Below are 118,853 nucleotides of genomic sequence, written 5' to 3'. Positions count from 1 at the left end.
CTAAAGGGTTAAAAAATCAACGCACAGCGAAGGTAAACAACTTAAAGAGGCTGTAGTTCTAGTGTTAAACATCATGTAGCGTCACGCTGAGTGGAAACCAACCGGTGGGTTAATGTGACCTCACAAACGATGGGGTCAGAAAGGGGTCAAGCTTAAAAAAACAACAACAACCTGGCTACTACATTTCCCACAATGCAGCTCAAAAGTATCTCACGTCAGCTCCCAGTTCTTACCTGTCTGGTTGAATCTCATACTGATGACATCGGCGTGATGTCACGAGAGAAGTGACGAGACGATGTCATTACAGGATGTGGCCACTAGGGGGTGAATCATACGTTACGTACAGAGAAGTGAGGGTGAAATGTGAAGATTAAGCTTTTAAAAATGCCAAGACATTCATTTCAAACTGAAAAATTTGGAATTCGACATGTTTTTAAGGTCCTCGACGAATTCTGATGGCGAGCACTGAAGTTGTTCCGCCACTAGATGTCAGCGCTGCGTCAACGAGAACATCGGCTAGCGGGAACGCTCTGGACCGATTTAATGGTTGTGAGGAATCCTGGATCAACCCTGGAACACCTGGGACACCAAAGCAGCTCCGCCCCCAGGCGCCCCCCCCCCCCCCATCCACAGGGGCCCCCATATTTAATCAACGCCCGCCCCGCCCGGAGCGCCGTCACGGCCTCCTGAACCTCAGCACGCCTCCGACTCACACAGAGGAGGTGCTTTATTCTGAAAAGCACCTCGCTCAGCAAGTAGCTCCAACATTACCTCTGGGCACCCCCGTGGGGGGGGGGACGCCGGGGGGGGTCATGGGTTTAATACCCCAACCACAGGCTCAGAGTGCCTCTGACCAGCGCCGTTAACGCCAGCGCGTGCCACAGTGAACTGAATGGATTTGTGTTTGTGGTCGGGGTGGAACGCCCCCCCACCCTTAATGACCTCACATCCTCCGGGCTCTGAGCTCATGATGGATCACAGAGGCCGCGCTGTCCCAACTGTAAACACGGTCCTGTTCATCAGCAGGGGGGGGGTTATTATCACGGGGGTCGACCTCGGGGTTTATGTGGAATATCAATTTGGGAGGGGGGGCAGCTCTGAGGCTAAATGCCCTTGTTTTGATCTAAGGGCAAAATGAATGGTATTGTCGTGTTGTTGTCATGACGATAAAGTTGATCTATTCTGAGGGTTCCGCCGTAATGAAGGTAATAACCAGATGGTGCTCGTCTCCCCCAGAAGATGCCGGCCCATAACGCCCCCCCCACCCCCCAAAAGCCTCCAGTCTGACGCTTCCTGTTCTGAATTCTGGTGCAGATCTGGACCTCCTGCAACACTTTGAGGGGGTTTCAGGGTTTTTTCTTTATTTTACTAGAATAAGTTTATAAATATTACTTCATTCTGCAGGAAAAAAATTATTTTCTCATTGAATTTTAAACACAGGAAGAAAAAATCGAAGCAAATCTTCACCCTCGTCTCCGGCGTGACATCATTTATCTGCTCCGCTGAACTCCTGAGTGGTTTCCTCTTCAGCTGGTCTCTCTGGGGGGCAATAGCAGGACATCAGTATGAATGAGACGCCGTTTCGGTCGGACTCGCCTCGGCTTCGATTTAAGCGGTCTTGGTGGCCCAGGAGGAACATCTGGACCAATGAAAACACCATTAAAACAACACGATGAGCTCGATCCCGGCCTCACGCCCTCAGAACGCCTCCAAAACGGACGCCGCTTCTCCTCCGGAAAGAAACGAGGGACACGGGTACGACATTAAATATAAATCCTTTTATAATATACAAATTGTACAGATGTCATGAGCAAATAGGAATGTGGACATAAAGAATACTTTTTTTCTTCCTCGATTGCAAACGCTGCAGCGCCAGCGAGATCAGCACACGATTAAAAAGATACTCAACATTCAAGACGGCGGCCGAGGCGATCGGATGTAAAAGACAAAAAAAACAACAACAAAAAAAACCTCGGAATGCATTTTCCAGAGTTTGTGAGCAAGCAAAATAGTGACAACAGGGGAAAAAAAAGTAATGACGGCATCATATTGTGTCATGTCTACTCTGCCAGCTTCACATCATAGTAGCACACAGGAAATGAACCTTTACATAGTTTATCCTTTTTTTTTTTTTTTTTTTTTACAGCATCACCAACGATTTGCACCGGCGCTACGATCGAGGCTTAGAGACAATAATGCAGATTTAAGACAGAAAAACAGAATTCTTCTTCTTCTACACAAACGTTGTCGCGCAGCAAACATCAGACGGAGGTCTACTTCCTGTCACGGACGGCTACGCTAACACGCTAACACGCTTCAGCGCCGTCTGACTGACGACGCATCAACATCCCGTGTTTTTCTTTTGCGTAACATCAAATGAAAAGAAATCGCAATTACCCACAATCCCCTGGAGTGCACTCCCGCCCCCACCCCAGAAGGCCGCAGCTCCAGCTCAGACAGGCGGACACTGGGTCCGGTTGTACGTGTTGTCAAGGTTACGATCGGCCGTGTTTACGGATGTCCGACAGGAATGTGGCGGGAAAACAGTTCCGCACGGTTTTCCTGTTTCCGTAGGATGCTAACAGAGGCTAACAGGATGCTAACAAAGGCCACAGATCAGCATTGAACAGCAGAAGGAAAGGAAATGTGAAGTAAAATTAAAAGAATACATCTTAAGGATTCGTCAGCTCTCAAAACGGTGTCTGTAGGAGTGGGATATTCTGGAATATATGTGGAATAAGTGCCGATAAAAGCTCAAACAGCCGAAAGAGCAAATAAAAATAAAGAAAATACCACAGAGAACGTTATAATAATTCAATATAGTGGTTACTACTCGTGCAAACTCCTGTTTACAGCTGTGGGAAAAAAATCAATCCTGGCTCAAATACGACCTTTGACCTCGTCTACGCTCACGGATCCCGGTTCTGTCGCAGCGGACAAGCGTCAGTTTCAGGAGGTCGGAAACCGACGGCGGCCCTCAGGAGGTAGCTTGAAGCGTCAGTCAGAAATACTTTTATTTTTTTGTGTGCAAGTTTTAGCGGAAACAGCAGAGGCAAAGGAATTCACGACAAAATCAAAAAATGAAACAGGGAATGGGAAACAGCTCACCTTCATACGAACACAAATCTTTTATTCCCTCGGTCGGGACGCTAGGAATAAAACAACGGATTCAAAATACCGACACCGACTGCAGCGACCCGTCCCGTCGGACGCGACGAACACGAAACACTAAACCGGTGAGCCTCCTGAAGGCGCCGCTACAAGCAGGTTTTGGGCCATTTACAGTCTGATAATAAGGCCAAGCTGGTCACAGTTTGGATTTTCTACTCTACACAAACACAACTGACGTTTTACACTGAAGGAAATCTCAGCGGCGACGGATCCAGAGAGGAGAGAGCACTTACTCAGCTTCATCGACCCGACTGGGAGCAAAAACCTCCAGGAAGGAGACGGCAACAAATCGTCTGCAACAAATCGTCGTCTAAAGGAGCAAACCACAGTGTGTGTGTGTGTGTGTGTGTGTGTGTGTGTGTGTGTGTGTGTGTGTGTGTGTGTGTGTGTAGCAGGGCAGGTAGTTCAATCCGACGTGAGCGGTTTAAGGTCGTCTGACGTCCTTTTATGACGATGCTAAATGCTAAATTTAGCATTTTCTAGCTCCTCCCACGCGGTCGATCTGAAGGCTGTTTGCGTCACACGTCTGTTGGCGACGCCTCCACCTATACGTGACCCCCCACCCCCCCATTATAAATGCATGATTCCTGTTAGATACCCCACTGACAAAACCCATTAGTGGGTTAATGAGAGCTTCACAGCCCCCCTCCCCTCCCCCAGCTTTAAAAGGGAAAGCTGTTTGATGAGCATTATGACTCGCTTATTATCAGTGGGAGGGGCTAAAAACCCTGCCGTGACCTGAAACCAATCCGTCTTTTTCTTTAAATCGTTCTTTTCTCCTCTCTGACATTTTTTCTGGGTTTGATCCTGGTAAACAACAACAACAACAACAACGCGTCCCTCATCGTTGTTCTTCTGTTTGTGGCCTTTGACTGTAAACGTGATTCAGAACGCAGCAGAACGAACTCGAGGTGTTTCCAGCGCCGCCGTCAGACTCGCCATCGCGTCAGAAACCCTCTGTAAGCGAGGTGAGCTCGCCACACACTGATTATCGGCTCTCTTTGAAGCTCTCGGCGGCGTAGAGCTCGGCGTAAACAAATCATCTCCTCACACCCGCTTCGGATTGCCTGTCGCAACAAAACGCCTCCCCCGTCACCTTCACCGCTGTTCTCCTTCCACTTCCTGTCGCATCACGACCTCACCGCGCCGCCAAAACGACACGCGCGTTATCCTGCTGAGGTGCTTCAGCATACCCGCCTTCGTGTTGTCACCCCAGCGTCCTGCCGCCATTCTGCTTGGTGAGTTTTGGGAAAAACGGCTTTTCAAAGGGCTGCTCGGCTGTCAGAGGACTACACCCCCAAACGGGCGCCGTTTCTGACTAGCTAGCTAGCTAAGTCTCTGAAAACGTCTCATCGAATGCGAGCAAAGAAGGTTTCTCTGTGACAAACGAGTTAACGTGAAACATCCACGTTAGCCAAATGAACCCCAAACCGTCGACGTGTGACGGCGAGCGTCGGTTCTTAAAGACCCGGTCACATCAGAAAGGGTTAAATCTAGAAGAAATCTGTAGCTGCAGATGCTAACGCACTAGCATTCAATCCTGCGTTTGCAGTTCATCTCACAGCTACGATAGCATCCCCCATGCTAACTCTATGCTATTGGTCGACAGCGTGCATCCATGTTAAAACGTCGTGACATTTTTCAGACTTTCACTCCTTCTAAACGTGACCGGATCTTTAAGCTCTTCTCATTCTTAAACAACAGAACCCATCTGACCCCCCCTGGCTGTTCCACCTCCGTCTGACTCCGTCCGGCTCCCCCAGTGTCTCCACCCCCCCCCCCAGCAGCTCCTGTAGATCCTGGTTTACATTCATGTGTGGTTTTACAGTCGGGCCGACGCCCGCGGCTAAAATGGGCGGTTCTGTTCTGGTGAGGGGATCGTCTGATTGGACGCAAGGGGAGTTGGAGTGGCAGATCAGGGGTGGTGGGGGGCATCTTGATTTCTCAGGGGTTAGTCTTGAGCCCCCTCTGGGCTCCCATTGGTGGGCGTGGCCTGTGAATCAGGCAAGATCTCCTTGGCTTTGAGCTCCACGCCCGGCGGCTCCTCGTCTTTCTCCTCGTCCGACTCGATCCCGTTTTCCATCACGACGTCCGCCGCCGCCTCGTCTTTGGTCTCGCTCTGCGCTTTGACGTCTGCGGTCGCCTCCGACGCCCCCCGCACGCAGTTTTCCCCCGGATCGCCGTTCCCTTTGGGCGCCTCTCCATCTGTGCCGTCGCCTTCTCCTTTATCTTCCGTCTCCACGCTGACCTCCGCCCCGTCATCCATCCTCTCGCCGTCTGTCGCCGTCTCTTCCCTCACCGCCTCCTCGTCGGCCGCGTTCGTCCTCCCACCGTTCTCCTTCTCCTTCTCCAGAATCTTGGGATCCTCCACCACCTTCTCCGTTTTCGCCTCCTCCTCCTCCTCCTCCTCCTTCTTCTTCTTCTTGCTCTTCGCCGCGTCTTTGATGCAGTTCTTATTGGACTTGCTTCGAGGCTTGAAGATCAATTTCTGAAACATTCACAGTTTATATCAGCGCGTTAGTGGAATGCATCGCATCTCTTTCAATGCGCTTTTGGGCACGGAGACGCATTCATAGACTTAATTAAGAACGGATCACTGGTGGATCTAATATTGTTCAGGGATAATGAGCTCATTCAGACGAGTCTCATTGAAGCCAAAGAGGAAATTAAGGCCGTTCTGACGCTCGCCATCGGTCGCCTGAAGCTCCGCAGTCCCAACAAACAAACATCCAAAATGTCCTCATTTACTTCAACAACTTTTGCAGGACTCGACGGAGAAACAAACGACACGCGAAGACACCCCCCCCCCCGACTCTGGCGAGACGCTCTTGACGGCTATTAACCGTGTTATTGAAGGCAGTTTAAACCGAGGTCACAGACGGAATCAACACGGGTTCATTCCGCCACAGACGAACGATGGTTTAAGAGGCGATTACAACGGTTTCAGGGTCGCCGGGAGGTCACCGACGAACCCGGCGACCCACGTTAAACGTCTGTCGGTGAGGAATTCCTGAAAGGACGCCGCCAGCGTTCGGCTTCGTAAAGCAAAGCCAGCTGTAGGGGGGGGGGGGGGCGAGACGGAGGGCCCCACGTACCTTCGAGTCCTTCCTCTTCCGACTCAAGACGGGCCTCTGGAGGAAAACGATCTGTTTGGTGGACAGACTTCCATCGCTAGAAGGAGACAGAGGCAGAGAGGACGTTAGACGCGTTTAAACATTCAAACGTTTGAAACTCTTTCCAAACAGCCGACAGCTCCTCCAGAATTTATCGTTCTTTCTTTGCTTGAAAAATTGCGGCAGAACGTTCCGATAAAAAACGTGTCATTAATCTCCGTCGAACGCCGAGCGATCCGCACGCCGTCTTGACCTTCCATCAAGATAGTCCAAAAGATCCTCCAGACGCCGCTCATGCTTCACGCTTCTTATCTGACAGTTCAAGGATGCCGCCTCACGTCGGGGGAGGCTCGACCTCATCACCGCCGTCATCCATCAGCGTCACGTCCCACTTTAACTCCTCCCATCTGGAATCATTCCACACACGCGTGCGAAACGCTTCAGCTCCTCTCAGAAGCTGCGTTTCTTCTCTTTTTCACGACTTCCTGGATTATAATCCTCCGTCCCGTGTGATCGTCTCACGCCGGTGGTCTGAAAGGGATAATCCGCCGACTCTCACGCTCACTTCCACTTCACGTCTTCATCTGCTCCTCTTCGTCACGCACAAACCCCCCCCCCCCCTTTTATAGTCGACTGCTGGGCTTCACCCCCCTGACAGCTTTATTGTTGTTTCTGCTTTATTCCCTCCATTATCTCCTGCTATTATTGGACATGGCTTAAAAGGAGATATCTTTGTCCTGCGCTTCAACCACAACAACACACACACACACACACACACACACACACACACACACACACACACGCGCACACACACACAGAGGTTAGATGCCATCTGAAATCAAGCTGTCTGCTTGATGTTGCGCATGAGGAGAGCTGGCAGCTTTACGATCATCAGCCGAACCCTAAAAGCCTTCAGCAAAATCTTCTTCTTTCTCAGCATCCGGTGTGTTTTTCTGCTCCTCGCTCCGATCGGAACCATCTAAAGCCAAACCCCGACTTATTTTTTTATTTTTTATTTTTTCCATTATCTCCTTTCCTTCCACCATTTAGCCATTTGCTATTTTCTCCCAGCCTGCACCAGAATACTGGATGACTTTCCGGCGAATCAAAGCTGAAAACCAGAGAAAAAATCCGCCGCCCATTAGTCCAGAAAGGAGAGGCTGGCTGAGGTCAATACAGGCCTGTGCTGAGGCCCCCGCAGGCTGTCAGCGACCACCACACTGTTACAACTGGAAGCCAAATAGTCTGCTGGGGGGGGGGGGGTCCTTCAGGGGGAACGTCGCTGGAAACACAGGTGTTTATTTTACACGCATCACCCGATTGACTCGCGTCGCCTCCAACGGGGCGATTACAGCGGAGGAACACGGCCGCGCTTCGGTTCACACGAAGAGAGAGGCCTTTAAGTCTTATTTTAAATAACGGCGCCGTGACGATTCGTTAAACATCGTCTATGATCGCCTCGCACGTCCAACACTGATGCATGATGGGTAAAGCAGGGCGTCACAATCTCACCCACACTAAGATAAAGACTTTTATATGTTCGCCACTTTCAGCCCAATTAATTGAGATACCTGCAGTAATTACCGAATTCATCCAGACCTTCTGGTGACGGAAGCTCACATTTACGCTTGTAAATGTCTCCAGCATGTAATTAACCGCCGACGCTAATTGAATGCAGCAAAACACGAATGCATGCTCTGAGACGGCCGCGTGAATTAATGTTGTGTGGAGACGCCGCTGAGCATCAGTTAGCATTCATTCCAGACGCCGCTGAGATCACCGACACTCATCCCATCGCTCTAGATGAAAAAAAAACCTCCATCGGCAAAGAAAAAAGCTGGCGTTTGTACATTTAACACATAAAAATGGAGGAGTCAACAGCACAAAAACAAGTGTAATGAGTATTGCTAAGCTAAATAGATCATCAACCATTATTCTGGCGTGCAAAATGTTGTGGAGGCAGGGAGAGGAATGAGCTCCATCTCGTACCGAATCTGGGCCGACGCTGATTAATTAGCCGTGTTGTGATGTTGTGTTGAGGCGCTTTGAAAGAGAGAGAGAGAGAGGGAGAGAGGGACAGCAGGAAAACAAAGGATGAAAATAGAGAGGTAATTAATCAGCCCTGCTGAGAAGCAGCAGCTAAACATGACTGGATGAGGCGGGGGCACGGCGAACAGTCAGTCAGCGCCCTGATGGAGAGACTGTGGGCGACCTTCATCAATACCTCAAACAGGAGGGCCAAAGAAAAGCTTCACATGAAAAAGAAACCAAGTTAAATGTGAATTCAGGCTGTGATTGGTCGGCGTGAGATCCCTCGCTCGTAGGATTTCCTGTTTATTCTGTTTTTTTAAGGCCGATTTCTCCGGTTTTCTTTGTCTTTAGCTCGTCCGTCAGCTGCTTAAAGAACACATTCCGTCTGGAGGTAAATCTGCGTCCGCGTGACAAACGCGTTGGGCCTTTCGACCGTTAAGCGGCTCACAGCAGCAGCCGTGACCGATGAGTCGAGGGGACGCCGCGTTTTCCGTGAGGAGATTTTTTCCAGCCGGAGTCGGAGCTGCACCTCCGCTGGAAGCTGAGCCCGAATCGGAACAGATTTAGGTCAATGTTTTCTAAAGGCTGTCATATTTCTATGAGGGATAACTTGAGCGGCGCGCGTGCCATCGTTTATACCGTGTTCCAGTTTTCCCGGGGAGATTGTAGAATACAGGAGGTTTTTATGCTCCGGAAACTTTCTTTGGGTTTTAACTTAATATTTCACACCAGTTCAGCTTTTCAAACTGGTATTTTTAAGGGAAGCCGTGAAGCCGCCTCACAATAGGACTAAAAATAACACTTTGCTTTTTTCATTTAAATCACAGGACTTGATTTATAAGCTTGGTGGCAAGAAATAAAACTTCTTGTTTATTGTGTTTAATCTACTACAACTAATATTTAATTTGATTATTTCTAAGTTCTATTAAATGCAATCTTTTGAGTCTTTTGCCTGTTTTGCTGTGTTTTGACACTTTCACGTGCACAAATTTTTGAATGCCAGACCTACTTTGTAATAGAATCGCTATATTTTTGGCTTTTGTTCTTTTATTTCAGTGAAATCTGTGACGACCAGATGTTGGATTTCATTCAAAGGTAAAAGCTCGTGGTCGCAGCGGATGCAGTTCCTGCAGTCGGCCAACAGGGGTCGTCAGAGGTTAGAGATTCTTTAATGTTCCCCTGGAGGTCAGAGGAGCCTCATTACCTGTTAGTCTTGATTACAGGTGTTGGCAGCACACAGGTGAGTCTCCATCCGTAGGTGGCGAGGGACTGAAGCAGAGGAATATAATCTGCCTTCACCTGTAGACCCTGAGGAGAAAGAAAGTCCAGATTAATCCGAACGATCCCCAACCTGCCACGTAAACAGTCTCCACCGAGATCGGGAAAATAAATCATCAAGATTTAAGATGCAATCAAGCGACGTCAGCATCACACAGGAGCTCAGATCGTTAGACCCCCCCCCCACTCTGATATAATGGTTTTAACACGGGTGTGGGCGCCGCCTCCGAGGCCGTTCATCATCAGCAACATGAGTGTAAATCAGCCGCACAAACTCCCAGAATGCCGTGAGGCAGCCTGGCAAACCCGCCTCCATTCATAACGAGTGTGCGTTGGCGCAGCGAGGCCTTGATCAAACGCGACTGCTCGCTTAGCGGCTAGCGGTTAATCGCCGTTAGAGAACGTTCAGACGAGACCTCGTGGCGTCGTCTCAGCGGCGGATTTGAATCAGGACCGGATGACGAAACAGGAAACAACACCGATCCTGATCTGAGGGGAAGTGAGCTGTGATTGGACGATCTCATCATGCTAGGCACCTGCTGAAAGCGAGAAACCGCCATGCGTGTCGTTGACGCGTCCACAGGAAGTAGAGGCCGCTCTGTGTTCGCTAAACGGACGTCTAAATGAGGCGCTATGCAGATTAAGATTATCCTAAAAGACGAGAGGAGAGTAAAAGTTGAAGCGTTTTGGGCTCAAACCTTCATCTTTTCCACATTTCTGAGCAGCGTCGGCGCCGAAACGAGCGGCGAAGGCAGCCGACGTGAACAAAGTGCACTTCAGAACGGAGTCTATTCATAGCGGGGGTGATTGATTCTGCGAGAACAGAGACTCGAGAACACATCACACCCACTTCAGCCGTTACCGCGCCGGAGTGTGAACGTCTCCTCCCATTGCAGGGAGACGGATTATCACACACCAGCGTTTCATTTCCAGGTTCTGATGACAGACGCGTGTTTTAGAGCAGGTATCTGCAGCACATGCAGGAGGTTATTACAGCTGCACAGGAAGGAGTGGGAGTCACTTCAAAATAAAAGCTTTTATTGTGAAGGAGAAACTGTAAAAACCTTTAAGGTGTTTATGTTTATTCTATTATTACAGTATTTACGTGTTTAGACCTTTAAAGGCCCACACCGCGTACAACCTGGTGGTACATTACTGTAATACTACCAGGTATCTTTAACCCTTTAAAGTCAAGTGTTTCACATTTGAATTTAAGACTTCTACTTCATAAGTTTGATTATTTGTTCCTGAAAAACCTGAAACGCGCCATCAGACGGATGCATCTGCATTTTGTGTTGAAAACAATTCCAGATATAGCTAAAAAAATTATGCTCATATATACAAATTCACCTTTTAACTGGTAAACAACAACCGTGAAAGCAACAACATTTATTTACCTGTTCCTACAATTAAATGAATCCAGGATTCGACTCCACTGTGACGCTAAATGAAGGGGGGGGGGCGTGATGCTGTGAGAACATCTAGAACTGATGCTGGTGATGATGACGGACAGGAGGAGGGTTGCCTGCTGATGGCGGCGTAGAAAGAAGTCGTTCAAAGATTCAGCAGCAACAAATGTGGTGAGAGATGTCTGCGGTCAGTTGTTGGTGTGTGTGTGTGTGTGTGTGTGTGTTTGTGTGTGTGTAGTTTAAATAGTGGGAGAGCATGAAGCATGCTGGTCCTTCAGGCCGAACCGGAGCTGCTGTCCCAACACAACTCCCATCTCTTGGTTCTCCCACCACCGCTGGTCGGATTACTTTTGGGATTACAGTACTCCCATTACTCTGCTCATTCTGAGTGGGATTATTTCTGATTAGCATACGGCGCTCATTTCCCACCACGAGCCAGCCTCCACCCCCCGGAGCGACGCCTCGTTTCTCCTCCCCGACCGGGACGACAGAACGAACGCACGGATCAAGCTGGACGCCGCCGACAGCCAATAATTAAAAGAGGAGACGCCGCTCCAGACCTTATTTACACAGGATTACTTTGTGAGTCCGTACTGGGAGGGGCGCGACCGCATATTTCTCTGGTTTGTGTTGGAACCCCTCCCAGAAAGACGCTCTCGCTCAAAAGCCTGCCCGGAAAGCAAATTGAGAAATAATTCTTCTGTAATGGCTCGCTGTTCTTTTTGAAGGAGGTGAAAGTTAATCACACTCCCTGGAGTCTGGCTCCCCTCTCTCCACGACTTATTATGCGGGGGGGGGCCACCCCCCCAGCTTCATCAGCACTAAAGCAAGCCGGAAAAACAAAGCAATCCCATCGCTGTCTTTGTCTCTGATGTTATCAGAGCAGCTATAAAGACGGACCGCGGGGGGAGAGGAGGGCGGCGGGCTAAAGGCGGTCAAAGCTACTGGACATTAAACACAGGCTTGAGGTGGGGGGTTGGAGGGGTGAGCGTCGACCACCTGGCTTAAAGGGCATCGCCTCAGGAAGGAGGGGGCGCGCCGGTCCGTAAATCTCCTCTCGATCGATCCCTGATCAGCTTGGGCGTCTCGTGCCGTCGCGTTCGTGTCGACTGGCGGTTCGACACCACAAATAACGATCCTGGTCCTGCAGCTCCTGAGGTCAGCCGCGGCTCTGCAGACACGGCGCCGTAACGATGAAGCAAATACCTTTAAAAAAGGGCCGTTCAGACAGACGCAGGTCGAACCCCGGAGCGTTGTCACGGCAACGGAGGATTCAGCATCCGAGAGGCGGATGTGGCCGTTTGGAAACAAATGTTTCACATTTATGTTTCCTTGAATGCGTTCTGCTTTAACGATAACAGCTTATTGATAACTTGGTGGTTGGAGCGTTGTGATTGGATGGAGGGCAGGTGATCGCTGATCAATAGGTCATCATTCTATACGTGTTACAGCGTCTTATCTACAGTCTGATTTCATTCATGACCTCCAAGCAGCCGGCGCAGCTTCAGCGGCGAAGGAAAAACTCTGACCATCGGGGGGGGGGGCAGCGGTTCACCCCCATATCTCCGGTTTATTGGCTTGTTAAATTAGCCTGCCAGCCAGTTTGTAAAAGACGTCTCGACTGATTCTGCAACCTGTTTCTGATGAAGAGGCGACCCCGGAGAGGAAGACGAAGCGTTTCCTGTGTCTCAGCCCCCGCCCCTTCATCAGACGCTTTGCATCTCCTCATCGCTTCATCTCCCGCCACAGCGCCGCGATGTCCCTTCATGGCTGCGCCTATATTAAGCCTCCATCGGAGCATCTCTGTCATGTGGTTGCTAGGCAGTGGAGGAGGAGGTGCTCCAGCGGAGCAACAAGTTCAGAGATGAAGCAAACACGAATCTGTCAGTTACTCATTATTGTAATCTATTACTCTCTGATTCACATCCTACCAGCTGATGATGTCACCCAGACGCCTCGTCAACGAAACCAAAGTGAAGTTCACGCGTCGACGTCTCTGCTGCACTTATATTTTAACCCTTTAAAGCCAAGTGGATCATATTTGACGTAGGATTTTTGAGACTTCCTCAAGGGTTAAAAACATGAGGTACACAATCAGACTCACCCATCTGCATTATGCATGCAAAAAAAATTCCGGATTTAGCGACAATTACACAAATTACAGCTCATATATTTGAATTTGTCTTTTATTTTTGGCAGGATGTTCCATTAGGACCTTATTTTCCAAAAATTATGGCACTTATGTAATAGTCCAGGCTTTGAAGGGTTAAAGGAGTCCAGCCTGTGACGATCAGCTGATTATAAATCCACCTTTTAAAACACTAATCATACGTAGCAGCATGAAACTGAAACAGATTTGTGCTTCAGTGAAGGTTCTGGACGTCGGTTCATGTAATTACTGGTTCCAGGGGCGTCGAGCCGGTGACCTCTGACCCCTCCATCGCTTCATCTTCCTGTCGTCTGACGGGGCAGAGCGATCTCTCACCGGTGCAAACGACTCTCCTCCGATGTAGGTCAGCGGTTCTCTAGCCCGAGTCAGACGGGATGGAGTCGTGGTGGACTGGTGGGGGGGGCCCTCATTAACCAGCAGCTCTCTGCACGCCGTCACACATGTAGGACACAGCATGGATCCGCCACGGGGGGGGGGGGGACGTAGCGGATAATAAACTACATTTTAAATACGGCACCGGCGCCGCGTTCTAAACCTGCAGCGTTCGTAACACGTGTGACACTAGTGTGTGTTTCTGAGTTCCTCTCTCCTAACCAGCGCGATTTTGTGACACTGGGGGGCCAAAACTGAGTGCCCTCCTGCAGGAGCATACACACTTTCTCCTCCACCTTCCCCAACGGTTCTTCTTGTTTTCCAGATCAAGGGGGGGAGCTCACGCCATCGTTAAACCGCACATCTTGACCTCCTGAGACCCGTGGCGTTCGATGGATGAAAACATATCGGGGGGGGTGTGTGTGTGTGTGTGAAAAAGCTGGATATGTGTAGAACACACACACACACACACACACACACACTCCTTATTACATCTGTTCCAGACGCTCGACTGTCTGATTTGGCTTTAAATCATCCGAGCGAACGCCGCCTCCTAACCGCCGAGCTAATAAAGCAGGTGACCGGGGAGCCGCTTCGCGTCCCGCTCGCCGCTTTTATAAGTTATGTACAAACAATGTGCAGCGGCCGCCGTATGCAGACGTAATCATTTTCCTATCGATTCTCTCCCCGGCTGTGATTACAGATACGACGGCCCCCGCCGCCTCCGCTGCAGCCAATTAGAGTAACAAATGCTCACGCCGGGATTATTCCTCCGCTATGGAGGGGTCAGCAGCGCCAAACATTCCCTCATTTACCTCCAGTGTTATGTGGCCTTGCAGGATAATTTAATTTTAATGTGTTGAGGTTGGGGGTGGTGGGATGGGGGGGGGGGGGTGTACGGAGAGTCGTGTTGACATGAGGTGAATGGACTCCGGTTTTGTGCCGACCGCGTTCCATTCTGCTTCTTTCTGAGGTGGAGGCTCATCAAAATGAGATTGTCTGCACAGCCGGGCAGCAGCTAGTGTGTGTGTGTGTGTGTGTGTGTGTGTGTGTGTGTGTGTGTGTGTGTGTGTGTGTGTGTGTGTGTGTGAGTGAAATCATGCTCTTTGGGGATCCAGGTAAATTGACCCTTTCTGGATGATCATCTCCAGAACCCGGCGCTGCAGCTGTACATTGATTTTTGGACCTTTTATCTCACATTTCTATCTTACGGGGACACTTCACCCAGATTATACGTCTGGTCCTCACATGGGGGGGGGGGGGGCACTCTAAAACCTGCTCTACTGCTCTCTCTGGAGGATGAGTGTCAAGTCTGAGAGAACCAGAATAAATTCAGGTTCTTAGAACAGACGTTTTACAAAGTGTGGCTGGGAAAATTCATGATTTTTAAGCAGCGGAGAGAATTTGAGGAAAGACAACAAACCTGATCTTTTTAATTGAGATTTAAACTCTTTTTTTTTTTTTAAGTTTAAATACAATTTGAACACAAGATGCTCACATTCGTACGAGAACGACGTACGTACGAGAAGTATTCAGATTTATGAGGCTGATCTGTCGGCTGAGGTGAAGACGTTGCTGCTATCCGCCACCCCCCCCCCGTGAGCGTGACATGACAGATGCGTCTGTAAAATTTTAGTACTGTCTTGAGAATCGAGGATAAACCTGGTCCCCCCCACCCCCACCCAGCATGTATCTGTAATAATGGACCCAGCTCTCTGCGTGGAGACTTGAAGTGGATAATGGCGCGGTAAACAACGCTGAAAGGCTTCTGAGAGGACGTTGGCGGCGCTGAAGGTGAATATCAGTTCATCTTTTAATAAAAACACACATTCAGGGATGTTTTTGTGACTCCGGCGCTCCTTTACTGTTTTTATCCGGATGCAGAACGGCTGAAACACGAACATCCTGCTGCAAACGCACTTTGCTGGTCTTTATAAATACATTCTCACCTGACTGAAACCTGAAAGAGGACGTGTGTTGTTGGTTCTTTTGTTTTGTTTTTGGACAGTAAAGATTGCTTCCATTCCATTAGTTCTGCAGCAGCTCCTGCATTGATTTTCCCACAGGACACAATAAATGAAGAGCTGGTCCTAATTGGACTTTCATAGGCAGACCCTCGGTGATGTAGATCCCTACATGTGGCTCCAATTCAAGCCAGAATGACTCCAGCAGCAGCTGCATCACATTCTCAAGACTTCAGCCCCAAAAATCTGCTCTTTATCTGTTCCTGATAAAAAGGAACGTCAGAACGCGCCTCTTTAGCGCCGAACACGTTCTAACGCCGAACACATGAATCCTTCTGCGGCGTGTCGGCGTGTTATTTCTGTTGCGTTGGCTCCGGGCGGTGCTCTGCTGTTATTTACAGACGGGTTTCACACAGAATCAGAGTTTGTCAGGTTGACACTTATTTCTGTTTGCTTGTTTTTCTTCATTTCTGTTTTTTTCTTTTATCGCGCTTCCATCGCTTCCTTAAATATTTCTGCATCTCATCACAGTACAACTCATCTCCAGGAACAGATTGCTTCAGGGTGGGCTCGTGCAAACAAACAGGAACAATTTTAAAAAAAATCTAACCAAAAACATATTTCAATGTGAGACGGGGCTTTTTCTGATTTTTTTAAATTTTTTTATCAGTTGTTAAATGACGACTAACTTGGCGCGGAGCGGCTCATGTTTCTTCTGTCTTCATTGTGTTTCTCGGATGATATTTCAGTCAGAACCCAACACACACACACACACACACACACACACACACACACGTTGTCTATGGGAGGCCAGTTATGGAGAAGGGACAGCTTTATTGGATTAGGTTGATAAACTGGAATTTTGATCAGGGTTTAATTCGATTTAAAGAGACCCCCCCCTCGGCGGAGGAATGTGCTCCACTGACTGATCCTCCAGTCGTAACTCAAATCGCTGTTCAGCTTTTCATGATGATTAAAATGATGATTCGGTTCAGTCTGAGGCCTTCATCCCACAGCCTTTAAAAGATCTTCCGCTCGTCTTCTTCATCTCTGAGCGTCGCACGTTCCACCGAAACGAAGAGGGAACCCCCCCCCCCCCCCCCGACCTGCAATCTATTTATCGTGCTCCTCAAACAGTGAGGGACAGCCGTGGAGACGCTGCGAGGCCTCGATGCCGATCAGGTTTGGATCGGTGCCGACGGCGCAGGTGAAGCCGTTTTTGATGAAGTCCCAGCGGACGAGCTGATTGGCTCTCCTGGAGCACCAGGTGTCAGTTTGGCCTCGTTGGAGGAAGCCCTGAAATCCATTAAGCTGTAACAGAATTACTCTTCATCCCAGAGGGTGTGTGTGTGTGTGGGGGGGTAACTTCCTATTAGCACATGTGGCTAACGCACCTGGCTGGACAATCCCATAAACTGGGATTTGCCTGATGGGCCTTTGGAGTTGTTGATGGGTGGAGCGGGGGCTGATGGGTAGGATGATGTCAGAGGTCCGGCCTCTAGAAGACGATTCGTGTTTTAAATACCGCCGCACACGCACTGAATGTCACGTTTATTAATAAAAGTCTTTCTCAGACACCGTCGTGACAAATGAAGTGAAAAGCCGCCATAAAGGCCACGAGCCGTCGATAGCGGTTCGTATTGATCCTGCAGGTCGATCAACCTCCACTGGAGACATCGACTCTGTTCTTTAGAAGAGTTCCTGTTGTGTTTTGTATTCATTTGTTTGACGACGCCGTTTCCAAACCTGTGAAGGTCACAGCTCAGGATTCAGTCTGGACCTTCAGGTCTGGCGTCCTCCTCCAGCGTGTTTCTCCTTCATGTTCCAGTCAGGTCAAACCTTCAAATAGTAACGGCTGCAGCGCCGCAGGGCCAACGTGTGGGTAGGAGCAGGGAGCCATTTGTCAAAGTAAACCCCCCCCCCAAAAAAAAAACAGAGGGGGGGGGTAATCAATCAACAGGGCTAATTCTTTTCTAGGGTAATGGTCCTGTGAGTTTAAACTCATGTTTAACACAAACCTAAAAAAGGTTTGTGTTCAAGGATTTAGCCCCGATGCTAACGGTTTGTTAAGTCCCAGAAACCCCCGTGACCCACGAAGAGGAAAAGAAGCGGCTGCAGACGGCTACGGTCGTCCCCCCCCCCCCCCCCCAGGTTAAAATGCATTCAGCAGAGGTAGATATGTAAAAACCAGAAGGGGGGGATGATCAGGTTCAACATTAGTTTGGTTTGATGCTACATGTTAAGCACTCAAATTAAAATGCCCCCCCCCCCCACTCACGTCGATGACGGTCCACTGCTCCACCACGATGGCGTCGTACGTGGGGGTGGGCGCGTTGGGCTCGCCCTCGCTCCCCTCCTGGAAGATGAAGACGCTTTCTACTGACTTGGGGGGCAGATCTGCAGACAGGAGAAAGGGAGAAACGGTCTTTATGTCTTCTGCTTACGGCCCCCCAGGCAAGAGGAAATGGAATGACATCAGTCAGGTTCACACACTGGCCTTATTACATGAGCAGCGCGCTCGTATTCATTATGCAGGGTGACAGCTGGGGGGGGGCAGGGACGTCTCTTCAGGGACGTTAAAGACATTTCATCTCATTTTTATTTATTAATTTAATATAATCAGAATATAATCTGATAATCAGAATATATTCTGATAATCCAAATTGTTAACGCAAAAAAAGCTGCGTATTTCACCTCTTAAAAATAAATTATTTTAGTGGGGGGGTGAACAATCACAGGTTCATCACTGTGCCCCCCCTCCCCCCATCGGGAGCCCCCTCTCCATCCAGCGTCACTCCCTCTGCATTTGCTGCACATTACATGCAGGCAGGCTCTCAGGCATCACACACACCGGTGAGGACCACCCCCCCCCAGCCCCTGCCCCCCCCCCCGAGCTCCCGCCCCCCCCGGCCGGTCTGAGTGCTTTCTCATTAATCCCACTCCGTTTCCACACTAATAAAGTTTGCTGGGGGGGCCGGGGCTCCAACACTACACACTCCACATTTCATTACCGGGGCCAAATAATGGGGGGGTGAGAGGCAGGTGGAGGAGGGAGGGGGGAGGAGGCACGACAGGCTCTTAAATTCCCCCCCTTGAAAACCCATTTAGGACCCGAGCACGCTCAATTGAAGGCATCTCTCAGGCGTCCAGCGGCCCCCTCCTTCATGCAGACATCGTTCACCCCCCTGTACCCCCCCCCCCAGGACTTTCTCCACTTCTTTCTTCAGCCGTCGGCAAATAATTGGAAAGACATCCTTTATTTTTTTTTTTGGTAAAACATTTGTCGGTTTCCTGCCCCCCCCCCTCCCCGTGTGGATCGCTCAGGTGAGATCCACATGGGGGGGTTCGGTCTGGTGGCTCCGGGGGGAACAGCCTGTCTGTGGAGATAATGCAGATGGGGGCTGAGCGGGAGGAGAGAGAACCAGAGGAGTGGATGAGAAGGAGTCGGTTGCTGGGGGGGGGGGAGGATGTGGGGTGGGGTGGGGGGGTTGCATGCGTGAATAAACATTATCTCGCTCCTGTTGACTGAGGGCTCAGCCCAGCTGCCCTGGGGGGGCCGATGAGAATAAGTTGTTTACACTTGCAAAAAAACCGCCGCGTGCCCCTCAGTGAGATTGTTCTACTCCACCCCCCCCCCCACACACACGCACTCAATCCCACCCCCCCACTCTGACTCACTGAAGGTCACAGGGTGAGGCATGCAGATACAGCATTAAAAACAGGAAGTGACAGCGCAGGGACAGGAAGTCGCACCCCGTTAGACGTGAGCGACACGCCGGAGCTGGAGTCAGCAGCCACGTGACGCGCGCACACACACACACACACACACACACACACACACACACACACACGCACACACACACACACACATGCACACACACACATACACACGCACACGCGCACGCGCACACACACACACTGAGGGTTACCTGCCTCAGGTGACGTCTGCAGACATGATTTAAACATGGCTGCTCGCCCCCCGCCTCACAGAGCCAAAGGAGGGGGGGGCTGACAGCTTATCTATATTTCAAACGTGACAAGTGGACATCCAAGGAGGGACAGTTGGACACGGAGGGGGGGGTCCTCGTGTGTGGGCAGCTCTTCTCCACGGAGCTGAAGGTTTGGCAGGCGGCATGCTGGGAGCTGTGGTTTACTGGGCAGACTGGTGGAAGCAGAGTGGAGGAGGGGCAGCGGGACGATTCGAGGGGGGGGTGACCAGTGGCTTTGGCCTGAATGCAGACGATGAGGAGTGAAGGTAAGCATGGATACACATATTGATCCACAGATATTCCCAATATGCAGATGATGGACCGTTTTCCCTCCTGATGATGCGTTGGAGGTCGTCTGGGGAGTCGAGCTGCAGCTGAATTAATCCCACCTGCGTGTCGCTGAGGTAATCCCATCACGTCTGCTGACTGTTCGTCAGCAGGATTATTATTATCTGGAAGAGTTTCCCTGAAACCAGAAGGGACCGGGCTACAGCAGATCCAGTTCAACTAACATCCCATAAGAAAAAAAAAAAAAGGTCGCATCCAAGATCCTCTTTGGCAACGCTTTCTGTAAATAGAGTTCACCAAACATTTGTCGTCCTTCTGCAGAAACCAGCTGACTGGATTTCCAGGAAGCAGCGGAGGGGGCGGGGCCTCAGGGAAACAAGCAAATCCGTTATTTTGGGATCCAGGCCTGGATTCTCACTTTAAACTAATGACACCAGTTTAACACATATGATGCTCGTCCATCACTGCCTTTCCAACAGGAAGAGGAAAAGGAAACCTGATGTGACTTCCACATTTCCTGCACACCCCCCCCCCCTTCCACTATTGGCTTGTTTGACTGTCGTGTGTACGAATAACTCAAAGGACAGCTCTCCATTATTGTCGCTTCTTTTGGCGGAAACAACCTGAACTCCAGGGAGAGATTGTGAACTTAAATGTGTGTGTGTGTGTTTACAGGCAGTGTCTTGGTGTGTATGAAACTTTAATGCATGTTTTATGACAGTGGGCCCTCCCTTCAGCCTGAGGTCTGTAAATTCAATCCTATACCGCTATAGTATCCCGTCAGAGTGTGTGTGTGTGTGTGTGTGTGTGTGTGTGTGTGTGTGTGTGTGTGTGTGTGTAAATGTGTGTCCCTCTGGACAGCCGACTATCTGGAGGCGCAGCGTTTAGGAAAAAGGCCCAGCGCAGCAAACAGACCAGCAGATAACGTGAGAACTGCAGGTCAACGAGCAGCAATATGAACAACACACACATGTCGTTGTCATGGCAACGCATTCTCTCAACGTTTCATCCAACAAATTCAACTGTGTGCAAAGAAAACATCATTGAGGGTTATAAAGTCTCTTTTAAGGTTGGAAAAGGTAAACAGATGCTAATCGCTGTGCTAGCGGACCTCATTATGGGATCATACACTGAAACACGACTGCAGTAATTATGTTTCCTTATCTCCACCAATGAGGTCACGTTATCGCCGGCGTGTGTGTGTGTGTGTGTGTTTGTGTTTTAGTAAAATTCTATGGAAATTAAAGGTGAGAAGGTTGAGCGTTCGATGGGGAATGGAACCTTCTGGAGAAAACTTCCATTATTAGGACGACTGATGATGATGTCACTAGAGGGTGTCGAGGTAGCCATGTCCTGGGGGTCAACAAGCACTGGAAAGTATTTCAGATGAACCTCCGTCAGGTCAAAGGTTAACGTGATCTCTGCCTTGGCGTTTTCTTGTGGATTCTGAGTCCAAATTAATCCCTTTTCCAAAAAGCAGAAAACGAAATGAGACCACATCTGTCTATAGCTATGATGCATTTAGGGACTCCGGGGAAATCTGTTGTAATTTCATAATCTGTGTCAGATTAGACTTCAAATTGTCCAATCAGGAAGTTTTGAAGGGTTTTAATCCGGGTCAGAGATCTTCTCCTCTCCCATCGTTCAGCCCTGGTGAGGCGTGGACCCCTCTCCTCCTTCGTTCTCCTCCTCATCAGTATTTAAACCCAAACCCTCCCGTCACTCCACCACAGATCTCTCAATCCACTCGTGCAGCAGAGCTCAGCTCTCATTTACTCTCATTTAATCCTTGACTCACTGCTTTGACTCACTTTACTAATTTGCCTCTTTGCCTTCCCATGCTGGGGTCCCATCCATCCATCCTCCAGGATCAATGCTGCCAGAGACTCTCTATCCAGCCCAGAACCTCCCGTGACCCGCCTCCCCACCGCTCACCCCCCCACTCCCAAAGGCATTGAACCAACAGACTGCGATCCATAAAAACACTCCCCCTGAAAGAATAACTTCTGTAAAACAGTCGTTCTTTTTTTGTTCTCCGTGGATCGGTTTATATTTTCATGGACCGTCCTTTACAGTAAACAAGGTGTGGAGGATAAATCCTACAAAATAAAACAATACGACCAGCATAAAAACTGTTTTATTCTAACTATAATAATAAACGTGAATCCAGTTTGTATCAACTTTATTAGCAGCGTCCTTCGTAACGTCACACCAACATTTGTTTCTTGTTGGTTCTGCTAGCTTGGGAGTTTCAGTTTATTGGTATTGTGTTCTGTGTTAGCGATCACATGACCACCTTTAAGAAGGTGGTCATGTGACCGAGGCAAGCATCTCCACAAGCATCAAGAGTGACTCAGAATCCACTCATTTAAAAAAAAAAAAGGTACATAATCAGATCAGAAACAGAAATAAAGGAAGTTCTGCATTCTTTCTGTGTGTCCCGGTACCGACTGACCCACGGACTGGTACTGGTCCACGACCCGGGGGTTGGGGGTCTCTGGTCTACATGACAGCTGAAGCATGTCACCAATCTGTTTTCCCTGTCCTCTGAGTCCCTGATGTTCTTTCGATGCTCATGAGCTTCAGATGTTTCCTCTCATCACAAAACGCAGCAACTCATCTCAACAAAGTTGCTAAATATAGAAGCGGCGTGAACGGATAGCGATCCTGAAGAGGCGCCGCGTGGCTGTTTGATGTAATTAGCTGCCGACAACAAACGGAGTGGCGCTTTTGATTCCATGCCGCCAGCTGCTCCCCGGAGGCCGAACCTCACAGAGAACCCGATCTCACCTCCGTAGAGTACGACCGCGTTCTAAAAGGCGTTAAACTTCAATCCTACACGTCGGTGACGGAGACGCGCTTTCATAATGCAGCTGCTGTAATTTTACTGCTCAAAATATGTGTATCAGTGCATGAAAAATGCAGGATATGTGGAGGACTAATAGATTGAAAAAAAAATCAGAATAATGCACTTCATTACTTCATTCTCAGGACATAAAATATGCAAGGAGGCGCTAATTTGTTATCAGGTTCATTATCTAGTTTTCAGAGTTGCTGAAGCGTTCACTTTCCCACATTAATGAATTATGACTCTTATTTAAACTGCCTGACGTTTTCTTTCTTTTTTTTTCTCCAGCGTCAGAACGAAACTGAAGCGTCTTTCTCTGATGGAGGACGACGACACCCAAACAGGAAACAGTTTAAAAAGACGATACCAAAATGCTCAGAATACAATAATGTCATCTGCAAAAAACAGACGCCGACTGATAACATATCATTTACAGCCTCGGCTTAGACCCGTTTAGCTAATAATCGTCATTTTTGTCGACTGACTGTAGTTTTTGCGTCGCTCAGGAAGCGGCGGTCACTTCCAAGCAGAGCCGGTTGCTAATCGATGACATCACGGCTGGAGTCGTTGCAGCCATCCGATGAATGTTTTGAGGTAGACAGAACTCCATGACACTTATTGAACTGCATTATCATAGACAACTGTTGTTTGAATATATTCTGGTTTTTATCTGCTGGAAAATAATGCATAATTAATGGCGGCAGGTCGAGGTGCATCGCTCGCTGCCCGCGGGGCTTTTTATTTCATGGAGGCCAATCTGAATCTGCCTGATGTTGACATTTTAATGCTAATACTGTGAAGGTGCAGGAAGGCAATTTGTTTTTTTTGTTTTTTTTTGTTTTAATAGAGTTCGTACGGTGGAATAATTCTAGAGAGGAGCAATGGCAGAGGTAAAGGCTGTTTGATATTCAAGGGAATAAAAGTATTTGTGTGGCTAATATATTCTCTGATGGTGTGATGGTAAAACTCACCGTTCGCGTTACCCAGGTAGAAGTATCCATCCACCAATGAGGCTCCGTTATTGAAGTGGTGGGTCATGTGATCCAGCCAGTTGGCCTCCACGCCCTTGATGCCCTCGTCGCAGTTCTGCACCTGCAGCGGCACCTTGACGGTGTAGTACTTCACCAGTCCTGCCCGCACCGGTGGGTGGTTGAACAACGCCAGCAGCTCCACACCTGCAGGGAGCAATTTTAAAATTTTTAAAACATTTTCACTTCAAATCCAGCGTCTGTTTCTCGAATTTCAGCTGCTCTTCTTTTACAGTCAAGGCGTTAATGATAAAATTATACGCAGTAACTACAGTAATTCCCCCCCCTTTTCATTCTTTTTAAGTCATGGAGGACACTTTTTAAACTCAAACCAGTAAATTAATAATAATCAACTGAAAGTATTTCTCTGAAATACGCAAATAAGGACAGTAAACAAGATTCTTGGCCAATAAAAGCTGGCAGCGGTGTTCGCCGCAAATCAAACCGTGTTTTGCTTTCTTTTCCTTCCAATCATTTTGATTTGGTTTTTCTGGCACTACAGGTTATATATGTATGAAAAAAACTGGATCGCTAAAGTAGATGATTCATTGGTGTGGTTTTTTTTTTGTGGAAACATTCTGAATGCAAAGCAAGAAATAGCACCGACAAAAACAGAAATAAAAAAAGACGTGGAAATGAGTATCTGCAGATTGGGTACCATCAGAGCTCCGAAAGAAAAGGCGTTTATCTAAGATGTTATATTAACATTTTCCCCTGAAAAAGTCTTCCATTTTAATATTTATAAAAATTACAGATATTTGCTTTTACTTCTGCAGTCGAGATAAAGTTTCTAAGAACGCTGTGAAACAACTTCTGCAGCTGTTTCATATTCGTCTCTGACGTCTTGTAAACCTCCACGAGAGTCCTACAAATTGGCGTCCAGGCCGCTGTTGTGAAAGCGTTGACATCATTACCATACCGCCAACAAAAGTGGCACCTGGCAGGCGGGAAAAAAAAAAAAAAAAAAGGTCCGGGAATGAAAAGCCAATACAAGATGAGATCTGTGTTTATTTTCAGTCGCTTCTCCTTCAACAACAAACGTGAAGCGAATCAGAAGCTGTTTGACCGTCTCGGCGCTGGCAGCCATCCCCCGTTGTTCCTTTTTTAACGTTGTTTGGAATTCGTGTACCTCTGTTGATGCGGAACTTAAAAGGGCCCGTTTTCACTGTAACCAAGTTAATTCATAGGCTAACCTTGAATAATGCATTAAAAACTCTCCGGCTAGCTGTTGTTTACATCAGAAATATCCATAATGTGCTGCTTCTCAGGAGGGATATTTACCCGCCGTACCTGTGTCACCGCTCCGTTCTGATATAACGCTAAATCAAAGCGGAACGACTTTTATTGGATGTGATGTGAGTGGGTAAAATATTTGCTCTGCTTAGCTTTGAAAAACACACACACACACACACACACACACACACACACACACACACACACACACACACACACACACACACACACACACACACACACACACACACACACACACACACACACACACACACACACACACACAGGAAACATGAAATGTGAGCGGGGTTCAAATCAGAGGAAGCCTCTCAAACAGTCTGCTAGCGTTTCCCTTCTCTCCTACCAGTGCAAATGTTGGCCTGTCATTCTGCAAGTGAACCAGATGGATGAGCAGAATGTGCGGCCCTGTCACCCACACACTTAGACACGGGGTGGCGGGGGGTGGGGAGGGGGGAGCAGGGCTCAGTGGTCCAGCAGACACCCAGAAAGAATGAATCATTTATATCCATTTCTTGTCTGGCTCGTCTGACTGATGTGACAGCTGGCCACCAAATTCCATAAATCTCATCATTTGTCACTCGTGAGAAAAGTTGATTCTCAGCAGAATATTTACACCCCCTCCCCCCCACTTTCTTGTTACCAAGACAATATGGCGACCTTATCCGGGATCACACACGACGAGGACGAGGACGACGCTGGAACGCGTTTGGGTCTCCGTGGGTGAATGGATTTGGACGAGATAAAGCGATAAAACGGTTCGTGTGCACGAATCTGAGGCGTTCCATCGCTGCCGTCTGACCCGCCGATCCTCCGCGTGTCGGTCGGCCTCAGGCGGGTCATGAAAACCTTGTGTCTGACTGGTTTGCAGCCCTTTTTCCTGTCAGCGAGGAGTAATTGGATGAATTAAACTCTGTTCTGTAAAGATCCGTCCAAACGAAGGACAGAAAAACAACAAGAACCTCAGATACCGTTTAAATATTTGCATGCGCTGCGTGTTCATTAATTACTGATGACACCTTGAGCTTCTTGTTTGCTCCTTTTCTAAACTTTTTATCTCATCAGGAATTCTTTTTGGGTGTGTAAACATCTTTTCAGCAAAAGCTGTGTAAGAGGAGATATACCAGAGCATCGGAGGGATTAGGAGCTCCGCCTGAGGGCAACTTCAGCCGGCTGGAAGAGATAAGAAAAGACCATCTTCTGATATAAATGTGGAGGTGTGAAAACACCTCTCGGTGACGTCCACAACTGTGGGATGACAGCGAGTCAAAGAGGAGCTTCTTGTCTGACGCGTTTTAACGTTTTTAAAAAAAAACTCTGATAAAAAAACAGCAGCGATTTAAATAATCGGTGGAATCGATTCATTCAAGTTTTCATTTTGGGTATTATACACAGCAACGAGTCACAGCAACAATCACATGCTGTGACTCGTCTTAAAATTCATCTTACGAAACGGCAGCTGCGGGATCGGGAGCAGCGTGACTCACACGGCGGATCAGAACTCATGAAATGACATTAGAAATGACTTGATTACAGTGGAGGGTGATAAACGGGTTCTGTTCCCACGTTCCCTTCGACAGGCTTGAGACTCGGGGTGAAAATAACTTAGGAGTGGGAGAAAACTAGAGGAGTTCTAGAAGAACACGAGGTTTTGGAAAACTTGATCTTTGAGAAACTCTGTCAGTTGACGGTCACTGCAAACAACACCATGAATCATGACTGTGTGAAAGAATCAAATTAACTTCTCAGAGCAGTCGTCTGCTCTATGTATCTCCAGGAAGCAGCGGTAATAACGGTGCAGTCATTAGCTTTTTGAGATCTGAGATGTAATTGGTCCTCATAGATAATTTTATTAATGCTAAAGAGGATTATTATTGTCGTTTGTTGCTACAGGGCAGCAAACTCTAACTTGACGCCGTTAATAAGTGGCTATTTGGAGGTACTTCCTTGTGTCGCAGACACACAACCTCCTTTGAACCTAATGGAACAATTTCATTACATCAGCAGACGACCCCGAAGCCGTCCAGAATCCGGCCTTCGTGGCTAACCTGACTGATTGTCGCTGGCGGCCCAGCTAACGAGAAAACGAGCGCGTGAGTTTTGTTAGGAGGCTGAAGGCACGTCGCTTCAAAAGGTCAGCGTCTGCGACCCCCCTGACACGGGGGCGATCGCGTCGTTTGGTCAGTCCAAGTGGTGGAAAGACGAGAAGATGAGAATCTAGACTTTAGTTATCATCCGAGTTGGTTTCAGATAAATATAATCACGCTTTCGGTGCCCCCCCCCCATTTGTTCCCCATGGATAGTTTTTGCTCATTTGAATCAGTCGTATCCGCTGAATATTTACCACACATGGTTGTCTTATCCTGACATAACTGAGCAGCTGTCCCCACCATGTTACACTTTCGTTTTACCCCCCCCCCCCCCGAGTCGCTTCCATACAAACCATCCAAGTATTTAAGTCTCCCAACTTAAGGGCTCAGTTTCTCCCCAGAACTCCCTCCTCGGAGAAGGAGATCCTGTCTTGACCGTAAAGCTGCAGACTTTCTCCAGCTCTGCCAAACCCCCCCGCGCGGCGTTCACCTCGCTATCGGAGGATTAGCGCCGACAAGCCAGCAGTAGCCCAGACTTTTGGGCCTCCTTGGCAGACTGGGCATTAGCAAAGAGTGACATGAGAGTTTGGCAGGCTCTGCTAACACCCCAGCTGGCTGGTACACCGGCGCTGCTGGCGTTGCCACAGAGACTCTAGCAGGCGGGGGGATGAAGATGGGGATAGAGAGCTGTGAAGCTGAGGGAGGAAGAGGACGAGGCAGTGGGGGATTATCTCGCCGTGGGGACGCCCAGATGGAGCGGTGAGCCGTGGTCCGCTGTGAGACCACGTGTGTGTTATCGCACACGTATGAAGACAAAGACGCGGCGAACAAAAGAGCAAGAGCACTGATTACGTAACACCTAGTGGTGTTTTTTTAATTTATCCATTGTGCACATAATTACACACTAATGCTCCCGGTGTGCGCGGCTAATGCACAGTTTGCACATTTCTTTGACACGTATCACAAATAGGTTTTTGCGAATCAGGGAGGAGGGAGTGATGATGGTGGGCGCCTCCATCTGTCAAATCGAAAAGCTCTCGTAAAGCCTCAACTATAAACGCGAGTGCTAATTTCACCCGCGTCCCCACAGAGGAGCTGTGGCCACATTACGTCTCACTTTCCGGGGCAGATGAAAGTAAAAAATAATACATTTCACAGACGCCCCGCTTCGCAGGCTGAGAGCGAAGCGCATACGCGCCGCACCGCGGCTACGAGTCGGGTTTGCTTTTGTGAAACAGATAGAGAGGATTATTTCCCCGAGGCGGCACATTGTTGTGTAACAGCCAGGCTACGGCAGGAGTTGACACCTCCGCAGATGCCAAGTGTGTCGAGGAGGATCTGCGGCCCCACGCTGTGCTTTAGAGAAACAGCCAAAAAGGTACGGCTTCCAAAAGAACCGCAAAAGAAAAGACGTAAAGGCGAACAGACGCCGTGCAGATTAGAGGCTGCCTTTTTAGATTTCTATGGGAGAATATGAAATAGGAAGCTGGTTATCACCCCCCACTCCCCGACCCCCATGGCCTGTGGCAAGATGATGTAGTTGTCAACTGACGTTCATTCAATACCCCGATCAACGGTCCTGTCATCGCGTGAAGACATTTAATCGTCTTAATCATCATCTGACAGGTCTTTCTTTGTCGTCCGTGAAGACGCCTGTTTGGACCAATCAGGAATCGTCTGATGAGAATGAATAGAAGTCGACACACCTCCACCTGTGTCTGATCCCGTATCCCGTCCTCCTATCCCAGAGGTTCATTCATTTCTACTGCATTGAATACATATTTTATTTACTCAACACATTTCATGATGGATGGATTAGAGACAGTGGTGCGGAAAAGAAGACAGGAAGTGGAGCTGGAGGTGGAGGAAGTGAAGATGTTGAGGTTCTTTAGGAGTGACCAGGTTGGATCGGATCACAAATGAGTTCCTCAGAGGAACAAGGTGAGATGTTCTGGAGATAAAGTCAGAGAGACTCTGATGGTTTGGACGCGTCCAGAGGAGAGACGGTGAGGATGTTGGTGATGAGGATGGAGCTACCAGGAAGGAGGACAAGAGGAAGACCAAAGACAAGGTGGATGACGTAGTGAGGAAGACATGAGGGCAGCTGGTGTTAGAGAGGAGGAGGAAGAAGATAGGCCAACGAGACCCACAGGAAAAGGAGATTTCTGTTTATGACGGTTGCCATGGAGACCACTCACCGTTGCCTCTCCGTGGGCGGTACCTCGGCCTGTCCTTGGAGTCCGCGCCGCCGTCCTTGTTGTTGTTGTGGTACGACGAGTCGTCCTCCGTCAGCCCCTCGCTGTGGCCCGGACCCCCCTCAGATACTGGGGAGGCTGGAGGAGAAACCTGGTCAGGACCCCCCTCCATCCCCAAGTGGCTCCCAGCGTCGCCGGTCTGACCCGCCCTTCCGCCGGGCACTCCCTCCCCTGCCTCGCTAGCATCAGCTTTATCCACCGGCGCAGCGTGGTTCCTGGGGCTGGAGGGGTCGGAGGGGCTGCAGCTGCCCAGGGAGCCAAGCACAGAGCTGGGGCTGGAGTGCAGAGACAGGGAGGGGGTGTCCGGCTCTCTAATCCTGGTGCAGGGGGCCCCGTAGGGCTCCTGGACGAAGCCCACGAACATCACGCCCTGCTCTGCGGCGTCCTGGATCTGCTGTTGGAGGCAGAAACAAACAAAACCACCTCAGACGACTGTAAAATCATCACGTCTCAGTTTGGACTGCAGCTCAAAGAGCTCTCAAACTGGAATACAATTTCCACAATTACTTTGCCATCAATTATCTCGAAATGGAATTGTTTTTCCATTATTCTTTTCTGCATCTGTTGGGTTTTCGGTTCTCGTACCCCCCTCTGGTTCTCTCCATTCCCTCCCCAGCAGCAGCAGCACCTCCAATCACACAGCTGTTGATTAGATTGGAGGCTCGGGCCGCATCCCAAACCCTGCGCTTCATTTTTTTTTCTAACCCCTTCCTGCTTATTTTCATGGTGGTGTTTTATGTCAATGTTGGGATTCTCACGGAGCGAGATGGAATTGTTAACTGTCAGCGACTGTTAACGATGCCATTCTCCATTTCTGGCCCCCTCCTCTACCAATGAACCCCCCCCCCAAGCCAAGGTGGTGCCTGTCACTATCTGGAGCCACAGCGAGGGAAGAAAATAAAAATCAAATCAAATTTGCAGGTTATTCACTGTGAAATTAAATTGGAAAACAGTGGCATTGTTTCCCACCATATTGTTTAATATCAGTGAACGCTCTCCGGGCGCCGCCACATCATATTCCTCCTCCCCATATGTGGAAATGGAATTGCGGAGATAAAAGGGAGCAACTGTTGTATCTCATTTAATGGAAATGCAGACGGAGAGAGATGGATGGCTCTGACTGTTGATTTGAATAGAGGGCCGTAATGATCAAATTTATTTTTAGTACCATTATTATCGGCGCTATCAAATTAACAAATTCCTTGTTATCAAAGTAGAACCGTTCAATTTGATTTTTTTGATTTTTTTATTCTGAGGACGGGTCGGGAATATAATGAACGAGTAAAAGGGGAATAAATAAATTTAAAAAATAGTATGCTAGTTGATTAAATGCGCCGGTTCATATTTCAGGAGAGGGATCACATATGAATAACGAGCAGGACAGATCAGACACTGTGTTGCTGAAGTGATTAGTTGATTAATTCATTAGCTGATCAATAGAAAATGAATAATTCTGATAGTTAATCAGCATTTCCTTTTCTGGCTTCTAAAATATAATGATTTTCTGCTCTCTGTTTTTCTATTAAAAAGAATTTAACATTGGTGATTTTTGAAAGGTGACATTTACGTCTACATCCATGCTATCGGCTCTGGGAAGCTCTACTGTTATAAAACATGTTGCACTGAGCTACATGTTGACATGAGCATGCTAACACTCTCATGCTGAGGAAGCTAACATCGCTAGATCATGTTTATCACGACAAGGCCAGATGCTCTAGATGCTCTGGTTGGTCTAGATACCCTACTTGCTCTTGTTGCTCTAGTTGTAGATGCGCTGGTTGCTCTAGATAGCTGCTGTAGATACTGTGGTTTCTATTGCTTCTCTGGTTGCTCTAGATGCTCTAGATACACTGGTTTCTCCTACTTCTCGAGATGCTCTGGTTTGTCTATCTGTTCTGGATGCTTTGGTTGCTCCAGATACTCTGGTTGCTCTAGATACTGTGTTTTCTCTTGCGTCACTCGATACTCTGGGTGCTGTAGCTATTTTAGATGCTCTGGGTTCTGTAGATACTCTCTAGCTGCTCTAGACACTAACTGCTCTAGATGCTCTAGTTTCTCTGTTCTCAATGCTCTGGTTACTTTAGATACTCTAGTTGCTGTACATGCTCTGGTTAGTCTAGCTGCTCTAGATGTTCTGTTTAAGACAAGACCATTTCAAGCCATTTCCTCTCCTTAGCTGTGCCAAAATGGTAAATTCTACCAAAACGTCCAGCTTTATGGGACACCTGGGAATGTTTTTAATATTTGTCTGAATTTAAAACGCCAACAGCTCAAGCTGCCAACATCTAGACCTCAGTAATACAGATTATTTTTCTTTCAGTTCCCATAAAAGCACATGAGACACATCTGATCACTGGGTTAAGAGGAGGACAGAGTCAGCAGTTTGTAAAACTGATCAGACGTTTAGGAGCCTGTGATTGGCTGGGTCAGTCGTCCCGAGCTCAACAGCCGTCTACACACACATGTCCTTCTCCTCAGTCATCACCAAACACACCCTCCCAATCTGGGGCTCTATTAAAGCCCCCCAGCATCCACCTGGCAGCTCCCATTAAGGACTCTGGGAGTTTGCTCATCATTCCCCAGAATCTCTACACACACCTGTCTGCAGGGTGGGATGATGGCTACACACTCCAGCTACACCGCTGCTGTAATGAACAGTTCTAGACCACCGTGAGTCTGACCGGACAAAGAATTGTGTATTTAGGACAAACACATGACCAAAAGACAAGTCTAATATCACACATAGATCCCGATCTTCATCATCCTCGCTCCTCTTCAATGTTTGGGGGAAATGTCATGCAGATCTGTCTAGTAACGATCGTGTAATCTCGCTAACAAACAAACCCAACCAATCACGCCTTGTGTGACAGGAATTATCATTCTCCTCAGCTTCTTAATCTAAATGAACAGACGGGTCGCTCTGACTCAGGAGGAATCGTCTCAGGTCAAGAAAATGAGGTTCCGAGGTCAGAATGGAAACCTTTGCATCACATCATTTCCCTTCATTAACTGAAATGATGTCGAGCGTGAACTTGATGAAAAATCTGGAGGCAGCTTCCTCTATTCTGCCACCAGAATATCAACATCCTGCCGAGTGAAGAAGGGAAAAAAAAGAAAAGAAAACCATTTCAATTTTGAGTTGAGACCACATTTCCTATTTCCCCTGTAAGTTATTAAAGTGGCACCAGGAGGAGGTGTCTGAAGGTCAAGATGAAAACCCCAGAGAGAAAGATTGAGAGTGAGAGGAGAGATGACAGAAAGAGAGGCAGAAGGATCATAACAGATTGAAACAGTGAGGAAGAGAGAAGAAAGAAAGAAATGGGAATAAAAAACACCATCTGAGAGCGGGAGGCTGAGGGGAATGGACTCCACCGCTCATCCATGTCCACTTCCCTTTTAATAGATTTCTGGAATGGCTTCCTCCTCCTCCTCCTCCTATCCTGTAAGCGCTCAGTAGATTAAAACGATGGTGATGACCAACACTAATGAGGTCCTGCAGGACTGCGGCTGCATGACTAATCGAAGGGCAGAATATACGGAGAAGTTCAGGCGCAACAGTCGCTAAAATACAGATTAGGTAGTGGGGGGGGTGGGGGTGGCGGTGACGTGGAATGAAGAGCTCACGAGAGAGGAGGGATATTTCATCTGAAGGCTTTTCAAACAGGCGACATGTGAGATCAGGAGGATGTGCGTTCAGCTCTCTGGATCCTGTTAGCTGCTGTCATCCCTTCTATGGAACACATTGAAACCTTTAGATATTTGGTTTGCTAATTAACTCCAGCCTCCAGCCATTAAGGAAACACTTAGTTCAGAGTTTTACATAGACGGATCCAGACGCTGGGAAGAGCCGTAGAACAATAGGCCTTATCTTTTTTTAAAATGTCAAATATTTAACTCTCAGTCAAGCCAGGAATAAATATTTCCACCCTGAGAGGTCTGAGAGACGGATTTAGAAAGCTGCCGGAGAAAAATAAAAGCATAAATAAAAAGAATAAATGCTAGGATTTTACTCACGTGTTGCTCAGATAGTGCACTTAAGAGCTCTTTAGAGATACGTGAGCTCTGCTTTCATTTGGTGCCACTTTAAACACTTTTAATGATATCTCAGAGAAGAACATTGCTCCTTTTTATGAAGTCTAGGACTAACTTTGAAAATAAATGTAAAAAAAAAAAAAGGAAGCTTACTGCTAATATGATGCATAAGTGAAACGTCATTAGCCATCCTGCAGCGGGTAAATCAGGTCTGTGCTGCTTTCACTTTAATCACCGATGTGGAGGTCAGTAACTCAGGACCGGGTCGATGCAGGTCTGAATGAATTCAGTCTAATCAGGTCAGACGGGGTCTTGTAGGGCAGACAGAGTCTGTACAGATATGTTTATATAATATATACGACCCAAATGGATGTGAACACACCTGCCATCAGCTGGAGGTGCTTCATAATTCAAACCTGTTCTGAGGCGACTGAGAGCAAACTGTCAAATGCAGACAAAAATGATGTTGATGCTACTGCTTGTTAAACTGGGGTGCATCACCTTGTTATTTCCTCTATGGGAAAGGGGGGGTTGGGGGTGTCAGTGTGGCTGGACCTGGATTGAGGAAGCCGCCCTACCTTCTTGACGTAGCCCTGGATGAGCTCCGGCGTGGGCACCTGCTCCGCAGACAGACACTCCTCCAGCTTCAGCTTGTAGGGGGGGCTCGCCGGCTGGGTCCTTTCCACCCTGGGGAGGGGGGGGGGGGGGAGAGGCGAATGACATCCAGCATGGATGGACCAAACAGCCGCACCGTCACACATCGGAGCGTACGACATGCGAGGGCGACCACGCGTTCGCCGGCTGCTTAAAATAACAGTCGAACAATATCTACAAATTGGGAGACATTTGGAATCAGGCATCAAATGTATTCCACACAAATACCCCACTATCAACAAATTACCCCCACATCAAGAAGCTTTGTTAACGTTATTGTTGCCCCGCGGGAGGGCGGGGGAGAAATACATTAAAACACTTAAGAGAGACAAAGATGCAGCTGGATGAAAGAAAACACACGAGGAGGCAGAAAGCAAGAAATTCAATGCAAATCCTGCCCCCCCTGCCTTCACAACCCCCACCCCCCCCGCTGGGGCCATAATCAGTATTTTGAGCGGGGACAATCTATTTATATGGTGTTGTATTTTCCTATTCTGTCCTCTGGAGGAAATCCCAGAACAGACCCCGAGGACGCTAAAGCCCCAGCTTCCATCTCATCCTGTTGACAAGGGAGAAACGGCTGCACGCCCTCTCCCTGTGTGTGTGTGTGTGTGTGTGTGTGTGTGTGTGTGTGTGTGTGTGTGTGTGCGCGCGCGCTGCAAGAGCTTTGGTTTTACATGGACACATGATGTGGAACAGATGCATGCATGCTGATGTGTATTAAAGGCTGAGCTGTGTGTGTGTGTGTGTGTGTGTGTGTGTGTGTGTGTGTGTGTGTGTGTGTGTGTGTGTGTGTGTTGCTCTCTATCTACCCTCCCATTGGATGCAGACTGAGCCCATTATTGCATCAACCCTGACCGAAGGTTTTTTGCAGAACGACGACATGAAGGAACGGTTTGGAGGTAAATCATCCCAGAAATTGTTTACAGCTCATCTTTTTCTTTTCTGCAGAAATTAAACAAAGAAGATTTAATCCCTGGACAGAATTTGAGTGAGATCCCCCTCCCCACTTGTTACAGTCTTAATTCTAAGATAGGCTAAGCTAACAAGCTGCTGGTTTGATACAACAAATAAAGGAAATAAAAAAGAATTAAAAATATTACTTTTCAGATGAATTAAAAATCTACTCCCTGTGAAATAACAGAACTCTACACTCCCCATAATTAATGATTATTATCTGATTTAATGTCAGATAATGTGTTTTCATGGATCGGATAAATACAACAAAATAAAACGATGTGACCGGCAAAAAAAATCATTTTATTCTAAATAATAAAGGTGAATCCGGTTTGTATCAACTTTATTAGCAGCGTCCTCGTAACGTCACACCAACGTTTGTTTCTTGTTGGTTCTGCTAACTTGGGAGTTTCAGTTTAGTGCTAATGTATTGTGTGTTAGCGGCCGGAGAGGCCCCTTTAAGAAGGTAGTCATGTGACCGAGGCAAGCATCTCCACAAGAGTGACTCCTAGACAGATGTGGAGGAGAGAATCCACTCATTTAAAACTAAACATGCATGCGTGTGATTGATTGACAAACAAAAAAACTAGAGTGTGAGTTCTTAATTTCCCTTCGGGGATTATAACAGTGTATAAAATAAAAAAAAAGTTAAAATTATATATTTCAGAGTCAGATCAGAAATAAAGGAAGTTCTGGATTATTTCTGTGTGACCCGGAACCGTTTGAAGTTCGAGAAGATTAAAAATCTACACAAAGGAAAACTTTAACAGTCGTCAACATTTCAGAGCTTTACGTCTATTTAAAACCCCCCACATGTCAACACGACCGCTCCCGGTCCCTCAGTAAACAGAGTGTAATTGAAAACCTCACATCCACAGGATCGCGCCGCCGCGCCGCTAAAACAAATCCCAGAGAAAGCCATTAACAGGTAATACGCAATTAGTTGCCATGTGAACGCTCACTCCTGTGGGAGCGATTAGTCCAGAGCGAGACGTCCTGTGGCCAAACACAACGCTTAACCCATCTGTGGCCAGACAAGAGAGGGGGGGGGGGTATACTAACCCAGGTGGGGGGGTGTGGGAACGTTTGACACCCGTCTAACCACTGCAGACCTCAGAGGTTGACAAGCGGCGCCGCGCCCCGCATCACAAGTCACCGTTTCACACAGAGAAGAAGAAGATGGACTGGAGGTGAGACAGCTGCTATTTTTAACCAGCACCCCCCCACCCCCCGGATGGAGTGCACCTTTTGAATTGTTCTCAGGCGCTCTGATGCCAAAAGATAAATGTAAAGCGTTTGACAGCACGAAATGAAACCAGATTATAGCGTTCTCGATTTCTGATTGCAACTGGATCAGTTTAAATTTGATTGATTCTCCAAAAGGATTCCGAACATTATTCTTTCATTTCCAGCTGCTTCTTCAATAGCGCCTGCAGAGGGATTGCCAAAACGTGTTTTTGTAAGATTTTTAGCGCGAGGATTAACATTTACGACGTACAAAAAAAAGAAAGAAAATCCAATTAGTGGCTTCCACCAACCTACGCCGCACGGCGCGCTCCATCCTGGCGGTCTCTATCTCTACCTTCACCTGCGGTTCGTTCCCTGAAGACGCGCCTGGAGGTTGGCGGTTACATCCACGTTTTCTGACAGCGCCACCAGGTCTCTGCCAAGGCGCCTTTGATGTTGTGACAATGCAAAAAAAGCTCTCAGCTTGTTGTAATGAACGTTTCACAGAGAGGGTGAAGTTTGAGTCAGCCGACCCAGTTTCTGTTCCACTTTGTGCTGCGACAGCGATACGAGCACGGCGACAAACATCGGAAGACGCCACAGAAGACGTGTCGTCTATGATTTATTTCCAAGGGGTGGGGGTGGGGTTGTAAGTTTTGGGATGGATGACATAAGTTCCCCTCGGTGATGCTGTGAAGTACAGATGCTTGTGATTACAGCAACAGTTTTCTGTTGCTGTTTTTCTGTTGTGACAAAGACGGATTTTCAGGAGCGTTTCTCTGGCGATCTTTGAAGGCCAGTCGTACAACTTTGCAATGACAAAGTGATTTCACGAGCTGCAGGCGGTGTCACGTCAGGCTCTGTCTGACAAAATCACTCATGTTATCTCAGTTTGGGCTGGTTAAACCGATTTGTGGTGCAAAAAAGTTTGGAGACCACTAACCTAGAGACTTCAGCTTGAGCTAACTGCTAAACCCTACATGCTAACATAACAGAAAGTAGAAACTTGCTTTTGGATCGTCCCGTTTGCAATCGCCAAAGAGTGTCATCCTTTTCCCATTTTAGATGAACGCTCATATTTGCTTGGCAAAGTTTTTTGTGCAGGATGCCCTCTATATTTATCTGGAATGGCCTACAGTTGACGCAGGTTTCTGCCCCTGTAGGGCTGCAGATGCTGGGGGTTGAACCCGAGGCAGCATACATTCGAAGTAGGCGATCTACCACAGAGCTCCATCCCCGGCGATCTGATGTTTCATGAAGCCTTAGGTCCTCTCCCTTTATCACCCCCCCCTCATGTTTCAGCAGACCACAGTAGAACGGCAACATTCGTTCCACTGAATGAGACGGGCCTTGAATGTCATTACTTCCCAGCATGCTACCAATGCAAAGCACAAAGGGAAATTTTGATCTGATGGTGATGCAGAATGGAGGAGGATCAAAAAGATTCTCAGGAAATCCCTGAAGCCTGTACAAAATTGTATTCCTGTTCCGTAGAGAAGACATTAAAACTATTTCTATCAGTATGTAAAAACTTCAACCTGCTTTTTATAGGGAAAAGTCGGGGATCACAGAGGAAATCTGACTTCGTCTTCTGGGGACGTGACGGCGTCTATACAGAAATCCATGCGATCGTTTCCGTGACATTTAATTAAAAATCACAAATGTGAACCCCACCGCCGCATTGAAGGCAAACCAGGGGAGCGAGGGGCAGCTGTCCAATAGCGGCCCAGAGTAATGGGCCGACCAATCAACACTGACATCCATAAAACCACATTTTGTGTGGGTGAAATATAACTAGCATAGCCGTGAGGGGGCGGATGTCCAACGGCTACGTCATTCACACGCTCCGTCCCGTGAGGTCTGAATAACCTGGAACAGATGAAACCATGAAGTCCTGATTTAACCCGTCTGACTGCAGCCGACCGGAGCGACGCTGTTAGCATCTGCAGCGACATTTAGCATTCTGTTTAGCTACAACAGCAGAGCACAGCCTGCCGGTTTCACCTTGTTATTCTCCTCCCTCTATTCCACATGCACTCTGTTCCTCGCACTCCATCATCCTTTCAATCTCCTGCTTTCTCTGCCTGAGCACACGGGAGTTCCTTGCAATTACCAAATAATGATGAATGTATCCCATCAGGCATTGCCTGCCGAACTGTAACCCTCCATTCTGTCTCATTCCATTTGAACACAGGGAAATGTGACGGTTGACATTTAAAATATCACCCGTGGCGTCGGCCCGTGACAATTTGGCATCTGTGGTTTGAAGTTATCGCCCACTTTAACCGGTTGTGTCTCCGCGTTTGCAGATGACACGATGCTGTATGTTCACAAGCATTCCTGCAGCGTCACCCCCGTCTCTGCGAGGATTAGACTGTCGAGACTCAGGCGTGAGTCTTTCCAAAGACACATGGTGAACGCTAAATAAAGATGCCGCGCCACCGCTGCACGAGGTGCTACCTTGCCGTTCCCATTGTTTTCACAAAAAAGTGCTGCATGAATGGCTGCTCAATGTCACGTTCTCCATCACCACCACCACTCTTCTCCTTCTGATTCCTGACTGCCAAAAGGAGCCGGAAAGGAGAAGCTCCATTTTTTTTGGTTGGACTTTCATTTTTCCGTGGTGAAGACTCGGATTCCCCCCCGGGCTGGTGCTGATGCGAGCAGCTGTCCACGGTGACAGACGCTGGAGATAAAGCCCGGGCCCTGCTTTCGGCCACGGCCGTCACACGATGCCAGACTGCTTTGCCCTTTTTCGCTCTTTCTCTTTTATTTCTTATCCCGTTCTGCCTCCTCCTGTCTTCACACTTCAACTGTGATTTTCTCTCCCTCTTCTTCCCCTCACCGTGTCTTTTTCTTTTATTTCTCAAAAAGACGGATGCGGCGTGTTCAGCTTTACGCTTTTTTTAATATGAAATCGATCCTCCTGCTTTGCAGCAGTAGGGAGATTAGGCGTATCTGGAATTAAGTATGAATATCTGGGCATGTCAAAAGTGAACGGAGGTGTCACACAAAACAGCGAGGGAGGGGATTACTAATGGAGTTGGGGGTGCAGATAAAACTGTGACCTTCTGAAATATGGATGAATGCCTTTTCATCCCACCGTAGGGATGACAAAGTAACGAGAGTTTGTTCAGATATGGAGCATTCCATATCTGTTTTGCACAGACAATACTTCAGTGTGTGATTGGCAGCTCCAAGGCCTCAACTGTATAAAAATGAAAAAAATATCTGCTAGTTAGATTAAAAAAAAAAAAATCTGAGCGGTTATTCAGGATAAATGAACTGTCCTTGCATGTGTTTCAGTCAGAAACATCTGAGCTTAAAACCTCACGTGCGGCGTCAACGCCGAGCCGAAGCTGCAGCAGGAAGAAGTTCACGTCGGTTCAGCCGCAGACGCTCGGCCCAGTTGGGATTAATTCGGCAACTGTTGCGCTGGTTTTTTTCTCTCGTCTGAATTTACTTGGATTTACACCTTTGACTGGCTTCTTGGCTGCTGAGGCTCAGCGGTACCGCGGTATTAAGTCCCATCTGTCAAACCCCACTGATAAAACGAGGCTCACTTCGGCAGAACACCAGAAACTGGTGGCCATAGCTAATTAATTCAGGAGACTTACAATGTTGGATTAGAGGATGAGAAGGTAAAAAGTTTACTCTTTATATGTGCAAAAAAAAAAAAGGGTTTGATTGGGAGGAAAAATCCAAAATACTGTTTTATACAATTTTGTTCTTGACTAAAGTGGAAAAGTTAGTAAAGTGGAGAAGAGAGAATGAAACCTGTGTTTTTCGAGAACACCTTGACTTTGCTTTTCTCCTGTAGACAGAACATTATTGCACTGTCACTCATAGTTAAGTGCTTTCACTTCAAAGGACACAAAAAGAAAAAAAAGACAGTGAGGGCAGACAAGAAGTTTCAGATGGTAAACTCTGCGTGTTAGCCGCAGAGGCCACAGACCATAAAATATATCTGGCTGAGCATCATGGGTCCTGACTTCAGGTCAGTCCTTCTCTGCTACGTGTTTTCTGTTTCGTTTGTCACTCACTTGTCTTCTTGTGTCACACCTCCTGCCCTTCCGATGTCTGCCCCCCTGTCTTGGCCTCACCTGTGCCTCGTTTTCCATCTTCAGTGCCTCAATGGATTTTGTCGCCTCTTGTTTTTTACTTGCGTACCTGTTTTCTAATTCTTAAGTATGGCTCTATTTTATTTTAGTCTAATTTCCTGCTTGGCTTCAGTCTCAACAGTATTTATTTATGATAACTCTTTACATACAATCATTATTAAAAAATTGTAATCCTGGTAAAACAAAAAGAAAAAAAGTTTGGCACCAATACAAATTTTTTTTTCTGGAAAAAATTTGACTGACAGTAAGTGAGGCATGTCGTGACACCTGGAGCTGCAAAATTACCCTTAATAATGATGAAACAGGAAGTTTGACAAAGCAAATTAAGTTGTCATGTTTGCTGTGATAAATTATCTCATGCGGCGGAGGTCGACTCTCAAACCAAAGGCTGTGGTTTCTTCTGAGGACAGGAGAGAAAACCCTGATAGCTCCGACAAAAAGGCGTGAACGAGGGAAGAGAAACGGGCGCTCCACGCATTTGGCACTGACTTCAACGGTTTTTCCCGAGGACACAATTTCTGCATTGCAAAATAGCAATTTAAATTATCGTCAGACCCAGAACAACACAAACCAATTAATTGGTTTGCTTCTAATTTATTTTTTTAATGCAATTTATTTACTGCTCGTATGTTTTATGTTTTTGTTGGAGGCTAACTTCACTCGTGTCCTGCAGTGAATCCTTTGCGTCGCGTACGACGAAGCGACGCTGCCACGAGGATAAACAAAGCTAGATCTTATCTCACATTCATCGTTTCACCAACTTCCCTCCAGCCGTCCTCCTTCTTTCCCCTGAATCAACCTGATCATCGATTCGTGAATGCTTACGAAAGTAACAACTCCTCCCTTCCTCTCCTTCGTATTCATTTTATAAGTGATCAGTTATCGGTTGCAGCAGAACCTTCAGGGAGTCGCTCTCGTCGGTGTTGGTTTTCTGTAGCTGTTGTGTCAGTGCTCAAGCTAATTGAGATGTCGCTACAGACTGGTGGCGGTGGTGTTGTGTTTGTCCTTGAGTGCTTTAAGCTGGGATGACTTTGTGGTGATGGATCATCCTGAGGAAAACGATTTTTAAAAAAAAAAGTACCCTTGAGTTTTAAAAATGGTTCTACCCTCACGTCACGATGAGTTTTCACTCTGTTGGGGGGGATAAACACTCCTCCAGTGATGAATTCCTGCACCTCCACAGGGATCTTATTGATCTTATTCAGTCTTGACTTTGAATGGGGACACTGCCAACTAGTGGCCTGGCATGCACATGACAGCGCTTTTACAGATCCATGTTTGAGAAGAGATGTGCGTCTTAGTGTTCTTTACATCTTCATCATTTTTGATTATTTTAAGTCATCAGGATATTTTCCATGCAGTTTTCACAGGAAATGGTTCTGAATGAGACGCATCAGCCTCCTGTCAGACCCAAATTGGTTTTTCCCCCCAAAGTCACCACAAAGTGACTCTTCTTTTCACCTCATAAAGAAATCTCCCTGTCCATCACTACATGGCCTTCAGCCACCTTTGGAGCTGCTCCCCTGGCAACCCCCCCACTAAACAGAACCCATGCCACCCCCACAGTTCCCAGGATGGAGAGGGGCTCGGGCGCAGGGCTGGAGGGCAGTTGTGGGGTGGAGGGGGTTGACTTTGGGCCGTGCAGCTGGTTTTTGGCCTGAGTGCAGCAGGAGCTGGAGACAGATGACGGAGGCGGAGGTGGTTGCTGACCGGCGTCCAGACGCAGCTGCCCACACGACAGCCTGCCGGGCCGTAAACAGATGTTGCGATGCTCTGGTTTTGATAACGAAGCACCACCACCACCACGAATACACCACCGGGCTCTGGTTATGGACACCTCTCTGCCGGATGTGTGCGATGTTATGAACCCGAACAGAACAAGTGATTGTAAACATTTTCATTCCACAAAGCCCAGAGCCGCTCTGCTGCACCATCCTGCACATAAAGATAAAGCCCAACCCGATCCCATCGAGTACTTTTCCGCGTAATGATGCTATTAAAGCTCATTAGTAATCAACATATTATCCTAAGTGACTGTAATGGCTGCGTTATTTCGTGAAAATAAGTCGTATTCTCAGGGGTGTCGCCGAGAAGTCTGAATTTCCTGAACGGACGGTTCCATCGGGCCCGGCCCCCCATCCGCCTCTTTAACCATCATAACTTTATTTCCCCTGATAACAACAAAGATTTTCCCTGTAAACGTGGTAAACAACACTCTTTCTTTACGTTTGTTCCTTACCCGTCGTTGAGCCGGACCAGGATGGCGCGGTACAGCTGGTGCTGAAGGCTGTTGGACTCGGGACCGCACGGGTGGACGAACGGGTGGACGGCCGCCAGAACAAACCCCTGCTGGTAAAGCTCCTGCAGCTGGCCGGGCAGCTCCCGCACCGACGAGAGGCGGAGCGTGGACGTCCCACCTGGAGGAAACAGGAAGAAGGACGCGTGAGAGGGCTTAGCCGCTAAGCGCTACCGGCACCGGGCACGTCGCGGATCAAACGGAGCGATGAAGAAAGCAGCTTCAGACTCATGAAAATGGACTTGTCTGTTTTTTTTTTTTATCTTGTGAGTCACTGCTCATGTAGGTAACGCTCAACGGGCCCCTGAACGCTCACCGTCGAGCCTCCGAAGTGGTCGCTTCGGCTTCGGATTCCTTTCAGGGAGAAGAACAGCAAATCGATTTCCTTCAGTATGAATTAATATCACCTGGCAACAGCCAAACCAACATTCACCGCTCGCCGTGTCTGCTTTACTTCTACCTGAACATCCCCGACCCCCTAACTCTGTCGTTTGCCATCTGCCGCCCCTGACCCACGGCGGTCTCGTCTTCCTGCACCGGCCGCAATCTGCTTCCTGTTAATGAGCGTAAGTCTTTTTCTTCTACATAAATAAGGCTCTTTTCCAGCAACGGTGACTTTGACAGGACGTAACACCCTTCATGCAGCTTTACAGAGCGGCGCTAAGAAATACCCGATCCAATCAGCTCCAGGACTCTTAAGCAAACCAACAAAAGGAATCCACATGAGAAATGTTTCCACCGCCTTCCTCGGTGTGTGAACTATTTCTGTCACACAAATGAAAATGCAAATGAGGGGGATGTAAATCTCCTTCCTCAGCAGTTAGCCTCTTTTTGATTTCATCTGTTTGTCTGATGCGTGTGCTGGTCTTTACTGCAGAAGGTCTCCTGCCAAACTTCACGCGTTTCTTAATGATAATAACGCCAAACGGCAAAAATGACGGAGGTGGAACCGAACTGGCAGACAAGTGAGAAAAATTGCTTTTGGGAAAAAAAAAAAAAGGGAAGAAGAAGAAGCTGATGATGATGATGATGATGATGATGGGGATTTGCAATTCAGATACCGGCGTAGAGTCATCCACCAGTTTGTTTTGGGCAATTAGCATCATGCTTTTCATTTCATCCCCTCAATCTGGGAGTTAATAAGAGTGGATCAAAATCCAATCAGAGCTGATTGCTTGGGCTCATAGCATCTCACCGTGTCACAGCGGCTCTGCGTAGCCTCACTCCGCTAACGATGCTAAGCAGTCCAGAGGACAGGCTTCAAAACACAACCAGCGAGTGGCCAGAGGCATCTGAAGGTGTTCAGTACACATAGTGGCCCCCAGTGGTCCCCAAACCCTGGCTACTGGACCGGTACTGGGGCGTATTTGAGACACGCCCCACACAATAAAGGGATTTGACACTGACAAACAGAGGAGACTATACCCCCCTCCATCATTTTCTTCTGCATAGCCCCCCTCCAGACCTCCCATCTCCCCCCCGGAGGGCAGCTGCGGCCGTCGGCCTCCGGTGACTACGGGGAGCGGCCAGCTGTGCTGCAGCTCGCCACACACAGCTTCTGTCAGGGAGCATCGGTCAATCGGGGGGGGGGGTTCAGGTTCAGAGATGGGAGCAATTAAATGAGACAAGAGTTGGGGGAGAGGGGGGTGATGGGAGGAAAGAAGAAAAAAGAACAGAGACGTCAATACAGAGAGATTTAGAGCTGCGCTGATGGAGACGCTTCTTGGCCCCCGGATGACGGCCGGGGTCCCAGAGGCTCGCCGACATTTACTGCAGGCCAGGCAGCCAAGGCACGTGGGAGGGGGCCGGGACAAAGAACTGGATGCAACACGCCAGACCACAGAGGGGGGGAGACGGGGGGGGGGGGGGGTCTGGTTGTCTGTGAGCTGTCAAAAGACGTGGGAAACGCCGCTGCGGCTAATTAGAGTCAACGAGGCGACACGGAAGAAAAGGTCCACATCCATGAGGAAAGTCACATACAGGAGTTCAACCAAAGGTCAGAGGGAGGGAGGGGGTCCTGTGGGGTGATGCGTGTGTATCTGGACTACACCAACAAGACTCCTTACAGTATAGCGTTTGGTACGGGTGGAAAAGGTGGAAAAGTCTCTCCGTGGAAACGCGAATACAGTCGTTCTGCGTAAACACCACCGCCGTTTCCGTCGCATCCGTTTCCCGTTTCCGTCCGGAATCAGAATTTACTCTTTAGCCATTTTTCTCAAGACACAACCGTAGGGCGGTTTGGACCTAAATCGGGTTGTTTCCTCCCTACAGACACCCAACGGCACGGCGTCGTTGTTCACATCGAGCTGCGCGGTCGGATTTCTGATCTGATTTGTGTCGTCGTAGAATCAGTAACCGATCACAGTTCCTCTGGAACGACATCATTATAATCCTCTTGTCGTGTTCCAATACACGCGTGACATTCCCGTGGCACGCTCTCAGCGGGGCCGCACGACAAAAAAAAGAAAGAAGAGGAAGGATTTCTGGAACAATTCTGCAAGTGTCAATCTGGAAAGAGCTCCTGTGATGGAGTCAGAGAACCGAGTCGGTTCAGGTCCCAGCTCTTCCTCCCAGGCACCGATCCAGAGGTTCATTGTGAGACTATGAAAGGAACAGAAGAGGAAGAAGAGAGGAAAAGAAATGGAATGCTGTCCCCTGAGGGAAAGTGAAGGCTTCGGCTAAAAATACTCCAAATTTCTCAATCACACTCCATCCTGCTGCGCCACAATGCAGGAGCTTTACCACTTAAAAGGCATGGAGGCATTGACACAAAGAAATAGGGAGCCATCAGGAAACTGCTGAAACGTATTTACCCCCCCACCCCACCCCACCCCTGGCCGCTCCACCTCCCTTCCTTTTCCCTCTCAATCCTCCACCCCTGTGCTCCGTTAGAAGTGGAATTAATCCATCTGTGATGTGTGATTCTGGGTTTTTTTTAAAATTCGTTTTGGTGCGAAACGAACACCCCCCCCCCCCCCAAGAGGGACACAATCTCATGTTGGTGTGATTCATAACGCAGCGGATATTAAGTCAAAAATAAAGCCGTCTTCCACCCCCCCTCAGTTGAGATGAGTAAATAAAGAATGGTTTCAATTAGGCGGTGGGAAGACAGCCGCCGGTGTCGTCTGAAATTGGCTTTAATTGCTGTGTGAGCTGCTAATAATCCCAACCAGAGGCCTTTAAATACACACGCTGTACATTTATTTATCAGAAAAAAATTATTTATCACGTCGTCCCCAGAGCAAAGCCTCGCCGGAGCGTTTTTGTAAGGATGTTTACTATGGCTATGTGCCCCGAAACGGCAACCGGAAACTGTTTGTTTGTGCAGATGAGAGCAAATTAGCTGCTCTAACTGCCATATGCAAGTGTCAGCGTCGATGTTTTATTATGGGAATATTCAGGCCCTAGCAGAAGTCTGCGCTTGATCAGACAAGGCAATCTGGGAAACTTTACATGGCAAACTGGCAGCCAATTACTTCATCGCCTCTCTGTGTTTACCCTGAAAGTAAATTCTCACGCACATCAACAGAGAAGAGCCCCAAACTCGCAGGAACTCAGGAACAAATCGCTTCGTGACAAATAATGAGAAAAAAAGAGGCTTCTGGCTGACAACCAACAAATTGGTTTTTCTGGAAAATTGTGTTCGCTCAGAGTCGTCAAACAGACGCCGCCATTAAACACAGAGGAGGAATAGTGTGTGTGTGTGTGGTCAGATTAAGTTTTATCATTTGAACATTACAGGTGTGTAAAAACACCAGCCCCACTTCAAATGAATGACGAGTTCTGGGTTTTTCATCCTCTTGATTCAGTGTTGATGCATTTTTTTTAGGCGTCTTTCCCCCCCCACTTACAACAAAGAATGTGTTTCTTTGTGGATTCGTTTATCAAATTAACACATTTCAAAACAGCTGTTCTGGAGATCACGTGACCTTCTTAAGATGCACGAGGATGTGCGAACGGCAGCGTTTGAGTCGACACCGACGTGACGTAGAGAATTGAACATTTACATAACCGTGGCAACGCGATCAAACTCCATCTGCTGGAGGAAGATCCTGAAGCACGGCAGAACGCTCCAGATGGAACCTGCAGTCGGATGGGCTTGGCGAGCCACCCCCGGTTTGAACCATCGGATGAAAAGCAGACGAAACGCCAGACGAGAAGCCGACGCGCTCATGAAAGGAACGAAGAGGCTCTTCATTTAAAACACGACAAAATAACACAAAGATCTCAGGAGGAGCCGAGTAACCTTGACAAGCTGTGAGGAACAAGACACGGGAGTGTGTGTGTGTGTGTGTGTGTGTGTGTGTGTGTGTGTGTGTGTGTGTGTACGAGCCCGTCTGGTTGTGTATTCAGACTGTAGGTGTAAACATGCAGCTTGAATATGCATACAGGAGCGAGTTCATCTGAGGAGCAGAATAAATATTAAACATGTGTTTCTATTTCTTTCTGACCGCGCTGACCTGCAGCACACGGCCACACATATGTAACTGACTCACGCGTTAGCGTTCAGCATCGCCCCGTTTGAATCGCGTCCAGACGTTACTGCATTCGTCTAGAGATCGGGAGCTAATGATGCAAACGAGGAATACCAATAACCTCCTGCTAGTACAGCAACGGCCTCTTCCTGTTTTGTATTTACATGTTGGTGCGCTCCTAAAAACCACGTCTGGAAACAATGAAAGAGCTTCTCCCTTAAGTGTTTTCAGGAATTGGAGAACTCCTTTATTTCAGACTGGAAGCAGCTCCAAATGGAATGGAGGAAAGACAAAGAGGTGGAGACCGGCCTAATACCCAGGATGTAGTCTGTTAGATTACCTGCCTTGGGGAGAATTCTGGGTAAACCCGTGATCACATATGACTTAGAAGGATGTAGACGGGACTGAAATGTGTCTCAGACCGCATCCGTATTGTGTCTGAGACTCCTTCTTGGAGGGTCAGTCGGTTTAAGACGCGGCGGGTAAAAAAAAGGCAGCAAGGAAACATTGAGGCTACCTGTTTGAATCCTTCAAAAGGCTTGAAAAGAGACAAAGTCAAAGTATTTTCCTCTTCTGATCAGGTACTTCCTTTCTATTGAATGAGAATGAGGCAGCCTGTCTGCTGGGTGAACTTTCTGTGGATAAATCTCGCTTTCCATGAATAATAAAAGCCAAAATATCCTGTTTCAGACACCGGCTCACGTCCCCTTTTAAACCCCTCTGCCATGTAAGCACCTTTGAGCTGCAGCCCGCCGCATTTCCATCACTCAATACACTTAAAAATAAATGAGTAAATATGAAATTAATAAGCTGTAAGATTGGAGCGCCGGGGCTCTGCACACAGCTCCATGCGCCGCCTCTGGGAGAAACGCTTCAACCCCCATTTGCATGGGGGAGAACATAGCCCGGTATATATTATCCCCTCGGTGCAGCCGATTTCCGATCCCGCTGTTCCTACCCATCTAAAGACTCATCCGCCGTCGCCGCCGCCTCACCTCGTCGTGATTGAAAAATTGTTTGTTTCCGCTTAAAGTGACGGCTCAATTAGCAGCTGACGTGCTCACACTGGTGTGTCATCATTTTCATTTTCATTCTAATCAAAAGAGGCTGATCATAAAACTGCAAGGACACCGTATATGGGAAGAAACCATTTCTGCTATGACACAGCAGGACTCCAATGTTTCCCACACAGAAATGAGAAGAGTTTATCAAATTTATCTCTCCAGTAGGACTTTGACGTACATCAGGATTTGTCTTCACACTTAAAATAGCTGTGGTTTGATACAATTGCGTCATTAAACACAGTTTTATTTGTTTAAATGGATCACAAGGCCTGTTACTGATTAACCATTTGCTTGTTATCCTAAAAAAAAAACCAACCTAGTAAAGAGTTTAATCTGACTGCAGTTCTTTAGTTCAGTGTCGTGTTTTAGCATTTCAGCATCTTCGAGCTCATCGTTTTGGTTTTTGACCAAGACTTTTTCATGTCTAGTTCAGCTTCACCATTGCTACACTAAAGAAAAAAACCTTGCTCCAGACCAAACAGGAGACACGGTAAGTCATTGAATATTTATCCTAACATAATAAAATATGCCAAAATATTGGAGTATGTGGACTCCAAAGCAGAACTAAGAGACAAAAACAGAGCTGAGAGGCCAAAGAAGAGCTAGAACAGAGTGAATAAGGTAAAGGTGACTAAAACAGAGCTAAAAGAGAATAAAACGGACCTAAAAGATCCCCAAACAGAGCTAAAGGATGCCAAAACAGAGTTAAATTAGACCAGAACAGAGTTAAAATAGACCAAAACAGCAGTAACAGATGCCAAAACTGAGCTGAAAGATTAAAACAAAGTTCAGACCAAAAGAAAGCTAAGAGACCAAAGCAGAGCTAAAAGAGACCAAAACAGTGCCAAACAACTAAAACAGAACTAAAACAGACTAATACAGAGCTAAAAGACACCAAAGTGGAGCTAAAAAAGACTGAGTTAAATGAGATGTCATATTTGGATTTGAATATTGTAAAGATACGGAGAGTAAAAATGGAAGCTTATAACGCTACACTGGGCCAAACTGTTTGCCAGAACCTAAAAGCGATCATGTCGGTGTTTGCTCTGTCTTCCCCAGGCACCGTGTGATTACATATTTCCACTTTAAGCTACTTACAGCAGCACAGATTGATTTTTTGGGCACTTAGGAGTTGGCCGTTAAAACAACATTGTCATATTAGCATGATAGAAAGTTGACAGGCCCAGAATACGTCTTGGAAGAGGTTTAAATGGAACACGGGTGTTTTTGTGCAGTCCTCCTGCCTCAGCTCCGTTTACAGTCTAGCCAACGCTTCACTGGGTCTTCAGGTCGCTGATGATGTCGTCTCAGCCGCGGGTGTTCTATAGGTTCTCCACGGTTCTCCAGCTAACTGCTATGGCTGGAATTGAGGTTGATGGGAGCAGTGAAGTGAGCTGTACCAAGCTAAAAAAAACCAAAACCCTCATATGTCATACCTTCTTTAGTGTTTCCTTTTGTTGTTTCGGTCACCTTTATATTTTTACGTATGTACATCCTAATACTCCAAAGACGAGAGCTGGAGATAGCACCAACACGAGGACACTCATTAAAACATCACACCAAAGGCCCACAAGCTGTCAAAAACAACATTCGGTGATGAATATTTATAATCCTGATCTCCTTGTAATTGCTTTATTTCCCAAAGCAGTTATTCTGCAACACCACAACCTATATATCACAGGAAAGGCTTGATAACAGCAATAAAATGTGAATCCACTGTAATTGCCCTTTGGAAGTGAAGGCACCACCCTACTCTCCTGTCGGTGAAGTAGTCATATCATTATTCAGTGTCCAATTAAAAATGGCCTTGGTCTCCTCAGGAGCCTCCCCTCCAGTGAGGACCACCTGCGGTAGCCTCGCTCGCTAGCAGCAGCCCGCCCTAAGTCATCAGCCTTCATACTGGCTCAAAATGGAAATGCCAGTCACTCCCCTGCCCTCCCCACTGCCATCTTTTGTATTTTTTTCCTCCCCTCTCCCCCGGCTCAGATTTCTCTCACCCCGATGCCACTGAAGGGGGAGTTCTCTGCTCGACGCCGCTGTGTTCCGTTTATTTTTCTGCCTCTGCACTCTGCAGGGAATCTGCGCTACTCGCTCTCAGTCTTGCTCTTACACTTCAATTTTCTGCTCCCCCCCAACCAACCCCTAAAACCTTTTCCGTCTGTTCACTAAACTATGTTGAGAGGAGTGAAATTCTCCTCTTAACCTCCTCCTCTGCCTCCACGTCGGAGTGTCTCTCTTATGTACTTTCCTCTCATCTCTTCCCCTTCGTGTGGAGACAGCACAGCCAGTCGTGACGACGGAAAAATGATTGTGACGCTGAAATAGAAGGAATCTTAGCGAGATAAGACCTTGAGCCGCTCATACGACGTTTAATATGAACTGAAACATCACTTAATGTACAGTTCTGTTGCTTTAAATCTTCTTGTTCATATAATCTAAATATCTCATGCCCTGAATCACCACATCTAGTTTTTTTTTTGCTCTTTTTTGCTTGTTAGCATGCTAATATCTGAAAAATAACATTGAAACGTGAGTATTTGGGGATTATTTTGGAACCAAAATTTCACTTTTATTCCAATTTCATAGCAGTTTATCCAAAATTGTTGACATGATTTCCTCTGGACTAAAATTGGTGACAGCTGCCAGAGTGGTTAGCATTCGAGGCCTAGCAATTGAAATTTTAAAACACAGCTCAAGGTGACTAAGGTCACGATAGTGAAAGAAATTATTAACTAGAAATGTGCCACACGTTGACACAAACATGTTTTTGGAAAAACTGATTTGGAAATTGAATAATTTTTTTATTTCAAACGCCAAATTATTACACTTCAAACATCGTTTTTGTTTCGGTCACTTCATAAAGGACTGCTCCTCAGCAGGTCTGCATATCCTGATCTCTCCCCCCATCCATAAATCTGTCGGAGGTCCAGGACGGCGTCATTAGCGGTGGAAGCTGGGTGAAGTCCTGGGGCAGAAGATCTGCACCTTAATTACCCCCCCTAATGACTCAGTGGATAAAGTGGCTCTGCTGCTGCCTCCATGTCTCATTTATTTAGTTCATTCCCTCTGACGTCCGCGTTTGATCGCCCATCTTCACACACTGATTTGCACATATATACTGTATATATTTAAATATACATGAGGTCACATGCTCCGATGCTCGTCGGGTTCATCAACACTAAACCAGTTAAATCCGGCACATGGTTTTGAAAATGACAGATCGCATTAGTCATTCTTTTTTCTGTCCGAAGCGACATGTTTAAACAATTACCTCAAGCACAATAGATTTTTATTCTTCTACCTCCTCTGTTATTTGGCAAACAAACAAAACTGTGCATCACAGCCAAAATATGGTAAGCAGCTGGACCGACGCAGCAGGATAAACCTCCATTCATCTGCACCCCCCCTTCTCTGTGATCACCTACGGGGGTTTAATGGAGCTGATTCACAATATAATTGTTCTCATGTGCTGCATTTGTAAGTTTGTGTTACGAGAGAAGCAAGAAATAATCATGTGATTGCAGGTAACAGATGCTACCTGTTACCGGGCAGACAAATGCCAGTGCTGCCGATAAGTCGTTTGTTGTTGGAGTTAGCGGTGGCAGTATATTATTGTGTCCTGACATTATCCCAGAGGCTGAACTCCTACTTTCATTTAAATTCAACAAACACAAAGCCAGTGAATGTGACTCCAGAGGTTTTGGACATTGTTTTGCCTAAACCCTGTTTTCCCTGTGCATCTTAAAACGCCACGGCAGCATCTTCAGACGCAGCCACTCAGCAGGCGGCTGGCAAATTGTGCTTTTGTTGGAGCAATCCTCTCCTTTTTTGTCCACAGGAAATGATGCCTTTAGGCTCATTCATGAATAATTTATTTATGCTGCATGCATGTGTTTTGAAAGCGAACAGATACGGAGTTAAAGCACCGGTACCTCTGGAAGACACCAGGGACGGCGTCACCATACCTCAAGAAGAAGGGACGTCTACGGACACCACGGCTAGTTGGTGGATGTATACAACATCAGTGAGACCGGATCTCGTTCTTTACCACGTGTTGGTGGATGGATACAACAGTGAGACCGGATCTCGTTCTTTACCGCGTGTTGGTGGATGGATACAACATCAGTGAGACCGGATCTCATTTTCATTGCTGGAGTAAAGACGTAGCTTGTGTGTTCTTGTGACTTTTGCGTTTCTTTTTATTCTTTATCACTGTTTATATAACTTATATAATTAATTATACACAGGTAGCGTCTGCAAGTCTAGTGGTTGATATAAATATGTTTTTTTTATATTAAATAAGAGGTTTGGGGCTTTTTTAGAAGACTGGGACAGATTAAAACGATTTTAAAATTTTACTTACAAGTTCAGTAATAGAACGGATTAAATTCGTATCTCCACGTTCTACTGGATGAGGGCGTTAGATGTATGCATCCTACTTTTGTGCACAGATGCCATACAATTAGTAATTTATTTATTATTTTGAAGATAAATATTAATCAGCCATTATAATTATTCAGATTCTAATTAATCCTTTACTGTCAATAGGGGGTCAGGTCTGAGAGAAGCAGCAGTCATCGACATCCTGGCATCGCTCTGACGCAGCACAGACTCCAACAGGACTGATTTGAATTTACCAGCATCTGTTTGACAGAAAATCCACACATCCTTTAGCCGAGCAGCTCGAGCCGACACGGCTCTACTCGTTCGCTCGGACAACAGCACTGTTTGGAAGTGAAACAGTCACATGATTTATTTTAATGAAGTCAAGGCGCTGGCACAGCAAAGTTCCTGACAGATGGCTCAGGCGAAAGAACAAAAAAACGCTGGGTGGTCAAGTTAGAACCCGCTTTTGACTTTTTGCTGTGACGCGACATTGTAAAAAAAAACGTTGCATTGAATAATCAAATGTGACGAGGGCTTGTCGTTTGGTTTTTTTGACTTGCAGTTTTTTTTACATCCCGGGAAGCGGTGATGTATTATTATTGTCATGTGTGTTCGTCCGTCCGTCTGTCCATCCACCAAATATCTTCACAACCATTGCAGACAAAAAGATGAAACAAAAAGCACATTACTCAGGCAGCAAGGGGGATGAAAATGAGATGATGACCTTGACCTCGAGAAAACTAGGTCAAGGTCAAACTTCAACTTTTGTACATTTTTTGCACTTAACTTCGGAACCGGATAAGATAGAAAGACAAAACCAAAGGGGTTATATTCAGGGAGGCAAGAGGATGAAAATTAGATCAAAAAACTAGGTCAAGGCCAAATTTTCACATTTATACCTTTTTAATGCCCAGAACAATATTGTAGGTTGTCCTGACTCTGTCTGCTACAGTATATCTCTACCAGTAGACAACTTGAAAAGACAAATACTTGATAGTACAATTCTGCGACCATTATGAAAGTAGGTCAGGGTAACATTTTTAATTCAGGGTTGTCGTGGGATGTTGCAGTCTCTGACTGCCTTGTTTTCAACCTGGAGCCGTAATGAGTCAAAAAAGCCTTCTTTAAACATCAAAAACCCCTGAGCATCATTTTGTGGTCTCATAACCCTTAATCATGAATCTATTAATCAGGCCTGAATTGATCCTCTTTCATTGTCTTACAGGTGGATGAAATTCCACCCACCCCACCAAACCTAGCCTTTTGGTTGGCTGTTAGTTCTAACAGGACGTTCATCACAAACACCTGCTTTTTCTCTCATTAACATTCATGTATTTTGTGGTTTAACCACCTCAGCTCACGTGTCTGAAGAAACAAGACACGCCGCATCCCAGCTAGCATGTTTTACACATTGGAGGGCGATGTGATATTACAGCAGACGAACTCTGGAGACTAGCGATGCTCTCTCCCTGTTCCTTCACACCTCCAGCGCCCCCCCCCCACCTCTCATTCTCACGGTAACACTCAGACCGATGGCTTCACACCTGTCCCGCCGCGCAGAACAGTCTGCTCCTGTTCGTTTGTCAGATGCTGCGAGCGGACGCCATGACACCCGCTGCGCTGACGACGCAGGACGGAACGGTTGCTAGGTTTCGGTTCGCAGAGCCATGAAGTGTTTTATTACACAGGTTCAACCACGAATGTTACTCGGGAAGCAATCGAAAATGAATCATGTTTTTGGAATACTACTGATTTGGGTTGACATCATCTTGGATTGACATTCTTGGGGGGGCCACAAAAGCATCCCCAGAATGAAAATGAAGGCTGGAGCTCAGGACCTTTTGTTTCCACTGGAGAAACACAAATCCAATCAAATTCTAAATCTGGATGCAGTGGGTTTTTTTGTGGGTTCTTTTTGGTTCTCATTTCCAGTTGTTGTGATATTTCCCCAATACACCCATGTTTAGTCCCTGATTTCAGCTGGCATGCTAGTCCTTCCTGTCTGAGGATATCTTTGCTTCAACACCTCCTAAATTAGCCTTTTGTTGCTTTTGTTGACTGAAAACGGGACATTTCCAGCGAATCGACGTTGATATGACAGATTTCAAATACATTGGAGTGGAAGCAAGCGATTTGTTGTTCGCTGATGGACGCAGCAGCTGAGAACATCTTCATTTGTTGTTCAGAGTTTGTTCTTCTTGTTCCCCAGCTGTGTAAAGAAATAAATATCTCCCCCCAGTGAAACCCTTTACAGCAGCAGAGCTTGTTTTTCTTCCAAAGAAATCATTCCTCTGCAATTTGTGATGTTGGCGATCGGAGCATCCACGCTGCCGTCTTGCCATTAGGGTAATGGGCACAAAAGCTTTAAAGTGGAAAAAAACAACAGGAAGAAAATGGTAATTGGAGAAATGGTGGAGCAACTGCCCCGAGGCGGAAATTTCAAAAAGCCAACTCTTAACCGGACACGTGAGGGGGAATCTGGACACGGGCAGTAAAGATGCCCTTGAGCAAGGCGCTTAGCAGGCGACTGTTTGGATGGAGATGCTGAATGGTCGTCGGTGTGACGCGGCGCCAGGCAGCTGGTGAGTGGTGTGTTTGAAACGCACTGCGGCTGCTTTTCTAGGCAAATAAAGACGGAAACAAATAGCCTGGATTGCCGGTTAAATGTTAATGCAATTGGTTTCTCTTTGTCTAGACAGAACATTTAAGGCTGGTTGAGCGAATGCCTAACTACACATGCCTCTCTCAATCTTTATCCGGAGCGCCAGTGGAAGCTTTTACCGGAGGAAAGTAAGCCGAATTCATCTGCTGATCCCTTTTGCTCAATGATCAGAACGCCGCATTTCCAGTGCACACGGCTAAACGAACGGGCGCCGGATGTCTTAATGGCAGAAAACTACCTATAATTCGTTCAGCCGGTAAAAAGGTTTATATATAGAAAGAAGGAAAAAAAAAAAGGTCTGGTTTATTCTCTCGCTCCCTTTCTTTTCACAAACTGCCTCCATCACCGGTCTCCACGCCGACAGGAGGCCCCCAGAGTGCGTTTTGTCCGCTCGACGCCACCTCCTCTGGCTGACAGCCCTCAGTTGCTTGGAGACGCCGCTTGAGAGACAAGCTGTGGTAAATGAGCAGGTTGTTGATCAGAGACAACGGCGGCGGCGCCGCGGCGTTTTCATCGCTGCAACACTCGCACCACTCCGACTTCCTGTTCTGCGTTGAGTACGAGTTGCGAGATTATTCCTGCACCCTGACATTAGGCTCCTGATGAAAATCACATTTAAATCGCTTTCGGGCTCAGACATTCCAGCTTGATTGGGGGGTATTTCTGCCATTAGCATTGCAAAGGAGTGCGGATTTGAATTTAAAATACGGGTTTCTGCGATGATTAAGTTCTCTGACAGGCTCAGTGTGTTTTAGTGGCACTGTGGGTCTGCCGTTAAACACTTTGTGCTGTTAATTGTGCTGCATAATTTCCTGTGAAGACTGCAAACAGGGCAAACAAACAGCGTCATAATTGTTACCTTTCAAGAGCGCCTGCAATGGAAAATAATCACTTAAGTCCATATTTATTCATATTTCTTTTTTTTTTAATATTCTTGAGACTTTTTTATTGCTGAACGCCACAGATGGTTATCTAAAGAGGGAGACGTTTTATTTTCGTTAGCAGGCTTTATTTTTGTCTAGCTTTAAAAAGTGTGGAAGATTTTTTACAGCTAGAATCTAGCAGATCAGACACGTCTTTCCTCGACCCTACTTTAAATTAATCATGCAGACAAAGAGCAGAAGATATCTTTACCAACCCGTCAGTCACCATCAGCTCACGAGGCTTTGAGAAGAGGAGCGCAGTCGGCCTCTTTATCACGTTTGTCAGCAGCTGAAAAGGTCAGTGACTGCATCTTTATTATTACTGAGGTCTAAATAATGTTTATATTTATATACTATATAATAAAGCATCATGTTTTATATGCAGGTTATAGGTTTTAAATGCCCAACCAGCACAGAAAGCAGTGAAAACAGCCGCAGTAGAAGTTAAACAGCACCAGAGTTAAGTAGTTGAGTACGACGTGTTGGTGTGCAGTGACATGATCAAGGTTGAAGTAAACACAGCTGACACACACACACACACACACACACACACACGCTTGTTTTGAAAGCCTCGGGTCCTTGACATTCATCCTGTTCGCATGTTGAGATGTCGGAGCGGTTCACGGCTCTTCATTTACTAGCGGAGCGCTGGCAGCAGACGCTGCTTGTCACATCAGACGCTCAAGCTAACGCGGGTGTGAAGAGAGGGTCAAAGGTCACGATTCACTCCTGGATGTGTTGTGATTTTTAGATGAAGGATCGTAGAAAACATCTGGGATGAAGGACGGACGTCTGGTTGTAGTCCGATCCCGTCTTCTAGCACGCGGACTGCAAAACCTGAAGCTGTAAGTTAGCAGCTAACACGCTAACAATGCTAACAAAATCACTGCATCCACACGTTCTTTTAAGATGGAATCCACGTGAATATCTTTGACTCTAACCTCCTCCTCTCATTGGTGGAGAAGTCAGACAAATAAACTGTGTACCAGTCAGTTAACACAAGACCATCAATCAATCCAAGAGTCAATACGCTCTATCAGCGTTACTGAACGTCAGGTGGAAACTCTCCTTAATCTCATGTGTAACACGTGTCTCCTTGATCGACGCCCGCTCTTTCACGCGTATGAGAGGAGAAGTCGGCCTAAAAATAACAGCGAGGTGTGAAACGCTTCCAGGCGTGAAAACTGCCGTCGACTGAAGGAGACTGCGGCTCCAGCGACGCCGTCTCTGCACGTCGGAGTCGTTAGAGGAGCGATCCGGGCCCGGAGTCTCTAATCACGCATCCCGAGAACCGGACTGACGTCATCGGCCTGTTTTACGACGAGTGTGACCACGAAATGCTGCATCTGTACCGTAAGACACGGTTTCACCCGACTGCAAGCAGAAATCTGTTCAGTTGACGCCACTTATAAACACAACTCCTGCTGCCTGTAGCAGCAAATAGACAAACAGACTGAAACACCCAACGTCTCACAGCCGTCAGAATGAAACAAAAAAAGTTTGAAACACGAGCTGATTAAATTCTGTCTCTTTAGCGTCACAGACGTCTGACTGATTGTAACCTTTGGGTGCTTTAGACATTTAAGATTTGTGTTTTACAGGAATTTGCAAATACGACAACATTTCCTGGTAAGTGTACCTGTTAATGTCAAACATCCATCACTCTGGAGGCAGATGACAACAACCAGGAATGGAGTCGTTCAGATATTTCAGTCTAGACTGTCTGACGGACCTTAGAGCAGCGCCGGGCAGCAAAAACAAGATTGAATTTTACTCGTACACACTGGAAAAACTGGATTTGTGTAATCCTGGATGGATGGATGGATGGATGGATGGATGGAGGGGCTGCACTGGGGGGGGTGTCCGTTGGGAACCAGAGAGTGAGCGTATGCTAATAGAACGCAGTGCTAATCCATCACCCAGTCACTTCAGAAGTAATTAAGCCAAATTATAGACGGCCCCCGCACTCGCACCTTAATCCCCCACCAGATGGGGCCCCCGCTGAGCAACAGGTGGCTTCGCGCCGAACCTCCATCCCAGCACTGTTATTTGAATCCTCGGAGTGAACGGAGAAACCCCAAAAAAGCCGAGCCCAGCGAACAGAACACGGAGTGGAGGTGTCTTCATGATGGGGGGGGGGGCGTACGTATGATATCAGCTCCATAATGAATCACCTGCTGCACTCGCCGACACCCGTCTTTGTCTTTTGTCTACAAATTAAAACAACACGCTGAAAGCGAGACGAGCCCAAGTGTCGGCTTCACAAAGGCTGCACCTGCCGTTGACTCCACGCTGCTCCGCTCACGCTGGTTAGCAGCGATTCTGTAGCTTGAAAAATTCAGTGAATTTAATTAGCAGCCCGTTGCAATTCACCTGCAAAAATGTCGATCAGACTGTGGTGACGGTCGACTCTCTGTGGCACCAAAACAACCTTCATGTGATTTTTTGAGAAACATTCAGAAACTGAGGTATTTTATGTTGACCAGAGAGTGACTCGTCCGTGTTGAGCCCGGCGGACGATGATTGCTTTTCCCTTGTCTCTCTTCAATGACCGCAAATTTGTCACACCCACAAAACACGTTGTGCATGCGAGAGCAATCAGACGTCAACCTGCAGGCAAATTGACCCCAACCAGAAGCTGAGATTGGAACGCTACTGCTTGATGTTGCAGGTTTAAAGCCTCGCCGCTCCCATTCGGCAATTGTGAGTCCACGATTACGAGACTGAAATCACATCAAGGGTCTGGAGGGCCGCCGTGTAGGGATTTAGGCAACATCGACACGTTTCGCTCATCATCAAAGTCTCAGCTCTGTCAAAACAGTAGAACCTAGTATCCATCCACCTAGTTGGCGGATGGATACAACATCAGTGAGACCGGATCTCGTTCTTTACCAAGTGTTGGCGGATGGATACGACATCAGTGTGATTTTTGCGTTACTTTTCATTCTTTATCATTGTTTACATGACTTATGTATAATTAATTACACACAGGTAAAGTCTGCATGTTATTGGTTGATAAATTTAAGTTTGGGGCTTTTTTACAAGGCTGACACGGATTAAAATGATTTTAGTTATTTTAAATCTCCAGGTTCTACTTTACTCTGTGTCTCTTCCAGATGTTGCTGTTAACTCTGCCAGGCTTACTAGAGAGCTAATATCTGGGTGTGTGTGTGGGGGGGGTACTTTGGGGGGCGTTGCAGTGGAAAGAGATGCACTCTTTCTGCCAATTCAAACTAATAAGCGAAAAACTATCGGCACGCTTCTGAGAAACTGCATGACTCGTGGTTGTGGACGCCTCAGCCAGAGATGATTAACGGGAGTCTGGACAGATTTGGCAGAAACAGAAAGACAACCACAACTGTCAGTAAGAGACGCATTTAGACTTCTAAACGGCTGATTTGTGACGGACGTCAGCACAGATACAACTCAGTCACATCAACTGACGAAGGCAAAGACGACTTCTAAAATCTCCGATCAATAAAAGAATCATTTACTGATTGCATTCGTTCTCCTGCATTCAAGTGCGAGTGCAGTAAATCTTATTGGAGTACCTCTATCTTATCGCCATCGCTCATCTGTTAGAAACACATTTTCATTAAGACATTCGCTGAATAATTACTCCATTTCTAATCAGATGATTAATGGCTGCTGGTGACTAACAGTGTCATAAATCACTGCTGTCATTCATCGCTGTTGTATTTTTGAAAGATTTTTGTTTTTTTTTAGTAATTGCTAAATTTCAGGTTGAGACATGATTTCTTTAAATTGATATCTCGGCATTTTATGAAAAAACACTTCCTCTCCTCCTCGGGTGTAAATTTGCTCGGAGGGGACATTGACTTTTACAGGAGGAGAAATGTGGAACTTTGAACGGCGGGAAAGGCAACCTGAGAATTTCATTATCGAGCAGACAAATCATAGTTATTCACCGCGTTCACATCCCCGCTGCGGGAAGAAAACTCATAACTCTTTTTTTTTCCTCCCCCCTCTTACTTCAGCTGAGCGATCACATGGTTCCAATATGAGCTGAGAAAATTGTCTCCAACTCATAACATCTTTCGCCTGCCATGGAGAAATGCCGAGTTCGCATCTTGGCGAAGTTGAAATCAAACTATTTTTGGGGGTCACCGAACGGCGGCGACATCTGGGCTCATCTGAGATTGTTTTGCATTTCCAGCGTCGTCTGTTCGCCGACATCAGAGGTCTGCTCTCGAAAAAACCCCAACATATTTTGCTTTGATAACAGGCGACCGCCCCATTCTGCAGGAAGTGAGGTCGAGGCTGAGGTCACTTCCTGTAAATTCTGCCTGTGTGGCCTCACTGAAACGTCTAACAATAGCCGCGACCAAAGATCCTCTTTTTCTCTCCGCACGTATAAATACGATTGTTCCTCTTCGGGGCGGCGCTATCAGGGCCCCCGGCTGGAGGCCAGGCGGAGGTGTTTGGTTAAACTTAGATTGTTTGTTCCTCTGCTGCGGAGGCTCCTGATTGCATTTCAACACAATCAATACTGGCATATTGGATCTGAGTGAGATGGCAATAAAAGCCAATAAAGCTGTGAGAGGACGTCGGAGCGTTTCTGTCTGTCAGGAGGGGGAGAAGATCAGCAGACGCCATGTCGGAGTGGGCGATAAAAAGGCAAACACAGCGGTGTGTAAACACAACTAAACGGTAGGCAAACCAACACGGGTCCAAACACGGAGGTTCTGACACGAACGAAAACACACGCCATGTGTGCACACACGGCTCAGATACCACGCAGCATCTGAGTTTCTGTCTTCCTCCCCTCATTTCCTCTCTTTTCAACACTCGTACGAACTCAGTCATCTAATGACACACAGGTCCCCCGCCCACAATCAGCATCTGCATCTCCAGAATAACCCCCCCAGCCTCAGGTTGTGTGACTTTCCTGAAGAACTGGGAGGAGGATGACGAGGAATTGCAGAACATCCACATTAAATCCACCTTAAGATTTAAATATTAAAAAGCGTCTGGATTTTTGTCTCCACGTCTGACGCGACCTCGTCCTGCAGAGGCCTGAGCCGAATAACCAGAGTATTCCTCCACGCTAGGAGTTAGCTCCACCACACACACACACACACACACACACACACACACACACACACACACACACACACACACACACACACCAATGGCAAACTAGAAATTGAGTTAAGCTAACCGGAGTTGCAAAGGTTTGAGACACAGGAAAGAGTCTTGATTTAAATCTGAAGCACGACAAGGGAAGCTAATCTGAAACATACCGCTGAGCGAGAGAGAAAGGAGGAAGGAAGTGAGCCGTTTCCTGTTACTGCTGAACTTTGTCAGCACTTCAGACTATTTGAAGTTTGACGAATGGAACCTGGGACAGTTTCGCCTGACACGCTGCTCTGAAGTCGTCGCGAACGACGGCTCGGCGTTTTGCTGCCTGAGAGGCTGGAAACACGAGTAGCATGCACTTAGCATGGCGCTAACGACGGATGGAGCCCGGCGGTGACACCGGCTTACGCCGACTTATTATTGATTGGTTCTGAATGTTCCAATACACCACCAGGACTCTGCTGTTTTATGTCCTCTCAGTCAGAAACACGTTTCTTGCTTCAGCATCAAATTTACAATCGTGTTTTGATTCAGGCGGCGCAGGAACGTAATGGAAAAGTAATGTAAAACCCAGATGACCGTGGATCCAGTCTTCAATGTCATTCTCCCCTCCAATAACCACGGTTTGATTCCACCTCTCCGGCTGAGAAGCCGGGGGATAAATCCCAGCTGCCCCCCCCATCCAAGGACTAATCTCCCCTCGGAAAGCGACTCCGGGCGGCGCTGACCTCTCCGGCAGCTGGGGCTCCTATCTGAGTCGGATGAAGGGTGGGGTGTGGGTGGGGGGTTCCTTCATGTCACTCACCTGCCACCACAGCCAGCGCTCATATTAACATGGGTGGGGGGGTGGGGGGCTCGGGGCTCCGGAGGTTTTGCATATAAATGATGTGTCTAGTTCCTGAGATGAAATCAAACAGTTTGTCTGTGTGTGTGTGTGTGTGTGTGTGTGTGTGTGTGTGTGTGTGTGTGTGTGTGTGTGTGTGTGTGTGTGTAGGCCTCACACGTCTGCGCAGGAGCTGCGATGTCAAGGATGCCGTCTTTATATTTCCCGCTTCGCCTGCAGAGACGCGATGTACTCGACGCGTTTCCAACTTTTTTTTTTTTTCATTCCTCCTGACAATCGGTACATTTAAAAAAAAATAAAAAAAAGAAAGATCACGCGGGGGGGGGGGGGCAGACTCGTGTCACATCTCCCTGATTGTGCTGCTGCTGGTGTTGTGCGGCGTAATGGCTTCTTTTTCACCATCTAATGTGGCGAGGTCGTTTTCTTGGCTCCCTGTGTGTGTGTGGGGGGGGGGGGTCACGATCTCGATACCAAACAGACTCTGGGTTGTTGTTCTCCTGCAGCTCCTTCAGTGGTGATTGAATGGTGGCCGATTGACCGCCAAGTCGAACGCACACGATGAAAACGACCCGTCGGTGAGTTTAACGCTGGTATTTAGTGCAGGAGGAGGTTGTATTACGATTTGCTCCTGCTTTCATCACTGCATCTGCTCTGAAAGGTGTTATTTTGGTACATTTGGTGGCGGGTAACTAGCCCGCAGGGCCATTATGGTGGCAATTGCAACAAAAGCTATGATCTAACAGTGTTGCAAGAAATTATTACTAACATTACTCACAGCGCGGTCGTCATAGAGATGTGAGCATGATGAGGTCTTATTTCCTAAGACGAGAGACGTGAAGCAAAAAAAAAAAAAAAAAAAGACTTAAAAGCCTTCGTTTTTGTCGCCACTTAAAAGCGCTGCTGTTTCTGCTGCATTTGCAACATGAATTCTATTTAAAAAGGTTTTCTCTTATCATGCAAATAAGACAGTTACACCGATCGCGCTTCTTGAATTAGATGTTAACAAAAAAAAACACGAAAAAAACAACAACAACAACAGCTTCTTCTTCTGTTTTTGTTTTTTTGCTCTTGTCAGAGCGATCGGATCTGATGAAGCTTTCTGGTTTACAAGATCAAACCAAGACGGACCATTACTACATTAAAAAAAAGTGATTAATTAATCATGTTACATCCTTGACAACATGATAAAATATGACATATTTTTAGAACAGGCCTCAATGTGAAGAGTCCCTTTGTTTTCATCGAGACGTGACAAAAATATCTGAGTGACAAACGAGCCGCTAACAAGGCCTGAATCGAGAATCTAAAATAAAGAACGTGCCTCCGAGTTCGTCTGCAATCAAAACACAAGCGGTGTGATGACGATGAAGATGATGATGAGGAGGAGGATAATGGCTCATTCAATCTCCCTTTAGTTGCCTTAAAAAAAAAAAGAAAGAATCCCTGGCAGCTCAGGCAGATATTTCTTGGAATGTTTGGTTGTTCTTGATGACGTGCTAATGAGTAGCATGAAGCTACGACTGGGAGAAAGACTTGTAGACATAGCTGGTTAGCATTAGCCAGCGGTCTTACCAGATCAAATGCGACCACATAAGCAAAATGAAAAGAAACTATTTCAGTCACGGCTCCTCTTCCTGTATTTACTTGATGTTACGCTGTTTGAGGATAGGAAATGTGGCATGGCTATGAAAAAAAAATCGACGATTCTGGAGGAGCTGGAGCAAAAACAGCGAAGGCCACGTTTTGTTCGACAGGTTGTGGAAGGAGCAGAGGATCGTAAACGTAGCTACGGGTCGAGGTTGTGCATGACTTCAAACGTGATGAACGCAAACGTGAACGGTAGGTAAGTTTCCATCTGGAAGAGGCTCCGGTTCTGAACCTGGGGGGGGGCACGTTTTGAACCGACTGTAAGAGATTTCGCGCGGAGAGACGACAGAAGCAGGTGTGGAGGGAGTTCCAGTAATGTATCTGAGAGAAAATCAAAGCCTGAATTAAAAGCTTGAGATCCATTCGAGACAGGAAGTGTCTGATCTTTCTATTTTCTTAAGCCGAGGGAAACGGGAGGAGACGAGATTACCGACATAAAACGCTCCGACGTGAAGCTGAGCTTCTTGGCAGCGGAGCGACGTCTGCGCGGCCCCCAGCTCACCGCAGACTGCTCTCATATTCACCATCTTTGACTGCGCGTTAAATATTTCACAGGTTTCTTGTCAGACGGGAATCATTACCTGCGCTCACACACCTGGTACAGAGTAATTACTGGAACACGCTAACCTTTCAACCCGCAAACCTGATGATGCGGTGAAACGGTTCGGCCGCTGGGACGGCTTTCACAAACTTAATGTGCTCCTACGGGACAAGTGTGTGTACACACACACACACACACACACACACACACACACACACACACACACACACACACACACACACACACACACACACACACACACACACACACACACACACACACACACACACTTTAGCAGATGAGCAACAGCGGAGCGGAGCCGGATCTTCCCTGACAGTGACAGAGAGACAAACCAAGAGGAAAGTGATTACAGTAAGTACCCCCCCCCCCCCTCCCGGCCCCCCCATTAGACAATACTTGACGATAATAACATGGCCCCCAGCCAAAGACACGCACAGTTAGACAAGAAAGGAGGCACCAGCCCCCCCCACCCGCCTCCTGGCTCCGCCTTGATGCCCGAGGTGGGCCCCGCCCATCCCCCCCCCCCCCCCCCAGGACTCCCAGCGTCCTTGGCTCCTTCATCCATCCAGTCCAGTCAGCCTGACAAACTAATGGAGAATAATCAGCTGTCAGGGCGAGCCCACCCCACACTACATCTCTCAGTCCCCCCACCCCCATCATCTCAGCTATAACTGTCATGACCAGAAATAACAGAGCGGCGTCTATATATGGCATCCTGACCCCGCCCCACACAGAAGCGTCTCACTGCACATTAACGGACCCAGATGACCCCCATCACATGATTACCCTCATCCAATCACAACGCTCCACCTGGACTCAGCACTGGTGTCATTTTAAAGGTTTGATTGTGATCAGTCCAACACTTCTGATCACTTTTACGCCGTAAACAAGTGAACGTTTCACTACTCTGAAATAATTACCTTTATCGATTAACTTTATTCTGGTTTCTGTTCTGTGCAGAAACTAAAATGTTCTAAGCCTGAACTGGAAGCAGAAAAACAAAACCAGTCCATCCAGTACGTCAGCGGACGGGTCGGATTCCCTCGTCAGATTAACAACGATGTGTGTGTGTGTGTGTGTGTGTGTGTGTGTGTTCACACCGATAAAGATTGAGGAGTCGATGTAAACACCTCAGAAACGTCTGGATGTGCTGCAGTTTCACCTCCACAGAGGATGTGATTTATTTTCTATCACGGCTATTTGGATGTTTATCTGTTGGCTGATTGGTTGGTTTTGTTGGCTTGTAAACAGGATTACATAAAAACGACAGGACAGGAAAAAAAACAACGACAGAAAAAGGCAGAGCAGGAATATATCGTCTCCATCGTCACCAGCAGCTCCCGTCACGGATCAAACGAATGAACGTCGTACAAGTATAGATAAAGATGGTTTAATTCAAGTCCTTCAAGTTGATTTTTACCAGGATATTGAACCCAAACTCAGATTAGTAACCAGATTTAACCCAATGTATCAAAAAAAACCCCCAAACACACAAGTTAAAACTGACCTCAGTATTAAAGTTTACCATCACGCAAACACACATCAGTATGTCTACAAACACACGGAACTGTTCCCCTGAGAGCGTTACATGCTGTAGGTCTCAGGAAGCAGGATTAACTCCCGTCCCATAAACACCACAGGCTGAGGGGAGATGTGTGTGTGTGTGTGTGTGTGTGTGTGTGTGTGTGTGTGTGTGTGTGTGTGTGTGTGTGTGTGTGCGTGTGTGTGTGTATATGGATCCTATCTTTGTAAGGGGAACTGATTCATTTCCATATTTTTATGCCGAGCCCAGCGAATCTGTCGGGCCGTCAGCGACGCGGGGTCACCAGTGAGGGTCAGAGCGTATCTCACAACTCAAACGCACCAAAACTAACTTCAACTTACTTCTGTGAGGATAAAACCTGTGACCTTGACCAAAAAGGAAAAAAAATCTTTTTCCCAGCAGGCCGCCCTTTACTTTGTTTGCACTCTGTGCCATACATAATTAATGACCACCAGCAGGATGTTTGGCGTAGACTGGGCTGGAAAATTCTATATTATTAGCGCCATGTGAAAGCATGAGTGACTAATTGTCAGAAAAGAAATTACAACAGTGGCTGCTACACAGGGAGCAGGCGCTAATTAACACTCCATCATTATAAGAAAATCCTGATTAAAATTACAGCCTGTGCTGTTATTCTGCTACGCCAGCGAGCCGCGTTTGGATCTCGACGTTTTCTGACGTGGATTTTCAGACCCCTGTTATTCAGGTGTATGATGTATAGAAATGTAAGGGCATTATGGGATGCATTTTGAACTGCAGCTGTAGTATGGGTAATAATTTAGATTTTATTACCAAAAAGCCCCAAATCCACTATAATTTTATTATTGTTGCTTTGCAAAGTTTTCAGGATTTCTGTACTAAATTTGTTTGCGGTATTTAAATCAGCCTCTTATTAAAATGAAAAGGATGTTGGAGATTATTTACTGCAAATAAATGACAATTCTGAAGACATTCAGAATTGCAAACGAGTTCTTACCGTCTTTGCCGATGAGGAAGTCCAGGTAGCGGTAGGTGTAGGCCACGCCCACCTTGGTCTCCACCTGCGGTCTCTTTAAGGTGGAGTAGATCTTTCCTGGACTGCTCTCATCCGACGTGGGCTTCATCTTACGTAGCCCGCAGCCCATGGCGACTGTTTGTGTGTTCAGGAACCCTGAAACCCAGACGGACCAGAATCAGACGGAGTCGGGTGTGTCGGGTGAACGACGGATGGAGCGAGGGCTAGCAAGGTCGATATGCATCGGATGAAAGGAAGAGAATATTAGATAAAGTTCATTCATCATTCATCTTCCAACCCGCTTAATCCGCTAACGCAGGTCGCGGGGTAGCCAGTGCCTATCCTGGCAGTCTCAGGGCGTGAGGCGGGGGACACTCCGGGCACGACGCCAGTGTACCGCGGAGCCACATAGAAACAAACAATCATTCACACACACACTCACACCTATGGTCAATTTGGGACCGGCCAATCAACCTGAAGCGCATGCTTTTGGAGGTGGGAAGAAGCTGGAGAACCCAGAGAGAACCCACGCAGACACGGGGAGAGCATGCGAACTCCGCACAGAGCGGGACTCGAACCCGGGTCCGCCGTGTTGTGAGGCAGCAGCGCTAACCACTGCGCCACCGTGCCGCCCTATTAGATAAAGTTGTTCACCGAAAAATAAAAGGACTTCTGTCTCTGATTTGAACTTGGAGTGAAGTGTTTCTCTTTTTTCCTGAGGTAAATGATAACAGTATTAACGCCATTAATCGATTCCAGGAGACGCAGCTTAAGTCGAAAAACGACACAAGTTGAATGAACTCGTCTCCAGGCTAAACTGAAGATAACCATTCCCAGTTCTGTACTGAACTTTATTCATGAATGCATTTTAATACTATTTGGTTAATATGAAACTATTCTAAACTTAAAATTATTTCTTAATGTAGTACAGCTGTAGTCTTCAGCTGATTCTTCCTCATTTGGGTCACGGGGGTTGCCATGGGCTTATATGTTTTTATTCTGATTTATTGTACAGTAACATGATATTATGTGCTTTTAATGGTTTACTAGTGACTTAATGATTCTAATATTAGTGGTGGAGAAACAAAGTGGAATAAAATGCCATAAACCTTATGTTTATTTTTCCATGTACTTTTCCATCGATGTAAATCAAGAACGACGTAAATGGAAACGACGCGAGCCGAGGCTCACCTGCTCATGTGCTTGGACACCCCCCATCCCTGAGAGATCTGAAGAGGAAAACTAATAAAGAAAAACATGCCGGGTTAAGTGTGTAAATAAATAAATAAAGATGATTAAATGAGCTTCATTTTTCATGCCCCCCCCCCCCGTTCCCAAGGAGACTGAATTAAGAGACCAGTGTGGAGGAAGAAGAGGGCTCACAAAGCCGACCTCAATCCGGTCGGCCGCATCCTGTTGGGTGGCGGTGATTAAACCCTAGGATGGATGGATGGATGGATGGATGGACGGATGCATGGGGGGGTGGCACCCTCACCTCCCCCTTGCACCCTGGCTGATGAGGATCCCTCTCTATTATCCCCCTTTCTAATTACAGAACGTCGCAGGGCCGAGGCGGGAGACTGCCAATCCGAGCCAAGGGACGACAGGACAGGAAGTGAGGCTGGATGGGGTGGGGGGGTCGGAATGTAGGAAGGAGTGGGTGGCGGCGTAGGAAACGAACAGACGGGCTCTGCTAATGGGGTGAACGGCAAGAATGGAAAAGGTGAGAATCAATCAGAGGAAAAAGAGGAAGTGGGGGCGGCCGGGTTGGGGATTGTTCATCAGAACGGAGTGAGGTGGGGGTTGGAGGAGTTGGGGGTGAGGGGGGGGGTAATGCATGGCAAGTAGAATCTGGAAAGAAAGAATGCAATTAGAGTGCATTGAATAGAAAGGGATGATGAATACACAAGGAGGGGGAACGGAGGACGAGGAGCGATGAGGCAGGAGATTCATTACGGTCGTCATGAAGGCCAATGTCTCCAGCAGCACTTACACGCAAATCTATGTTGGGCTTTATGAATTTCTACGTGCAATATAATCATATCTCTGTAGCCCCCCCCCACCCAGAAATGAACTGTGGGCTGATGGACTTGTTATTAAAAGTCTCTTGCTTTGTGTGTTCAGAACTTCTAAATGCTCTCCACGTGTTGAATACATAACCGAGCCGCCGTGTCTTCGCTTCTCAACGAGTGTCAAAGGGCCCCTAATTTCTCACTTCCATCAAGAACAAAAAAGTCAAACACAATCCGCGGGAGCTTACATCGTCCAAGTCCCTAAAAGCGCTTCAAGTCCCTTTTAAATTGTCACTCAGGACTGAGCTGCTCTGTCGCCGTTCACCACACAGCATCGCAAACGACGACGCCATCAAAGGGAACAGCGAGGAAGAAAAGTGTGAATTTTTCCCAACTCCTGGGTTTCATTGTTGCCTACAGTTAGTTGTAAATAGCTTTTATCATTTCCCTCCATACCCCCCCTGGAGAGAGAGACGGAGCAACAAGAGGGAAGGCGAGGCTCTGTCAAGTAGTCTACAAGAGACGGAGAAGAGGTATGGAGAACAATAGGATGGGGGGGCTTTCAGGAAGGGGCGTGAATGGAAAACAAATCCAGAAGAAAAAATAGAGCTTGTATTTGCATAGCTCCTTGAGACTCCAGAGGAGGCGAAGGCAAAACGGAATATTTTTAGAAGGGATCCGATGCAGGAAATGTGAGATGCTTATGATTTTTTGAGTTACCGTTTCTCGCCTTGAACCTTTCCTCTAAGGGTGGGGGTGCGCTTCGGGCAGTTCTTGAAAACGCCCGGCCTAAGCTCCTCTACGTGTTTTTTTTTTCCTCTAAGATTGACAGGCAGTGACTCGGGGATGCTTTGACAAAAACAGGAAGAGGCCCATTGATTTCCCTTCTGCTGCATTACCAACCATCGTCTTTTGTCTCTTGCCAATAGCATTTGAAGATTTTATTCAATAAGAGATTTTATTTGATGAGATTCTTCTCTTTTCAAATTGACGTTCAGATGCTTTTGCTGAAGCCGGTTTGGCCCCAACAACAAAAACATCCTATAGCACTTTAAAGATGTGCTGAATGCTAATCCTCCACCGCCGCTGTCAATCAACAGCAGTTTGTCGGAACTAGCTCTGCTTTGCTTCCCATGTTCAAATTGGTCGCCTCTCAGGGGCTTTAGCTTATTATTACAACAGAAATTGTGGTTTTTTGGGGGGCAGGAGCGCCACTAAAAGCTGAAAATCCCACAAATTTGACATCGTGACCTTTTTTTTTGGGCTTGTTTACACATCTACAAGTCACGGAGCAACATTAGCAACATTCACGGATGTTTTTTTTGGCCACCTGAGGAATTGATTTACTCTCCTTTCATCTCTCTCCAACAACTCCAGAGGGGAAACTAGCTCTTCAAATTCTCTGCTATGTTCTTAGCATGTTTTATGCATACGCCGGATTTATCAGAGGTTTCTCACCAAAAACGGATTCCTGTTCTCCCCAATGAAAAATATCGGGGTTTAACTTCAAACACGAGCCGCTAATCTCCTCCTGCCTCCCCTTTGCTGCTGAGCAAGTAGCATGCTACCGGTTTATGAGCTTTTTTTTCTCAAAGCTTTTAGAGCTTTTTGTGTGTTTTTTTTGGTCTTGTAGCTGAGAGCGTTTTAGATGCTTCAGGCCATAAAATTAAGGCAATAAGTGAAAGCGGCGTTCTGGTCTCTCCATTGGCTCTAGACGTCAATATTGAGGTTTTGCTTACTAAATATTCTAAGAAGATGCTAACTTAGGATCTTTTAACCCTCAGCAGGTAGCGTAAAATCGGTTTCTTGGAACTTTCCAGCTGAAAACTGATCCCAATTCCTTCTATGGAAAGTATCTGGGTTGAATTTCTAAAGCTAGCTTCTAATCCTCCCCAGAAGGTTAGACCACTTCATTACTGAGAAAAACAGAGACAAAAAGCTAGCGCAGGCTAAAACAAAAATCTTCAGACATTTGAATTGTTGGTTTTTCACTGGAAGAGCTCGCCTTCCATTTGGATTTAATGTTTGTGTGCACAATTATCGATAGAGAAAATCCAACCTGCACTTAGAGATGTCAAGGAGACCAGAAGAAACTGCGCTGAATGAGTTTCCTTCTGTCTGACTCAGATCTTCCCAGTATTACAGACTATATTCCGTGGCTTTGATAGCAATGCTGCTGAGATCAAACCCAGCAGCAGGGGAAGCTTCAACGTGGATTAATGGAGAAAGACATTAATTAGGACACTGTGTTCTTGTGTTCTTCCCCATGTCGTCTTCCTTTAAAGCCGTCTCTCTCCTCTCCTCTCAGGCTTTAGCACCCTCTCTTCGTGACTTTTGATCTTTTTAATCTGGTGGGTAAGTGGAACTGTGTTTTTCTGTGGGTTCTTCTGGTCCAGTACCATCCATGCTGTAGTTCTTTTTGCGAGTAGACTCAAATGCCTCTCCAAGGCAGAGTGGTTAGAGAGGCCATCAAGAGCAGCGGCGGTTTTGACTTGAAATGATCCATGTTTCCAGCATGTTTTGCTGACAAGCGTCCTCCTTTAATCTTGACATCTTTTGATATGGAATCCAAGAGAGCCAATAATAAAGGCTGAAGACAACAAGCAAGGCGTACGACCACAAGAAAAGGGTCCTGGGGGATCATGTGGAATTTGACTTTAAGCCACTGATCTACAACGAAGGGCCTTCCAACAACAGATTTTGTTGCCCAACTTACTGTCTACATGTAGGAAGGGGTTAAAATCCAGCATGAAGGACTGCTTCGACTGCCACGACATGAAAAACACTTTACAAAGAGAGGCTAATTCAACAGTTCAACCAGTCAACTTCAAGATGAGCTGCTCATGTGGTAATGGCCCAGCCCAGGCACATCAATCTGTGTACAGTTTAACACTTCATTACTCTGTCCAACTGCCTATAGTGCAAATTAAAAGACAGAAACGGATGAGAGGCTGAGAAAAAAAAAGGATAGGAGAGCAGGATTGGATAAGATGAAATAGGAGAGGAGAGGAAGGGATGGGAAGGAGTGGAGAGAACTGGAGAAGATAGGAGAACTGGGGATGTAACAGGAAAGGATAGGAATGGGACAAAATAAGAAAAACTTATGATGAGATAGGATGAGATAGGATACTATACAGTCTATACTGTATGTGGCAATGGCTTTGTAGTAAAGGTACGACACAAAAAAACTGGCTGCTGGTTTGATTCCCTATTAGGGTAATTTAATGTGTAATGTATAAGAAAGGCTAAGAGAATAAATAGGGGAAGGCGTAATGGGAAAACAGGTAATAGTATAGGAAAAGATAAAATAGAAGAAAAGATTGAAAAGAAAAACTGCAGATGGGATGAGAAAAGATAAGAGGATGGGTTTCATTGGGAAAATGAATGGGATGGGATGAGATGGGGAGCAGGAGATTGGATAGGAGAAGAAAGGAAAAGAGGGGATGGAATAGAAAATAATAAGAGGATGGGAGTGGATGTGATTCATTGGGATTGCTTTTACAGTATTATATGGAGGTATTGATCTGTCACCGGCACGCCAAATCAGACTGACATTTTTCTATCAAAAACAAGGAATCACTGGTCCACTGGTCACACAGTCCAGATTGCAATGACAATATCACCAACAACAACAAAACCCTACTGGTGATTTTTTTAAAAGAGATGATTAATTAATAGTAGAGAGCTACGATAGATTTGATGAGATTAATTAAAAGAAAAACTTGACCTGTGAGGTTTAAAGGAAGTGAAGGGTAAGCTGCTGATAGACGCGTCTGTGACTGCGTTAGCTCCATGAACACACGTGAGATAATCAGATTCCAGTCGGTGACAGCCAACTGTTGAACTACACTGTTCTTAATGAAGAAGTAATTGATAATGAGCTCTCACACTGTGTATGATAACATTTCGAAACAGAATAAAGAGAGACGTATTGTTCACTTTTTTTTTTCCCCAACCATTTTGCGTTTTTGCGACTGAACCCAACTAAAAACACTAGGCATGACCACAAAGCTGAGAAAAAGTGAGACGACTAATAGATCAAGCAGTTAAGAGCATCCTATTTACAGGAAGGGTCACAAGACATCAGATGTGTCCAATAGCTTTATGTACGGCTAAAGCTAAGCTGTAGATTTTCACTGCCTCTACAGTGTCTTCACCAGCTGATAATGTGAGCAGACTGTGTTCAGCTCCAATCAGTTCCACTGGTCAGCCGAGTCATCAGCCACCACCACCACCACAAGAGGGAGATGTATTTTTCTGATATTCAGGGAAGACGCCATTAAATAATTAACTTATCTTCATTCATTTGCCTCTCCTGGGAGAATTGTCAATAAAAAGTGTTTTTGAAAAATTAAATGAACCAATACTTACAGGTCTGATTATTGTAGATTAAAATATACAAAATAGCATGCGCTTTCTTTGTTGCGCTCCAGGTTTCTTTATCGGTAACATATCAAGCATTGCATAAATCAAATAGGTAATTGTTTTTGGAGTTACATTCCCTTCGGCCAAATTGAAAATGACAATTTTCTATCAAAAGAAACTATGGAGTTCTTTCTTGGAAGCCAAAATATGAGTATAAAATCCAATCCATGGAGCCCCCAGAACCTTTAGGTAGACACCAGAGACGCTACACAATACTCAAACCCAGACATCTGCACATCTAAATCACTGCACACTCCCCACAAGGAGACCACGGGTGACAAAGGTGGAATTGCATTTTCAACTCACTGAATTTGTTATATTTACTTTGAATGCCCAAGGACGGCGCATAATGGTGGGCATGCAGGATGATGGGAACACGTAGATGAGCAGTGATGAGTAGTGTGGAGAGAATAGGGGGGTAAATAATGGTGTCTGTCTGAGATCCCCCCCTCCCCCCCAGTTACTCGCTCCATGGTTCACCGTGGCCTCGTCCAACCCCGTCCTTACTACAGTCTCAAAGGCCTATCGGCACACACTCAAACACGCATGCACACATACATTGAGTGAGCTATTGCCATGGGAACCAACCCCTCTATGACTAGTAACCCACTCAGGACGATAATAGGCTCCAATCTTTCTCATTCTCCCGCTCTTTCATTGACAGTCTCTCTCTTTCTTCTTTTTTTTGGCTGCAACGGGCTTTTGTCGATCTTCATCATTGTCGCTCCAGCCCTCGCTGTCCCCTCCTCCTCACACTGATACACCGGAGCAAACACTCATGTCCTCCCCTTCCCTTCCTCTCCTCTCCTTTCCTCTCCGAACATCTCTCACGGTCATGAGTTTGAGATTGGTTGTTGTCAAGCTTCGTCCTAAGATAGATGTTGCAGAGATTTTTTTTTTAAATTCAAGAACGGGGAAAAGGAAAAAAACAGACAGAAAAGCATTTGCTTGCCCCCCTTTTTGGCTGTTTTCCTCTGGTTTGAAGAGATTTCCTGTGAGTGACTCATCGGTTTCTGTGAAGTCGCTCCAGGCAGGTCATTTTTATCAAAGCCAGCCGAAACCAAGTTCTGAGGTTTTCAGACTCCTTATTGACATGTCCATGTTGAACATTACCCAATCAATACCGCTGCAATTTTCTTGACCAGCAGCAAGACAGGAGTCAATTCGCCTTATAGAAATATCAAGGGACCTCTTTCCCTTCTTTGGTTCGAGGCTACGTTTCTACAACCGGCTGAAGAGTTGCTCTTTTGTTTTCCATCTTGACTTGAGGACAGGTTCCAATATGTCGTCTCAAGGCGATGCTCGAGCCTCGAATAACTTAACGTCTTCAAAAGCACCATCGCTGTCACCTAGCAGGGGAGCGAGGGAAAATAATCTTTGCTCGAGATCTGGAACGTTTCAGAGGGAAAAAGATGTGAGCCTCTGAGCGGAGGCTGCAATCAAGATGACACCCCGTCATCAGGACGTGTCAAAACTCAGGCTTTATCCACTCAGCCAAGTTTACTGCCCAAAGTTAATCTCACTGCCAGCAAGGATGGCAAATTTTATTTCTGACAACCCACAAAAACCCACCAACAGCAATGACTGTCTCTAAAAAAACAGATAAGTCAGCCAGGAAAAGACTTACATGTTGTAAATGTGATGTTTGTACTGCTTTTAATTTGTAGAAGTTATCTTGTGTATTCCATCAGGATCAAACAAGCTGTTAGCAAAACTAGAGTGGAATGAAATGAAAAATGAGATGCACCTTAAACGTTTGAATATAGAGGAGAAAAGATATGACTTCTAAATGACTTAATAGAATTTCTCTCCACACAGGGGCATTGAAATGGTCCGGATCAGATTTCAAACATAAGGTGATTAAAGTATACGTTGCTAAGAAATCAGCATAGAATTTATACAAATTGGCGACGTTGATGAAGGTTTAGCCTCAAAGTGGTCACTGATCCAATATGGATCACATGACTACAGGTATGGGGACGTTTCTTTTTGGTTTTGTCACCAAAATGTACCATTCCCTTCAGTTTCATGGGGTGAAATTTGCTTAAATAATCCACAAACTGATGACTGATGTGCTTTTTGTAATTCTCTGCGGCGCATAAAAGAAGATTTTAAAAGGGTGAGTTCCAAACATTAGCTCACTGACCCAGCAGGGTGTGGGAAATGCAGCGAGTTTTATGCGCCAGAGCTTTGAGAGATGTCCTAGTTAAATGCTAATAAGTCATAAATAAAGGGTCATAAATCTGCGATAAAGGTTAATGGATTTAAAAACATCAGCTCTGTGGAACAAATGTTAATAAAGTCATTTATAAAGACTTTTTTTTCACGTTTTCAGCCAAGAGAGAAAGGTTAGAGTGTCATCCGCGATTCTTAATGTTAATAAATCATCAATAAAAAGGTTTTTACAACAATCCATCAGGTCCCGTCGTACAATACGAGGCCCAGATGAAGGGGTGTATGTGCTGATATTTCAAGTGTATCTGAATACCACATACACTCACTGTACGGGTTGATTAAGTGGCGGCTCTGGGTGGCAATGTCGAATCATTCCTTCCTTTGGAAATATAATTTGGGCTCGTTTTAGTCTGTGTTAAATAAATCAAGTGGTTAGCTTTCAAAGTTGCAGCTTTCACAGCAAAAAAAAAAAATCTTTCACAGTCCCTCTAATGCAGCACAGAAGCGCTGCCAGCAGGGGGAAGTTATTGAACTTCAACTTCTGGAGATAAGTAATTGATTTAGGTAAATTTCGATCTCAGTAGTTGTGCATAACTGTCAAATCTTTATATTTACATGTTTGCATATCAGCAGAGATACGGGAAAAAAACCCCACATCCTGTTCTAACGTTGGTGAATTAACCCTTTCACGTAACGGCTGCTTCACCTTTTGCCCTGCGTGACGATTCAAAGAGACGCTGCAGCGAAGCCCAAACCACAATCACTTCCAGGTCCGTGACGCAGCCACATGCGTGTTCTCAAGTGTGTGTGTGCGTGTGTGTGTGTGTCTATGCGCTAATGTCATGTGGATGTGCAGCATGTATGCACATGTGTTCAATGCATGTTACAGTATTCATTACATTTCCCCTTTGATCACGAACACTTGGCAGAGATCACGTGGCTATTTTTGTTTCTCTTGTGCCTGTGTGCCGAGTGTGTGTTTACAGTGTGCCAGTGAGTGTGTGTTTGTACATGTGGACATGTGTATTTTGTGTGTCAGGTCTTTTACATGTATAGCCTTTGTGTTACATACCTGTGTGTGTGCGGATGTGTGTAATATTTGTTTGTTCTTGTCCGTGTGTGTATGACTCGTCTTTCACTGTTTGTATTTGCGGTGCTGTGTGCCTTTTGGGCGACTATTGTTTTTGTGCTGTTTTTGTGTGTGTGTGTGTGTGTGTGTGTGTGTGTGTGTGTGTTGCAGACAGACTGAGACGGAGAGAACTCCTGACCCACCAACGCTGGAGCGTTGACGCAGCTACAACTCACCAACTGGAACTAATTAACAGCAGCTCAGTCAGACTGAGCCCTCTCACTCACTTTCTCCCTCACACACACACACACACACACACACACACACACACACACACACACACGCACGCACGCGCTTCTCCTCCTGCCCCGACTTTTCCTCGCTCCCATGCCCTCGTCTTCCTCCTCCTTGACACCCCCCGCCCTTCCTTCACCTCCTACCATCACTCAACTTGTTTTTCCCTTTAAACTGCCGTGTCTCTCTCCCTCTCACACACACACACACACACACACACGCATGGATGAGTTTGCGTGTTGGAGTACATACCCTAAGCGTGTAAACATTTGTTTGCAGAGACAGATATGAACATATCGGCACGCATGCTTTACATAGCGGGGGAAACACACACACACACACGCACACACACACACACACACTTTCCCCCTCACACATCACACGCTCCTGTGTTCCCTCATCACCGGTGGGAGTGGTGTGATCCTGTACACCCCCTGACAGGGTCTGAGGTGTGATTGGATCCAGGTAGACATGTTTTCATCATCCATCACGCATGTGACTTCAAAACAAGCAGATCTATTGATGTGAGTAATGAAAGACCGGAGTGTGTGTGTGTGTGTCTGTGTGTGTGTGTGTGTGTGTACGGTTCTGAGCATGGGAATGTACTAACATGAGTGTGTGGTGGCAGATTAGAGCCTCTTCTGGAACAAACTGGAGGCTGACCTTGTGTCTTGTGGTGTCTAATGAGTAAAGAGTTTCGTCAGTCGGACAAACGGCCGACAGGAAACGACAAACATAAAACATATTTACCTGTTTCGCAATCTCCTAGAAAAGTTCACTGCTGGGATGCAAACGCAGCGACTGGACCGGAGCCTCCAGCGGTTGAACACATTCTACTGGGGGGGGGCTGGGATGGAGGATGTTTCAGGGGGAGTCCTGTCCGGTAAAGAAACGCCGTCCCTCCGTCAGGCGGCAGAGGAGCCACCAGCGTCCGTCGGCTGCAGCTCCGTCCTCGTCTTCCAACACGGCTCACACACACTTGTAAGCTCGGTGTGTTTAGGTCATGCTCAAAGTATGCCTGTACTGATGTTCTGCAAGCTCAGGGAAACCACATCCTGTCACGTCTTTACCTCCCTCCACCGTCTCTCCCCCGTTCTCTCCCCCTCTCTCTCTGGTGATTGTCTGAGCGCTCCGACCCAACGTCTGCTCGCCTCAGCCTCTCCGCCTCTCTCTCCGGCAGCCGCACCAGTTCCACTCGGCTGACTGAAGAATCCATCTGAGGAGGGGGGGAGGAGGAAGGGAGGAGGGGGCTTCGCTGGGAAATACCAGAGTTAGAGAGGGAGGGAGGGAGGGAGTTGTTTAGGGAGGGAAAGGGCGAGAGATTGGCTGATAGAAAATGGAATCGATAGTTTGCAAGTGATGCAAAGTAGAATGAAAGTAGTGGAACGTGTGTGTGTGTGTGTGTGTGTGTGTGTGTGTGTGTGTGTGTGTGTGTGTGTGAATCTCGGGGCTTCAATCCGTAGTGCTTATGCATATTTAATACATCCAGGTCAGGACCTCCTATAGCTTTGCATGTATTATTTAAACCGGCCTCTATGAGGGGACGCCACCGCGGCTGTGGATAAACAATTGTGTAACTGATTTTTCATCACAACAACAACACAACAACAAAAACATCACCGGTGCAACACACGCCTGCATCACCGAGGACTTCAGGGACGAAGTCGCTCCGATCAGTCTGCGAATTTAACCGCCGTTTAGTGGCGCCATTGACCTTCGGTTTGGATCTGACAGTATCTGAAGTCGACGTCTGACCACTGTGTGTGTGTGTGTGTGTGTGTGTGTGTGTGTGTGTGTGTGTGTGTGTGTGTGTGTGAGGGAACAGTTCCCTACATCTGCGTGGAGCGCGCTGCACGTTTCACCTAATTGTTTTGGTTCTATAACCCCCGGTTGGCTGTTGTTTCCAGATGTTTTCAGTAAAACAGCGTCTGATCGTTCTCTTCCTGCCTGATGTTAAATGTCCGGGTGCGTTCCACGGGGCGTGGGCGTGGCATTTGCTGTTTGTCCGTTTTTTCGTTTTTTTTATGTCGCCGTCTGGAATATGTTCCTGAAGATAATGGAAGTGGATGAATGTAAGAAAAAAGGATAGGAGTCGTTCCTTTATTTAAATGCTCCCACACGCAGCCACATGACCACATCTCCAGCTCATGTGATAACAACCAAATCGTCTCCCTGGCAACCGGCTCATGTGATGAATTCTTCATGCTCAGAATTTTTGTCTTCTTGGTCTATAATTGAGTTCACATGTGGAATCTGTTGGCTCCATCACACCAAAGGACTGTAAATCACATACTGATGAGTGCCTGTTTGCCCCCTAGCATTCTGGGAAGAGTTAACGCTCAGGACTAGTGATGATAAATGTAACTGGTGGGAGACAGAACCTGGTGAGGTGGTTTCCAGGGAGGAGAATGAGAGCCACACCAGAAATAAACTTTATGAATGAACACACCTACTTCACATGAGCACGTTAGCATGCTCGCGTTAGCGTTAGCTTTCTACCACCGCTCTGCCAAAAGGAAGAACAAAGTGACAGTCGTTTACGAGGCTGTAGATTAGGACAGTTAATGTGCTACACTAGTAAAACAACACAGTAAAATAAAAGACGCACAGCATGGTTTCTAATAAACCACCAGGTCATCTACAAAGAGTAGAAGTTCACAAAAATATCCTATAAATATCAATTTAGAGATAGTTGTGTTGAACAGAACACAGGAAGTGGAGCTGAAGGTGGAGGAAATGAGAGAAGAAATCTCTGGGAGTTACCTGGTTGGATGGGATCAGAAATGAATTCAGACGAACAGCCGAGGTAAGATGTTCTGGAAATAAAGTCAGAGAGAGCAGACTCTGATGATTTGGACTCGTCCAGAGGACAGATGGTGAGGATGTTGGTGAAAGGATGATGAGGATGGAGCTACCAGGAAAGAGGGCAAGAGGAAGACCAAAGAGAAGGTGGATGGACATAGTGAGGAAGACATGAGGGCAGCTGGTGTTAGAGAGGAGGAGGAAGAAGACGGGAAGGATGACACAAATTGGTCACTAGAGAAGCAATACATGCAAAATACATTTTTTGTCCTTCTGGGTTTCCGTAGGAACCTGGACTCCATCTGTAGATACAAAGGATTCAATGTGAGGTAACAGAAACACAGCGATTCTTTATTTTGAGATGATTATAATGAAATCTAAATGATATAGTTTCATGCACTGACAAGCTGAAAAGAAAAAAGTAAAGGAATAACGAGGGAAAGTAGTCATTTTTTTTTACGAGTTGTCATAATTACTGTTGAGGAGCTGGGCACAGAGTGATCATGACATTGGGCTTCTCTCAAAGTCAGTTTAATTACGGGGGCGGTTCATGCGCTGCCTTTCCAAGGTTGTATCCCCCGCTTCAAAAAGAGTTCTGTTAGATGTTGTCAGGAGGATCCTTCCCCAGGCAGTAAATTAATGATTCTCTGCTTTTAAAGACGGACACTTCTCACCTGCGTTCCTCACACCAGGAACCCCGTTAGACGTCATCACCCTTTGTGGAACCACGAGCAGAATTTTCCATATCTATCGACGTCTGACAACACATCTGAGTTTGGAAGGGTGGCTTTCAACGTTAGATGATTTGGTTCCAGAAAGGAGAAAAAGAATCCCTAGTTTGTAATAATGATGACTTATCCATTGAGAAACTTGAGGTTAGAGGTAAAGATCATCATAAAGTTACTGTTACTATATTATTGGGTGGATGTTTGATGGGGTTCAAGTCCTTTAAACTAAATGGAGTCAACTCCAACGCTTTGACTCGGATGACTGCTGATTTTTAACACGTTTAATTCATCTTTGTAAACATTTAACACAAAAACATTAAAAGATGTTTGTAGGCAGTGAGATGACATTTGCATGTTATCATCATCATCATCAAATCACACAGAAATGGGTTTAATTTTTAGATTGTGTGTTTAACGTTCCGTAACTTGATGGAAAATTGACATTACTCCTATGATTGCATGTCTTGGTGCATATTTTCCCGCTGCAGAAGAGACGGAAAAGCGAGAAATAATGTGAGATGAGTTATACAGATTGTCTGCAGAGGCTTGTGTATGTGGGGGCATCAGTCCTACACGAGTGGCTGAGGACGGGAACGCGAGTGGAACCAAAACCATCATGGAGGGAACCTAAATGAGTCTCCTCATTGTTTGTAAATTAATAACATCATTCAATCACAGGGTCTATTATATTCCAGCGCTCACACAAAGAGCACATTTGGTGTTTTGTCATTGGACTTCAGCAGCTTCCGCAGAGCTGCTGCGACCACAGATGTGACAGTGCCCCCTAGTGTTTACAGTAGGAAGTGAGCTCAGTTGGCCTTGCTGATTGTTTTACTGTGTGCCTGTTTTGTCTTCTTATGTAGGGAGGTTAGCTTACATTAAATCTAAAATCAATAAATAATAAAAATAAGTTTTAAGAAACTTTAAAAAAGAAGGTTCTCCCTGGATCTGCAGCAAAGGTGAATAAATTCGTTTGTGACGTCTATGCAGGCTGCAAAGAGAGAGAAAGGTTTAGGAGAACAATAGAACTTTAGACCCAGCACCGTACTGAAGGTGTTCCAAAGAGACTTCAACAAGGCTTAAGCTGATCTTTCCAACAAGTCACTTCCTGGACCCTCTTATGTCTGTCTTGTTTCCATGGTTACAATGGAAACACTTATTTCCTTGTCATTTTAGGGTTGTAAATGGACTAATCCACCTCTTTCATGGACAATTTATAACTTAATAATACCACGCGTTTGCCTAGTCCCTTGCACAAGAAAAGAATTTCATATAAAGACTAGTCCGTGTGAGACTTTTAGCTCAATCAAAAGCATTAGGCTGTCAGTCCTCTGCCCGGGTGTCCACTCGTAGCAGCACTCAGGCAGTCGATAGCTACCATTACTTTAAACGCTGTGCCCTTATTCTACTATGTAATGGTACGCGTTTTTGTTCCAGATATATGTGGATGTATACAAAGCCATGGGTACGTCCTGCACTACACCCATGATATCCATCATCCCCCACAGAGAAGGCTCAAGCCTGTTGACAACAGAAAGCAAACTAACGTGGGTTCACACGGAGGTGGGTCTTTATGGGACACAATGCACTTCCATTTGGGCTGGCTTGAGCCGGCTACAGTCGAATGGGCTGGTAAAAATAACAGGCGGGCAACGTGGACAACAGGAAGTTCAGAGGTTAGAGACGTTGACCAGTAGCCTGAAAGGCTAACCCATTGAGAAGCTCTCCCTGTAACACGTTTTTATTCAAACTCAAACCGACAAAAGTCAGCTGCCCATCCAATCAGAAGTCAGGAATTACAAAGGTATATTTTTACCAATTCTCTTGACTGAACGATAAACTCGTCTTCATTTTCGATTGGGTGGCTCTGCCCTCCCACAACAGCAACAAGGCTTCAGGAATGGTGAATCCTGATTTAGAAAGACTAACCTGTGCTTCAGTGTTAGGAATTTGAGTGAAATAATAATCAGAGGACTAGATTGGCTGCCATTAAAGTTGCCTGGAATAAAGCTTGGTGTTGATTTAATTCTGATCCGTGGGTTTTTGATATCTTTGATTTGCATAACCCAAGTTTTTACCAACAGTGAATTTATAAACAAGTATACAACCCTTTCTTTAAGTTTAATACCAGAAAATAAAAAAATAAGTAACATTTATCAAAATATTGAAATAATTTCAATGAACAAGTCGACCTACAGTTTATGTTTTGTTTCACTGGATCAGACATGTGTGTTCACACCTACAAGTAACTGGACCTGTATTGATGAGGAATCACTGATCAGCAGTGCAGTCCAATCCCTTCCAGCACGTCGGTCCCAGTGGATCAAATCGATCCACAAATCTACAAATTAATTCCCTAAACCTTTCTCGTATTGGTTTGCTAGAAGCACCTTTAAGACATTTCCTAAAGCGAGCACAGGGCGCCTCCCCAGCCGATGACTTTAATCCATATGCACACAGGACCATACGGATCTATCGTAATCTACCATACTTTACTCTTGTTTACCTTCAACTCGGTTGCCTTCTATTCTATGCTGTGTAAACTGCAGCCAATGTCTTGATACGCTGCTACACCCTGGGAAACACAATCCCTTGTTTATTCTCTGTCGGATTTTGCATTTCTGCAGAGCTTGTCTTTGTCAAATTCATTTTATTTATACAGCGCAAAATGACAAAAGAAGTTCACCTCTGTCTAGCATGTCGTTCTGTAAAAGTCTGGATCTGCTCCAGAGGGAATGTCCTACATCTGAGGCGATAGTGTGCGACTGCCCAGCTCTGTAAAATAAGAAAGACAAGCAGTGCCAACTCATTCACCTCCACCTCCACAAGATCCAGGTAGGTCCCTCGGTTCACCTGCATTTGTCTGATTTTTTTTTACTGTATTCTGATGGTGTCAAATATCCTTTGTCTGATTTTTTTTTACTGTATTCTGATGGTGTCAAATATCCAACAGTCAAAACAGAAAAACAGCAATCAGTTCTTGTTTCTTTCCTTTATATCCTTTTTATTTTACTTGTTTAATAGATTAATTGATTAATGCAATTGTAAACCATTAAATAAATCGCCTCATTTAAAAAATAACTTTTGTATTTTAAAATTTTTGTAATAGAGTAAAAATTAAAGTGGAATTATTTCATCTTTAATGTGTGTTGGCATCATATTTTTTTCCAGGAAAATGTTTGCACTCCTGATTTGTTTGCTGACCCTGGATCAGGTGCAGTCAGCCTGCATTGTGGTGAGTGAAGTGTTTTCATATAATTATGTTGTGTTACAGAACTGACAGGCTGGGAGGCCTTCAGTTCAGAACTAGGAGATGCATTTGAAGTATTATTAGGACGGAAATTTGAAAAACTTGAAAAACTGTTTTTTTCTGTCTTACAACAGAAAACTTTAGAAAATAAGATTTTAGATGAAAGTGAATTGAAGACTAATAAAACTCATATTCAGAACTGTAAAATTAACCAGATAAAACTGAATGTTGTTTTCATACTTATATTAGACTGAATCAACTGGATTAATTTACACACCAGAATTTTAATTCACAATTTTATTATTAATTCCACTGTTTAACTGAGATTTCTTCTCATTTTCAAATTTTTGCATGTCATGGTGTGTCAGGATGAAGGTAAGCACATTGTTAATGCAGAGGAATGGAAGTTCTCAGTAGAGCTCTGATATTATGCCATTAAGTCTCCGATAAGATTATGGGATTTATGGGTTGTTTTTTTTAAGTGAAGCCATTTTAAAGTAATTAAACTTGAACATAGAATTGTGGATTAAACCACTAGAAGTGAATTCCATTATACATTAGGTGTAATCTGTTGTTTGCCCATTGTTTTAAGTGCCATTATATGTGTGTGTGTGTGTGTGTGTGTGTGTGTGTGTGTGTGTGTGTGTGTGTGTGTGTGTGTGTGTGTGTGTGCGTGTGTGCAGACATTTGCGCAGAGAACCCAGCGGTCCAGACGGCGATCGTTGACCAGCACAATGCCTTCAGGCGGGCGGTTGAGCCTCCAGCTTCTGACATGTTGATAATGGTTAAGTCCTGCTTTGTCCTCACACAACACAAGTGGCTCGCAAAATATTTGCCAACAATTACCTGTATTTATCTTCTTTCTCTTGCGTGGAGAGAACACACACACACAAACACACACACACACACACACACACACACACACATACACACACACACACACACACCAGTGGGCGAGGTTGTTGCCGCGGCACCTCTGCAGACAAACAGCTTCTCTAAACACAGGGTTGTGTTGTCTGTTTATGAGCTGATCGATCTGTATCACCGGGAGAAGATTCCACTTCAAATATCAAAACATGATTGGCTATAAAGAAAAAAAAAAAGCATTTTCTTCTATCTAATAATTACCAGACGGCAATCCATTGCACAAAACTGAAAACTTGCCAGTCAGCAAGAGGATGGAGACAATTGATCTGGATTGTGATATGTCTGGAGAACCAAACATGCTAGGAAGAGGTTGATACGTTCTGCAAGAACAGAAAGACACTGAAATGGATTTCATGTGTTTGTGAAAGACGTCCAGGTCTGAACCATCACTCAGAAACTCCTGCAAGCGAACCACGAACAAGATGGCAAACATCTGACGACATGGAAAGTAGCGGCAACACGTCCACTTTTTTTTGACATCTAGTGGCATTGCTTATATTTGGACAAATCTGGTTGCACATGTTAAAATATATTCAGTTATGTATTCTTAATATTTCTCTACATTTTAGGAATTCAACTACCGATGCGTTGTTCTTCTTCTTTCAGCGCTATGACGCGGATGTAGCAGCTAGCGCGCAGGCCTGGGTTGACAGATGTATCTTGGCTCACGGTGACCCCACCACCCGCATGCTCAACGGTGTTCTCCCTCTTCTATCCATCCTTTAACCCGTCTCAGTGTATTCCACGACCTGTAATGATACCTGTACAGATGGAACTGCAGCGTAATGGCTCCCTGTGAAACGACTAACCTTGTGATTAATGGCCAAAGTCAGAGAGAACATTTTCTTATCTCCAGTCTAAATACCTTCCCTTAATAATAACAAATTACACACAGTGGGAAATGTTATCAGTGCAGCGATTGTCCTCAACCGGCCTCTTAAACCACCTCTGTTTAATATTAATTACTTCATCTACTGAGACCTGGAAACCATTCTGTGTACTCACAGGCTAATCGCTTCTGCCGTGTTTTTCTTGCTGCCCTGCAGGATACGAATTAGGTGAGAATCTGTTCTATTCCAGCAAGCGGACCCCGTGGACGGACGCCATCGCCGCCTGGCACAGCGAGGTGGCCAGCTTCACGTACCCCGTGGGCTCTGCCAATGGCAGACCCACAGGCCACTACACACAGGTAAGGCTGAGCTGTTGCCACGACAGCAATGTGTTCACAAAACATGGGAAAGCGATTCTGCTTTAGGTCGTGACGAATTAGAAATTATAATTAGAAATTATAATTTATAAATTAGTAATAAAATTGGTCAGCACTGCTAGCTAATCAAGACATGAGGCTAATGTTCGGGAGTCATGTTGGTATATCAGGGGTCCTCAAACCCCGGGTTGTGGACCGGTACTGGTCTGTGGGGGTTGGGTTCTGTCTATGAGTCACTCTTGAAGCTTGTGGAGATGCTTGCCTCGGTCACATGACTACCTTCTTAAAGGCGCCGCTCCGGCTGCTAACACAGAATACATTACCGCTAAACTGAAACTTCCAAGCTAGCAGAGCCAACAAGAAACAAACGTTGGTGTGACGTTACGAGGACGCTGCTAATATAGTTGATACAAACTGGATTCACCTTTATTATTATATTTAGAAAAAAAAGTTTTCATGCTGGTTGTATAGTTTTATGCTGTTGTATTTATCTGCCACGCCTTAAAGGACAGTTCACGAAAATATTGTATGACGTTAAATTCGTCCATGGCGGAAAAAAGGTTGGGGACCTCTGGGTGTACGAGCAATCAATATCCTGTAATGAAAGTGGTGTTTAAATCCATGACTTGGTGTTTTCGTGTCCAGGTGATCTGGAACAGCTCCTACAAAGTGGGCTGTGGCGTCACGTTCTGCCCCGACGAAAAAGTCTACTTCTATGCCTGCCATTACTATAGAGCGTAGGTGACCCTCGTTTACTCTTCACCAGTTTGTGAAACAAACTGAATAAGCATTGAAACACAGATCCAAAGCTAACGGCTGATTCTGGTAAAAAACACTTTAACAGTGGTAATTTCAAGGGATGGCCACCATATACAGCTGGACCCCCGTGTGCTTCCTGTCCAGACGACTGCGACGACAAACTTTGCAGTAAGTCAGAGTTAATGTGTTAAATTCATATTTGCATGACTAATCTATGGCACAACGTTTTTACTGCAATTAAAGAACAAAAAAACAAAACCAGACAGACTAATCTCTGTCGTACATTTCAGCCAACCCCTGTCCCATCATAAACCATTTCATCAACTGTCCAACCCTGAAACACGTCTATGGCTGCCGCAACAAAGACGTGTACAACTGGTGTCCTGCTTCCTGTAAATGCACCAATGAGATCATTCCAGTGGCCTGAGATAAATTGATTGTTTCTGTCTGTCTGTGAATCAAACCATTGTAACTACTGTATAATTTTAGTAGTAAGATTATAATAATACACCCATGATGAGTGAAAGGAACTAGAATCTGGTAGAATGGGGATTGGTTTTCATTTATGCACGCATACAAACATTTTTGTTTTGAGAGTATCAAATTTTGATATGTAATAAAAGTCTCCAGGGGCGCTTCGCCCGCGTTTGGAGGAATATTCCCAGTGTTGGACTGAGGAAATAACGCCAGAGAACCTCCTGGTCCTCATTTTGTTTGTAAATTTAAGACCTGGACTTGGACCAGCAGATGGCTCTGTTGGACAACTCATCATAACTGTTTTATAACGCACTATTTAGTTTGTCTGCCTTCATCTGAACAAGTGGCCTATGAATAACATGCATGAAATCATGTAGAACAATATCATGCCTCATCACTCGCTGTGCATGCAGCAGGCTTCAGTACGAGGCTGCGTGAAAAGCATGCATGACAAAAGTTCTAGGTCATCCCCAACAGTTGATTTGAGAGGATTCATTCAGACCTTTATTTATTAAAGAGGAAAACCTGACAATAAATAATAAGTTTAAAAAGGAGAAAAACAACCGTCATGAGCTTCTGTTGGACATAAAAGACGTCCCAGAGAGAATCTGATGTGGCTTCTGAACACCAACAACAAAAAGACAGATAGAAATGATGTTCCACGCCACAATATTTACTTTGAACATCTATTTAGATAAATATGCTGGTGTGTAACTAAACCCCTGCTCTGACTTTCACCCAATAGGTTAGTGTTGAAGCCAAAACGGTTTTGTTAGCGTTTAGGGAAAATATCTTCGTATCAACAAGAGTAGATTCCTGGTTCAGTCTTTAACTCTTGCTGTTTGCATTCAGAGGTGTTTCAAATGCAGACGTAAGTGGTTTTGTTGTTCATACTGCTCTGTACGTATAGTCTTTATGGGTCTTCTGTTCCGTAAAGCCTCATCTAGTTATGAGCTATAAAAACCTGTTTAAACTAGAAAGCGCCTGATGAGCACACAGCATCAGAAACACCACTGTCACTAATGAAGTGTTGCATAATTACACCCTAGGCACGGCATGCACTGAGATGGCACTATGATGAGGTTGAATCGCTTGGAAACATAAAAATAAAATATGCCAGTGCATAAATTCCTGACTTTCACCGATACATGAAAACCATTATTAGGGCTAAATTTGCATGATCTCAACTACATATCTGTGTCACAGCTGTATTTCTAAACAACTTTGTTAAAATATTATTCACCTACCTGGGTATTGAACTAACTTTATCTTTTATGAAACTGACAGAAAACACAACTCTTGTCTTTTTGAGGAAGGTGATAAACCAACCAACCACCACTAGAACTGAAGAAGCCTCTTGGATGAGAGGTGAGACGTCCTCAAGAAACTTTCTTAAAGTCCAGTGGATTGATTTAAACAGCTTTGGATAACCTGGATTGATTTAAACAGCTTTGGATAACCTGGATATGTGAGAACCTAAACAAACACACAGTGATAAAGATATCCAAAATACATATCAGTACACTAATGCAGCTTAAAGCTTCTTCAAACCACTTTCTGCTCCTTGATGAAATGTTGTTTAAATCCCTTAAATAACCTTTACACTTGAACTTAACGAAACGTGTACAAAGAATAACAAATAAACTTGTTAAGACTTGTTTTTATGCAGTGTTCAATTGAAATTCCTTCACTTATTCCTTCCCTTTAAGCCTCTACCACTGTTAATGGATGTGTAACCCGTAAACAATATGCTTTAAAAAAAGGTGAAAAACAGGAGAAGGGGGCGTGGCTTGCCCTTGGGGGAACCGTACAGTAAAGAGAAGAAAGGGGGCGGGGCTTGCCCTTTGGGGGAACAGTACAGTAATGAGCAGAAAGGGGGCGTGACCTGCTCTTTGGAGAACAGTAATAAGGTTTGATTGACACCACAGCCTGTTCAGCCTGTCGCACGTCTTGGCGACATAAACACAACTCCGTGACATAACGTGACATAACGTGACATAATGGTTTAATAAGTCGTTGTGAAGGCGATGAGACTGAGTGACGCTGGGGGGGCTGGGGGGGGTCTTTGTTTGTTTGGTAGACAGGACTGGGAGGCGGGCCGTCTGTCCGGTGAGTTTGTTGTGAAAATTAAGTTCACCTACAAAGCGGAGGAGCTGGGCAGCTAGCTAGCGAGCTAACCGGCTAACCAGCAGACGGACCTCCGGCGGACGGAGGTGAGGAAGAGGAGAGGAAGAGGAGGACAGGTACGTGGAGCTCCTGCACCTTAAACCCAGCCGGTAACCAGTCGTCACCGGTGTTACCGTGATTCAACCAGCCGTTAACGAGCCCCACTGACCGGCAGAGGGAGGGCAGAGCCGGCGCGGTGAGGACCGGGGAACTCGTTAAAAAGAACGCCACAAAGCCCGTCCGCGCAGCGGGGGGGGGGGGGGGGGGGGGAAGCGGATCACGTCCGCCGTGCGCGGTTTTTTTTTTGTCACGCTGCGTTTACGATGACAGCCCCCGTGATTTTAAGTTAACATCCGCTTTGTGAGGAGTTCACGCCCCGGCTTCACGCCTTCCTCACGGAACGAGCTGGGCTCCTCTGCCAGAACCGTTCACACAGGAGTCATGCTAATCGACCCGGTTTGTCTTTCCACAGCGCGATGATCGGAGCCAACCCGGGACCCTGACGCACATGTGCCGCGACAGACGATCCCACAGCACGGCGTGGAAAATGTTATGGAGTAAAGCTGAAACATAAGGCTTGTGCACGCGTGTGTATGTACGTGTGAGTGTGTGTGTGAGTGTGTGTGTGAGTGTGTGTGCGCTGGAAGTGCCTATGGCCGAGTTTGGGGAGGACGGCACACTGCCTCCATTGGATCTCGGGGACTCGACCGTGCCCAGCGAGGACGCGGCAGGCAAGACGCATTGCGAAGTGTCGGTGCTGAATGGGGACTGTGGGATCTCAGAAAACATGGTCGGTTCGGGATCTCCTGTCGCACCTGGCGGCCATACCGGGGTGGAAACCGTCAACACCTCCGTCGGATTGGAAGGGAAATTGGAGATACCACGCAGGAGCAGCATTATCAAGGTAAACGTTGATGTTAGAGGCTCTGGTGGGGGGTCTGTTTGTACGAGGGAGGCTGGAAATGAGCAGCGAACACAGACTGTTTGAAGTTCCTCTGCAAACCTTAGCTGTCATGGTTTAGTCTCTTTTCGGGGCGTCTTTCTGCCTTATTTTTTTGTGAACCTTTGCCCATCAAATGGTTGGATTTCATAACACAAGCCAGTGATGGAATCAGCACAAGTACATCCTGTACTTCCTCCAAGAATTTTAATTCTTTTTTAAATAGCACGTTTGATCTTAAATATCAGTGATCAGTATGCAGAGACATTATTAGCACATGTCAGACATGGTGTCTACAACTGCTTCATATATAGTGACAAGCATCTGATGACAAAAAATAAATGGATGGATAGATTGATCATAACAGTGTAACACACGTTGAAACCATTACGTGCAGCAGCTGATAATGGAGAGTGAGTGTAACAATCAATACTGGTAATAAAACAGCATGCGGGCTAACGGACTGTTCTTTAATGTCGACCTCACCAAGGCACAGTCTTGACATAATTACTTTTATTGATGGGATTTTGCCCCAGGAATAGTGAATAATATTGAAAATTAACTTTGAAGTCTTAACGTATTCTGACTGGAATTCTAATGTTAAACTAGCCTTAATAAATGCAACTGAATAATCTTCAATACGATACCGAACAATTTCTTGCTCATTTTCTTCAATTGCCTTGTTTGAGAGTTATGTCGATGATAAACACAAAATGTTTCTAACATTTTTGGTTGTTCCTGTCAGTGTTTAGTTGGTAAATGTCACGGCTCGGGACTTTGGAAGTGTTGCTTAAGGGTGAAGAAGGATGGTGACACTTCCTCACATTGCTTCAATCCATGGTGTTTTGAAAGCCTCCACAGTGTGGTTCATGTCAGCAGCTCTGTCATCTAAGTTTTACATCCAAGTTTTGTCATCATGTCAATCCGAAAACTGCAATGGGACACGTTTGGAAATGCTCCAGGGGAGATGTGTGGCTGTGCTGAAGAAAAGGTTCATTATTCTTATATACATTGTTTGTTTATTACCGTCTACCTCCTATATAACATCATCTCAGCATAGAGTCCATGTGTGCCTCCTGTTCTGCTGTTGTTTACATGTGAATTTCAGCCCATCAGTAATCGGACTCCCAGATTTTTCCCTCTAGGGCGATCTGGATTTAAAATTCATGAGCTGGCGTAAGGATTTTGTTAAGAAGCACTTATCAAACGGCAGCGTCTGATGTGTTTGAGTGAATTTGGTGGCTCAATCGTTAATTACTACGATCACTCAGTATTCCTGCGAGACTGGCACTTTCTCCGGCGGGGGACGACGACAAGATAAGCTGCTCAGGCTTTTTCTAGCAGGTTTGACAGGTAATGGCTGCTCGGCACATTGTGGATGTTGAACTGTGGTGTCAACCCCCCCGACCTCAAGATTGATGGGGATACTGTTGACATGTCGTCCTTGTAAAGTTCCAGCTAATCTCTCAATACAGTGAGACGTCCACCTGGAAGCTTATTTACGAGTGAGAGAAACCCATCCATCCCATTTTTCCTCATTCTTTAAGACATTTTGCTTGAAATTCAGAACATAATACAGAGGCTAGACACAGGTTTCTTATATAACATGTTCCTGTCAAGTCTAACACCCCGGTCCAATATAATGAACTAATCCAGAGGCTATGTGCATGGAGGTCTGGTGCCAGAGTATCCTGCAGACAAAAATCAGTTCTGAAATGCTCGGTAACATGAATTTGATTCAGTTCCACATCAGAATACACAATAAATGACGAGGCATTAGCAGTAAGCACAAATGCATGAGTTTGTGTTGTTTGCTTAGCAACTCAGCTCACAGATGGATAAAATGCGTGTGAGTCACAGCGCAGACAATGTTTTCTGATGGCTTCATTCAAACTAAATGTTGCGTTGAGTTTGCAGTGAGATAATGTGGACTTTAATAAGGAGCAGTTTGGTTTAGCAAGAAGACAGGAAGAGTGACACATTTTAATTAGGGAGCGCATCATTTGGATCTTTTTTAAACCCATACGGATCATTTGTCAATGTAGTGTTTCACAAAGACAGTGCTAGTTTAGTGTACATACACCCCGGAGGGTAGGAGACGGCAAGATGTAGAGCAGAGAGATGAATTAACATTCCATCGCTCTAATAAGATTTGTGTTAAAAAAACGTTGACTTTTTACCTCCTTGTACTGCAAATTCCGAATGTGTTTTCTTCTTGTGGATCAGTAAAAATAGTCCAAACCAGCAGGACATATAAGGCTGTGTCGTCTGCACGGAGTAACTCTACCCAGGTGCATCAGCAGGGCAACAACGTGGTGCTTTTGCTGTTCTTCTTGATATGCAAATTACAAACGTTGCAAACAGGAATCAACTTTACCGATGCGTAGATATCGTGCAAACACAGCTAGCTGGCTTCATCTGATATGAAGCAGATAAACTACATTTCCCATTATCAGGTTTGTGCTTGATATTTGGGGGCCTACCCCATCATAATCTGTCATTTTGTAGGCAAAGCCATGCCCTCATCTGCATGTCAATATTTCCTGACTCTTTACAACTGCCACTGACTTTTGCGCTGAGCTGCGTTGGTTGTGAGGGGTTGGACCAATGTCAATAAGGCAGCCGTTTTAACGCTGTCAATCAGGGCCCTCGGTTCTAGTTAAACTGCTTCTCTGAAGTGATGGGAGGATGTGGTCAGGACAACTCCAACCACATTCTCAGAGTAACAGCTGTAGCACTTAGTGCCGAACAGTAACCTGTTTTCTGTGAAGGCTGCTGTGGAACACACTTGGTGGTGTGTGAGGAGATACAAGCTACTGGTGTATCTAAACTGGAATGCTTGTGTGTGCAGATGTTTTAATTTGATGGTTGCAAAATACTTTTAGGTTATACTCCACCCAAACTTTCACTTTCAACCGCCGATACAGCGATGAAGATGAATTGTTATCCTCTCTGAGTTGTTTTCAGTTGAAATCTGCATATTGAACCAAATATATTTTCCCGGGGTGTTCTTAACTTTCCTGACAAGGTAGTACTGAGAACATGGAATTCTGGAAATTTGTGTAAAGTGGTAATAAAATTATTGCGGGACACAATTTCAATTTCTCCGTCATCCCTAACTATATCTTCTAAAAAAGTTGAAACTACTGACTTTAAGCAACATTCTTTATTCTTCTCCTAAACGTTAAAGCAACATTTTTAGGTTAATTTGCGACTGTGAGATGTGTAAGCTGACTGTGAGTTAAGTGTTTACTCGTCTGTTATAAAGCCTTGCGCTCGCCGTTGAGTCGTAACCATGTTGTACGTAGGTGGTCATGGCAGACGTGATAATGAGTCTGTGGCTCCGTTTGCCTCCCACCTCACGTGACACCTTAGATCCTGCTGAACGGAGAGGATCTTCCCATTGTTCGGTAAATAACACTTGTTTCACAGCTCTGGTCAGACGAGAAAACAAACCGAATTTGTGATGTCACCCTGCTAAAGGGGAGAACAATCTGCTATTAATTATGTTGGACCAACACTGTTTGGAGGCCAGGTTTCTCATTGGGAATGACGATATTGTGTCATACTATTCCAACGTTTTCCCACAGATAACCACAGTGTGCTAGTCTCATTCAATCTCCACCTATTTTTAGTTTTTACTCAGCAACAATCTGAGTAAACGGTAAAGAAAACCAACACTAGGGTAGCGAACTCATCCAAACGTTCAGTAAGCGTAGATACATTTCAGTTTTAATCCAGAGATGACAATTAAATGGTTTGGATTAATCATGTGAGCGATCTGATACATATCAAGCACTTTGCGCTGCACACTGTTAATACTAATGTAGTCATCAGCAGTCACCATGGTTATATATAGCTCCCAATCACCGTTTCCATTTGGCTGTCTGATTGTGGTAAATAATTACCTCTGAATGCGCTGCAGCTCGTTTGTCCACGTGAGTATCTGCATTGGCTAAATGTCAGCTTTATTTGCTCTATTTCCTTCAACCGAAAAGCAAACTGGTACAACTGAACCAGAATTGGAATTCATTTTATTGGCTTAACACCGTATCCATAGTGGTTCTGTGGTGTTTGGATTGGCTGCTAAATGATCCATAATGCTCGTGTCAATAGACGCTCTTTGTTAGTGGTTAAACACCTTGAGACATAAGCCGTCAGTGGAGCTAAAGGCTAATGGCATTCTTCAGTCACACATGATGTCATTATTGAGAACAGACATGCAAACAGCACTAGAAATACGACTCGGTTCATCTAGCAGTTTGTAAAAGGAATGAATAGAACTGATTGAACAGATTGAAATGAGTGTGCTACGCTGGAATCATCACTTTGTAATAAAGCTACCAACCTTGGACATCTAGTGCTCGTCTTTGGAGAAGAACATGGTGGATACGTCTGATAGGAGTGTACTTGCTCGACTTTAGTGCAGTCGCCCAAACTAATGCCACTGGCAGCAGATGATATAATTCATTAATATATCATTAATTATCATATCATTAATATATCATTATATTAATATAATGATATAATTCATTCGTTAATCTGTTCCAGACCTCATACTGGTTCTCTTCACTCATCGAGGAAACGGCAGCACTTGGTCGATTACCTGATTAATTGACTATTCACTGATCAGCTCAGGTGTCACCAATTTAACTCAAGTGCTACTTGCCTCGATGATTTATTTCAAGGGTAGCTGGAATGACCTGATAGTCATAACAATTCTGCCGCTGTGCAGGTATGGAGTGTGACATCAAAAAAAGGTATAAAACAGAATGCATATCAAAAATACACTTAATATCCTTAAGTATTAAGTGTGTTGGTTGAGCTTTAAACCTGAAGAAGCTACCAGGATGAATCAACCAAGCTGCCACGCACCAGTAACTGCTGGCTGAGGAATTCTTCTAGAATTGGCAGCTAGTATGTTAATTGTCCTCACACTGTTTGAAGCCTGTCTGATCATGGAAGCGCTATCAGATGCTTAGCTGTGCTAATGGTGTTCACCCTCTCTCCTGTTACTCAACTGTGCGATGACAGTTTGCTTGATCATTCTCCGGTTGAGGTCTGATCAGATTTCAAATTACAGCGTTTTAAGCAAACGTCGTTTTAACCTGACTGGAATGATGTAGAAACGCTTTGAAGTCTGCCCTGATTGAATAGTTAAGTGGTGTACACAATGCTCCGTAGCTGATACATAGCGCATCACATTGAAAAAACTCCAGTTTATGGGAGAAGCTCCTTGTTGTTGTTGATTTGAAGCTCAGTGTGATTGCTGTTCTTTATATGCCTGGTAGGCCAATCTCGAATTCCATTTTATGGGCTTCGAAGATTTGTGCAAATAATCTTCCAATATTTGAAGCTTTAATATTCAAAGCTTCATGTCAGGGTCACAGCTAAATTGTTTGGAGAAAAAGCGACTGTCCTGATCCACAGCTCCATCTGAACTGCTAAAGTAGTTCAGTTGACACAAGTAGTGTTTCCCCTGTACTGTCAATTTTATAACAGTTGTTTTTAATTATTCTGCTTAAACATCCCATGATACCTGAATCCATGGGTGGTGGATTGCATGCGGCTCAGCCTCTATCTCAGTGGACTAAAATTGGAGCAGAAGGGCTTGTATTAATTTTGGTGTTGGTAACACCACTCTTGGAAAAGAAAAATCGAAGCAGTCAAACACTGATGTGGATGTCAATTACCCTAGTGTGCTTGGAAGCAGCCCTAATGCTTACGTTTGAGCAGTCTACCAATATTTATGCTTTTGAAGACTGATCTGATGGTAATGTGGGTCCTTATCGTGTTCGCTGACGACACCACTTTAAACATTACTTCTGAAGTAAAATTCAATCATGTCACATCTCTGAATTATCCTTCTTTACTTTTTAAACAAAAATGTCAAAGCACTTCATGTCAGGGTCTGCCTTGCTCAACAGGAAGCCTAAGATAAGCTAATATGCTAAACTGGAGCAATGACAGAGACAAAGGTAGTGTTTTGAAACTGAGAAATTTGCCCTTGTTGTATTTTTTAGCTTTTCAGCATAGTTATGAGACTTTTCTCCTTTCTATGAAAGAGGAGGAATTTGAGACAAATTATACAACAATATTATACTACCAACACCACAGAGGCTTCAGCCTTTGTCGTATGGAGCAGTGGCTCATAACCTCGGGAGGCTCGTGGGATTATTAAGGGAAGATTATCCCGTGGTGAAGATAATGCTCAGGTGTGGCCAAACACCCTAGTTTTAAAGTGATTAAGGGTGAATTTTTGTGTACATTTATCACTGGAAACACAGTTCCTTGTTACAGTTGGCAACACGAGGTCTTATTCCCTGATACGTGGAGGCCAGAGATCACTAGTGATTTCAGAGAGTGATTCAGCACCTTGTTGGTAATAACCAGTAAATGTTTGTGGGTGGACTATGAACTCATGATTGCATGTTGTTTTTCTTCCCTACTCCATGTCCACTATTTAAACACATATATTAAATGAATGCTTTGTGCAGAAGTAATGGACTTGCTTGTGTCTGTATGTGTCCACCAATCGATCATTCAACATAATAAATCTGGATTTAGGGCAAGAGATTTGTAATTCTTTAGCCATAAGGCTACGTCTGTAATGTAAAGTACGTAGTATGACATTAAAGCAGAGATGTTCTAACAGAGCTGTGTATCTACGACGGGACTGATGAGAAAACACTAAACACTACAGACAGGAACACATTTGAACCCCTTAAAAATTCTACACTGACCTAAAGCCACTTTGCTGACAATCTGTTCAAAGTTGTTGAAAATACTTCATTGTTGTTAGCATGGATGGTAACTACCAGTTTCTTAATTTTTTTAAATTTGAAAACAGAGTTAAAAGACGATTGATATTCCTCAACACGAGAGGATTTCTCTCAAAGAGCTGATGTGGAAAATGCTGAAACAGCTCCAAGGAAAACGGGTTGAAGGAGCTTGGTGGTGAACAATTAACTTGGGACACCGAGAGCAATATTTCTCTGGTTAATGGTGTCGTTTCTGGGTCGGGTAACAATCACTTGGTTTTTGGAGTACTTCATTTATACCAAGAAAGTGAAGTTTTCTGTTCCTTGTGGACATGCAATTGAAAAGGGACTGAAGATAAGTGGCCACTTAAATGGTTGTACACATTTAAACAAACAAAGAATTATAGCAAGAACTGATTATTTCTGGAAGAGATCAATTCACCAGGTTTGACTGGTTTGCATAGAATCCAAACCAAAAACGATTGAAATTCAAATGAATTGAAGGAACCTCTCTTCTCCTTTGAACTTTAGCTCCTAGCTACTTAAAACGTTTAGTCAGAACCAAAATGTTCCAGAAACAGACATTTAACTCTCATTTATATTTATTGAGGAAATGGTAGAGCTTTAAAAATAACTCCCAGGGTAGTTGCCTCCTTCACAGTTCATTTGACCGGCAGATATCACAAGCTGCACAACAGAGGCAGCTGGGCCTTCACCAGGTCGAAACCCCTGGGTATTTGACTTCAGTGCAGCTGGAGAACAAAAAGTCCTCACATGCTATTTAAATCAGACAGAAAACTCTGCACTGGAATATTGGCTAGGCTGAAGTATATTGAAGGGTGAATTCCTGCGGTATACATTATGAACTTCTCCATCAAGGTCAGGGTGGACTTAAATGTGAATAGAAACTGAATGTAACAATTTGTCAAACACTGAAACGTCGTCTTTTTAATTAAATATTAGCACACAGGCAACAAGTCAAAAATTTAGAAAGAGAAATGTCCTTGTTTTTTGAATTTGGTGTTCGCCACATATTTCAAAAAAGTTTGAACTGTAGCAACAAAAGACTGAAATGCAAAAATAAAAAATTATTAATTTAACTGGAAACAATTTAGTAATTTAATTTTGTATAAAGACAGGATCCTGTAAAGTCTTTCTGAAGGACAGATGGAGAGGGGTTGAAAATTACTGCCGTCCGACGTGTCAAAATTCTAAATTCTTTTTATAAATCGTGGATTCCACGTCTTCCACATATCACCAAAATCCACATGCGATCCAACACGTCCTGCCCTTTTTATACAGCTGATATATTGTAGAACATGGGTGCTATATTTTCACCAGCCTAGTTTCTTTTAGTTTCTAGTTTTTCGACCTTGATGAAATTTGATTTCTAATTTGCTGTATTCCAAACTAAATGTGGTTCACATTATTAGTCATGGGCATATATGAAGTCTTAACTGCCCACTGAGTCAGGAATGAAATACAGGATTCAGAACCACAAGGGGATTCCGATCCCTATGGGACTCCCGAGCAGTTGGATGTACTCGGTCTTACGTCGACTTGCTTGCGTTTGCATCATTCACAGAGGCGCTCACTCAAGCACACATTGAAACGGTATTCAAAGACATGAAAGTATTTTTCCATGTCAAGGTGAGCCTGATGGGAATATCTTTGTTTTTCTCCCTCTATTATTAAACGCCATGAAAAATCTTCAGTAAAAATGTTATTTTCTACTGCGTATCTTTGAAAATGTACCAGGAGCTTTCTTCTTTGAACATAGCTGAAAAGAAATATAAATGGATAATGAGAAGTGTTAAGCCAAAGATATGCAAAAACTTCCAATAATGAAATAAACTTTGACCTTGAGTCCCCCTGACATTGAATAAAAAAACTAATTTCCACAGACTTAAAAGTGGTGAGCTCCAGCATTGTTTGGTGCGTTATGTATTATTACTGCTGTGTTCTTCAGTGGTTTCCATAAGTTGTTAATCAGCACCAGGACATCAGTACAAACTTGCCGCTGCTGTCAACCTGCCCTCTGAAATGTCCTCTCAACAATCACCCTTCCATGCATAAGCTGAAATTAGCTGCACAACACATTGTTTCAGCATCTTAATGCACCTCGCAAGACACACAACGTCATGACTCGTTTGCTGCTTGATGCAAAACGATGCAAAAAGTCCGTGTTGTTATTTCCATGACTGAGCTACAAGAAAGATCCGTCTGCATTCCTGTCCTCTGCTCTGTTGATTAATCACATTTTAATTCAGTTAGAAGCGGTATATTACATGTAAATAAACAAATGTGACACACAAGTAGATGTGTTTGGTTCATTCACATTTGTGGGCATAACAAAAACAAAACTAGGGTTAAATGGATTATTATTTCAATTTCAATGTAGTTATAACTGTTTTGGTGAAATATAATAGTGTTTATCTTTACAACATAATTCAAGATTCAAAATGCCACTTTGTCATCTCAACCACAGCACCGTCCATCATGGTCACACGTCACAACCAGCAGCATATCGATGTTGAAGGCTGCTTGATTCCACAGGGCAGATCTGCTCTGGTCATATTGGAAACTTAGAACCCAGCAGATATTTTTGATTTGGAATGGAAGAAAATTTTGCAAGAATACGTTTTGTATTTTGAGGATGTGTTTCTCATATCACGTGAACATATCACAGGTGTTTCTATTTAAAATTTGTCTTTGTGTTGATGATTTTCTTAATGGAGTTTATCAGTAAACAAGATAACCAAAGATCACGACTGATGTTTATTGAAAAGAATATTTACAGTAAATATCTGACAGTTTGATAACAATTTTAAGGACCAACGAAATGCTACTCAGTGCAAAAGAACCCTCCCATCCCCAATCCTGGATTTAGTGGATTGAGCTACTGCTACCCCAAATGGGTGTGTCCAGTATTGTGTTGTAGTTTAGGTAAAGGAAGCGGAGGGAAATCCTGGGGAGAATTCCTGACATGGTGTCCCAGGCAATACAGCAGGAAACAGAAATGTTCAGGAGCTTAGATGTGACTTTAACTCAAAGTAAACGTGAAGAGAAAAGTTCACATTTTTGTCTAGATCATAAGGATTAGCTGTAGTCATGCATGTAGATTTTAAGCTCCCTTTGATAGGACAAAATCCTCTTAACCTGCAGACGGGTCAGGAAATTGGAAGCTTGTATGTTTAGACTTGGATACATAAAGAGATGTACAAGTTAAATCTCAGTAAATGAGCCTTACAGACGGTTTTATGATATTTTTCTCCGTGTTGGGGAGAACATCATAGCCCCTGTCCTGTTTACACCCCTTTAGTTTTATTTTTGGATATGATCATCATGTAAAGAACCAGCCTCAGGCTGGTGTAAGTATCAGTATCAGTATCTGTGGTTTTGTCACACCGTGTCCACGTGCAAACATGTAGATTACAGTCGTAAAAAAGATTTATTATGAGGAACTGCTGTAGACATGACAGCTGTTATCGTATCTGAGCATTATTGGATTCCTTTTAATCATTGGTGAAGCAGAAAATGTAAATATCAGAAATGTGTAAAGGCTGATGTTACAGATATAGACTTGAATAAATGTTTAAAATTGGAAAATATAAGTTTACATTTTAATTATAAGGGCAGTCAAAGAGTTCAGGCCTCTGCCATACTTGTACTTTGAAATTAAACTCTCATATCGAAATTAAAAAAATACGTGTTCAACATCAGAATTTCTGTCCTCAGCTGTCAAAGTGAAGGAAAAATAAATCACTGCTCCACCTCTTTGTCTGGATGTACTCAAATTCAGCAGCTCCATTTTTGGTATATGCCTGACTCCTCAACTAAGTCTAATGAAGGTCCAACAGATGGTTTTCTAAATTACATTTTGACTGCACTTTATGTAATGAATTGTGATTATTAATCATAATCTTTACGTGTGTGTGTATACAGATTTGACAGTAATTCTGACAGTGTTTTTAGTGTGACTAAAAAACTTTACATATACAGTGGCTAGAAAAAAATTGGGCACCCCTGATATTTTTCCAGATTTTCCTTTGTAAATCACTGGTTGTTTGGATCAACAATTCCATTAAAATATAGCAGATGAACACGGTGGTGTTTTAGAAGTGAAATGAAGTTTATAGGATTTACAAAAAGTGTGCAATAATTAAACAAAAGTAGGCAAGTGCATAAATTAGGGCACCCCAAGACAAAAAGTACATCAATATTTAGTAGAGCCTGTTTTTGCAGAAATAACAGCCTCTAAATGCGCTCTATAGCTTCCAATGAGGGTCTAAATTTTAGCTGAAGGTATTTTTGACTATTTGTCTTCACAACACTTCTCCAGTTCAGTTGGTTTGATGGTTTCCAGCATGATCAACCCGATTTAAATCACACCAAAATTTTTGACAATATTCAGGTCTGGGAGTGAGATGGCTATTCCAGAACATTTTAATTGTTCCATTGTATGAATGCCTTAGTAGAATTTGAACAGTCTTTAGGGTCACCGTCCTGTTGACGTATCCAGACCTGGTGTAACTTCAACTTTGTCTCTGATTCTTAAACATTGTTTGAAAGAATCTCCTGATTCTGGACTGGAATCCATGCAACCTTCACCTTTAAAAGGATTGCCAGTACCAGCAAGGTGAAAATATTGGATCACCACCGTTAAAAATGCAATTTTAAAGGTGGAATGGCTCAAATGTGTCCTAAGGGCTCTGCGGACTGATACTGTCCAGAAACACATCCAAAGAAGTCAAGATAAATTTTGATATGTATTCAGATGTGACCTCTTTGTAAACATTTTTTGATCAGTTGTAACTGAGTTGCATATTATCTTCCAGAACCTCAAATGAATTAGAAGTATAAGCATTTTATGGTTTAATTTTGCAGTTTCGTTCAGCGTAACATATTCCTGAACTCTGCATGTAATCCGTCATTCCTCTTGATATTCGTCAGACTTTTCCCACCTTTCCTTGACACAGTGTGTTTATTCACACCAGTCATCCCAGTTTGACTACAAAAGAGGGAGTGAAGGTTTTGAGTATGTTATTAAAGCTCAGGTATCATATAGCTGATAAGTTGATGCTTTCTTTTGTATAAAATGCTACCAAGAAGCTGGCATACAATAATTAGCATGGGAGTGGCTGCGCTTTCACTAAAGGAAACTGCTCTAGTGGACGGAGCCGGGTTGTTTGAAAATGTCAGGAATGTGGCTGCCGAAGATGATTGGATTTCCTTGGACAAAACTCCCCTGAGGGAGATTTCTTGTTGCGACTCCATAACATACTGTGGCAGGTACCTTAAGTCACCCAATGAAGTTGCTGCTGATGTTCTGGTTAGCAAATGAGAAGGAACAAAAAAAAAGGACCAGTAAAGAAGGAGATGAGGTGACATTGATTGATGCCAAGCTAACACACAGCAGCTTTATTTCCTACTTCAACAGCCAGATCAAAATGATGAGCTTTTAACATAGAAACTGCATCATTTTGTTTACTTCACATGTTTTACTACCATAATGGTTGTGTATGAAATGTCTAAATGCCACTTTAAAACACAATCAATCTACGGTAGTCTCTGTCTGTTTCACTCTTGCTCTGCTAGCAGCTCCTTGGAAGTTGTTGGCCTGTAAAAATCTATAAATTAGATGCATCATTGTTTTAGCTGCAGGGTTCAAAGCATGTGAAAAAAGTAAGGGCTTATATTCTGAAATTTATGGTACTTTGAATATTGTTGAATAGCTCATTTGTTCAAAGTAATAAATGAGACTTTATCCCAGGTGATAGAATACATTGTTATTTTTCTCTGCAGGATGGCTCAAGACAACGTAAAGAAAGAAAGAAGACGGTCTCCTTCAGCAGTATGCCTACTGAGAAGAAGATCAGCAGTGCAAGTGACTGCATTGGTGCAATGGTGGATGGTTCCGAGCTGAAGAAAGTCAGATCCAATTCACGAATCTACCACCGATACTTTCTCCTTGATGCCGACATGCAGTCTTTGAGATGGGAACCCTCAAAAAAGGAATCAGAAAAGGCCAAAATAGATGTAAAATCCATCAAAGAGGTTCGGACAGGGAAAAACACAGACACTTTTAGAACTAACGGAACCTATGATCAGATATCAGAGGACTGCGCTTTCTCAATAATCTTTGGGGAGAACTACGAGTCCTTGGACTTGGTGGCAAATACTGCAGACGTAGCCAACATATGGGTTACAGGGCTGAGGTACCTGATATCCTATGGGAAACATACCTTGAATATGATTGAGAGTAGTCAGAACAACATGCGCTTGTCTTGGCTAGGGGAACTTTTTGATCAGGCCGACAGTAATAACAACAGTCAAATAACAATATGTGCTGCTGTGCAGCTAGTCAAAAAGCTGAACCCCGGACTTAAAAATGTAAAAATAGAATTGAAGGTAAAAGAGGTTCATAAAGCTAAGGACAAAGCAGGTTCTGATGTGACGAAAGATGAGTTCATCGAGGTCTTTCATGACCTTTGCACCAGGCCAGAAATTTATTTCCTCTTTGTTCAGTTTTCCAGTAACAAAGAATTTCTAGATACCAAGGATTTGATGATTTTTCTGGAGGCAGAGCAGGGTATGGCACAAGTCAGTGAAGACACCAGCTTAGAAGTCATTCAGAAGTATGAACCATCTAAAGAGGGCCAGTTCAAGGGTTGGCTGTCTCTCGATGGGTTCACCAACTATCTCATGGCCCCAGAGTGCCATATATTTGACCCCGAGCAAAAAACAGTTTGCCAAGACATGAAGCAGCCCTTGTCCCATTATTACATTAATGCATCCCACAATACATACCTGATAGAAGATCAGTTCAGAGGTCCCTCAGATGTGACAGGGTATATACGTGCCCTAAAGATGGGTTGCCGTAGTGTCGAGCTGGATGTGTGGGATGGGCCTGATAATGAACCTGTTATTTACACTGGTCACACGATGACGTCGCAGATTGCTTTTCGCAGCGTCATTGATGTCATCAACAAGTACGCATTTGTTGCATCTGAATTTCCACTGATCCTTTGTTTGGAAAACCATTGCTCTTTAAAGCAGCAGAGAGTCATGTTTCAGCACCTAAAGAAGATCCTTGGAGATAAGATTCAACAAGATCCTCCCAAACCAGAGGACTGCTACCTCCCCGCTCCCTTTGACCTGAAGGGAAAGATCCTACTGAAGGGAAAGAAACTGAGCACAAACTGCACTGCTTCGGAAGGGGAGGTGACTGATGAGGATGAAGGGGCAGAGATGTCTCAAAGAATGAGCATTGAATCAGCGGAACAACAGAGTATCGCACCCAAGAAGTTCCAGCTGTCCAAGGATCTCTCTGACCTGGTGACCTTGTGTAAGTCTGTGGAGTTCAAAGACTTCCCAACGTCTTTCCAGAACCAGAAGCAATGGGAACTCTGCTCTTTCAATGAGGTCTTTGCCAGTCGTTGTGCCACTGAATTTCCTGGTGACTTCGTCAACTATAACAAGAAGTTCCTAGCGCGAGTTTACCCAAGCCCCATGCGTATTGACTCCAGCAACATGAATCCACAAGATTTCTGGAAGTGTGGTTGCCAGATTGTGGCAATGAACTACCAGACTCCTGGGTTGATGATGGATTTGAACATCGGCTGGTTCCGTCAGAATGGGAACTGTGGCTATGTTCTACGCCCAGCAATCATGAGGGAGCAGGTTTCATATTTTAGTGCCAACACTAAAGATACTGTGCCTGGCGTCTCTCCACAGCTCTTACACATCAAGATTATCAGTGGACAGAACTTCCCTAAACCCAAAGGCTCAGGTGCCAAAGGCGATGTGGTTGACCCTTATGTGTACGTGGAAATACACGGCATTCCTGCTGACTGTGCTGAACAAAGGACTAAAACAGTCAACCAGAATGGGGACAACCCACTGTTTGACGAGAGTTTTGAGTTCCAGATAAATCTCCCTGAACTTGCCATGGTGCGCTTTGTTGTGCTCGATGACGACTACATTGGCGATGAATTTATTGGCCAGTATACAATCCCATTCGAGTGTCTCCAACCAGGTTTTCGCCACGTTCCACTACAATCTCTGACGGGTGAGGTTCTGCCACACACCTTGCTGTTTGTTCATGTGGCCATAACCAATCGGAGAGGAGGCGGCAAGCCACACAAAAGAGGCCTGTCTGTACGAAAGGGCAAGAAGAGTCGAGAGTATGCCAGCATGAGAGTGCTATTAATCAAGACTGCGGACGATGTCTTCAAAACAGCACTGCTGCCACTGAGGGAAGCAACAGACCTCAGAGAAAACATGCAGGTAAGATGGAATTAAACTCAATTAAAAGCTTATAGGATTCAGTAAAATGTGCAATGCTGAGCCAAACACATCAACATGGTTTTATATATGGTAACTTTTTTATCCTTTTTGCAGCTGGAATGTTTTACTTAGGGAGATGAATGAAAAACCAAGTCAATGCAGATTAAAACCAGATTTACTAGGACTTAGAAATACTCCTGCCCCGGAAAGAGAAAGTTAAAACCACCAGGCTCGACTTAATCGTATTTGATTTAAACCTTGTGTCACAACAAACCCTTTTGAATGGTAGGTCACCAATGTAATGTGTAATAAACACAATTACAGTGAAATAGAAGAGGTTGGAATTGGAATTGTTCAGTTCATAATGTCTATCAACAATCCAGATAAAACGGTTGTAAATAATGCTATTTTTTTAAAAATTCTATGATGCTGAAGTTTGTGTCACATTGAGAAACGCTGAGCTGCAGTGTCCAGACACTTTGCAGTTGGGCATTGTATTGGGATTTATTTTGGTAGTTGTGTTTATATTGTAGTCTTTGTGCGATTACGACACACTGGCCTTGAGACTGCAAAACAGCTTTGCCATCCTGTCAGTGTTTCCCCATGATTGTTTATGTAGGGTTTAAATCTGGCCCTTCACCGGAAAGTTAAGATTTGTGTGTGTGTGTGTGTGTGTGTGTGTGTGTGTGTGTGTGTGCGCGCCCACTGCCATGTGACACTGGTGTTAGTCCAATAGGATTGAGTGTTTATGAGTAGCAGAGAAGTGCCAGAGCGAAAGTTCTCACAGGTAATGAGGGCGCTTGCAGCCACTTCCTCTCACATTGTGCTTCTCTGTGGGATTGTGGTTACATATTCAGGGTTAAGGGCAAACAGACCGGATTCTAGCAGCATGGAATATGTCTTTTGTGTCTTACTTATTACTCAATCAAATGTGTTTTTTGACTGTCATGCCAGTTTAAACAAATGATTCTGGTGTACATTTCCCGTTTCCTCTGTCTGCAGAATGCCATTGTGTCCTTTAAAGAGCTGTGTGGCCTTTCGGCAGTGGCTAACCTGAAGCAGTGCATCTTGGCCCTCTCCCCCCGACTTACTGGAGCCGAAAACAGCCCGCTTCTGGTGTTCAACCTGGCTGACCAGTACCCTAACTTAGAGCCCCAAGGCCTGCTACCGGAGGTCCTGAAGAAAGTTGTTACCACATACGACATGGTGAGTACCGCTGGGGGAAGAGTAACACCAACGACACCTGGTAACTAAAAACTAAAAGTCAGATTTTACTTTCAGTTACACTTACCTTACTGAGACCATAACAAACCAGCTGACGTGATTGCACCTGCTGAAGTGTTTCTAGGTGGTGTTCTTTGGTAGAAGTGGTGAGAAATAATTCTCAGGGCAAGAACTTGTAGTTCAAGGGGAATTCTACAGCAGTGTTATGTCTGTGTGTGGCCGAATTCATGCAGACAGGGCCAGCTATGTTGGAGTCCAATCAGATCAATACCGTGGCCTTGCTGGGTGTAAATGGGACATCATGAAATGATTAGATAACGGGTTGGATCGCTGTTAAGTAATTAAATCGATAGTCTCATGTTATGCAACATGCAAATGAGGCCACTTTCAGACAAGGTCGCGATCCTGAACACGTCCTGTTCTGTAGAACGACTCCCATCACATTATGAGCAAGTCCACTTCCCAGCAATATTCAAGGAGGTAGGCTGATCCTCCTACAAAACTCCACTGGCAAGACGTACATCAATAAGTGAACTAATGAATACTTTTAATCAGATTCATCTTTATCCCTTTCTGCTGTGGTATTATGTTCCCAGAAAATTTATTCAACCGTGTAAAATTAGATTCAGTGTTAAGCAAGAGTCTGAGCCCAGCTGTGGTTGGCTTCGCATTTAAATAGAGGGAGAAAGACAGAAACATATTGATGTGAGAACACTCTGTTGTGATAGCATCGTTAAATATTTTCTTTGGCATACTTGAAAACACACTTCTGATATTCTGATTTGTAATTAACTCAAGGACAAGGGAAAAGGTGTGCACCCCCCGAACAAATGCAGAGAGAAGCCTCTTGTGTAATTGATCTCTCTGCCCAAACAATGCATGGAGTCATGTAATTTTTATGGCACATTTTTGTCTCTTGGGACCCAAAGGTCAAAATCTGAGAAAGCAAATGATGATGAAAGACTTTGGAGGCGTAGCAATTAAGGTGACCCCCTCTGCTCTGATCGGACCCAGGGGTAGAAGGCCAACTAATTGGTCCTGATGGAAAGGGGCGCTAGGAAAATTCAGTTGGATGGAAAAAGAAAATCAACAGGGAAATCAACGTGTGTTTGGGGGATCAAAATGGAATACATTACGAGCAAAGGCTTAAGTGGTTTGAGGCTCCATGCCTTGATCATCAGCAACTCGCTGAAGAAGACAGGGATAAAGGAGGTATGCGAGCTGACAAGTGATGAGGCACACATGAAACTAGAAGAGCTGAATAATGTATAGCTCAGATAGAAATCAGATAGAAATCCAACTAGTGTCAAAGTCCACCAAAGGGACTCAACCAGGTCTTCAGAAACTTGGTCTCAATCATCATTTACAGTATGTGCTGAGAAACAGCTTAAAAGACTCATCACAATGTCGTCTTGTGGTCTCACTATACAAATAAATGAGCATTTTTATCTAAATTTGGGCAACGATGAGAAGAGATAGACTGAGTGTCCAACCAGTTACCTTAAGACGGGCCTATGAAGATGTAGGAGACGCTGTGTCTGCCAACAAAAGGGTAATTTCTTCTCCCATCAAGAAAGTAATAACAGTGTAGGGGACAGCTAGAAGTGTGGCGAACTGCAGCTGTGGTGTGATGAACAACCACCATGGACGCTTGTAGCTATCATGACTCATTACATGAGATTGGGGAACTCTATCTGCCCCCGTACAGTAGGCATTACTGGATGGGCTCAGTGTAATCACGCCTGAAAAGGTTTCCAGACAGACGTCTTGAATCTAACACTTTGGGAGGATAAGAGAGCATGGCAAAGTTGTGCTGATTAAATGGAAACTTTGGTGGAGGTACTTATTTGAACTTGATGTAAGAAGATTTTGCAGCACAAAGACAGAGGATGTATGAGATACAGTGAGAATTTATGCAATGAAACAGGTGACGGCATAATAAGTCCAGAGCTTCTGATGTTTTCTTCAAACATGATAGTTGATGTAGCTTTTTCATGCCATATATTTTGGAATATATACACATTTCTTTTAGTGTTTCATCAAAGACCATCCAGATAACCACAGTTCTTATCATGGTTGTCTGCGGAATCCACAGACGTGTAAATTATGAAAAAAACAAACTTGCATAAAGTCTGCATGTCTTGATTTTTAAATTTTATATATAAGTTACATGAACAATGATAAAGAATGAGAACACAAAAGTCACAAGAACACACAAGCTACGTCTTTACTCCACCAACGACAAGAGATCCGTATGTCGAGCAGCTCGTATCTCGAAGTACGAGATGACCTTGCATTGTGCATTTTACTTCAAACAGGAATAACTAGTTTATAAGCAGCGTGTGTTGTGGACTATGACGCTTGTTGCTGTGGTGAGTTTTCCCAGCAGCAGCTTGTTGCTTGTGGTTTAGACTCTAAACAAATCCAGGCTTTGTCGTCATACCGATGGAGTTGCTGTGAATTACCCAGAGCGATGGTGCTTCTGTTCTGTTCAGGAAAAATCAACGCTGTCGCTTTATTGTCGGTTTTGATTTTCACATTTTTAAAATTAGAAGGTAGAATACATAATTTGTTCGCCTGAATTTCCACATTCTCCTTTCTCGCGGTCGTGACGCCTCCCCCCTGCTCGGCTATCCACAGAGTTGGAAGGTTCGAGAGATTGATCAGGACCGCGACGTTGGTCATTTCTCTTTTCCTCCCCCCCAAACAGAGTAGCTTTGTCACTGAGCTTGAATAAAACGGTGGTTTTCTTTTCCTCCCGGTTTGTCTTGGCAGGAGAGCAGGACAGTCTGGCTTTGTGACACGACCTTGTGTTGCACTTAAATCACTTAAGGACCGCTGGAGTCAATTACAACAACCCTGCACACACAAAGACCTGACTATCAACAGGCTCTGTCTGAAACGAGCACAGCCTCCTTACGGTAAAGCAAAGCTCATACAACAACCAAAGCGTCCAGATGGTCTGTCAGGCAGCCTGTTCACTCGCTGCTTATCTGCATGCTTTGGTGACAGCTTACAAATGCTTCATTAACCTCCTGAAACCACTGTCGTCCTCCTGCAAGAAACCCAGGCTTTAAGGGCCGGATGCGGCGGTGCCTTTTAATATAAGAGTGGATTCCCAAAGTCTTTGAATCTGCCTTTAATGGCAACCATAAGAGTTTTACCCGTCTACAGGTCAGCAGAGAGCGTGCACTCAATTAACATGAAGCGTGACATCACAGAGGCTAAACTTAGCATCTCTCACAGCTGTGGTTTCACGGATGACACGCTGGTCATCTTCTGGCTTGGATGGCGGATCCCGATCATTAACCTTATCTGTGACGCCTTCAGAATTCACCGATCTATTTTCTACATGAATACGAGACATTGTTCCCTGTTTGAAGGAAAAAAACTGTACCCTTTAATAAACATCCTAATTGCTCGTGTCTCCTTCCCTCTAATTTGGGCTCAAATAAATGCGCTTCAGCAAACCACACCCAGCGACGTGCCTGTAATAGCAGCTTGTTTTTCTTAGCCCTCCCTGGATAGAAACACCCCGCCGCCAGACGGAGTCTGCTCCCTACTTTATTGTGGGATGTCGGTTTTTCGCTGATGTGGAAAATGAAGGCGAATACAAACACAATACGTCTGTTTCCTTTCAGGTGATCCAGACCAGCAAGACTCTGCTGGAGAACTGCGAAGGGGTGTATGAGAGGATTCTACACACTCAAAAAGCAGGTGAGACATCAAAAGAACAGTAAAATGATCCCCCACAACACAAATCACTTACTTTGCTTATTTTTAGGAAGTTGAATTTCCGCTGAGATGTTTAATTCACACCAGAAGTAGCTCCTTCACTCTATGCTAATTACAAGGCTGGGGTTCAGATGACATGAAAGCTAACAGATGGCGGTCCGTTTCAAAACAGTCTTAACATGATGATTTAAACGGATTGGGGGGCCAAGGAGGTCCGTTCAGGATTTCTGGGAAGGGAAATCGACTCGGAGGCAGCATCAGGTGGGAACATACCGGCGTAAGAGATGGGACGCCTCCTCATCTGACGAGTTTCATTTGTGCTTTTATTCTTACACGCTTCTGGTTTAATCTAACAAGTGTAAACTGGCAAAACCTGTTAATGAGGAGGAATTCAATTTAGATATTAGCAGGCTTCATAAGGCGATACTGTGACGCTTGAAGCTCATAGCAGGGCGATGGGCTAATTTATCAATGAGAGAGCCCGCTGGAAGCAGTGGAAGTGAGAGTGGAAGGGAGGAAAGATGAAACATCATTACCGCAGCTCCGTTTTATTGGTTTCCAGATGGATGACTTGGATATTATTCAATTTCTGTCGTCTTGGCACATGAGAGAGGAGGATGGCGTCGTTGAAAGAATGTGGAATGAAAAGCTTCTGCGCAGACGCAGATGATATTTTGCTAGTTTTCAGATTTGCTCGTAGCGTTGAATCACAGTTAGCCTGTGTTAGCATTCCTCTCCTGCTGTAAATACAGCAGTCGTTCCACAAAGACTATTCATAATACATGGCGTGCAAACGTGTCGGCTCAACACATTAATATTACATGCTGTGTGATGAATAGACAACAATCCCAGGCATGCGTTCTCTCCCGTTGTGCTGTGTGATTCCAGGTGCTCATCTCCCATGGAGCCCAAACCCTCCATTTGAGATCATTGTTGTGTTGACAGCACTGTATAAAAGAAATAATACCAATGTAAGGGAATGGTGTGGGAGACACTCTTAGTTGTGTTTGAGGGCAGATGACGCACTTGCTTTGAGCTGTGCATTTGAAACAAAACAGGATGTGATGTAAGCGTCCTTTGTGCCGTACAGCGAGTTCTGGACCTTCCTGATAAATGCTTTGTCAGTGTGAATCATTCTTTTACACGAAACAATGACCAAATGGATAATACAGCAGCGACGGGGGCGCTGTCGAGCAAACCTTTTTCCCTCCTGGTCTCTGTTGTCTAGCGTTATATAAAATCAGCAGCTAACCGTCGTAAACTAGGACACGGCAGATGGCAAACTGATGAACTCCAACATTGACTTATTTTCCAATCTGATTTGTGTGTTGCGTTTGTGTGTTTGTGCACCCAGGCTTGTATTTCAATTGGTTCATTTGGTGCAGTTTTGTGCCCTTTTTTTTGTGGTACAGAAACTGGGGCAGTACAAACCCAATTCCCCCCACACAGAAAGAGGAACATTCCAGCAGCAACAGCTATTAAAGTTGTGAATAATCCATCACATCAGGTCAGACAGGGCCCGCCTTCCCTCCAGAAAACACTCACGCCAAGTCCACCGTCTATTTCCCTTCTAAACGGATTCAAGTCCCAACGGGTACCGGGTCAGTACCAGAACTCTGTTCCCCTTAACCACAACCAACTAAACCACATCTGAAACATGTTCTGGTGAACAGTGGACTGAGACTAATGAGACATTCGCTCTCCAAGAATTCCACGCCTGTTTCCCGGTAAAACAAATGTCATCTGAAAATGGTGATGACTCTATGGGGTCTTAATGTTATGCTGGTCGGTGGGTTTTGAGGCAGAAAAGGGAACTATAGTAGTCGGACGTGTGGATGTCCGTATCTACGAATGTTCGTATCTTGAGGATGAGCTGTAATTTACAAAGAGGTTGAGCATTTGGTTTAGCCTGATGATCGACCCACTGCAGAATAAAAAGATCCGTAGAGAAAATGGCCGTGATGCTGGAGAGGAGCTGCTATTCTACATGAACTGCCATTAATACGTTTTCCCTTGTATGTTTCAGACTTGCAGCAAATGCAGCACAGATGTAATAATGTCTTTCCGAAAGAATAGTGAATAATTGAAGTGGTGCTCGTCCACATTGTGAGCGTTTCGCACTCTGAGACACACCAGCATCATCTTTCATGGTCCGGCTGCTGTCGTGCAGCGTTACCTCACAGAGACGGGTCTGAAAATCCCAGAATGAGATTCCCCCTTTCTTGCCTGCCAGACTCCATAAAATGTTGCTAGGCAACTCCTCAAAGTGTGTGTGTGTGTGTGTAGGAGACTGCATCGTCAGCGTCGTCATGGTTCACGTGTAGTTTCAGAATAACGGCCTGAAAATGAAAGTGTTTGACGTCTGTCGTGCAACGCAAGACGTGTGGTTTCAAAAAGCACACGCGTGTGATCCGGGTGCCGCGGCGTGATGTCGGGTCTGTTCACACCTGGGATCTGGTGGCAGACTGGTTTCCAGGGGGGGGGCTCAGAGGCTCTACGTCAGCCAAGCCCCACATCTGCTATGGTAAATTTCACACAAAGGGGGTCTCTCTTGCGTTCACATACCATGTTTCCATGGTTACAGCAGCGACTTGCTGATATCAGAGCGTCGGAGCGGCGATGCGTTCGTGTTCCGTAGGAGTTTCCAGAGCAGAAGCATTACGCAGCAGCCGGCATCCTGCTCAGGAGGAACCCCGTCGGTCGTGTTTGTCTCCCAGAGCGGGCTTCCTGTTGTTGTTTGTTGTCAACGCTGCACTGAAAAGCCAACAACATTCAGCCTGACCTGAGTCAGACTCAAGCATTCGGGGGTGGGGTGGGGGGGGATCTCCTCAGGAGACAAATCCTTCCTCTGTTCAGCGCCGTGATGCTAATCCGCAGTGAAGGAGCGTCATGTCTGCCTGCCCACACGGTGTCTCTCCTGTTCATTCCTCCTCATCCTCACACTGCCCCCCCCCCCGTCTTGTTTTTTTCCTGCACCTGTCTCTTAGGATCTAGTCTCCACCTTGCTGTTCTTTTCCCAACCACTCACTAACCTTCAGGATACCCAGTTATGATTTGCAATTGTGAGGCGAGACGCCGAGACACGACTGACAAGGAAAATGAATTTATCGTCTCCTGTTGCCGCGGTAACGCTTCTGTCAGCGCCGTCCAGAAAAAGGACGAGAACCAAACACTAACTTCACTTCCACAAACTGAGTCTCCTGCCGCGACGGGAGGCTGTGGAATGTCGACAGGACGCGCCAGTGGCTCCGCTCTAATGCGTTTCCTGGATTAGCACCCAGTCACCTCCCGAGTCACCGTGAATTCCAAGCAGACTGTGTCAACACCCCCTCTCATCTGTCTGTCTGTCTGTCTGTCTGCCCCCCCAGCGATGGAATTTCACGAGAACCTCCATGACCTGGCCACGAAGGAAGGCCTGAAGGGCAGGAAGTTACACAAGGCAGTGGAGAGCTTCACATGGAACATCACCATACTGAAGGTGAGCAGCAGAACTGTGTGTGTGTGTGTGTGTTTCTTGAGTAGCACACACTCGATAGATTGAAGAGAATGTTCTTTCTCAGACAGAGGTCAGAGGTCAGCCTAGCTGGCCTGTGGCTGCTGTGACTTAATCCATTTATCTGACAGCTCCTGGAAACAGGTTCGCTTCCCAGTCAGAAGGAGGATTTTGAAACCAACCTCAAGGACTAAGGGATTATGGGATGTGCGTGGTCTCTATTTACTATCAGGAGGCTGTTATGATGCCCAGTGTAACGTTTTGAAGGCGCTCCTACAAACATCTTCAACTCATCAGCTGCCAGCGATTCATAGCAACCCATCTCCTTCATCATTTATCTGTTTTCTTTCTCCCAAGATGCTTTGCTCAGATATTAAAGCACTTTCTATCTGTATTACCTTTTCCCACACTTTGATGACTCTTGTGTTTCATTGAAGTCCAAGACTCACGGAACGGAGGACACTTCCGAATGCCATCAGCCAACAAAATGCATGTCTGGTATCACGTGAACACCTACTTAAAATCCGTGATGAGGTGAAGTTGTGCGCGAATTCACGAGGGATTACTTTATACGCCTGATTTTGACTTATAAGCTCCGCCCTCGTTGAATTGACATCCAGAGACATCTTTGGCAGCCAGTGAGTTAATCTATGGTCTCATCCGCGCTGCTCCTCGCATATTTATTCCTGTCTCCTCTGCCAACACCACTAATAATGGATCAGTGGCCTCCTGCGTATTTACATGCGTTAGCATGCGTTTAGATTACAGTAGCTCAGCTCTAATTTATACTTGCTTCGTGGCGACTGAGTCAGCCCAGCGTGATTGATGGTGTGTGTGCAGTTCGTGTGTGCGGTTCGTCAGTGTTCAGTCTGGGAGTGGACCTGAACAGATCCTCCTGCTGACAGACCTCCTGTCCAAACAGACTGGAGATTTCTTTTTCGTAGGATCATTAAAGGAGCATCCTGAAGTTTTAAAAATGGCTGCCATCCAAGGGCGTCTGGTAGCCGGAGCGAACACAACGCAGAGTGATGAATGAACCGTTCAGACGTGGGAGTCGGTTGTGTAAATGTTCCTTATAGCTCCGAGCTGGAGCGACGGGACCTCGACGGAACTGAAACGACGCTCGTGTGTTGCTTTGGCAGCTGGCGCTAGAGTGGGAGCAGAACCCATGAGTGGGATAGAAACCATGATGATGGTTATTACCTCTGCCAGGAAGTGGTGTTACCAGGCCAGATTGTTTGTCTGCAGGACGGCGGAATAACTACAGCCTGATTTGCATGAAACTTGGTTGAAGAGCGGCGCCGGAGCCAAGTAAAAAATTTGTTATGTTTTGGAGCGGATTCGAATCGTGGGGTGGATAAACAAATTATTTCTCTCTTTCGATGAGTAGAATGTAGTTGAGCAGAGTAGCAGTAAGCAGCATGGGGGGGAGGCGATCACAGCAACAAAGCGGCGAATCAAAAAAGGTTTTGTGTTCCGAAGCACATATAAAGACGCTCACACCTCTGCTGCAGGGTGTGTCCAACGCAAACACACACCTGCATCTGTGTGTACACACACAATGCAGACAGCAGAGGTGTTGGGATGTGACTTCACACCGTGTGTGTGTGTGTGTGTGTTAGCTGCAGACTACACAACGCTGCTGCCGTTTACTTACAAGCGGTTTCTGACAAGATTCCAAGAGTTTAGTCCTTTAAGTTTTACATTCAGCCTCATTCATTTAATTCAACCTGATAAAGTCAGACGGTCATCTCGGCCTTAAAGTTCTCCTCTGCAGGAATCTGGAGACGGACAAAAGGATCGGTAACTAGATTTGTTCCCAGCCTGCTCTGGTATCTCTCGTGTCTCACGCTTTGATGTCTTCTCACCCCTCCAGGGTCAGGCTGACCTACTGAAGCACGCCAGGAGCGAAGTCCAGGAGAATCTCAAACAGATCCACTACGCTGCGCTCACTTGTAACCTGAGCAAAGGCAGGCCGGCGGGCGGCTCCTCCGGCTCGGGTTCCAAAAGCCGGTCCAGTCTGGAAGCCATTCAGGAGAAGGCGACCAGGGAGGAAGAGCTCACCGACGAAGACTAAAGCCTGGACTTCCTGTTCTGTTCCTGCCTCCTGAGTCCAACCCAGACACGTTCTCCATGCTGTCATTTTGGCATTACTGCTCGACCCCCCCCCCACACACACACACGCTGTACAGCATTCCTTCATACACATTCCTGCTTCACAACACAGCTCGAGCCTCTTAGGATTTGGATCTCTGCTGTAATCATTAATGAAACATCCCCAGAACACAACCCGGTCCAGTTCCGATCAGGCCAGGTTCCAAGACACCCTTGTAAAAAATGTTTATATCTTTAAACATGCTCCACATCCATCTCATGCACACGTCAGAAATAAAATGTTTGCGTCCAGCAGGAACAGAGCTTTGAAGGAAACGCTGATGAACATCAGCTCCACTCAATCCTGATGCGTTATCACCTCCCTGCTGGTTTCCGGGGTCGGAGGAGCAGAACGACCCGTCAGCCGGGTCACAACTACCAGAGGTTGACCTGCGCTTCAGAGGCGGTGCATTTCTGCTCACTCAGCAGACTGGGGGTGTTACCAAGGAGAAAAAAAACAGGAAAGAGCCATCGGATTGTTCTAAAGCACAATTTTTTTTCCAGAGTTCTGAATGTAACGGACCGCTGAGGGAACAGAAGAGCGTCAAAAACGTCACGGACGACCGCAGAGAGAACTCGCCCACTTTCTCGTCTGCCAAAAACAGTAGGATGTACTATACTGTGTATATACGGAGTTTCCTGTTACCTTTTTTCTGAAGAGTGATTCATTTTATTATTGTATACTTGGAAATATGAGATTTATTTTATAAAAGATATATGAACCTGTTTGTGGAAAAACGTTTTGTGCGTGTGTAGATACGATGACGAGGCTCGTTGCTCGGAAAAGTGACCTTGAGACAGAAGGACTAATAATAGAATGTATTCACACCGTCGGTGGTTAATCACCTGCAAAGTTTCAGAAATCACAACCAGCAGCAGCTTGAGGACAAATCACAGCCAGTTTCCTTAGTTCTGGAGTTCATTATGGCCTTTTTTAGGGGGCATTCAGGGCACTTTATGATAAAAAATAGTTGGAAGGTGCCACAAATGACCCGTTTTTAAAAACGCCCCAATGAGGAATCAACTCTGGCTGGTTTCCAGTGGGAGGTCATGTAGAAAACAAAAAAACCCCTACATGGCTAACTTTAATTGTGCAGTTTAAGCTACTGATCGTTTAAAGATGCGTTTCACCGCCCGGTGCTGGCGAGCTTCACCATGTTTCGTCTTTCCGTCCATCAGTCAGTCAGTGTTCAGATTGTCCAGAACATTTTGCCCCAGAAGTTCCCGTCTTGGAAAGAATTCAAACTCAGGTCTGGTGAGACGACAGAGGAGGGTGTGAATGCCATCGCAGAAAGAGCTGTGTCGTACTTCCTGCCTCCAGAATCTAAAATTGTGCCATTTTATCGATAAACAGTTTACAGACAAGAGGGATTTGATAGTATTTTTCATAACGGTCCATAGTTGTGTGCTTTATTTAAAATGTCTTATAAACATTCTCGTTCTTTAGTCCACCAACCTTGCAATAAACGCAAACTTCAGGGAGGTTAGAATGAAGCTGTTTAGTCAAATCGATTCAGTTTTCTGTGATTTGTGGCGTAGTTGTTTTAAAGTGTTTAGAATACTTAATATTTTTATCCTTGAGGGCCATCTGGACATTAGGAACACAGAACTATTCGGGATCTATTTGCTATTTCCTGATCAAATCTGCAGCAACTGATTTAAAATTCACTGCTAATGCTAAAATCCCTCTGAGCTAATGCTACTGACAGCCATGTGCTGCGTCCACTTGATCGATTGGGAACTAGTTTTAAAGGTTATGAGGCTTATATCGATTTAAGAATGTTGTCTCTTGCATTAAATGTCCAACGCTGCTCTGTAAGCTTCAATAAAAAGCAAATCAAAATGAAGATTTGCAGCTAAACCTCTACTTCAACTCTATTTCTGGCTTTCCATGGATTTTTTAGTGGGGCATTATTTTCACCAATAATGTTCATCACCAGCGAGAACCCCCAAACACGCCGCAGCTCTTTTTCTCTTGACAAATGGTATTTGGACTGTTAAATGAATTCCTGGACATTTTTTTTGAATGTCTGCAGCTCTTTGACCTTCCTGTTCTCATGATGTTGTGTTTTAATAAATAAATGCCATCCACACCCACTGATCACATGACCTGTGACACTAGACAGACGTGTCATCTCCATGTCAGTGCTGTGGCCGTGGACGTCTTTATTGTTTGTGGTTAAAAAAAAGAAGCATTTCACCTGTACTTGAGTCTGTTTTTTGTTTTTTTCTGCTTCCTAATAAACATGTCGAATAAACTCGTGTGTCTGCTGCCTTTGTTCTGAACGTCATAACGCTGTTCTGTGGCATCACACATGCAGCTCCCTCTCAAGCAGCAGTCGCCGTCAAATCCCATCATATGTTCTCCCTCGTCCACGTTCTGAGTGACTGCTTGTCCAGTTAGTTCTCGATATACGAACACAACTGGTTCCGAGAGGCTGTTCTTAAGATGTGAGTCGCTATTTATTAAATTTCAATCTCTAATCCCCATTTGAGGTAATCTGAATGTCATTACTGTTCTAAATACTAAAGTACTGTCCCCCAAGACACCAGAAAAAATAACAGGATCTAAAATTAACACAAAACACAGTTAGAACAATTAAAATAGGTACGTCTAGTTCCAATATCTGTGGTTAAGCATCACTGTAGATGCGATGATCATTTAATCCAGATTACGGTCAAATTTAATCCTTGAGGAGAAGAAGAAGAAAACAGTTGAAGGAACTCATCACCAGTTTTTAAGATCATCAACAGCAGTCAGAGTCAGCTGTTGATGTTGATCCACTGTAAATACTTCAGCATGTATTTAGCTTTAGAGCAAAGAAAGAGGAGGGAGGAGTTATTGTGGGTCAGAGTCAGAGTTGTCATCAGAGAGATGATCACCCCCACCATCTTCACTAGCCTTTGCTTTATCATCCATGATAAAGAGTAAATATCCAAGGCACAAAGCCTGATAGAGGGACGACAACAAACAACAACAAGACGGGGAGACGAGTGTAAGCTGTGATAACGCAGTGGTGCTGCCCCCCGCAGGGGTTGTGGCAGAAAGGAGAACTGCAGGATAATATCTGGATATGGCTGCACGTTTGTTCGTATCTACGAACGTAACAGAATAAGTAAATTGATAATCCCAGGATTATCCAATTGTGCTCTTCCTCCAAATCGCCTCTACTGAAAAATTCCAGGCTGGAACCGAACGCTCTTCACGTTCCCCAAGGTCAG

General features: G+C 45.4%; 3 protein-coding genes and 1 long non-coding RNA gene across 8 annotated transcripts; 3 read left to right on the top strand and 1 right to left on the bottom strand.

Annotated features, from left to right (window-relative positions):
* Window positions 1–1,763: 1,763 nt before the first annotated feature.
* LOC137601006 (raftlin) lies at window positions 1,764–77,908 on the bottom strand. The gene is made up of 10 exons (XM_068322974.1): window positions 77,470–77,908; window positions 66,727–66,900; window positions 42,488–42,665; window positions 33,868–33,976; window positions 29,201–29,651; window positions 23,605–23,808; window positions 17,787–17,905; window positions 9,520–9,623; window positions 6,267–6,342; window positions 1,764–5,659 (listed from the first exon to the last, which is right to left on the bottom strand). Exons 2-10 carry the CDS (start codon window positions 66,872–66,874, stop codon window positions 5,123–5,125), a joined length of 1,926 nt encoding a protein of 641 aa, XP_068179075.1. The 5' UTR covers window positions 66,875–66,900; window positions 77,470–77,908; the 3' UTR covers window positions 1,764–5,122.
* LOC137601084 (uncharacterized) lies at window positions 60,459–67,020 on the top strand. Its single transcript, XR_011037022.1, has 3 exons — window positions 60,459–60,725; window positions 62,502–62,573; window positions 66,896–67,020. It is a non-coding gene; the product is annotated as an uncharacterized lncRNA (long non-coding RNA).
* Window positions 77,909–83,424: 5,516 nt separating the features above from the next.
* LOC137601063 (cysteine-rich venom protein) lies at window positions 83,425–88,518 on the top strand. Of its 3 annotated transcripts, none has more exons than XM_068323066.1 (7): window positions 83,425–83,488; window positions 84,183–84,283; window positions 85,033–85,123; window positions 85,473–85,615; window positions 86,279–86,370; window positions 86,478–86,560; window positions 86,683–88,518. In XM_068323066.1, the coding sequence occupies exons 1-7, from the start codon at window positions 83,425–83,427 to the stop codon at window positions 86,817–86,819; spliced, it is 711 nt and encodes a 236-aa protein (XP_068179167.1). In that variant the 3' UTR covers window positions 86,820–88,518. The 3 variants fall into 3 exon arrangements, with proteins under 3 accessions (XP_068179167.1, XP_068179166.1, XP_068179165.1); XM_068323065.1 differs by lacking the exon at window positions 83,425–83,488 and having other exon boundaries at window positions 84,086–84,283; window positions 86,683–86,784; window positions 88,157–88,518; XM_068323064.1 differs by lacking the exon at window positions 83,425–83,488 and having other exon boundaries at window positions 84,086–84,283.
* Window positions 88,519–88,926: 408 nt separating this feature from the next.
* On the top strand, window positions 88,927–116,357 carry LOC137600989 (inactive phospholipase C-like protein 2). Of its 3 annotated transcripts, none has more exons than XM_068322941.1 (7): window positions 88,927–89,112; window positions 89,508–89,939; window positions 102,542–105,025; window positions 106,028–106,231; window positions 109,891–109,966; window positions 113,353–113,462; window positions 115,354–116,357. In XM_068322941.1, the coding sequence occupies exons 2-7, from the start codon at window positions 89,688–89,690 to the stop codon at window positions 115,552–115,554; spliced, it is 3,327 nt and encodes a 1,108-aa protein (XP_068179042.1). In that variant the 5' UTR covers window positions 88,927–89,112; window positions 89,508–89,687; the 3' UTR covers window positions 115,555–116,357. The 3 variants fall into 3 exon arrangements, with proteins under 3 accessions (XP_068179042.1, XP_068179044.1, XP_068179043.1); XM_068322943.1 differs by having other exon boundaries at window positions 89,107–89,231; XM_068322942.1 differs by lacking the exon at window positions 88,927–89,112 and having other exon boundaries at window positions 89,374–89,939.
* Window positions 116,358–118,853: the final 2,496 nt, after the last annotated feature.

This window comes from Antennarius striatus, chromosome 9 (genome assembly GCF_040054535.1).
Source record: "Antennarius striatus isolate MH-2024 chromosome 9, ASM4005453v1, whole genome shotgun sequence".
Lineage (NCBI taxonomy): Eukaryota > Metazoa > Chordata > Actinopteri > Lophiiformes > Antennariidae > Antennarius > Antennarius striatus.
This window is presented reverse-complemented; position numbering and strand designations above follow the sequence as displayed.

Excerpts from the sequence above, each read along its gene's own strand:
- LOC137601006 (XM_068322974.1), bottom strand. The coding sequence starts at position 66,874 with ATGGGCTGCGGGCTACGTAAGATGAAGCCCACGTCGGATGAGAGCAGT. Across the intron at positions 42,666-66,726 it reads CTTCCTCATCGGCAAAGACG|GTGGGACGTCCACGCTCCGC; the intron begins GTAAGAACTCGT and ends TGTTTCCTCCAG. Across the intron at positions 5,660-6,266 it reads GGAAGAGGAAGGACTCGAAG|AAATTGATCTTCAAGCCTCG; the intron begins GTACGTGGGGCC and ends TGAATGTTTCAG.
- LOC137601063 (XM_068323064.1), top strand. The coding sequence starts at position 84,101 with ATGTGTGTGTGTGTGTGTGTGTGTGTGTGTGTGTGTGTGTGTGTGTGT. Across the intron at positions 84,284-85,032 it reads CTTCTGACATGTTGATAATG|CGCTATGACGCGGATGTAGC; the intron begins GTTAAGTCCTGC and ends TTCTTCTTTCAG. Across the intron at positions 85,124-85,472 it reads CACCACCCGCATGCTCAACG|GATACGAATTAGGTGAGAAT; the intron begins GTGTTCTCCCTC and ends GCTGCCCTGCAG.
- LOC137600989 (XM_068322941.1), top strand. The coding sequence starts at position 89,688 with ATGGCCGAGTTTGGGGAGGACGGCACACTGCCTCCATTGGATCTCGGG. Across the intron at positions 89,940-102,541 it reads GCAGGAGCAGCATTATCAAG|GATGGCTCAAGACAACGTAA; the intron begins GTAAACGTTGAT and ends TTTTCTCTGCAG. Across the intron at positions 106,232-109,890 it reads TTGTTACCACATACGACATG|GTGATCCAGACCAGCAAGAC; the intron begins GTGAGTACCGCT and ends GTTTCCTTTCAG.